The sequence below is a fragment of the Chelmon rostratus genome, chromosome 8, assembly GCF_017976325.1.
Source record: "Chelmon rostratus isolate fCheRos1 chromosome 8, fCheRos1.pri, whole genome shotgun sequence".
NCBI classification, from domain to species: domain Eukaryota; kingdom Metazoa; phylum Chordata; class Actinopteri; order Chaetodontiformes; family Chaetodontidae; genus Chelmon; species Chelmon rostratus.
In genome coordinates, this window is record NC_055665.1 from 9,390,943 (window position 1) to 9,512,838 (window position 121,896).

The 121,896-nt window shown below is 40.7% G+C and overlaps 11 protein-coding genes and 1 pseudogene across 19 annotated transcripts; 6 read left to right on the forward strand and 6 right to left on the reverse strand.

The window, feature by feature from the left end:
* Positions 1 to 1,658: 1,658 nt before the first annotated feature.
* Positions 1,659 to 7,901, reverse strand: apoeb (apolipoprotein Eb). Its single transcript, XM_041942203.1, has 6 exons — positions 7,856 to 7,901; positions 3,762 to 3,991; positions 3,469 to 3,526; positions 3,217 to 3,370; positions 2,820 to 3,101; positions 1,659 to 2,737 (listed from the first exon to the last, which is right to left on the reverse strand). The coding sequence occupies exons 1-6, from the start codon at positions 7,884 to 7,886 to the stop codon at positions 2,392 to 2,394; spliced, it is 1,101 nt and encodes a 366-aa protein (XP_041798137.1). The 5' UTR covers positions 7,887 to 7,901; the 3' UTR covers positions 1,659 to 2,391.
* A 1,147-nt stretch (positions 7,902 to 9,048) lies between these two features.
* Positions 9,049 to 10,134, reverse strand: LOC121610729 (apolipoprotein A-IV-like). The gene is made up of 3 exons (XM_041942972.1): positions 10,095 to 10,134; positions 9,746 to 9,896; positions 9,049 to 9,625 (listed from the first exon to the last, which is right to left on the reverse strand). Exons 1-3 carry the CDS (start codon positions 10,132 to 10,134, stop codon positions 9,049 to 9,051), a joined length of 768 nt encoding a protein of 255 aa, XP_041798906.1.
* Positions 10,135 to 12,191: 2,057 nt separating this feature from the next.
* On the forward strand, positions 12,192 to 13,469 carry LOC121610840 (apolipoprotein A-IV-like). Its single transcript, XM_041943137.1, has 4 exons — positions 12,192 to 12,318; positions 12,425 to 12,476; positions 12,625 to 12,775; positions 12,893 to 13,469. The coding sequence occupies exons 2-4, from the start codon at positions 12,437 to 12,439 to the stop codon at positions 13,467 to 13,469; spliced, it is 768 nt and encodes a 255-aa protein (XP_041799071.1). The 5' UTR covers positions 12,192 to 12,318; positions 12,425 to 12,436.
* A 17,087-nt stretch (positions 13,470 to 30,556) lies between these two features.
* Positions 30,557 to 38,317, forward strand: LOC121609863 (meprin A subunit beta-like). Of its 2 annotated transcripts, none has more exons than XM_041941583.1 (16): positions 30,557 to 30,602; positions 30,710 to 30,804; positions 31,072 to 31,090; positions 31,203 to 31,241; positions 31,399 to 31,424; positions 31,517 to 31,601; positions 32,338 to 32,455; positions 32,860 to 33,038; positions 34,809 to 35,027; positions 35,519 to 35,683; positions 35,965 to 36,195; positions 36,299 to 36,751; positions 36,867 to 37,040; positions 37,144 to 37,249; positions 37,362 to 37,409; positions 37,564 to 38,317. In XM_041941583.1, the coding sequence occupies exons 2-16, from the start codon at positions 30,742 to 30,744 to the stop codon at positions 37,640 to 37,642; spliced, it is 2,004 nt and encodes a 667-aa protein (XP_041797517.1). In that variant the 5' UTR covers positions 30,557 to 30,602; positions 30,710 to 30,741; the 3' UTR covers positions 37,643 to 38,317. The 2 variants fall into 2 exon arrangements, with proteins under 2 accessions (XP_041797517.1, XP_041797518.1); XM_041941584.1 differs by having other exon boundaries at positions 30,573 to 30,615.
* Positions 38,318 to 39,786: 1,469 nt separating this feature from the next.
* Positions 39,787 to 45,940, reverse strand: tomm40 (translocase of outer mitochondrial membrane 40 homolog (yeast)). Its single transcript, XM_041941585.1, has 9 exons — positions 45,860 to 45,940; positions 44,926 to 45,161; positions 44,572 to 44,732; positions 43,762 to 43,863; positions 43,541 to 43,646; positions 42,467 to 42,589; positions 42,297 to 42,373; positions 41,096 to 41,198; positions 39,787 to 40,414 (listed from the first exon to the last, which is right to left on the reverse strand). The coding sequence occupies exons 2-9, from the start codon at positions 45,140 to 45,142 to the stop codon at positions 40,275 to 40,277; spliced, it is 1,029 nt and encodes a 342-aa protein (XP_041797519.1). The 5' UTR covers positions 45,143 to 45,161; positions 45,860 to 45,940; the 3' UTR covers positions 39,787 to 40,274.
* Positions 45,941 to 46,574: 634 nt separating this feature from the next.
* ddx61 (DEAD (Asp-Glu-Ala-Asp) box helicase 61) lies at positions 46,575 to 55,128 on the reverse strand. Of its 2 annotated transcripts, none has more exons than XM_041943139.1 (13): positions 55,076 to 55,128; positions 53,251 to 54,090; positions 53,038 to 53,101; positions 52,779 to 52,883; positions 52,047 to 52,176; positions 51,728 to 51,874; positions 51,279 to 51,373; positions 51,067 to 51,189; positions 50,849 to 50,977; positions 50,235 to 50,415; positions 50,058 to 50,159; positions 49,726 to 49,924; positions 46,575 to 49,026 (listed from the first exon to the last, which is right to left on the reverse strand). In XM_041943139.1, the coding sequence occupies exons 2-12, from the start codon at positions 53,400 to 53,402 to the stop codon at positions 49,731 to 49,733; spliced, it is 1,422 nt and encodes a 473-aa protein (XP_041799073.1). In that variant the 5' UTR covers positions 53,403 to 54,090; positions 55,076 to 55,128; the 3' UTR covers positions 46,575 to 49,026; positions 49,726 to 49,730. The 2 variants fall into 2 exon arrangements, with proteins under 2 accessions (XP_041799073.1, XP_041799072.1); XM_041943138.1 differs by having other exon boundaries at positions 49,706 to 49,924.
* A 119-nt stretch (positions 55,129 to 55,247) lies between these two features.
* On the reverse strand, positions 55,248 to 72,178 carry bcl3 (BCL3 transcription coactivator). The gene is made up of 9 exons (XM_041942392.1): positions 71,295 to 72,178; positions 70,478 to 70,598; positions 63,867 to 63,975; positions 58,712 to 58,913; positions 57,648 to 57,736; positions 57,455 to 57,532; positions 56,871 to 57,038; positions 56,268 to 56,367; positions 55,248 to 56,171 (listed from the first exon to the last, which is right to left on the reverse strand). The coding sequence occupies exons 1-9, from the start codon at positions 71,815 to 71,817 to the stop codon at positions 56,053 to 56,055; spliced, it is 1,509 nt and encodes a 502-aa protein (XP_041798326.1). The 5' UTR covers positions 71,818 to 72,178; the 3' UTR covers positions 55,248 to 56,052.
* A 3,697-nt stretch (positions 72,179 to 75,875) lies between these two features.
* On the forward strand, positions 75,876 to 90,437 carry cblc (Cbl proto-oncogene C, E3 ubiquitin protein ligase). Of its 6 annotated transcripts, none has more exons than XM_041942386.1 (14): positions 75,876 to 76,047; positions 76,291 to 77,096; positions 82,376 to 82,522; positions 82,603 to 82,759; positions 83,048 to 83,169; positions 83,873 to 84,010; positions 84,100 to 84,187; positions 84,315 to 84,446; positions 87,050 to 87,232; positions 87,797 to 87,949; positions 88,141 to 88,199; positions 88,775 to 88,858; positions 88,974 to 89,029; positions 89,739 to 90,437. In XM_041942386.1, exons 2-14 carry the CDS (start codon positions 76,744 to 76,746, stop codon positions 89,870 to 89,872), a joined length of 1,806 nt encoding a protein of 601 aa, XP_041798320.1. In that variant the 5' UTR covers positions 75,876 to 76,047; positions 76,291 to 76,743; the 3' UTR covers positions 89,873 to 90,437. The 6 variants fall into 6 exon arrangements, with proteins under 6 accessions (XP_041798320.1, XP_041798319.1, XP_041798324.1 ...); XM_041942385.1 differs by having other exon boundaries at positions 76,737 to 77,096; XM_041942390.1 differs by having other exon boundaries at positions 76,737 to 77,096; positions 88,144 to 88,199.
* Positions 90,438 to 90,733: 296 nt separating this feature from the next.
* LOC121610278 (trypsin-like) lies at positions 90,734 to 93,578 on the reverse strand. Its single transcript, XM_041942311.1, has 6 exons — positions 93,539 to 93,578; positions 93,238 to 93,394; positions 92,590 to 92,688; positions 92,282 to 92,445; positions 90,989 to 91,119; positions 90,734 to 90,886 (listed from the first exon to the last, which is right to left on the reverse strand). The coding sequence occupies exons 1-6, from the start codon at positions 93,576 to 93,578 to the stop codon at positions 90,734 to 90,736; spliced, it is 744 nt and encodes a 247-aa protein (XP_041798245.1).
* A 1,792-nt stretch (positions 93,579 to 95,370) lies between these two features.
* On the forward strand, positions 95,371 to 99,039 carry LOC121610279 (trypsin-2-like). Its single transcript, XM_041942312.1, has 5 exons — positions 95,371 to 95,410; positions 95,507 to 95,664; positions 95,764 to 96,010; positions 98,637 to 98,773; positions 98,887 to 99,039. Exons 1-5 carry the CDS (start codon positions 95,371 to 95,373, stop codon positions 99,037 to 99,039), a joined length of 735 nt encoding a protein of 244 aa, XP_041798246.1.
* Positions 99,040 to 106,704: 7,665 nt separating this feature from the next.
* Positions 106,705 to 108,009, forward strand: LOC121610280 (trypsin-1-like). 2 transcript variants are annotated; one of them, XM_041942315.1, is made up of 6 exons: positions 106,705 to 106,744; positions 106,846 to 106,996; positions 107,107 to 107,361; positions 107,472 to 107,598; positions 107,753 to 107,854; positions 107,962 to 108,009. In XM_041942315.1, the coding sequence occupies exons 1-6, from the start codon at positions 106,705 to 106,707 to the stop codon at positions 108,007 to 108,009; spliced, it is 723 nt and encodes a 240-aa protein (XP_041798249.1). The 2 variants fall into 2 exon arrangements, with proteins under 2 accessions (XP_041798249.1, XP_041798247.1); XM_041942313.1 differs by having other exon boundaries at positions 107,107 to 107,357; positions 107,462 to 107,598.
* A 3,595-nt stretch (positions 108,010 to 111,604) lies between these two features.
* LOC121610267 lies at positions 111,605 to 119,021 on the forward strand (annotated as a pseudogene).
* The last annotated feature ends 2,875 nt before the right edge of the window (positions 119,022 to 121,896 follow it).

Consider the following 121,896-nt stretch of genomic DNA (forward strand, 5'->3'; position numbering starts at 1 on the left):
AACACAGATAGAAATAGTAAACATGTTTTGTTGTAACGCAATGAACAAATGAATGAATGATTGACTGTCAGAGACATAGCAATGTACAGTTATCTTTTATATTAATGTGCATACTATTCAAAATGATTTTGGCCTCATTCCTGAAAACAAACACTAGATTCCAGCTCTGGGTGTTACGGCCATTCAAAATCACCATTACGGAATTTTGCAAGCATCAGTGTTATTGCATAAATTCAAGAGTTGTCCGTTCATGTGACCTTTTTTATCTGAATTACACACACATGTGATTCTTGAGCAGCTATCGCCTCCCTGACTAAAATTAATCTCAGAAAATGCATGTTCTGTTCTCACAGAGTTTGTGTTCCTTTATGAGCCCGATGAAGTTTACTTTATCTGCCAAAAAAGAAAACACAGCTGCATCTTCGTGCAGCATGGATTCAAGTGGAGGGGTCAGAGGAGACGAGTGGAGATGAACAAGGGACAAATGGTGTCCTCTACTGGCCTCTGCTCCGCACTTCAAAGGGAAAATCCTGCTGAGTTTCATAAGCATAACAATTTTAACTTCTTTTTTTTTCCTTGGAAGAGTGAGTGATCTGAGTTTAGTACAATTAGGGCCATCTTTTCCCCCTTAGGCAGGTCCAGATGTGTAGCAAGCTCACCTTTGCATCTGGTGTAAATGAATCCACTATAGGGTACAATGGTTTCTGCCTATGGCTCCCTTATGGTTGTAAGCACATTTAAAAGTTTTAAAGCCTTTTTTGCAGTTATTTAATAGCAAATAGTGATGAGACAAAAAGGAAACCTAGTTAAAGAGACACAAGTATGATAAACATTGCAGTTTAGTGACATGCATCTCAACCACCAGGCCACCAGGATACACATGGTGTATGTATGCATGCGGGCACACTGCCTAGAGAACAGTATCTGTGCATGGATGAATGTCTCTTATCTGTATCGTGTATACAGCCCCACTGATGCATGCCTTTTAATATGAGCTGAGCCAAGATAAAGGTAGAAATGGTGGTGTCACTGAAAAAAAAAATTCAATCAGGGGCACGGCATGTTCCCAAATGTCTGCTGGGATCAAGGGAAAGGAATCTGGGAGCAAATCTTGACAAGTCTGGGCTTGAAAAAACGGCAGGCCAATGAAGGTTTGTGGGGTTGTGGGAAAAGCGAATGGAGAAATGGGTGGAGCACAGGTGCCAAGATAAACAAAAAATAACTTAAGATTAATTACCTCTGCAGGAACAGTACATTTAGGACAACATTTATCAAAGAAGGAGTGGTGGGCCCGTGTGTCCATGTGTCAGTGGTTGAAAAAGTGTTATCTTCCCTCATATAATTACCCCCCATAGCCTTATGCAATAGCAGCTGCAACATGATGGGTGAAATATCTGCATTGAAGCACAAGGGGGTTTTTGTTAGAAGCTGCTCAGGATGTTAATCTACATAATAATCTAGATTCGGTGGAGGATTTAAGGCATCCATTCTTCTGAAGATTCATCATTATATTCAAACTGCTGTAGAAACTGCAACTACAATAGAGGGTCAGCAACGGCTTTGTGAAGTTTCTACTTGTTCATGTAATAGAAGCCTATCTTGAATAATAGATCAGTCTTTAGTGTTTGATCAGACACAAACAGTCGAAGCAGAACATCTTAGGTTCTAGGTTCTTTATTCATTCAGCACTTTCCAACACACTGCAGCACAGACGGCGCACAGACAGCGAGCAGCATGGTGGACAAACGACATGTGGAACACAAGGGTCAAACTGATTGTCATAACTGCACGGAGTTACTTTACATGTCACTCCTCTGTGAACAGGAAATGCAGACAACACAGAAGGGCACTGGTCCAGTATCACCTTTAGAAAAATTCAGTGCATTTATTGAAATGAAAGACACTCGTGTTTGGTGCATTCAGGGATGATTCGGGCTGGAATGCCTGCCCATTGAGTTATATTTACAACCAAACAAAATGTAGGATACTCAAGACAAAAAAAACTTGGGGAATAGGCAGCAAGAACAGTTAATTTGAAGTAGAAAAGCGAAGCATATTACAAATAATTGTCTCCTGGTGTATTAAAGGCTGTGTGGGGTGCTGGTGTTCAGTGAAGCGAGTGGATAAGATAAGAAAGGGTGACTGTGCAGAAGAACCCAAACAGAAGTTTATCTGCTGACTGTTCTGTCCCACACATCCTCCCTCCTTCATCTCACCAACCCCCTTATCCTGAACCATGGAGCACCCAAACGAAGATCTGTAACTCTCAGCTCCCCCCTTTCCCATCTTTGTCAGGGTCTAAAGAAATTAGTGGTTTACACATCCCTCTTGCTACAAACAGTGGACCACCAACCATCTAAAACCCTTTAAAGACCCTCAGAGTCTCTCTCTTTAGGCGGTGGCGGTCTCCTTGACCTGGTCCACGATGGTCTCAAACTTCTCACGGATCTCAGCGGTGTAGGGGGCGAACAGCTTGGCGAGCTCGTCGATCTTGCCCTCCAGGGAGGTGCGCAGCTCCTGGGCGGTGGCCTCCAGCTGGGTCCGGATGCCCTCTGCCTGGGTCTCCAGCTGCTGTCCCAAGCCCTCAGCCTGGGTCTTCAGCAGGGAGGACATGTCGCTCAGCTTCTTGGTGGCGGAGTCACTGGCCTGCTGGACGTAGGGCACAACCTGCTCCCTTGCGGCCTCCAGGTTCTGGGAGGTGCGGGACTGGATCTCACCCAGGTAGGTGGCCACAGTGCTTGGGGTGAAGCAGAAGGACACATTTAGGTTTCATATTCACAGATGATGTGAGAGAGTGTGAAAGCCTCCACCCTACTTACTTGCGAATCTCCTCAGTATCTGTGTTCAGGCGCTTCTTCAGCTTGCGGGTGTAGGTGTTGATGCGGCTGCGGACATCATCGCCGTTCTGCTCCATCATGGTCTTGAGCTCACCCAGATAATCAGTGCCGCGGTCCTTGGCATCCATCATGTCCTTATGGAGTCTGTGGGCCAGAAGCTGCATGTCCTGAGTCAGCTGGCCAGCATCAGCGTAGGGGCCCAGCTTGGTCTGGATTTCATCTCTGTATGTGGTCAGCTCTGCCATGGTGTCAGCGATCAGAGTGCTAGAAGCAGAAGATATCAGGATTGTAAGAATAGTGTACGGGTGAGAGGTTAAGGAGATGGTTTGTGAATGAGAGAAGTGGATGAACTGGGAAAGGAAAGCAGGCGATCACTTACTCAAGCTCCCTGCTGAGCTGAGAGGCCTTCAGATCCTGCAAAACTCCATCAGCTTTTTGGGTCAGGTCAGAGATGGACTGCCAGAAGCGATCCACCGAGTCCTCCCAGCTGAGTGGGGTGGCGTCGGCCTGGCGCACAGCACGGGCATTGCAGCCTGTTATGGGCACATGTGGAAAGCTTTGATAAATATACAAACATCAAAACCAATAAAAAAACAAAAAAAAGAGTAGTAGATAGTGATCTTACGCTTACCGGTGATGACTGCCAGAGCAAGAATCAGAGCTACAGCCTTCATGATTGTTAGATACACCTGTGGATTAAAGGAGGGAAGGTGAAAATCCACAATATAGTGCAACATGTAGCAGAAGGAAAAAAGACTATATTTTAATCTAGGAGTGGTTTAAGGAAAGACATTTTAACTGGCACATTGAAGTAAAAAGTAAAAAATAAAAGTACGTTGAATTACAGCTAAGCAAAGAGAAATTTCTACAAGCTGATTTTTAATAAGGAGACCTGAGGCGTCTCTGTGTGCTCCTCTGACTCACCTGAGCGGTTGTGCTTCCTCCGTGCTCCCTGATCGGTGACAGAGGGCTTTTATACAGTCCCGGGAGGCTGCTGCTGCGCGTGTCACGCGGGGTGGGAGGTATCGCGCGCGCGTCCACGTGGTGATGATGATTGCTGTCTGCACGGATTCCTGTTTTCTCTCCGCGCAACGTGCCACCAACACGGCGTCCGAAGTTCTCACAGCCCTGTTGTCGCTGGTTGAGCAATCCGCCTGTCACGAGAATAACGGGGTAAAAGTGTCCACGTTCACTGTCAAGACAAACGCTTTCTCGTAATTTTCACACAACTGGCAGAGCTGCAAGTACAGTGAACGTCTCACGTGTTGCTGCCAGAGGTAGAAAGGAGCATTTTCATCCGCGCTAAAAGTAAAAGCTGGTGGAGATCAAGCTCCTGTTAACTACTTTATATATGACAAAGCAGCTCTATCTGGCATTATAATAATGCACCATATTTTATAAGATGATCACATGTTTTGTTTGTACAACCTGTAAAGCAACTGGTAGGCTGACAGATAAAAGTAAGCACAGTGGTGAAGTCCAAACTTGAATAAAAATCAAACACAAGTATGATTACCTTAGATATGTACAATACTTGAGTAAATGTACTTAGTTACATTCCACTGCTGCTTATACTCACATTTCAGTGAAAAACATAGCACTTTTACAGATTTTGCACGACAACATGTAGGCATGATTTAGAATATAATACAACAGCATTTAAAGAAATATAGCATTATGAAAGCAACATGTTGGCGGTGTGTGTCAATAATTGTAATTTGACAAGTTAACTGTCTTAAAAATTCTAGGTAGATAAATTCTCTACTTTTTTGATGCTATTGTTGCTTTATTGCTTTATTATGCATATTGAATTCTTCCACCACTTCTCCCGTCATTATCATCAAGTGGGCTGGTGTGAATATAAATCCTGCTGGAGCCGGGATGTAAATAAGCCTTTCACACATGCATTCCGAGCTAAATGCCCTGCAATCACTGGCCATTGACACCCCACCTATCCCCTGTCCATCCCCCCTGAGACACACAACCCCAAACACATATGGCATCTTTACCTGAGAACCCCACTCTCATATTTCAAATGGTGAAATGTATGCAGATCATTTGCAACATGATTGCATTATTCTGTACTGTACTTACTGTGGTGTACTGCTGCATGAGGTAGAGCTATAAACTACCAGTCAGTGCCTGAAGTACAAATAAAGTGTCAACACTACAAGATGGGCATGTTTGGGCTTGGGGACATTCAGGTACAGCACTGTACAAAAGAAGGATTACTGGTAACAGAATACAGAGAACATAAACTAGCTTATTACCTGTAAAATAGAGAAAAGTGCAGACACTGAACAAAAGAGGCAAATTATACAGGAAGTGCTGCACAAGAAACTGAAATCTGGTTTTGTGTTCTAGGTTTTCACAGAAGATTGTTATATCCAATAAATTCCCAGGATTTTGAAATGTGGGCAGAGGAGAGGGGATGTTTGGTGCAAAAAGAAAGTGTTTACCTTCACTCAATAAAGTTATTGAGTAAGACATATTTGTTTAGTGGAAGAACATAGCTGTCATGAGCCCAAATGCACACATGCCCTCTTCATTACACAGACCTGAAACCCCCCTGTTATGATAGAATGGCTGTTGTTGCATTTGCAGGGAATCCGACACAGTCTTAAATATTCTCAATAAAAGCTCCCCCACTGAACAATAAACAATAACAAATCCCCAAACTGAATTCAGCCCAAAACACTGGCTACAAGCTTTTGGTTAGGCAGCATATACATGTGCAACTGTCCTTTCTATTGGAGCATTTGACGAGTGAACTTGGTGTAGTGTTATCTTTAATAATTTTATAGGTATCGTGTTGTAAAGAAAGATTAAGATGGGAGCAGCAAAGATCTCAGCTCATGTTTTATTGCTCACTGTTGGCTGCTGGAAACTTCAGTCACCTCTATAAATTCAGTTATTTTATTTACCAGCCTCACACAACAGCCTTGGCCTCTTTTTAGTGGCCTCTTTTGAAAGAAGGGAAACAGTGTATAACTCGTACTCGAACAGTTATGTTTTGTAATTTTATAAAGTAGGATAACTGGAAACTGGCTTCTTTCATATAAAACACTACACTTTTACAAATGAAACTAAGTTGGTTTTACCCTACCAGCCATGATATATCAGTCTTTTTACATGAAGTTCACCTCTGATCACGCCACTGCCCATGTGTAATGACCTTTGCCCTTTAGGACTTGGCCTCTTTGTTGTCAGCCCAACAGATTTCTCTGTTTTGTCATTTTTCACAGAAACCCGACTTTACGCAGGAGCAAAGTTTAAATGGGTTGGTCAGGTAATTTGCTTGAGAACGCGATAACATTACTGTGCGATAACCCGGAAGGGGTCAGCTATGTGTTAAGTGACTGGGAGACCCACAAAGTAGTTCATTTTGTAATGAATTAAAAATCTTTTCTCCGTTTAAATGGAAATCAATCAACAATGGCAAGAAAAGATAACTCAGGACGTTTAGGTGTCGCTCCAAAGACCTTTGACCTTGATATTCCATGACAGTAGTGTGTGTCACTGCAGGAGGTGTGTCACACACAGAAAACACACAAGCAAATCAAGGTCAGCAATTTAATCCCATCATTCTGCACAGAACACTGCGATGCAATGACTTTTTTGAGGGAAAAAAAAGAACACATTTAATCCCTTGTGTGAAACAGTCACCTACACTTGCTACAACAATGCATTTCCAGTTTGGAGCTTACAGACATGAACTAAATATTTTGTGTTTCTGTTGTGTGCAGAGGTGATGGACCACAGTGACCTATCTGCAGGCATGTAGCAACAAAGGTCACAGGTCAGAACACGCAAGTCCACAATGCTGTGCCTTCCTTTTGCCAAACCACCAGGATAAAGGGACAGACAGGGGAAGTGAAACAGAGAGTATCAAGAAGAACCATGAGGTAATACACTAAAATATCTGACACAGTCCTCTTAACCACAGCTGCTTCTCCTTTTATTCCTCAACAACAGAGGCCATGTTCAATGCCTATCAGGCAAGGCTGTGTGAGAGGGCATCTTTAGATGGTGTGAACGACAGTAACCCCAGCCTGATGATGTTGTTTTCTGGAAGCTGGTCTGAAAAAGTTTTTTTGGTTAAGTCCGGATGATCTCACCCGTCCAAAACAGAGTCACATCTGTTTGGACGAGTCATCGAGGTTATTATAGTTACCGTCGGTGGGTTAAAAGTTGTTGGACTGGATGTTCAAGTTCAGATTTGAGTGTTTTTCCTGGAGCATATCCCCCATTATCTGCTTCTGAGTCAGAGTGGTATCAGCTGATGGGGATGTGTGCAGACAGAGACAGATGTCTGAGTAGGGCTGCTGAGTTTAAAGCACAGTAATGAAGGGGTCACAAGTTTGATGCTCTCAGCAGTTAATGCATGTCTATAAACAAAAGTAACCTTGAGCCAAATTGCTGCCAGCTGTAAGATGCTCAGGGCGAGTGGGTGAGCTAATGCTGCGCTTTTCCTTTTAGGCTAAAGGACAACAACCTCGAGTGAGGAGTTCAAGTGGTGCAGAAAAAAAAATATTTCACATTCACAGATATTTTATTTTGCAGAGCATTATTTGAAGTCAGTGTAAATTGCATGTAATTAAAGGGGCATCTTGGCGCTTTAGGAAATACACTTACTCAATTTCTTGCTAAAAGGTGGATAATAACACTGATACCATCCTCATGTCTGTGTGCTAAAACGAAGCTACAGCCAGGAGTCAATTAGCTTAGCTTAGCACAAAGACTGAGAGCAGGGCCAAAAAAAGATGAGCAGCACCTCTAAAGTTCACTAATCAAATAGTATCCCACACTTCTTTTTCATTGTACAGATGCATCAATAACATATCAGTGTAGTGCTAAGAAAGCCAATAAGCACGTTTCCACATGTCTTTTTTTCCTTCCATTACCACCTGTCTGATTGTGCAGTATTCAAACACCTAATCATATTTTTTAAAACAGCTGGAAAAGTGCAAACTTATACACATTCATCGCAAAGACAAAATAACTCTTTTAATACTTACTTTTACGAAAAGTAAAAGCCAGGCGAGTCATACTTTCAGTGAAACCTTGTAGGCATTTATATTAATATATAAAGAAGTGTTATTACAACTTAAAAAAAAAAACATGCAGATCCAGAATGTAATGGAAAGCCTTCATATAATCAGACATAATAAGATATCAGAGCTGCGTGTGTGCTCGGAGGGTTAACGGTGAGCACAGTCTGTGACAGCTGGGGGGCAGAACAGAGGAATGTTGTTATCCGCTGGGTAAGGCAGCGTGGGAGCAATCTGGCAGCGGGAATGGAGGCACACAAGGAAAACTAAAAAACAAGGTGGAAGCGAGATGTGTTTATGAGCTTCCAGACTTGCAGAGACAAACCTGAACATGCCCTATTCAAGAACCACAACTGAAACCCCCATAGGGGCGTGGTTGGTGGGGGGGCGAGATTTTGCAACCAGACGCTGAACAAACAAGAGACACTTTATTTCATACTGGTTTTTGTGCAGAGTTGATATATTGATAGTTTCTTCTTTCCTTATAACTGTCAGAACTGAAATCCATGCATTAACAGTGGCTGGTCACTACGTTGCCCACATCTGCACATGAATATATATAATGAGGTGACACTATATGATCACCAGATGGCACTAAGTCTTTTCAGAGTTTCTTGTTGCATCCAGCCAAGTTTACTGGGCTTTTATGAAGTAGCTCAAAAGGAAAAAACTGTCATAAAGTTTTTATACTGGAAAAAAAAGATACTTGTTTAAAGCTAATTTAGATGATCAAACCATTTAATTATGTAGGTGTGAGTAACCATCTTGGAGACAGTTTCTAGGTTACATTGCCGCATTTAGGTAATGATGTGTGTAATTGCTGTTGATTTATTTTTCATTGAAATTTGAAAGATACACTGTTGTCGCTTGCTTGTGTTGCAAGAAAAACATTTTGCAGCCTGAAACTTTAAAAGCGCTCATTTAAAATTTCACCAGGACCTTATAAATAACACAACAGGCTCACAGGTTCATGTTTTGCTTTTATTTAATTTTATTTCCATAACATATGAAGAGAACACAGTGTGTGGTCACAGACCAACATATTATTTATCTATTTGTATAATATATTAAATATATCTAAAGAGCTTGTGTTGTTATATTGTTAACATGGACGGGTGGATGCAGTTTTTATTTCTGTTTTACATGAGGTGGACGTTGACTTAGTTGCTGTTGACAAAGGACTCGTAGAGGGAGGTGAGACGAGCCTGGAGGTCCTGGGCATAGGGATCCAGCTTTCCCCTCAGATCTTCAACGTAGGGTGCGGCCATATCTCTCACCTGCTGGGCTCTCTGGCTCAGCTCAATCTGGACCTGCTCGGTCATGGGGGTCACCCGTTCCTGGAAATTCCTCAGGTGCTCGTCCACCTTCAGCTTCAGGTCATCAGTGTAGGGCCCCAGCTGAGCCTGCAGATCCTTCATGCTCTGCTCCAGGTTGGTCTTCAGCTCCTCGCTCTTCTGCACCAGCATGGTCCTCACGGTCTCAGAGTCCAGGGAGTCTGTGTAGGGGGCCAGCTCCTGTTTGAGCTGCTCCACTCTCTGCTGGATCTGGGCCTTCATGTCCTCGGTGTAGGGCTCCAGCTTGTACCTGACGGTGTTCAGCTCCTGGGTCACTTGGTCTCTTAGCACTTCAGCCTCTCTGGTGACTTTGGTGATCATGTCCTGGGCTGCAGGGGGAAGCTGCTCCTGGAGGCTGACTGCATACCTGCTGGCCATGTCGGCGCTCTCTGTCAGACGGGCGCTGCACAAGAGAGTGAATAGCAACATTAAGTTTTGTTTATATGCTGCTCAGGAGCCATTTCCCGTTTTTTCTACATCATGAGCATGTCGACAACAGTCACAATGATATTGTCTGACTTACCTCACGTCCTGTCCAAACTGAGACTTCCTGATCATCTTGAGGGTGTCATCAGCTGTCTGGGTAGCCTTGGCAACATAGTCCCAGAATGCATCAGTCATCACCTCCAGCTGCGGCTTGGGTGCATCAGCATAGAAGAGGTTGGCTTGACAGCCTGTTGGATGGACAAAAGAACAGTTTAAATAACAGTTTGACAATTTTTAGCCAAGCAAGACAGCCTGAGTTGAGATATCAAGATATTTCTACTAGTGTATGTTTACCCCATAACACGACATGCAGTTCTTTATCTTGAGCATACCAATAGAAAGTTTTACATGCTCCAAAAAGAACAATATTTTGCCATCATACTCACCACTGAATACGGCTAGGGCGAGCACAACAAGGACCTTCATGGTTCTTTGCGAATGTCTGCAAGTCCACTAAGCAGGGCGTCTGTTGAGCTTGGGAGGTTCTGCTGCTTATATAGCAAGGCAGACGGTAATGATACCAAAGTCCAGCTGTTAGTGCCTTGCTGTCACCTGGACTCACCCAGTTATCCAGACTGTCATCCTGTGCCAGTTAAGGCACGTAACACACATGCATAAGCCCATGCTGTTACAGCAGTGCACAGCCACAGAGTGCATAATCTGCCTGACATCAATTTCATTTGAAACCGTGATTATTGCTGCGTTATTTTATGGCTTTGATTGATACAACTACCAAGATGTATGTGTGACTCGTCAGTGCTAAAGTGTGACATAATCCATATGTTTAGCCTTAAATGCACCTTGTCCTCACAAGCCTCTCTGTATTCATTTAGCTGTTAGCGTTTCTTAGCTGCAGATAACTTTCTGCTAAGGCAGACAAAACCTCCCTCCTTAAGTTCTTTGATGTCCGGCTTTGATTAGATTTACAGCAAGTGTTTTATTGCCTCTATTAGCTCGAGACCATTCCAGCTAACGTCACAGTAACTCATGGTTCTAGTTTCTGTGTAATGCCAATGTTCAACTATTATTGAGGGCCTGTCTGGCCAAGGGTTGGCAGAGTCAAACACCGTCAGCTGCTGAAGGACAAAGTAGCTGCTGTTTCACGTCGCACATACCATAGTCCACTTCTCTGACACTACTTTTCTTTGGGTTAAGTTATGAGTCTCATTTTTCTCTCAGACAAGGAAAGATCCCACACAGAGTCTGACACTGGAAGAACATCAGTTCTAAAAACCCAGAACATTTTATTGAAAATATTTAGATCTTTTTGCCCTGAGAGTCCTTCAAGTCGAGGCAATCTTTTCCAAACTTCTTCCAAATATTCCTCTTGGTGATAAATTGTATAGGTTTGAAGGTTAAAGCAGTTTTCAAAACACCACTGTTTGACTTAATGCTGACATAAAGCACCTAAAAACCATTAAAAATGAATAATGATATTCTGTGACTTAAAATGTTTCGCCTACTCCTCCTGCTTCACGATGCATTTAGGTGCACAGCAGTCCAGTGAGGAAAACACACAAGGCTGAACACAGTAGCTGGCCTTGGAGGTTCCTACTGGAGGGAATCATGAAACTCTGACATGGGACAACAAACTCTGCCTCTGACTGGCCCCGACCCTTTTTTGCAATCCTAACCACCTAACCCTAACCAAGTAACAAAATTGGAGCAATGATCAGGCCCTACTTCTTGAGATTAATGTAAGTAGTTTGTTTTCTCATAAAACCATCAGATATACCACTTTTCAACAAACTTCAGTACCTGACATGCAGTGATATGAAAGAAAAAAGACCTCTTTCATCTTCCTGTTAGACTGAAAATAACCGTCCGTGGAAGGTTCCAGTATGAAAGTCTTAAATGTGTGGGGAGGAACAGTGCTGTTTTTACAGCCAGAGGGAAAATATTATACATTTGAAAGAAAGTTACGCAAAAGTGACTCCATTACAGATTGAGCAATAAATTATACTTGCTGAGTATTGCAAAAAAGTTGTCTTTTTGAGAGATTAGTTTGTTACAGGCAACAAGAAATAGCAATAGCAAATAATAAAAAAAATCTATATATGTACATTTTATACAAAAGGACTATAGAATAACAATATATATGCATAGGTGTAGTACTTAAAGAAAATAAAGAATGTAATATTGCACAAGGTATTGCATGAATGTGATAGCAGAATTTATTCACGTTGCTTGACCCCGATACAAAGTCCACAAGCATAAGCATGCCACCGTTATCTGGAGTTATCTGCAGGCTGCTACGTGGACAGTTAATGACTGTATCCTAAATGCTGGCTAGACATGGGTCAGAGGAGAGCTACCGCACTATTTCTTTTTGACTAAGATAGGTCTTATTGCTAGAACATCTATAAAGGCCACATAACCTCAACATACTGTAAAAACTGTGTTTGTGTAGCCTCAGAGGTCATGTGATAGTAGCCAGGAGAGGCAGCGGAAACAGGAAGCGAGCCATTATGACAACATGGCAGGGACTCTTGGACTTTGAGCTCCTGACTACAACGGTCATCTGGATTCAGCATATATATGCATGGAGGCACCAGTGTGACACACTCACAAACAGGCTTTCACGCTTAGAGATACACAAGCCAAAAGCAGGTGAGAATAACACTACATTTCAAAACAAACCTTTCAAAGGCAAATATATATGTGCTGATATTTTGAATGCAGTTTGAAAGTTAACTAGATCGTAACTGTTTTTCAGCAAGACGCAGTCATGAAGGTGTTTGTGGTACTGGCCGTTGCAGTGCTGTCTGGTAAATTTCAATTTCTTTGCTTTTAACTTTTAAGTGTGCAGTCAAAGCTAACGCATGCAGCATTCACCAGCTACTAATCACAATCATGATGAACTGGATGGTTGAAAATCTGCACTGTTCTCAAGCTGTTCTTGGTTCCATCCAACAGGCTGTCATGCCAACCTCTTCTATGCTGATGCACCCAAGCCACAGCTGGAAGTGCTCACTGATGCATTCTGGGACTACATTGCCAAGGCCACCCAGACAGCTGATGATACCCTCAAGATGATCAGGAAGTCTCAGTTTGGACAGGAAGTCAAGTGAGTTGTGTGGCACACAGGACCACGGTGCTTGGCCAATGAGTGGCAGGTGTCATTAAGATTGGTATGGTGTGACAGAAACCCCTGATGGCTGAACATGCTTTGTTTGTCTTCTAGCGCCCGTCTGACAGAGAGCGCCGACATGGCCAGCAGGTACGCAGTCACCCTCCAGGAGCAACTTCCCCCTGCGGCCCAGGACATGATCAACAAAGTCACCAGAGAGGCTGAAGTGCTAAGAGACCAAGTGACCCAGGAGCTGAACACCGTCAGGTACAAGCTGGAACCCTACACCGAGGACATGAAGGCCCAGATCCAGCAGAGAGTGGAGCAGCTCAAACAGGAGCTGGCCCCCTACACAGACTCCATGGACTCTGAGACCCTGAGGACCATGCTGGTGCAGAAGAGCGAGGAGCTGAAGACCAGCCTGGAGCAGAGCGTGAAGGACCTGCAGGCTCAGCTGGGGCCCTACACTGATGACCTGAAGCTGAAGGTGGACGAGCACCTGAGAAATTTCCAGGATAGCTTGACCCCCATGACCGAGAAGGTCCAGGTTGAGCTGAGCCAGAGAGCAAATCTGGTGAAACAAATGGTGGCCCCCTACGCTGAGGACTTGAGGGAAAAGCTGGACCCCTACGCCCAGGACCTCCAGGCCCAGCTCATGTCCCTTTACCAGTCCTTTGTCAACGGCAACTAAGTCGACCTCCACAGCCGCTCCATCATTTACCAAGATGACGGCCTTGTTTGGTCTACCTCTGTTCTACACATGAAATATAGTAATTTAAATATCTGAACTGTACTGTAAACCAAATTAACCTGGGTGTGTAACCACAGCATCATATTTATAGCTGGGTGCAAATATTGCACCCCTGCACTTGTCAGACATGTATATACTTAGTTGTCATTGTTTGTTGTGAAGTTGGAAACTGTAACTTTTTTTTTGTAATTCTGTAAGTTATCAAAAAATAAATAAACAGATTAATCTGGAAAAAATATATTTGACTAATCTTTGTGTGTCCAAAGAATCCAAATCACAAGAAATCATTTCAGAGAGAATACAGTGTATTAACAGGACATCCTGAAAGCACACATCACTGATGAAAGTATGATTACAACATAAACATATTTTTACTGTGGTCCAAGCACAGTTCGACACATGCTGCTTTTTCCCAGGAGGCAGCTGGCATTTTGACTTCTCTCCACGTGTCTTAACATGCCGGGGCTGCTGTGACAGTTTCGTCTCTACTTTCTCCAGAGGCAGGCTATTGTTCTTATTCTTGTGCTTGTCAACGCTTGCTGTGAAACTGCACCTCCCTGGTATCAACACTAAAACCCAGAGATGGCTGTGAGAAACGCAAATGACCAACGCGATGTGATGTTAGACAAGTTAGTTGTGGATTTATCTCATTAGATTTCACACACAGTCAAAACAGAAGCATTCTTGCTTGATTCTTTTTCAAATCACAGATTTGTTTTGATGGCGCTTTGAACCGCAGAGTTCTGTCTTTCATCAAAAACAAGAATTGTGCAATCTCTTTTTGTTGTAAATATACAACACAAAGCCTTTCCCCTGTTTACAGTGCCAGCATCCAACGTGGAGGGTCAGAGTCCAATGACAAATCTACATTCATGCACACGCGCACACACACACACACAACAGACAACCGGAAAAATGCAATGAAAAAACATGTGTAGGTGTGTCACAATATCTCAAGTAAAAACTATAAACTTGACTCTTATTTGAAGGGAGAATAATGTATTTTTTTGATTGAGTCTCATAAGGCTACAGTGAGTAACCCGTCAACTGTGTGGCAGCCGTTTATTCAAATCCATCAATCATCCATCCACTTCACAGAGAATAGGTTTGTATTTTTACCCTATGTCCCTGTGTTTCAATCTGTCCTTAACGTCTTGCAGCTTCATTGAGTCCCAAACTAGTCAAACTACTGCAAAGCTCCGTGAGACTTTACAAATGCAAATCTGATCTCACGTCTTCAAGCTCCAGCCTGTCTTTATACCTGATTAGCACTTGTGTGGGCACCCAGAACAACCATTCCCACTGCATTATCAGTCAAAGCAGCCAGAAGGCTTTGTTAAGGCCTTTATCCCAACGGGATAGCACTGGAGGCCAGACGGCTGTCTGCACCATTCAAGGTCTACGACGCAGACCGCTGAGTGGAGGGAGCTGTTGTTTGATGCATGCAAGCTTCTTCGAACAAGACGCATCTTGTCTTAACAACAGTCGTGTTTTGATGCAGATAAGAGGTTGCCACCAAACTATTGCTGCTGGTTTGATAAGCAGATGACAGCCTGTATAGATGAGAGGATAGTTGTCTCATGTTGATGGGTCTTTGTAAATGCCCCCAGGCTATGCTGCTCCACCACGTTGCCCCCTATCGGCTGGTGTGATTTCAGGTAATCTCGCACATTGCAGCTCATTTAGAAAGTTGCTTTGGTGAATTTGGCAGGTTGGACATGTGTCTCTATCTCTGCAATGCTATAGTTTAAGCAGTAAACAGGTGGTAGAGTGGTTATTTAATGGTAATGGTAATGGTATTTTAAGATAAGTGAAGATATAGCAATGCAGTTACTTTTCAAATGAACATTACATATTTAACATAAGTTTATAGAATATGATACATTGTTTTATCATTAACTACTACAACAACTGCATTAAGAATCAATTAAAATTAGTTCCCCATTTTAATTACAACTTGAAAGTAGTTCTTACATGTTTATGCATATAATAATGATCCAATAATAACAATAACAATAACACAGATGGGTCAATTTTGCATAATAATTAATATTTGATATTGCTACTTTCATTGAGGTAAATGATAAGGCAAATGTAAGCTGCTTTAAGACACAAGTGTTTTGCAAACTGCTGTACTGAAATGCGTCATGCATCACGGTAAATCCAAATGGGAAGTCGGTGTTCCCTGTGTCAATAGAAGAGGCTACACCGCCACCAAGTGGTGAAACTGTGGCAGAGCAGTGACTAAAATCTCTCAGTGTTATGAAGGGAAATGCAGCAGGTAGAGTTCCAGTTGTCCTGCTTGTCCAACTTTAACAAGTCACGTAACTTGATCTTATTTGCAGCGAAGTATTCTGTTATTTACCCTGTGACCCTTCAGCCACGCTCTAACCACTCGGCCACCTTTCTGAAAACACGCTGCAGGGCGTTATATTGATTATTAGCACAAAACTGGCAGCAGTTGTGACCCACCAGCTCAGTTTTGCTCTGCTCATTCTGAAAATGTTTTTAAAAAATCATACATGAGAACCAGGAAAATTAATTACACAGCTTACTCTGGGTTATTCGTGCTGTGTCAGGGCTTTATTACTCACTGAGAGGATTGTGAAAAGTGAGAATATGAAATTAATCATTGGTTTAATTTACTTTCGTATTTGTAACAAAAGAAAAATACTCATTCTGAGCCTACAGAATACAGAGATGATTTTGGGGTAATGTTTATCATTCATTCAGCTGACTTATTGCACTGCTGTCGACTGAGAGAGAAACATTAAACTTGAGTCCATGAATGTTCTTAATTTCACGGTTGACTGTTTCTGTCTTGTGTCAGCGACGACTGTTAGCACGTTGAGCTAACAGGCCCGATGGGGAAAATGCTCGACAAAACACAAGGCACAACAATTTACTGCATGACATTGTTTAAAGGCTACAAACATCTATCAGCTTCTCAGTGTGAGTGAAATGGTCTTAACAAAGTGATCTGCTGAAGTTGAAACCGTTTCAATTATTTCACATGAGAGGTTTCTTTTATTTGTGTTATTATTGTTTGTTTCCTATTCTTGAGGAAAAAAACGCTTTACTTCAATGCAAAAATTTCTTTTTTTTTTTTTGAAGTTTCAGGAAGAACATGACACTAATGTTTGCAAAAGACATTATAATAATAGTTTTTATTGTGTGGTCAAGGTCAAATTTCAGTATGACTGAATGGGCAAATGGAGCATTAGAACACAAGTGTAAAACACACACACATGAATTCTTATCACTATTCAAAGCGTGAATGGGATGAGAGATGCCTGTCGACAGACTCTTTAAGGAAATGGAAATGTCAAGCATTTGATTACGTTTTGCACAGATGACTGAAAGCATAAGAATGAAACTTATTGTGATCACGACTTCCTGGCACACCTTTCACCTCTGTCGCACAACAGCAGCCACATCCAGAACAGGTTCAGTTAAAGCAACTTCAACAGTAATACCAGATGAATACGCAAGTGTACAAGTACAGAAGCAGAAGGTCCAAACAAAGACAGCAGGAAATCAAAGAGCAACAACAATAAATTGACTCGATCATGCATGGCCTGAAGTATAAATACACTTGTCAATCATCAGAATTGTGGAAAGCTTGAGACAGTAAATGAGAGCAGTAGTTCTAGAAACTCAACATGAGTAGAAATACTTCTACTACTGCTGTTACTTTTAAGATATTGTTCAGCAACGTTTGGTGTTATAGTGCTTTGGGGAAATTTTTCAGTCCTCCCTACCACTAATTCACAACCTGTTCTGAATCATTGACCATTTCTTTTATGTATATCTTGGCACGCAAACAGCTCTTTGATATTTTTAAGTGTCATAAGTTAGAAAACAGGTGAGGCGTCCTTTGTCTTGTGGACTGCTCGGTATGCGCTCTATAATGCATGTGCATTGTACACATGATCAGTTTCCCTCCTCTTCCGATGTCTATTGCAATAATTCTACAATCCAAAGCAATACGAAAACCTCTCTCGGATGACTTATTCCATTACTCTCTGACGAGTGTAGCTTTGATGCATCTAATCTCTAAAGCACATTGCATTGCACATGATGCTTGCTGCCATGATCACGCGCTGCATCACTCATCTCACATTTGTCTGCGTGTGTCCACACCTTGTTTCATCTGTGGGAGGTGCTGGAGGTGCAATCCACGTTTCTCCCTCAGTTGGTGAGCAATCTAATCATTTCAGAATCAAAGCATTTACAAAAAAACACAGTAAGAGCAATCACTCATATGCAGCATGAACGTGGTGTCTGTTATGCTCTCTTTCTTTTATGTTTTATCAGATGGAGACGCGGGTGTAGAAACATATCACTGTTGAGCTCAACGGAGGTGTGTTTAAAGATCCTTGCATGATTCAAACTGTGCCGCTTGGATTCACAAAACGTTTCTCTTTGAGATCTGAATCTACAGGAGGGAGACATACAGCTGAATACTGTGAGAAACATTTCTGTCATACTATTACAACAAAACACTTGTGCAATGCTGTGAGTTAACCTTAACACAGAGATCACTCATCTTGTTCCTCCTGTATGACTTGAAATGGCCGTCACAGGGACGTTGTTGTGTGAAATACAAGTCCCACATGTGCTGGTTGAAAGCCTCGGTAAGACGGAGGAACAGTCTTTGTGTTTACTCACCTGTGAAGACAAGAGTGGAACGAACACATCGTAATAATAACTACATTGTAATATTGATGAGAATTAGGTTTTTAATTCATGATCGCAGAAACTATTAAGTGGTTGCAATGATGTCAGCCAATTTGTCTGAGACCAGGTTGTTGGTGTGAATTGTTTTTGGTAGTGTGGGCCTCTCTTTTCTCACCTAAACATAATCTAGCTGCATGTTTTAAGTCACGCTACTAGTCAGGTTCTGTGGATGGCAGTCAGGGTTAAACTGGCTAAAATATCTCAACAGCTATTGGATGGACTGCAAGTTAAATTTGGTAGAGAGATTCGTCGCCTCCAGATGCATGGATCCTCTTGACTTTCTTGTGACTTTTCCCCTCGTGTCACCAGCAGGTTGACATTTTTTATTTTGAGTGAAATGTCTCAACGCGTATTGGACAGCCATGAAATGTGGTCCAGAAATTCATGTCCGAGAATCAAGGGTTGAAAAACTTTGAGGATTAACTTTTCAACAAGCATCATTGTCAAGTTAAAATTTCAGCTTTGGCTTATAACTAATTCCCTGCAAAATGCCTGATATCTCCATCAGCCTCAGCTGTACTTTGTGTTTAGTTCTAATTAGTACAATGAAGTCTGTCTGTCTATCTAAACTAAACAGATGCTGAACATTATGTCTGCTAAACATCAGCATGTTAGCATTGTCATTGTTAACCTGTGCTAGCATTTAAACTGCGATGCCTTAGTGCAGCCTCACCGAGCTGCTAGCATGGCTGTAGACTCTTAGCCTTGTTCTTTTTCTGTTAACTTTTGAATAAGAATAAAATGTTAACACTAAGCACGCATTCTTCTGTAATTTAGGCAGTGGATGTTGGTCATACATTGGGACTCAACATCTGGAAAACCAAAGTCTCTTAATTTCTTAAAGTACAGTTTAGACTCCACTGCCACACTTTGAACAATGTATGACTATACATGTACATATAAAGATGCCTTTTCTATCGGGAATGGATCCACCATCATCACAAATCGACAAAGATATGATTGTTCAACATCTAGAAATGAGCCCTAACGACGCTCTGAAGCTCCAAAAGCTTTACAACTGCAGTAAGAAGATATTTTATGAAACAATGACATCTAATCATACAATGTTTTTTGTCATGCATATGGAGACAAGTTTGTGCTCTGCATCATCTGCTGTCACCTTCCTGGAGTCTTGCAGCTTTGAGGAAGTATCAGCTGGGAGAGGGTCAGCAGCACAAAAGCTGGGCCCCTCTCCAACCACTGCAGCCTGAGTTCATGAGGAGGTAGGACAGGCCAACCTGCATGAAAAAATAAGTCTTCATGACAAGTTATCCACATCTTGAATTTTAAATTGATATTAGTTTATATAAGTTCCTACATATGCAAACTATTATCCTACATTTAATGTTTGGCTGTCAAAAGCATGTGTGTGTTTGCTGCATTTTTACCGGCTGCAAGAGGATCACTTTACTGCTTGATTGTGTGTAGGAGGAGGCTTCTTCATGCACTGTAGCACGATTTCTGGAAAACAGGGAGGTGGTGCCAAAGTACAGAGCGGGAGAATGAATCCGAGGTGACAGTTCAGTGCCTCCAGTTTTTCTGTTTTCACAGTGGGAGTGATGAAGACCAACTCAACATCTGGATCAGAGAATATGACGGGGAAGCAAAGGAAACCATCTATACAATGGACCGGATCACAGGAAGAGCACATCTATCTCTATAGCTATATCCACCAAAAGCAGACATTTACCATTTGGACCACCAAGTGGAGGCCACAGGTGGCCTGAACCACTGTGTGAATGACCTCACATTCAGCACAGTTATTGTCACTTGGGATTTGATTGTAAAGACACTGTATCTCTACTCCATAACTTGATAAACAATTAAACTTTACGAGAGGAGGCGGTGTCTTCTTTCTCATTAATTATGATGGTGTGTGTTATAGTTGTTAAAAAGACTCAGACTTTTATACTGATGTCTTTAAGGCTGCACCGTTACATCAAATGGAAAAAATACCTTCATTTCTATATGTTTATGCGTAACTTACCCAGTGGTGGAATGTAACTAAGTACATTTACTAAGTACTGTACTTAAGTACAAATTCAAGGTACTTTTACTTTGCAATTTTATACAACAATCCATTACATCTCAGAGGAAAATACTGTACTTTTTACTCCATTATAATTGTCTGACAGCTTTATTCACCAGTTCCTTTTGAGACGACCATTTTCATGCCCTTCCTGTGCAGTGAAAACCATGTATCTCCATTTTCTGATTTTGATTTTGAATGTAGGATTAAGTGTTCCTTTATGGGTTGAGGACTGTTTTTCTGAACTCATGAAAACAGCACTTTTTAGAGATACAACCCTGAAAAAAATGTTGGACGCAGTGTAAATAAACAAAAAGTAAAAACAGAAGGCAATCATTTGCAAATGACAGCAGATTTACGAAGCGTTCTTGAGCCCATGAAGTAATATTCTTTATAAAATCAAGTGGTGAACATTGAGCCTTACATCTTTTAACCTAGGTAAGGATTTGAATGCAGCACTTGCACTATTTTTCCTTTTAGTATTTTCACAATGTGGTGTTGCTACTTTCACTGAAGTAAAGGATCTGAATACAGTGCCTATCATAAGTATTCACCCCCTTTGATGTTTTACCCTTTTATTGCTTTCATAAATCAATCATGGTCAATAAAATTTAGCTTTTTCAACATAAAAATTTATTGGAAAAAACTCTTTAACGTCAAAGTGAAAACAGATTTCTATAAAGTAATGTTAATAAAAGAAAATTATATAAATGAAAATAATAGTTTGCATAATTATTCACCCCCCTTAAGTCAGTATTTAGTAGATGCACCTTTGGCTGCAATCACAGCAGTGAGTCTGTGTGGATAGGTTTCAATCAATCTTGCACATCTGCCCACTGCAATTTTGCTCCATTCTTCTTTGCAAAACTGCTCAAGCTCTGTCAGGTTGCGTGGGTATCTGGCATGAACAGCCATTTTCAAGTCCAGCCACAAATTCTCTATAGGATTGAGGTCTGGGCTTTGACTCGGCCACTCCAGAACATTTACCTGGTTCTTTTTTAACCATTCCTGTGTAGCTTTTGCAGTATGTTTTGGATCATTGTCTTGCTGGAAAATAAATCTTCTCCCAAGTCGTAGTTCTCTTGCAGACTGAAAAAGATTGTCCCCCAGGATTTCAGTGTATTTTGCAGCATTCATTCTGCCCTCTATCTTTACAAGCCTTCCAGGTCCAGTTGCTGAGAAATATCCCCACAGCATAATGCTGCCACCACCATGCTTCACAGTGGGGATGGTGTGTTTTTGGTGATGTGCAGTGTTTGGTTTCCGCCAAATATGACGTCTTGTCTGATGGCCAAAAAGCTCAATTTTGGTCTCATCAGACCAAAGAATCTTCTTCCACTTGACCATGGAGTCCTGCACTTGCTTTTTGGCAAACTCTAGTCGAGATCTAATATGACTTTTCTTCAACAGTGGCTTTCTCATTGCCACTTTCCCATAAAGCTTTGACCGGTGAAGACCCGGGCAGCGGTTGCTACATGCACAGTCTCTCCCATCTCAGCAGCTGAAGCTTGTAACTCCTTCAGAGTAGTTGTAGGGGTCTTGGTGGCTTCTCTCACTAGTCTCCTACTTGCACGGTCACTCAGTTTACGAGGGCGGCCTGATCCAGGCAGATTCACACAAGTGCCATATTCCTTCCATTTCTTGATAATTGACTTCACTGAACTCCGGGGGATGTTCAGTGCCTTGGAAATTTTTTTGTAACCATCCCCTGAATTGTACTTCTCAATAACCCTTTCCCTGAGTTGCTTAGAGTGTTCTTCTGTCTTCATGGTGTAATGTTAGCCAGGAATACTGATCAACCACTCTCTGGACCCTTCAGACACAGGTGTTTTACAACTCAATCACTTGAAACACACCCACACCACTCAGGTGATCTTCATTTCACTAATTGTGAGATTATTGGCAACAATTTGATAGACCTCTATTGAATTAGACCATTAAATAAAAAAGGGGGTGAATAATTATGCAAACAGTTATTTTTATTTATATATTTTTATTTCATTAACATTACTTTATAGAAATCTGTTTTCACTTTGACATTAAAGAGTTTTTTCCAATAAATTTTTGTGTTAAGAGAGCCAAATTTTATTGACCATGATTGATTTATGAAAGCAATAAAAGGGTAAAACATCAAAGGGGGTGAATACTTATGATAGGCACTGTACATTGTCCACCACTGAACTTATTACCCTGAGCTTTGGTATCTTTGCTAATTTTATGATCTTGGCAAATAAAATACTGCACTTTTTTGCATGTTTGAACAATGCTTGGCCATGCATGGTTTGAGTGCAGCTGGGCTAACATTCAATCCTGTTGCAGTACAGTAACCTCAAACCATCACCTGTTCAGGTTGCTTTAGTCAGCTTCCATTAATCAGCTATAGCTTGTACTTCATGAAAGGTCAGTCTTGTTACACCATGTCCATTATTATTCTTATGTTACGCACTTCTCTGACATTAGATATACAGATTTTTTTTTTTTTACCTACAGATTAATCAAGTTATTAACTGAGCCCAGAATTGCCTAAGAGTCAGATGTGGTCCAGCTTAAGCCACGTGACTCTGGTGCAGGCAGGTGATAAGGGGACATGCCTAAACCAACTGTAGGACATGCAGCTGACAGACAAGCTGAAAGAAAAATTCAGATGAATATGTTGAAGGATTTGTATATACTGAGTGACAGGAGGCTATATCCCAAAGAATGTGGCAACACCTGTATTACAAGACCACTGACATCCCAACCTCTTCACGTGAGACAGCACTACCTCCTTCCTTCCATCATTTCCATCGTCGTTTGCAGTCAGGTACATTTGTTTTTTATCCTCCAGCAACTGTACTGAGAATTCCCAGCATACAGTCTGTTTGTCAGTGTTGCAATAAATGCACTTGATCTTGATATTAGCTGCAGCTAATGATTATTTGCATTATCAGTGAATCTGATAATTTTTTAAATTTATGAATTTATCATTTAGACTCCAGCATGAGATCTTCAAAATTGCATTTTCTGTCAGACCAAAAAACAAGAATATATTGAATTTATAATAATATGTAGCAGAGAAAATCAGCAAATCATCATATTTGGAGCTGGCAAACTTGCAAATGTTTAGTATGTGTGTTTGATAAAAACTCAAAACAGTTTAATTAAGATATATTAAGATATATAAGCCATGTGTTTTACTCATGGATGCTCACTATATTGCACAATAGAGAGTTAAGTTTGAAGAAAGCCTTACATAATGTGATTTTTGCATGATTGATGGCTGCACATTAACAATCTGCTTCAACTCCAGTAGTTCTACTCGTACAATCCTGACAGTAAAAATCTTCATCAGGCCTTTTTGCAGAATAAGAAAATTGAAATACATCACGCATCCATGAATTTATGACCTACACTACTACTCTATTCAATGTAACACTGTTTTCATCGGCTTACATTTACATTAATGTATAACATTTGCTCTTATTTTCTGTCCAAAGGAGCCACGTTTTCCATGCTGACAGCCTCAGAGGCCCGAATGGTTGGAAACCTGCCCATGACACCCTGACATTGTGAGCTTTACCCTACAAAAACAGAAACTGGTACAGTTTTACCAGACCAACTCTAAACACATCACAGGAATCACATCACATGATTTCCTGCTCTACTGATTTACTCCACACTGCTTGTCCAAAGCACAGCGACACCTATATGCACTTTGTCTCTTAATCGGATTCCTCATGATATATTTGTGAGCAATTTGTTCATCAGGAATTTTCATTTATTCAGCTTTGATACTCATACAAAAACCACTTTTACAGAAAAATACTAAGCCTGTTTTTCAAGTGAGACATGAACTTCTGGAGGATTTATGGATTGTAAAGCATGACTGCATTTCCGCTACTTTTGGCAGTAAATAGAAACGTAGCTAAGTAGGGGTTCAAATTAAATAATATAAAATTTGAGCTTAAAATTTGAATGGAATTGTCACTCATTACCATTGTCTTATGTGAAAACCGTGCAGAGGATAGCAGGCAAACGCAGCCTGTTCTCTAGATTTTCCAGTTTATGATCTGTCACCTGTTCAAGCTTGGTTAACATCCAGCATCTAGTGGGTCTTCTTCTACCAAATCCTACTGACCAAGACAATGCAAGTCCACTAACAGGTCTGTAGCAACCAAAAACGTAATAACGGCCAATAATGTAATAACTACCAATAACGTAATAATTTTGGCCATTTTAAATGTAATAAAACCAATAATGTAATAACTTGCCAATAATGTAATAAAACCTTTGAGCCAATAACGTAATAACTGATTATTACGTTATTGGCCTAGTATTTAAAGACCCTTTGAAAATGTAATAACTGGTGCTGATAATGTAATAATATTATATATGACTGTTATTTTTTTTATTTTTGCTGTCAAATATGTCTAGTTTATGCTCAGGTTGATGCCACTGAATGACTACACAGTGACCTCAACACAATTGTGAAACATTTTAAGTTCTGCACTGCATGCCTGTTTCTAATCTACATTGAGATGTAAACTTCTACCATGCTAATTATATGTTTGCAAATGGATGATGCTTAGTGTTATCTCCAGAACACTCATAGTCACTGAAGTTGCTAATTAAGTGGCAGCACAATTTTACCCATTAAAAATTCCAAATTTATTGAGTTTGCTCTAATCCAAGATATGTCCATGCTTGGGACATTCAGTCAAGTTCCAGGCACTGTTGGCAGCATTTTATCCCAACCTCTATATAAGAGAAACACTTGAGGAGAGCCTAGAGCTGGACAAAGAAAATGACTTCACCATCAGTATTATGAAGCTATACAAGGCTGCTGGATGCAGCAGTGGTCTCAGTGCACGGATAAGGGAGTTGTTTGGCAAACATAGCCAATGGATGAAAGCCTGGCTAATTCTAAGTTATCTGAGTTTTGGGCAGTACAAAGTTAAGGATATCTACTGGAAAAAGTAATGCCAGTTTTATTAGTGACACAAGGCAACGCAAGAGCCACTCGCCTCTATAGCTCAAAGATTGTTATCCCGCACATTTTACCTTCCCATTTTTCATCTTCCACCAGAATTTCGGCGCGTAACTAGTCCCGCAGCTTTGAGAAAACCCTCGCAAACTATATATCAAACGTGCGGCTCAATCGGAAATGGTGTGCTACGACTTTTATAGCTCTTTTGTCAATAATTCACAAAGTTATACGCAAAAAACTGCGAAGAATTTCCCATAAGAAATGAATGGGAAATGTCCTCAAATTTCAGCAAATTTCAATTGTCCGCTGCTTGCCATACTTTCTCCTAGAGACTTCATTCAAACTTTAAAACATAGATAATTTTGTCGGGTCGAAATTAACCTCAGCACATTTTTTGATATCTCTTAAGGTTTTCGACCTATGACGATCTCAAGACCATAAAGTTTCTCAAAAAAATGCTCAGAATTTCTTCCCCTAGAGTGGATGACATCATCACTTAGAGTGAAATCGCCTGAAATTTTTTTCTAAAATTGCCATAAAATCCAAACGTGAATAGGAGACACATAATTTTTGGATCTTTTTGGAGACAAGCCTTTCTTGTCTCGTTAAAGTTCAATTTTAAAGGGTTAGCCCCCACCACAAATAAAGAGGGATCTTGCACCAGCTGCCCTGCTCTGCTGCTCCATTTAAACCCATACAATCTCCTGTTTTCTGAGTCGCAGCCCTCTGGAGTGTGTCTTTTTAAATCGACCATTTAGTCATTTTTCGAAAGAATATCTGGACATAAAACACACGTACACAATCGCAAGTTGTTCAGAAGAAACCGACAGCGAGAAAGTAGCTGTTCAGGAACAGGTAAAAAGTGGGAGAGGTAGCGAGGTAATTATCAGCAGGTGGGGCAGAAGTTACACACGCACACACACACAGATTCAAACACAAATATCAGACACATCTCCATGTAGGAACTGGTTGGGCTGCTTGTTCAAAATACTTGGGACAATTTGATAAATGTGTAGTTCAAGCAGACACACACACACACAGACGAAGACACACACATACACAGTCGCACACAAATACAGTTAAATACACACAGACAGCCTCATATACATGGACAGGCACAATGCCGTTAGCTCTATTAGCTCTATTAATAAGACCAGCAGCCCCCTCGTGCCACTGTCAAAATTTCGGCGGTGCCGGAATCGTCTAGTTTCATTTTTGTTGTTCATGTTTTTCTATATATATATATGTACATATATATATGTACACACACACACACATATATATATATTATATATAATATTGAGAGAAAGAGAGAGAGTGAGAGAGAGAGAGAGAGAGAGAGAGAGAGAGGGAGAGAGAGAGAGAGAGAGAGAGAGAGCTAATGAAGAGGTTTGGAGTGGAAGTGGAAATCCTTCATCAGCTTACATTAGATGGATATTAATTGATGAGATATGTATCAACAATATAAACATATATTTTATAAAACAGCTCCAGTTCCACACAAAGTCCAGATGTGATCTATAGGCTGTTATATCACAGAGTTGTGCTAAACCCTCTGTTAAACACCTGGATGACATCACAGGATCTTACAGGATCAAATATCATTTTTATCTGATCAATATTAATAATGAGAGAGATCAGGCAAGAGAGAGAGAGATAGAGAGAGAATCTAAATCTTAAATTTGTCTACTGTACTTATTTTAATTCAGTGAACTGCACAAAAAAGTGTATTATTCCCAACAACTGCAGCCATATATAATATTATTACATTATCAGCACCAGTTATTACATTTTCAAAGGGTCTTTAAATACTAGGCCAATAACGTAATAATCAGCCAATAATGTAAAAGTTATTACGTTATTGGCTCAAAGGTTTTATTACATTATTGGCAAGTTATTACATTATTGGTTTTATTACATTTAAAATGGCCAAAATTTTTAGGTTATTGGTAGTTATTACATTATTGGCCGTTATTACGTTTTTGGTTGCTACAAGGTCAGAACACTTGTCGTTGCTGTCTGGTGGTCGGGAGAAGTAATAACTCCGATCACTACAGCAATAATGGCTTCAATGATAGATAAAAATAAGAGGATTGAAACAGACTTTAACTGATAACATCATTCAATTATCTCGAGAGGAATAACTGTTAACCGTAACTACGTTTCATTAAATTACAACACAGCTTGTACTTCAGTCTTGTCAGTATTGTGTTTGTTAATCACCATGCTGGACGGTTCAGTGGAAAATGATGTAACTCTTGTCATAACACTGCTGTCATGAAAGCCAGATTAACCAGTTCAGGTACTTCTGCTCTACTGTACTTCCGTTCTCTGGGGTCTGCAAACACTCTCAAGTTCTAACAAACATTTGTGATGCACGTTAAAGATTTTCAGCTCTGTTTTAATTGTTTGGTTGTGACATGTCAACTCTGAGCTGCACACATGGGTTCTCCAGTTCACTGCGGTTATTCAAGGACATTTAACAGCATGACTGGCACTTATTACAAGCATTGCACTTCCTATGATTAAGCACTTTTTTCATGTGCTCTAATGCTTGTAATTCCACCGACAATACTTTCTCATATTTATGATGATTTTCAGTATATAAACAAGAGCTGTGTTTTCTATAGATCAGTTCGTTTTGACACCTCACCTTAAGAACTGCGGAAAATAATTAGGAAGAAGTAAAAAAAAACAAACAAACAAAAAAACAGCACAGCTAAATCAGGAAGATGAAGCCATTTTTCTATTTATTTTCTTCTTTTTTATTCTACAATTGTGATATTTCATTGATGCTGAAAAAAGGGCTTCCTGTGTTTTTACACCTGCTTCATCTTGCTCTTCTGTATTCCTGTATTAGCTGGTCACCTACAGTTAAACAGGCTGCAGCTAAATGCTAACATTGACCGGCTAACATGCTCACAGTGACGGTGCCAAAATTGCTCAAATGCAAGTTCAAGTTCCTTAAGTAAAGCCGAGAGCAAATCTTTTCCGCTCTGAACTGTGCTAGGTAACAACAGGACAACGACATATAATCACACATATCACACCTCCTCTGCAGTGTTTCAGACGCTGGTATGTGGATTATTCTGTTTGACGGAAGCTTAAGTCCCCCCCACCCATGCACTGTCCTTCTGTGTACTGACATTCACACCCATCGCAACCAGTCATTCTAGCATTGTGACATTTTTAAAACTTGCACATCAACAATTTCTCTGTTCAAGTTTCTCTTTTCACTATATACTCTTACTGTACAGCATCGTCTAACTCTTTAGTACTAATATATGTCAGAAAATAAAATGTTAAAAAGGTCTAGAGCGGAGATGTACTGTAGTTATCACGTTTAACCAGAGAGGTTTTCAGTAAAGTCAGTTTTTGTTTGTCGTACAGATTGTACAGTTTGGAAATTGACAATATGACACTGTTCTTAATCCAGGAAAAACATTTAAGAAGCCTTTCAAAATAACAGCACAAAAATCTGATCAAAAATCAACAGAAGTACTCTATATTCAAGAACTGAGGAGATTTATTTGGGAGGAATTGAGATGTGGTGATGTTACCCTTAAATTTATTTCTCTTTGTTTTATTTCCAATATTCCAATTGTTCATTTCTCAATTGTTTTTGAGGATTATTCCCATGGTAAGTACATTTCTAGATTTTTGTTGTTACAGCATATATTTATTTATGAATTTACTTCAGTGTGACCTCTGATCTAGTCATTTCTAGTCTCTGGAGCCATTGTTCACAATAACTGACACTAAATAATTATTAATCTTCAGAAGACAGCAGAATTTACAGAGACTGCTGTACCTGAAATAAACAAAGGTCAAATGGAGTTGAGCTTTTAATTGTAGTTATCAATGAATTTGAGATCCTGCCTCCACTGGAATGATATATACAGCATGAATGCATGAATGAGAACAAACAGATTTTTGAAACAAATGAGAGAAACAGTAAAAGAAAAGACCAAAACTATTTAGTAACAACATCATGCAAAGTGTTCTGGGTTTTTTTTTTTTGTTGCCGTTCAACTTTCCACTGTGGCAGTCTGGCCCTCGACCCTATGTTGATTTCATCCGTCTGCAACGTGCCACTCTGCTACTCTCTCCAGGTGTTTCTCTTACGTTTCAAGTATTGTTGAAGGTGGCCACTGTGTTTCCATTGGTGAGCGATGTGATCTTGGTGCAGTTGAGCAGATATGACAGAGATGGCTACAAAACCATCATCTGGGAAAACATCAAAGACGGCACATCCTTTAAAACACTGCATCACTATGGAAGCCACGAGCAGCCATGCTTGCAATTCTTATTCTTTTATTCCATTATCGTAACATTAAGGAATAGGCTTACTTACAGTGGTCAACCTAAAGAAGATGTGCTATTGTCCAGTGGGCTGCAACCAAAGACTTCTCATAGGCATAGGGCAAGTGGAAAAGAGGTAAGACTGAAGCACAATCTGAAGGCTATTTTGTCCCTGCAGGGTGAATCCTAATGGCTTTGGAGGTGTCAGGTGAAAATTTACGTTTGCCCAATACTTTGGTTTACGAACAAATGCCTGAAAAACCAATGACATTCCTATCAGTCTCATGTGTATTTTGCGTTTAGCGCTAATTTGCTAATCTGAGACGGTGAACATGTTAAACATTAAACCTGCAAAACATTGAAGCTGAAGATAGTGAACATGTTAAACCTCCATTATCTCAGCCACACGACTATTGGCATAGTGACTGAAGTAGTAAAATTAGACTGAATAAATCTTTTTATGTGAAACTGCAAACAATTTTGGGCCATAGAAGGAAAGGAATCATTTTTGATTTTCCATTTTGCTGATATTCCTTCCACTTTTTACTGAATGGCAGAATATTCTATATATTTCTTTTATGTATGGCCAGTGAACAAGTGCACTTTTTGAAATTGACAATTGACTTTTTTTTTTGTATTATATTTTGTTTATATCATATAGACATGACTGTCAATTTGATCATATTTTTTTGTTACGAAGTAGTTTGAACTATTTTTTCTAAGTAGTGTTTGTTAACCAAACTACATTTCTCCCTTGCATAGCGTTCCAACCTTCCGAGGTCCTTTTGTGTTCGTGTCACAAAAATGTGATAATGACATGGCATGTGAAGGTCCTGACAAACCACATGACAATGACAATGCTTTTTATCTTAACAGTGCTGAAACCATATCCACAACTGCTCAAATGTATACCTGGCATACTTAACAACAACTGAAAGGTCTAAAACCGGTTTTGTTCTCTGGGCTGGTCTTAATTCCCTTTTAAGACTCTCCTGTCAGCCAAAGCTCCTTCTGTGCGGTTGAGGAGGACAGACAGGTCAGGCTGGCAGGTGGAAACTTTCTGTATAGTAGCTTTATTGGATTTCAGTCATAGCATATCTGTTTTTGAATTATTCATGCGTCTTCATATAATCTCTGTTGTAGGATTTAAGATTGGTCCAAGTGGCACTACAAGTATGAAAGGCCTCATCTTCCTTGTTGTGAATTTGGCAGTTTCATCAGCATTCTCAATAGACCACGTAAGAGTTTGTTTACGATGTATTTTATGTTACTATTAGATTTTCAAAAGTGTTTAATTACCAGTAGTGTGATTTATGAATTAATGAAGCAATTTACATTCGGACGCATTTGGAATCATGAAGACAGATAGCACACATCTGACTTAAAATTTGCGTACATTTTATTTGTACACCAGCGTATTTATTTTTCATGTCATCATATTTGTGAGAATGACATGGTTACATGATGATCTCATCAAATATGATTTTTTTTGTTTGATTTAACAGAATGGACCAGAGATAATAGGTAAGTTGTATTATTTAATTTTCTCCAGTTCATTTCATAGAATTCATTTAACTTAATTATTTTTTAATTATTAGTGTCACTTTATAAAGCAGCATCTCATCTGTTTTTATAGAAATTGGTGAAGAAAAGGACATCATAGATGCAAACAAGGGTAAAGTTGAACATCTTATTATCATTAAATGGACCTTGTGGTGAGATTGTTTTGGAAACTTTATATTTGACACCGCACCTTTGTTGTAGCTTCAAAGTGAACTATTAGTGATTGATTCCTTTGTTAAAAAACACTCACCTTTTATGCCTTATCTTAGGTTTATTACCTGATGATATTCTTGAGGTGAGTTTAGCAGTTTTGTAGTAAATGATTTAAATGACATACATGTATGTAGGAATTTTTTGTGTAAGTAATACATTCCTTATGGATCTTAGCCAGAGAAGACGCAAAGAAGTGCCATTATTGGTGAGGGCATTTACTGGACATCCCCAGTCCCATATGTTTTGGAGAAAGACCTGGGTAAATATACTTTTTCCTACCTAATAGCCCAGAATATCTGTAGGTGTTACGGAAGTGCATACCTATGGGACGTGTCGCGCTGCTTTGTGAAAAATGTGACATGTTAACATTGTACGTATCTGCAAACCACAGATATGTTTCTTATTCTTTATTATGTTGTTGCAATGCCGTGGTTAAGGTCTGGTTAGGGTTAGGAAAAGATCATGTTTTTGCTGAAAATTCAGGCCACTGTTCCAACGTCTGTTAAACGTGCCCAGTTTTGGGGCTGTCACGCCACCACGTCCCGTCCTCCTGATGAAAAAGTCAGCTCACGTATATGTACAGGTGATCTGAATTATGTCACTCTGATACCTATTGTAGAAACATTTATATGATACATACAAAATGTGTAAATATAAAATATCCGTGGTTCGCAGAAGCGTACAATGCCGATATTTTATTCTGTTAACTGGGCTGCAAAAACCAGCAGCAATTTCCCAGCTTGGGATAAATAAAGTATATCTATCTATCTAGCACATTGAAGTGAACCAAAGCTACTTGGCTGCGGTTGATGAGATCTATTGTCAGCATAGTTTAACACCATCCAGGTGTGCAACCCTGTACCCCTCTACCTGAGTGTAGAAGGATGAGAGCAGTGCCTCAGAATACTGTACACAAGCAAAGATACCTCATAAGTTAAATGCATTTAAATTGTCATTTCTTTGTTCTTCCCTATAACACAATTGAACAATGGAAGAGATGAATGCTAAAGGAATCATCATGAGAGCCTTTGATCAGTTCAGGTTGAAGTCATGCATTGACTTCAAACCAAGGGATATGGAGGACTATTACATTTCTGTCCAAAGGTTAGACGGGTATGTATTGTATTTTTTACATTTTCTTATCTTCTATATTTTTCATCTTTATCTTTCTCCTTTGCGACTTTTGTCCACAACAATTAACTCTATGTTGTAGCTAGGCTTTCAGATATAGATAGATACTTTATTCATCTCCGAAGAGAAATTTGCAAAATTTCAGAGATGTTTGGTTGACCATATGTTGTTTTCTGGGGGCATTTATGTATGTAAATGAGCCTTAATGTGCACAAACAGATGGCTGTAGAACAGGTCAGATTTAGCAGCATTCACTGTGTTAAGTGTGCAGGCTTGATAAATGTAAGTGTTCTTGTTCGTACAGAAAACATATAAATAAAACCCTTGATCGGGTTAGTGACATGAAGATAGAAATGTGTTACTGATGAGTGCTTTTTCTGTTCTAGATGTTTTTCATATGTTGGCCGTTGGCTACCTAACGGACAGGTCCTCTCCATTGGGAGATTCTGTGATTACATCGCCACGATTGAACACGAGTTCCTCCATGCTCTTGGCTTCTTCCACGAACAGTCCAGATATGACAGAGATGAATATTTGACCATTGCATTTGAGAACATCATAGAAGGTTTCATTAAGACTTTCATTACAACATTCCTGTTCTTTATATGCGTTATGTCAATTTTTACAAAGCACCTAGAGAGTACTGAAAATAAACAAATTAATCCAACAATAAGTACATAAAATATTAACAACAAAAATATAAGCAAGTGAATCAGTCAATTGCTCAGATTATGTTGAAAAACTATGTATTAACACCTAACAAATAATAAATACATGGCATTATTCCAAAAAGGTTTATGAATATCTTAATATTATAATCTGTCAGGCCGGGACTCGAATGAGGACTCAGGTGCAGAGTTAAAGTTTCACAGATTTATTTCACAATAACCAAAGACCTCTTCGACAGGCATGAAAACAATGGCTATAAAATTACTCTATAACTATGTCTCATTAGACGAGCTAGTGGTCAAAACACAAAAGGAAAAAACTTTAAATAACACTATAGCGACTTCTTAGAACAAAGAGTCGCTGAGAGGCTGAGGTCGGGCCTTCCAATTGTCTGACGCGCTTAACGGAAAAAATCACTGAAATACCAAAAATATATTTTACAATTTTATTTACGGAAAAGAATAATCAACTTATTATATCGTGCACAAACTCATAATTAAAGTGATCACAGTGATCAAGGAAATAGAGGTCAACAAAAAATACGGCGACCCTGCTCACCCTCCCTCGCTCTCTAGCCACACACTCCCAAAGAAAAGGTGAGCAGGTGCTTATGTTAACTTACATCCCCGCCCATATCCACTTGACCTACATATTCCCTCATCAACAGAATCACACAAACCAAAACAATAACAAAACCAACATTTCTACCAACACGCCTAGAAAAACTCATTCATGGCTCCTACAAACACAAAATGCTCAGATAGGAGGAAGCAAGGCTATAAAACTTAGAAAACAGAAATCGCTCCAGAGGGAGGAAAAATAACAAGGCTATCAAAATGACCAAAATGAACCAACAAAAGAAATTCACTATAAAGATATCAAAATAAACTTCGCTCCTATAACACGGAGGAATATCAATAATAATCTTAGTATATAAGTTGAACAGAAAACACTCATAAGGAGGGCAATAGATTGGCTATGAAATATTTAAGAAAGAAAACAAAAGAACAGAACTAGACTATGAAATGTATAACAACAAACATCACTTACAAAGAGGGCTATGATTTGGTAATGAAAATAACAAAGGAGAACAAAAGACTAGAACTAGACTATGAAATTTAAACAAACAGAAAACGCTCACAAGGAGAATCAAAGGCTTACTATGACAATAGAACTTTGGCTGTGGAGCTATGACGGGCACGGGACAAAGGGAGACGCAAACGACCTTAGGACAAAAACACACTGGCACAAGACAAGGGAGACGCAGACTATTTAAACAAGTGGAGGGTAATAGGTAACCGGTGGAGACAATAGGTAATCAGGCTGACGCACTGGTGACACATGAGGGAGGGCAAGGGCTCTGAAACGAGAGGAGAGTTAGGGTTTCAAAATAAAACAGGAAATTACGAGACAAACCTCACCACGGTGTGACAATAATCAGTGTTTGTGTTAGTTCCCAATTAAATTTTCCACTTGTCAACTCTTTGGCATGGCAAGAGATCAATGTTTACATGATTGAATTCTTCCATTTTAAAAATATTTTAATTGATAGGTTGACTATATTATACCATGGTGTGTCATATTTTATTGTCTCATCACTAATCAATGATTAGTGAATTATGCTTCAGCCAGTCAATTGATTGTTTCTTTTTTATGTGTCATCCAGGTTTCGAGAATAATTTCGAAAAAGTCAGCGAAGCATCCAGCACCACCAACGGAGTCCCATATGACTACATGTCAGTGATGCACTATGGCAAAAATGCTTTCAGCAATGGCAATGGTTCAACAATTATCACCAAAGATCCACAATTCCAGGATGTTATTGGTCAAAGGCTGGAAATGAGTCCCAGTGATGTTCGGGAGCTGAACCTCCTCTACAAATGCAGTAAGTGTTTGTTGTTTTGGAGTTTACAGGGACCAACACAGAGTTTTAGGAATGCTTTGGGATTGTTTGTTTTCATGACCAAAATCTGTCAAATCAGTGCGTCAGTTAAAGTATTTATAGCCCTTTTTTAGGAACTGTGGAACTTAAACTGTGCTTCAACCACAGGAATCTAAATTCATCATTGCCTTTAAAATGACCAATATGTGCGTACCTGTATAACTCCATACAGATGCAGTTTGTGCAGCAGAAATGCATTGAAAGGCAATGAAACAATGAGAGTGAGGTGTAGTCATTCCTACTAATAATTTAATAGAAATTCAAATGCATTATTGCCTACAAAGCCTATGCTTGAACTGCATCTATAACCATCTTAGACCATCTATAGACTTGATAGACATCTATAGACTTAAACTGAGAAGATTTCACATTTTAACTTGATATCCCCGTCAGCTATTAGTCCGTAATCCTGTCTTCTTCATTCACCTCTACAGATTCAACCATTGCATTTAAGATGTACTGCGGCTTTACGAATGGAACCATGTGTCACATGACTCGCTGTTCACAGAGTGGCACTAGGTGGGAAATGGTAACAAATGCTCTTGGGGGTCCGACGTCTGACCACACCAGTCTACCCAGTAGCAATGATGATGACGGAGGTAAGATTTAACATTTCAAATCTAGTTTTTTGCACATGTTTGTTGTTTAATGAAATAAAATGATTGGGGTGCCATGCCTGGTGGTTAAGGCGCTGACCATGAACCACAATCTAGCCCGTCCAGCCAGTGACCGGGGACAGATTTTTACCAAAAACCCCTTTTAGAAAATGTTGCTAAGTAAATCTCACTGTCACATCATTTACTTAAGTGATACATAACGTCTATGTACATATGATGTTCAGAGCCCCACCATGACACATTAATTTTTAACAACTTTCTAGGTGAAGATATAGGTTTCTTCATGCATGCTAGCACTGCATCAGGTAAGGAGGGAGACTCAGCCAGACTGGAGACCCACAGGATGAGTCCCAAGAGGGAATGTCATGTCCAGTGTCTCCAGTTCTACTACTACCACAGTGGGAGCGAGTCAGACCAACTCAACATCTGGCTCAGAGAGTTTGATCATGAATTGGACCCCACAGGAAAAGTCCGCCTCGTTGGACAGATCACTGGTAATGTTAAGCTGAATGATTATCTGGTATCATCTGCTCTGAGTGGTATTTAAGACTGAGGAACCATGAATGCAGTTTAGTCATCACAAAACTCTTCATTCAGGTCGCAAAACATCTCACTGGCAGCTCGAGCATGTTTCCCTGGATGCCACCAAGGACTTCCAGGTGGAGTTTGAGGTTCGTAAAGGAGCAGGAAGTTCTATGGGTGGCTTCTCCATCGATGACATCAATCTGTCAGAGATTGAATGCCCACACGTGACCATGCAGGTTAATGATTTTGAGAACGTTTTGGAAACTAGCAGCAGTGGAACCATTATATCCAGCCCACGGCACTACTCCAGAGGGGGCTACGCTTACTCCGTTGGGATAGTGCTGTACAGGAGATATTTTGGAGTGTTTGTGCAACTCTTGTCTGGTGATTATGATGACATCCTGGAGTGGCCTTGCCCACAACGGCAGGTAACATTCCAAGTGGTGGATCAGAACCCCCACATTCAGCTGCAAATGTCCAAGCAAAGGAGTGTCACCAGTGACCTGACCCAGTCCGGCGTTAATGGTAAGAACTCGAAGAAATCCTTTAAAAAAATGACAAGTGACTACTTCAGCACACCGTATGGAATCGTATTTCCTCTCTGGTACCTTGAATGTTCTATTATGCTTTCTATAAACAGGTTCCTATGTTTGGGGCAATCCTCGAGAGACTGGAGTTCCATTTGTAGACGAGTATAATGAGACCATCTATGTCGGACCTCTGATTGGCTTGCGTTTTTTTGCGACTTTGGAAGAAATTAAATCCAGAGAATATCTCAAGGGAGGGAGCGCCACTTTCGTCTTCAGCTTCCAAGGCAGGCCAATTCTACAAGAAAAACCTTTGAAACCTTCAAATCACTACATACCTAAGTGGAAGCTTTGTTGTACAACATGACTGAAACTTTCTTCTTTTCCTAGATATCACTCCTCTAATTAATGGAAGTGTTCTGCCATGTCCTCAAGTGAAACCAGTAGACATTCTACTTCCTCCTGACGATTTGCGTGAAGGCCCATGCTCATCATGGTAGGACATTGAATTATCAAATTAAGTACATTTTCAACAGTTCTCGTGAGACAGATATCGAATTTAGAGTTGAAATTTAAATTTATTTTGAATGATGCTATGCATTTTACAGGATTTTGCCCACCAATGTTCCACCACATCAAACAACAGAAGACAAAAGGTACTCACATGGTTCACACTTGCAGTAGTTTGTTAGCTGTAAAAAAAGGCTTTGTTTCTAACCAAACAAAGCCTTATTCAAAGCACTAAGAGTCATGTGTCAAAAACCCTTGGTGTATTATTTCATTTAATCTATTCCTTTGTTCCTGCTGCAGCATTTTTGGCTTCTCTCCTGTTTTGGTGGCTTCTCCCGTCCTCACCCTCCTGCTAGCATTTATGCTTCTGATACCTTGATGTGCCTCTCCTCCCATGCTCATCTCACCTCCACACATGGACAGGGCCTGTAAATTTGCCACTGGCTGAGTAGTTCAATGGCTGTCATGTTTTACTGAATTTCTTTTGGTGTTTTTCTGGTTATACGAGCTCCTAATAAAAAGAGAAAGGTGCAATGGGTAAAGAACTATTGGCAGATACTGTACATCGGGGTGATTTCTGAGTCACAACTTAAAGCGGCACATACAACAATTACAAAAATACCAGTAATACTATGGTTGTTCTTTTGGTGTTGTGATCATATATATGTTAGTATTCAGGTTATCTTTTGTGGGTCAATCTTGAAACTATACTTCTTCTTTTTTATAGAATTGCAACAATGCTGCTTTCGTAACTGGCTTAAAAAAAGGAAAGGCTGCTGCAAGCCCATGTTTTTGTATTTTTATTTTTGTATTAAGAACGCATACATACTGTAGGTTTACAGTACGATGTGGAAATTTACAGCTGTCCCTGTACAGTGGTTCTTGATTTACAAGAATAGCATTTTCGAGACTGAAAGAAAATGGCTGCAGTTTTGTTTCTGCTCATCAGACGATGCTTATTAGTATTTGCATTGTATTGTGAGAATAAATCTTTGAAAGTGGTGGCTATTTTCTGGGATCTTAAGCTTTCAAATAAATATTTTTCAAAACAACATGCTTTTTGTAATTATGGGGGCTACAATTATTAACAGCTGTACAACAGCTAAATCTCTCCATCAGCCAGCAACATGAAATAATCTATCTGGAACAAACACCAAACACCACCATGTGAACAAACACCGACTGAAGAGAATCATCCACTCACAATATGCATGTCGGCATGATGAGAAGGGGGTCACCGCAGTCCCAACAAGGCTCCCACGCAGGCAAATATCACCGAGCAGGAAGATCTGGTGTTTGAAGCTGGAGGCTCACATGTCAAACGCAGAATGACGGAGTGCTGAGAAGCCAACAGCAGCCTCTGGAGGCGCAGAGAAACATGAGAATCTCCTCCCCAACAAGTCCTGAAGTTAGACAATCAGATTATCATACTGATTTGCACATTAACAGTCTGTGGTAGATAGACTTCTTTGCAACATAGAGATGGAAAAACACAGCGTCAGATGGGTGCTAAGTATTAAAAAAATGACTTACTCCCAGTGGGGGAAGGTAAGTACATTTACTCGACTACTTTGCTTGAGTACACTTTTGAAGTACTTGAATATTTCCATGTTATGCTACTTTATACCTCTACTCTTGTATATTTCGGAGAGAAATGTTTTCATCCACTACATTTATCTGTCAACTATAGAACGCAATGATCAATATCTATAAATTGGATCATCTGGTGACCCTTTGGAGGAGCCCAACCTGCAGGTTGGACATCAATGGACTAAACTAACTATATTAAGTGGTTAAAACTAGTCCCACCTCAAGTAGCATAAGCAGTGATGCATTGTAAGCAGTGTTTTACACTGCTTACAAGAACTTTCACTTTTGTACTTTTTGTACATTTTGCTGATGATACTTGCATACTTCTACTTAAGTAGGATTTTGAACGCATTTTTTTTTACTTGTATTGGAATATCTTCACATTGTTGTATTGGTACTTTTACTTAAATAGAAGATCTGAATACTTCACACACTCTATCAAAGAGTCACAGAAGTTTTAAAACTGTTCATGTTACTTAAACCAGCATTAACAGATTTTTTTTGAAACAACAGGTATCACTTTCACCTTTTAAGTTCATATGCTACTTGTTTAGAGCACTGGCTTTATACATACAGAACAGAATTATTAGCATTTTTTAAATTAATTTGGTCCCTACTTATTCCTGAGAGAAATCTCTTTAGCTGCTAACTTTGTATTTTTGGTGGTACTCAGTTGGTTTGTCAGACCTCTGCCTGCTGAATATTGATTCTCTGGGTTCATTAATATGTGACCCCTTTCACATTAACCACTCATTTAATCCATTGTTGGTAAAATATTGATTATAGCAGTTTTAAGTTGTGGTGCCAAGTACTAAAGGCTATGATGCCATAGCTTACGATTTGCTGTATTTTATTACATCGTAAGGTATCTTATTTTGTGTACTGGGTGTAAAGAAATCAGGTGAACTGGCATCTCTCTGACACAGTCTCAATAAAGCCAATTATAAGATTCACAAACGTAGCACTGCTGCCTGGGTTACATTGGATTTCAGATAATCAAACTGTGTCTGAATTCTGTACCTGGTTTTTCTATAAGTAATAAAAACATCAAGTTTTACAAAAAGTAATCACATTTATTTCAATCCATCATACATGATCACCATATATTATTTCTAACCACTTACTTTGATTTTCACATCACATGTTCTCATGCATCACTGATGCCCTCTGATATACATCTCTCTAGCCTCTGGGTATATCCAATACACCATATAGGAAAGACATTTGTGCTACAGAATGTAGGCATGGCTTGGCCAGTCCTGGCTCCTTGGTAGTTGTCACTGTCTCTCTGTCTGCCCCAGAAATCACAGTCGAAAGAGAGTCTCTGAATCAAATTTCTAAAACTTAGTCCAGGTTCCTGTGTGTCTCTGTGCCGGTCCAAGCTGTGGCCTGTGAGCTGACTCCAGGCAGCCCCCGCACCTCTAGCCAATGGTGACACCGAAGCCACACTGGAACTTGTTCTTGCGATGGTTGAGGAAAGCCCCTAAGGCCAGTGTGAGAGGCAGTGGCACCAGTTTCTTTTCAATGGTTGCCCCGACCACCCAATTACTGTCAACTGTGCCTGTGCAGAGGAAAGGTGAGAAAGTAGATGAATACCTTTCAGGAATAAAATCTAGATTCATTTTGTAATGAATAATGTCACTACGGAAAGGTCCATCATGTCAGTGGTGGAAGAAGTACTTAGATGTTTTAAATAAAAGCAGAAATACCACAGTATAGAAATACTGTTACAAGTAAAAGCATGCATTCAAAAGTTTAATTAAGTAAGTTTTATATGAGCATCAAAATGTACTTTAAGTAGCAACAGTAAAAATACTCATTATGCAGAATTATGCATTGTAAGGACCCATTTAAGATTGATACATTGTATTCTTGGATTACAATTTCAATGCATTTATATAAATAAATTACAAATGATGCAGTGAAGTTGGACATTAAACTACTTTATACAATGCTGGGCAGCTTAATCTATAATAATACATCAGAATTTATTAGTTGGCTATATTTTGTATTAATCTGGATCTGAAAAGTAAATAAAGCTGTCAAATATATGCAGTGAAGTAGAAAGTATAAATGCCCCTCTGAATTGTAATGGACTACAGATATAAAGTCGCATGACATGGAATTATTCAAGTACCTCAAAGCTGTACTAAAGTGCAGTACTTGAGTAAATGTATATAGTGGAATTCCACCACTGCTTAATTCATGCGACAAAGCTTGTATTAATACTGTATTCATTTACCTTTAAAGAGCAAGTTAGCTTTGGGAAGGTCCAACTGGTAACCGAAGGATGTTGTGGTCTCTTGCATCCTTGTGCTGGCTTCAAATTCAACTCCTATCTGCAACTGTATTAGAAGACAGGAGATGAAGGATAGGTTCACGTTTTTTGAATCTCTTAATACACTACTAACATGCCAATATGCACATGGAAAGAATTGTTTGTCCATCTGACGTTTCAATGTGACAAACTGTAAAACAAGAACCCTGTCGGGAGGTCTTCAATATGGACTTGAAATGATGCTAAAAGACTCAGGCTAAAGCTACATGTCCCAGACGTAATATCAGCATCCTCACCAGTTGTTGATCCATGTAATGTGTACAAGGGAGCAGCATTGTCTGTGTCTTTCAGTGTAGAGCTCGTTCACCCCATAGCATGGCATTAAAAATAAAATGTAGGCTAATTAAAATATTTGTCTAACATAACTCTTAAACTGCTTGGATGCTTACTATAGAAGATAGTGGTTCTTGAACAAGCAGCACAGTGGTTAGATTTACTTTATGCTTGTACGTATTTACAGTGCGCTTCACTCTTACAAGGGAGAAGGATTTGAGGATATGAGGAATAAGCCATGAGTTTGGTAAATGTAATTGTATCTAAAGCTAGTTTAGAGCTGCTGGAGTGTGACCTTCAAAAAACAACCTCCAAAAACAACAAAGAGCAGGACTGAGCCACCATCACTACTCCATATTCTGATATAATGCATCTTGGCTCACAGATTGACATAACAGTGAATGTGTCTGTCCTAAACAGGTATTTTTCTTATGTAACCTTTCATCTCCAAAAAATAATGAAGAAAGCAAATAACATACCCATTGCCTTTGGACATAACACTACTACTGTAGGTAGTAAGCTCATTAGCCAGACATACTTAAATTTGCAGCTGATGTTGGAGCAGATAAAGATGAGGTTTAATCCATTCCTCACAGGTTCGTGCCGATGTCTAGTTACAGTTACTACGCTATGATTGGCCAGTTGCTGCTCGGAGGAGGGGTTTAGCGAAGGTTCAATTACAGGAACCAAAACCTGTTTCAATGTTCATTTAGTCTTGTGAGTCTTGTTTTAAATCAGACTTGAAAAAATGCTGCATCTGAGCTCTTTTGTGAGACGAACCATGAAGGACACACAGAAATGCATCCACATACACTTTAGTGGTGTCAGGTACCTGATCATTGGCTTTGTGGTAGTATGTAGCATGAGCTCCTGCTCCTCCCAAAGTCAATGTAGCTACGTAGTTGTCACCTGAAGAGGAAAAAAAAAAAGATTTAAACATCTATCACATAGATAACATAACATACATAGTGCATGGTTCAGTAAGTACAGAGAGTATTTTACCTGTGTACCTGCCCAAGAGAGAGGTGACAGTTCCTTCCTCCCCTGGTCTCCTGTGGTACACTAGCTCACCACCCAGAGCCAGTCCTGGTGTGATAGACTGGAGATAGTGGGCCACCAAAATGCCTGAGGGGGGGAAAGAAAAAAACCAAAACAAAAAAAAAACCAAAAACAACTTCCATTACATACGCACATAACCCTCTCTCAGACCATCTAGCATTTTTGTTTTCAGTTTTTCCTTATTCCTCCATCAGCCCCAGGTATTTCTCCAGCTCTTCATAGTCCTCATTCTTGATACTGATGTCAAATAGAGTGCTATATATGTCCCCTCTGCTGTGTCCTGAGCCTTGTACATTACCACAGGCATTATTTCATATTATTTTATGTTATAATCATATTTTCTTGCTACCAACAGAAACCGGTCCATAGCACCAAGCACCTTGCCAACCGGCTGGCACTGAAAGCTGGGCCAGATTCATACTATAGTCAAAACATTATACTTTGATCAGAAATTTCCTGGTTTAAAATCTAAATTTGAGCTCATTTAGACCATTTTATCTATGCATAGTTCTTGTACGGCTTCTTGGGTTTAGACACCGTTTAACATTTGGGAACCGTGTCTTCTCTTGTGAAACGAACTCTTGTCAGCTCCTGACCTCACTGTCATTGGCTGGGGGCTACACACCAACTGCCCAAAGGATGCAGTCCGGAAATGTCACGACCACCGCAAAATAAGAACAAATAATAAAATACAGACAGAGGGCAGGGTCTCTGCAGATAAATACACCACCACACATTTCTAGAGGGTCATATGTGATGACTGAGAGGGACTACTTTTGTATGAGTCTAATTTATTTATTTGAAATACTCTTTATTGAAAAGGACTTGGATAGGGGCCAAAAACATTGATATGGCCATCCCTACTTATCAATGTTGTGATAGACTTCATCCATATCACCTAGCCATAAACAACAGCTGTATTCTATTATTGCCGTCAAACCCGTTTGTGGAACTTGTTATTAGGAATTAGCAACAATGATTATAAAACCTCCACTGCAATTTAAAAAACAATCATACCAGATCCAACAAGTACGTCTGGATTTCCGAGCGTCACAGCAGAGGTGAAGTCTTCGCCACGATACTCCATGTCACACTGCCAATTCACAAACTTGTGCTGCTGAGTCTGCAACACACAGAGTAGAATAAAAAATTGGAGATGAGAATGGCAATGTCAGCGACACTTAAAAGCTGAGAAAAAGAAACATCTGAAAAGCTGTTCCCTCTACAAGTCTACATACCTGGATGGCTATTTTGGAGCGTACAGCAGACGTGAGCTGGTGGATGATCTGGGCATTCAGACTGCCAGTATTGTCCATATCTCCAACCATGACTGGGAATGACTAAGGGGAACAAAACAACATTTTCGTCAGCTTTCACGTCATGTGGATAACATTTGAATACTTCCAATGAGCAATGGTATAGAGCATTGGGCTGTATAGCTTCTTGACTACTAGTCATAAATGCCACTGAGTTGTATTTATCAGTTGTTTGTCTCCTCCTTGTGGGCAAAGCAAAATATTTTCAGTTTTTAACCCTGATGAAGACAAAACAGGTAATTAAAAAAGAATGCAGCTAAACTACCTATAACCAATAAAAGGCTTATTAAAACATTTGCATTTTCCCTGTTCCTTTGCATGCATGTTCCTGCAGATTGCCTCCACATACATTTGTCATATAGCGTAAAAAATATTTATAACAGTCCAAGGGCAAATACACTTGTCTAAAGAAAGCAATTTTACTCTCCAGAAAATTAAAAACAGGATGTGGTAACAATGCAGTTTTAAATTCTAAATGAACACATGAACACAGCCTTCACTTATGAGTCAAACCTTGTAACCAGTTGGCTGTGCAATTAAAAAGGAATTTAGATTTTTTCCCCCCAATTCACAAAGCAAAGAAGCAACTACAAAAAAAAAAAAAAAAGAAAAGAAAAATTACATCCAACAATATTCAGACTTCTATCATGAACAGGAAGATTTACAACCCAAAGTCTAAAATGTCAGCATCATTTTAGCGGTTTGTTGAAGTCATGTGAAAATAATCATTACCTCTGCTGGTCCAGTCTGTTTACTGCCTACGTAGGTGGAACCAAACCGATAACCAGAATCACCCAAGGTACTGAGGGTTATAGTATGGCTGACCTGGAAGTGGTTACTCAGGCCCTTGTTGACCACTAACCGCACCCCTTCCATCTGCAGAGGGAACACCTCTGAAACAGACAAAGGGTGAAAAACAATCTATGTAACTCAGCATCTGAGAATTTTAAGCCCATGCCAATGTGACAATAATACTATGGTTATCACATGATTATTTCTTTAAAGATGAACAAATGTGAAGAATAAGCTACATCAATCATGAATTGTCTGAGATGTGCATCAAGTAATTAAACAGAATTTTCTAACCTTTACATTTGCGGTGGCACTCCTCATATGTGCCTGGGTTTTGGAGTGAGGAATCTGAATCTGCTGTCTCCTGACCAGATCCAGATGTTGGAGGGACGGAAGACACTGAGGGCATAGTGAACCCTGGAGGGACTGACACTAACCCCGGGACCCCTTGACTACCTCCAGCTGCAGCTGGGGCAGGACTGGGGGAGGCGGCAGCCAACACACTGCCCATACTCTGAGACTGTAGCAGACTGGGAAAGAGATTGACAGTGGATGAATAACTTGATTAATTAATCAATCAATCATGTCAATGCAATATAATAACACCGATGCGTGCTACTGAATTGGCTGTAACCTTTAACACACATTGGTTTGCATGACTTGCAAGGTCTGATTTAAACACATTGGTATTCTGCTTAGCATACAATTACACACTGTTCACGCAATATATCCAATGCACTTGTGGTCATTTAGCTACAGAAACGTTAGCTTACATACAGGGATTCAGTTACTATGAACTTGGCTAGCTACATGGAATGATCTGTCCCATTATCCTGGCAGTAACAGCAGGCTGGTTGTAGCTAAGGCCCAGTTTAGTCGGTCTCTCCACATATAGACCAGATAACAATACAACCTGATAACCACAATAAATATCGAACTAAAACTTGTGGTTAGCTACAGAACCCACTATTGGAGATTAGCCAGCAGGAGGCAAGAGTATGTGCTAGCAGTATTTAACCTGTGAAGGCTAATGCAAGCTAGCAGGGTTGGTTGGTTGGTTAGCTGGGTGGCTAGGTAGCCATGTGGAGTCGACCACGAGATCCATATTAAGACGAGCTCTTTATATGGAAAACACGGCAATCAAAAATATTATGAGGGGAGAACTGACACTTTCAATTATCATTTTATTATCAAAGTAGTCGTGCAGTATTATGGTTTAGCTACTCACGCTGACGGTTTGGGTCCAGGGGTAGTTCAACACCGGTAAAGTTCACGACAACGTCCGTGACCGTAGTTTGACAAGTGCCCGCCTATTTCCAGTGACTCATCCATGGATTGGCTATTATATAGCTTACTTCAACCGCCATTGGCTGAAACGACAGCTGGGACAGCCCGCTCTTGATGACGTATGACGAGAGGCATTCGCTTAACATTCGTTTCATTCAATCTACTGAATGACATTCCAAGGGTACACCTATTTTCGTGGCCGTAGCGTATAAGTACATCTACAAAAAATTCTGTACATATCGCGCAAGGTATCATACAAATAAACCCAAGTATGCATGTGCATTTTTGTGGACTTTTAAGCCAATGCCAATTTACACTAACTGTAATTAACAAATGCTATAATTTATAATGCAACATTAAATTCTAGGCAAATAAGAATTGTGGTGTCCTGTCTCACCAAGCAATAATATGAAGGTAGCTGCATAAGATTTCTGCAGAAAGCCTTAAACACACACAGACCTGAAGCATGAAGCTAACTTACGAGGGCACAAGTGATTTTATATTGACTAATATCCTGCTAGGTGAGACAGGCTCCTGGCTGCCTCACTGTATGAGTAATTCTAATCAAATTAATCACTATTTACAAAAACATTGACACAGTAAATGCACAGAGACAAAAAGTAAAAAAAATAAATAAAATAAGACAAAGTTAGTCATTCAAACTTTATTGGATTGAGGCGCTGGCACTGAAAAATTCTTGCCCATCTGTTTTCTACTTAATGACGAATCTGATAAAGCCATGAAGATTTTTCTTTTTCTAGAATGAAGTGATGGGACAAAATGGCCACAGGTTACAAAACCCTGAGAATTTTTTTTTTCTATCACATTACATGTATTGATTCAAGTACTGCCTGCACTGAGGCTATATGTGAGGGACCAATCATCAAATAGGGCACTCCAGAGTCAGACATGAACAAAGATTAGGTTATTGACTACTTCAGATATTTTGGAAGAGGACACACACAATAGTCCCCTCCCTGCTGGTGCTTGGCAGTAATGGTCAGGCAAAGAAACAAAAAAAAAAAAAGTAACTGGAAACTTCACAGTGTTAATGTTATAAATTCGAGACAACCATTTCTGTGACATTGTGTTGCAGTCAAGTAGTCCAAGGATGTAATACATTCAGACAAGAGCAGTTTAGCTGATCATTTGTACCATTTCTTATAAGACAAATGCATTTGTTACAAATAAGGAAAACTGCAAATCCTTTCAGACTGTAACTGTGCTTTCAAAACATAACTAAAAAGGAATTGTTTGGGTGCCATTTCCTCTACAATACAAAGGTAGGACAAGGGCCTGGGCAATGTAGAGGTTAGACTAAGGCACTGTGGAGGGAAGTAGGGACACAGAAGCCACAATGACATGACTGAACAAGTTGACCGGTGCCAACACAATGTTAACTAATGCCCCTCTCATTCTGTCAGGTTAAATACTGATACCCGCAAAACCTGAGAATATGCTGCCTGGTGTAATGGATCAAAGGAAATTCACAAATACTTCAATACTGGATCAGTGCTCTGACAAAAATGCACTACAGTGTCACCGACATCAAATGCTTTAATATGCAGGATTTTCTTTAACAAAAATGTGCAGACTCATCCAGAACTAATCCTTCTCAATCATCACTTATGAACCACGACTGGTTCTTCTTATTTTTGCTGTGATTGGGACCTTTCTAGGTTGCAACCTTGGGGCACTTGGTTTGTAGGCACCACCCAATGACAACAAGTAGGTGAAGTCAGGACTTGATAAAAAGGCAGCAACCAGGTGCTAGACCATAAGCAGCACACCTCAGACACAGAACCAAAAACTGTTTGTTTACAAACAGTAATCCAGCACAGTATACCTTAAATATAAAAAAAATATCAAGTTCACTATCAGCAACACTGTTTCAGGTGCCTTGTGCGAGAGCACCAAAACAGCTGTCTTTTTAACATTGTGCTGTTTTCTGAAGCCCTTTCTTTTCTTATGTAATTCTTTGTCTACTCTTCCAACTTTGGTTCCCTTTAGAATTTGGTTTGATAATTTGGTTAAGTTGTGGATGTGTATATTACTTCACCACTGTGTCCCCAAACTTCAGCAATAAAGCCGGCGGGCAAACAGGATTGATGGCCAAAGCTACAAAAATAACTACATTCAGTGGGCACATTAGACACCCCTGCTCATCAATGTAAACATCTATTCAGCCACATGTATAAAAGCAGGCAGACATGGTCAAAATAGTTCAGTTGTCCAAACCAAACATGAAAAATGAGCAGGGCATGTGATCTGAGTGACTTTGACTGTGGAATGATTGCTCATGCTAATGTAGTGGGATTTTCACACTTTTAGTTTTATAGACAGTGGTACAAAACAAGCAACCCAGGAGTGTGATGGCAAAAGCGCCTTGTTGATGAGAGGAGAATGGCTAGACTGGTTCACGCTGACAGGAAGGCAGCAGTAACAGATAACCACGTGTTACAGCAGAGGTATGCAGACAAAGCAAACTGAGGCTAGAGGAGGCAGGCTGCCCAAACTGCACAGCAGATGATGTACATGCAGGTGGTTGGGTCCAAATTGGGTGCAAACAACACAAACCTCTACACATTTCATGCTGTGCTGGTGGTATAATGATGTTAATATCTGTACTAGTGACCATTTAATACTGAGGATCATTTAAATGCCAGAGCCTTATTGAGTATTGTTATCAAGCATGTGCATGTCTTTTATGGTCATAGTCTACCTATCTTCTGATGGATTTCAAAAAGATTTCAATACAACAGAGCACCTTTGAGCAACCGCATGCGCTTCCTTTAAAGCATCTGCTCAAATGGCATGTCAGCAGGATGTGACCATGGCCATATGTATTCATCTGCACAGCAAGGATGTGTGCTGGGCTCTGTCCTCTAAGTCTACATTTGGTTTCACATTTTTGTTCACACAGCAAAGAAAAAAAGAAAAAGACAGACTTCACCAAAAGCCCAAACCACATATACAGAGACATGAAGGGATGAAAGGATATAATATAAACCATTTTGATGGTAAAAGTGTGAAACAGAAATCTTCACTTGGACTCTTGTGCGATGCGTCACCAATATTGTGTGATGAATGCCAGGCGCCATGTTTCTCCTGAAAAACAACCACAAAAGTCAACTTAGACTTTCTGATAGCCACCATGTGAAAGAGTCACAGCTCTTGCAAACCGGCAGAGCAGACAGCTGGCTGTGTGCGCTGATTAACTCTGTCCAAATCTGTCATTGTGCAGCCCAAGGACGAGGACCGTTAACCCCCTCACCTTTAAATCCTGTAAAACTTAAGTTAATCTTCTTGATGAAAGAGGATATTATCCATTAGCAAGGTTGCTAGGTATTTGCTATCCTTCAAGCTTGAATTCTGACATTTCCAGCATTATGAATACATCGCAGACTAATTCAGTGCTTCAATGCTCTCATTCAATATAAAACACACAAACTCAATCTTAACTAGAATGTGGAAATAAATAGTTTCACTGATTTGATCATTGTAATTATTCACCTATTTCCCATATAATGTATATTTGACCTATTCCTTACTAGTGGATGTTAAAAAAGTGTGTCCATAAAAATAATGCCACCAGTCAACTCCTGGACAGGCAATATAAAGTGAGGCAGTTAACTAGAACTTTCTTCTTTCAGTGGCCAAAGAATACAAAATCCCCTACTCTAGAAATGTGACCAAAAATAATGCTGGTTGAACTGGGTTTATCAAAACAATTGATCAGAAAACCTAATTTTCAGTCATGGCTGCTTGAGCTGTTTGAATAACTGACCATTCATTCAGGCTGCTCACAGTTTCTAGTTTTTGGCTCCGCCTTCGATGCCATCATCATCTGGGTCAACGGAGTGAAACTCTGCCACATACAGGCTCTTATCAATGCTGCTGGGGATCGGCTTAATTTCAGTAACCAGTTGATCCTCAATGTTCTTCAGGTTGTAGCGGTCATCTGAAGTTATCAGATTGATGGCCAGGCCCAGGTGTCCAAAACGCCCTGAGAAAGAATGTGCATAGTTAAGGGTTTATGTACAGTTAGTAGTCGTGTCAGTAAATGAAGGGAATGCCAGATTCTTGAAAGTGTTGCCAAGACAAATCCTATTGTTGTGAGTGTGATCTGTGATCTTCACCTGATCTGCCAATGCGGTGCAGGTATGTCTCTGCACTTTTGGGGAAGTCAAAATTGATGACCACATTTACTGCCTGGATGTCAATTCCTCGAGTGAATAGGTCTACAAGAAAGTATGCACATTAGTCAACCTGCTATTTTCCACTTTATGAAAAAACGCAAAACTGTCTTCACCTACCTGTGCAGACCAGGTTTCTGCACAATCCATTCCTGAAGTCATGAAACACACGGTTCCTGTATTCCTGCATCATCTTTGCATGAATGTAGAAGCACGAGTAGCCCAGCTGGGTGATTTTCTTGGCCAGAAGCTCAACCCTCTGGGTGGAGTTACAAAAGATGATTGACTGATTGATCTGAAGCTGTAATAGAAACATATAGATTTATTTATCATTGCATTATTATACACATTATTGTATGCAACTCCTTGGTACTTCGCCTGTAATCACTGCCTTAATATGACAGCCAGTCTCTTGAATTAATGGAACAAAACTGCACACTTCATAGAGGAACAATCACATACCTTATAACTTGTTTCAATGATCTATTTATTTTTATCTATTTATATTTTGGGAATAGGAGTATTCGATATGCATACAATCCTCATTCACAGTTTAATAAAGTAGCAGTACACATACATGATGACACAGCCAATTTTGGGTAAAATTAAGTGACAAATAGTGCATGAATAATCTGTCTTGAAACTTTCAACCAGAGAGGGTACCCTGGCATCAAGTTACTCTCTAAAACGATGTAGCTTTTTAGGCTCTTAATATGCAGCAGTTGAACACTCACCCTAGAAAAGAGTGTGTTGAGACAATGGACCTTCTGCCTTTCAGTCACATAGGCATAGTACTGAGTGATGCCCTTTAACGTCAATTCCTCCATTAGGTTGATCTCATAAGGCTTCTTCATGTGCTTGGTCTGGACAAGACATTCAAAGAGTATTATAAAGTGGAAACACATTTTTTTCTAACCTCCTCAGAGAACCTGATTGCTGTTTGAATTCTCACCATGAATTTTTGCACACTGATGGGGAAAGTAGCAGAGTAAAGCAGGATCTGACGTTCCTTTGGCAAGAAGCTGATAATCTCCTCAATAATGGTCACAAAGTCCTGGGACAGCAACTTATCTGCCTGAAGCAAGATAAATTTAAAGAAAGACTGTTAATAAACATAGTCAACAATATTGAAGAGTGAATTCAGAAATGAAGAGTCAAACTTGCCTCATCCATCACTGTCATTTGTGCCTTATCCACCTTTGCCACACCTTTCTTCACCAGGTCTAGTATCCTGCCTGGTGTAGCAATCACTACATGCACTATTATAAGAGAGGGAGGTACAAACAGCACATCACAAAAAGTTCCACAGAGAATTGTGGCGCACAGTACACTGCTAAACTGAGGTCAACAAGAATAAACAAAAAGTTTGTCATTCTGCAACATTTTCAGTAGCGCTGTTGACAAAGAAAATGATCTTTGGAATTAATTTTTTTTCCAAAAACTAGCAAAACTTAATTCCAAAAATACAAATGAGTCAAGATGTCAGTGACAGGATTAAAATATGCCATGTAAGACAGAACAGTCGCTTCTACAAAAATTAGTTCACTTATCTACAATTGTATTAATGAAAACAACCCTTTTCTTATCTTGAATATTAATATTACAATAAGTACCTATCTCATCAAGACGCATGATGTCATCCCTCAAGTTAGTGCCACCTGTGGTAGCCATGATCTTGACCCCTCCGAGGTGCTTGCTGAGCTGAATGCTGATCTGGCTCACCTGTAGGGCCAACTCTCTTGTTGGCACCAATACCATGGCTAGATTAAGACAGAAATGGGAAGGGCTGATGAAATGCAAGGGTTGGTGGGATGCATGGAGAAAATTAAATTCAGTGACTCTCATTAAAAGAAAAAAAAAAAAAAAGAAGTAACATTTTAGACCGAAAATCTTTGACTGTTTCAACAATAGACAGAGGCAGCAGAAACTCACCCTGGATGTGATCCTTCTTCAGGTCTATTCTTTCCAGGAGAGGGATGAGGTAGGCACCACTTTTTCCTGTGCCATTCTTGGCCCGAGCCAGAATGTCTCTGCCTGACAGAGCGATGGGGATGCTTTCCTCCTTTTGGCAGACAGACAAGTCCAATTAGTACAATAGGCAAGATTCAGACATGACAGACTTTTTGGAAATAAAGCAAATAGCCATGAAGAATTACATGCAAAAGGCTATCCAAGTCCTGACCCTGAAGGCAGAACGGGGCTGCAAACCAACACAACATTAAAACAGTACAAACTACATGCAATTTTGAAATCTGTTCAGATTTAGTGGGGAAAAAGGAGACCAAATAATTATTATTTTTTTGGACCACATTCATTGAGGACATACACTCCATACTATTAAGGAGTAGGTTGTAGAAGTGGGAGTGATGGAACCCCCTGGCTGGTGTGAGGGTGCTGCAAGACAGGCCCAAAATTATGTTCTATTGGCATGCCCAAGCAAGAATATGAGGTAAGGGGTGGTATAATCAAAATTTATTCATGATAGAGTGAATAACGCTAATTCCGAACTGCCCTGAACCATCTCAAATTTGAAACACAGACTGAAGTATCAAAACAGTTTTCTGGGTTTAGTTGGCAATAAATTTAATAGTTGAAAGCGAATCAACTGATGGTTGCAGCACTATTCACTTCACAAACAAGGGCCCAAAGATCTGACTTATCTACCTGGACGGGTGAGGGTTTCTCCCATCCCATTTCAAAGATTCCCATCAGAAGTTCCCGCTTTAGGCAGTAGTCTTCAAATTCATTTCCCTTTGTTGATGTCACATCCTGGTAGATCAGAGCAGAAACATATGAGATTCCTGTTTAATAGGATCCAGAGGTTGATCAGTGAGTCTAAAACGTTTCAAATTAATCAGAAAAAGTGTTAAATGTCTCAGTTATAAATGGAATGATAATGTCGACTTTGACTGTGTTGCCTTACCGAAGTTTTTATCCTGCTGTCTTTTGGAGGAAGCTCCAAGCATTTCTTCCAGTCATCACCAAACCTTTGTAAGTTGTCAGAATGTGCATTTATTTATGCAAGTAAATAAATATATATAAAGCACACCGTATTCATATAACCATAAACTATTTTCCCATGTACAGTACATTACTCATTCTCTTAAAGCAGAAGAGGGAGTATACTGAATCTTACTTGATGCCCCCACTGCTCTGAGGAATGCTGGTCATCTTCTGAAGGGTACTAAGCTGCTGTCCGGCTGGCTTAGTCTGTCCTCTGAACTGCCCATGTGCTGGTTTGTTCAATCCAATCATTGGTGCTGGGTTTGCTGTTCTTGCTGTAGCCATGGGTTCAATGCCTTACCTGGGAGTTTTCTTGCAGTAAGTGTTGTACTTATATTTTTGTCTTGTTCCACTGAGCTGTTTCAATTAATGCTCCCGCAAAAAAACTAAAAGCTGAAAAAATAAAACTTTTTATCGATTATCGTTTCTCTTTAAAGAATGTATCGTGTACACAATCTGACGTTCAGACCTCTTGAAAAGAAGAGGCCTGCGTATGAATTATGTCTATTTACAAGACAACTCTCCAAAAAGGGAGAAATTAACATTCATATGAATAAATAAATCAAACATGTGACCAAAACAACCTCTTATTGTCTTTTAGAAAGTTTGGCAGTGTACCATCATCCTTGCTGTGATGATGATCCTGAATTTTCTTTGCGTTCTTTCGATATCTTGGCGTTTTAAGTCCAAGTGCTATGTTTATACATTCAGAATTGCAAGTAGAAAAATATAATCAGATTGGTCACGTCTCAGAGTATTCTTATGATTTCTTCCTTGGACATCAAAAGTCTTTGCACGTCTTTGCTGAGGCTTAATACTGGCTCAAAAAAGTAACTCTTTTCTTTAGTATGGACAGTCCACTTTGAATATCTGAAGTTATCTTGTTCGAGTTTCCTTAACTTGTGCAGCAAAAGTTGAGATGGCAGTCTGCAAAGTGTTTAAGGGACTGCAGACCAACAAAAATCCAGGGTACCTGCCAGGCAATACACAATCGTGGGTGGTTATTAAAGAGCATTAACAAGCCAGCCAAAGTAAATAACAGCATACTCAATAGTGAGCAACCCAAGCTAACTTTACTCAAAATCACTGGAGATCAATAACATGCATTTGAGATGTGTGTTAAAAACGGCTAACTTGGATAAACTACAGCATAAACAATAACACTATCGAGTAAATCCATCCACTGTCAGCAACAACAGCTAGACGGCAGAACTAGTTTTAAAAGTTAACTGCAGAGGTTAGAAACCTTCGACCATGGATTAGCTAGCCAGCTAATAGTGATGAAAAAGGAATTTAAAAACTTCACCAACATGGCTTTGTTGTGATGCCATAGGCAGTATCAGTTGCAAACTAGAATTACGGACAGACCAAGTTATTTCAAAGTTAGCTAGTTAGCCATTGGACGTTTAACCTTGTTGAACAGAATACAAAGTACAGCAAAGCATCAAGACGTTGTTCCGCAGGTCTGTTCTTTAACGAATATTTCATTGTCACTGATGTATAGCAAAGCTAGCTTGAAAGAAATGAATTAGGACGCCTGTAAGCAGCGGTAAAACTTTTATGTATAGCAACGTGGCTTTGACTATCCTGTCAGCAAGCTAGCGTTAGGTCTTCTATTTATGAGAGGGACCTCGTTTAAAACTGTTCATCAAGACACGATGTGCGTTAAGTTAACAACTGGATCTTCTCGTTTCGCACCTGCGAACACTTTTATTCAAATTTGCCAAACGGTCAAGTTTGTATGCTAACTTCTTAGCTTAGCCATTATGTGTTAACATCAACGCGAAACGTTTCTGTTAGCTAGGTAAATTAATTTGCTTGACAAATGACTGTTGACCCAGTCGGAGAACGATGCTATCTTCACTTTGCTAAATACACCGAACGTTTTTCACTGTTTAAAGTTTTATCGAGTTTAAGTAATTTTGGTTAATACTTGGTGTTTTAACAAATCTACCTACTTGTCGCTCTTTTGTCTCTTCTCTCAGTATCTCAGAAATTCAAGATGGCCGCGCGCTCGTTTTTGGGCTGGTTGTTTGCTCCAGAGGACCTCCCACTGGCCAATCACAACACTGCTTTCAAACACGCAAACACTGCTGCAGGATGAGCTGACAAAATGAACACAAACTTGAATCCATTGGACAAATTTTATATAAAAAATATCTACAACTTTTGAAAATGATAAAACAACACATACACATGCACACAAACAGACCAGAAAAGCACTGTGGATGACGTAGATTATTAAAAAAAGGCATAGGGAAGGCATTTGGCTGTGCAATATTAAGCAGGTCAAGTTAAATTGTCAAGCCTTACAATAAGGAGACTGCATACAATTTTTAAAAGACATAGGGTGTCAAAAAGTTCCAGGTTCAAGTCTGGGTGGGGACATTTGTTTCATGTAATAACCCCCACCTCTCTCTCTCTCTCTCTCCCTTCATTTCCTGTCTTTATCATGCCATCTATCAAAAAGTAGACGCCAAAATACTTAAACACTCAGAGTTCAATGAGTTTAGGTCCAAGTCCATCATTTACTGACACCTCCGGGCAGTTTCAACAGTTCTTTATGATCAGCCTTGATTGCATGCAGTGGTCCATGTGGAGAAATCCAGCTGGACACAACACCTTGTAGGTCACCAGTTTTCTCCCAGTCATTAGAGGAGTGTCCAGCCGGTGCAGCAGCTGGATGAGCAGAGAGGTTGCAGGCGCTCTGTCTGGCCATCAAAACCCAAGGAGGAACACCAACTATGACATATTTTGTCATGGAGTCCAGAAAAAGAAGGTCAGCTTGAAGGGAAGTCTGATTTCACATGCAGTCTCTTACTGGTCTATCATCCCACTGGCTGAACCGTCCCCTGGATGTCCTCTCGGGAACCTAAGTCTCTTGTGGTTGGCTGTGTGGAGGTAGTTGCAAGTTGCACTGGATAATGACTTTGAGCTAGTAAAATGGAAATGCAAGCGCAGATGGAGTCTTTGGGGAGTGGGAGGTGCCACAATGAAGGTTGTGTGGTGTAGTCGAAGGCGAACATCCACGACTTTGGTTGGGAGAATGGGACCCTAGAGGCGAGGTAGAGAGTACAGATAAATACTGTCAAACACCGTGACTGTAGTGACTGTGGGTACTTGTGTGTGAACTTGTGTGCATGTTTTTACCATTTTCCGTTAAGTTGCTCCCATGTGACGAGACAGACACACAGTGTTGGTCTTGAACTCTTATCTGGTTGGAGCCTCTCCCTCGTAACACATCTGCAATCTGCAAAATATTTACAGTCTGTTACAACCTTGTCTGCATGACCTAAAGTCAGTGTCACAGTGATCTACAAAAAAACAACTCTTGAGTCATACACAAGTATAATACTGGTGGAGAAAACACTGCACCATTCAGGTCTGACCTCTAGAGGTCATACAGACATTTACTTTGGATTCATGGCTCCAATTGTTTCTTCCTACTATCTCAGATTTTGCAACTGTTTGCATTTGTTCTGACGTAACTGAAGTAGAAAATGAATGGGATTTTCCATTATAAAATTATTGAGAGAGATATATTTATTTAGACAATCACAAGGAAGTCAGTCACAGTCAGTCTGGTAACCTTTTTTGTTTTCTTGACACCATCTGATTTGTTTTGAGGCAGCAACTTGCCACCATAAAAATGGCTGAAACAAACAATACAGTAGTTTTTTTTTGAAATTGTGGAATTTCAGCAAGGTCTGTTGTATTATGCATGCTTTCTTTCTCTGTCATCCCCTCGCTCACTTTCTTGTTCTTGGCCACCATCACAGGGGTGTCGTTATGGTAGTTCTTGAGGCTGCTGTCAGCTCCGCTCTTCAGCAGCAGCCGAACCGTGTCCACCTGACCTCGGCCACAGGCGCCGTGCAGGGCTGTGTTCCCACTGTATGACTGGATGTTGACATCACAACCACTCTGCAACAGAAAAAACAGAAGAAGCTGACACAGATGTGATTCATAAAGAAAGCCAGAGTAGAGGCAGTTCAGCGTGGAAAGTGAAACAAAAGACAGATCCATCCATCCGAGGGTGAGTTACATCAGATAGGAGAGATGGAGAGGGCTTTAAAAGAAGAGACGAAGGAAGGAAAAGGAGAAGAAGAAGGAGAAGATAATTCTGCCCGTGAACAACACATCTGCTAAGCTCTGATAATAAAGCTAAACTCTGAATATTTTGCTCCAGTTCTTTGAAGGTCTTATCTATGAGCTAGAAAAGAACAGCAAACTCAATATGCAGCTTATAAGCACAGGAAGAGAAAACCAAACTTATCAAATAGAGCTGAGTCACAAGCCTTCCCTCCCCTCCTTCCTCCCTGTCTACACACTCTCATTACCTCAATGAGGAAGTGGACCATGTCTGCATTATTGCTCTCCACTGCGTGCATGAGAGGACTCTGGCCGCTCTTGATGTCCTGGTTAGACAAAAAAAAAGCACCATGGGAAAAGTCAGAGGATGCCGAGACGGTAAATGTAAAATTATGTTGTGAAACTTAGTCAGCGCTGAGTCAGTGCAGCACAGGGACTGACCATAGCATTGATGTCAGCTCCTGCATCCAGCAGCATTCTGGCCAAATGTCTGTGACCACGGAGCACAGCCAGGTGGAGAGGGCTCAAACCTGAGAACAAAGAGAACGAAGCAATTTTACAGTGGGAAAATGCTGACATACACATAAACACATACATTATGCACACACAGAGACCTGTAGGAACCTGTTTGATGTACAGTACACACCGTATGCACCTCAGCGACATAGGCAACACAGTATATGGCACATTTTCCACACAAAGGCAAATGAGCGGTTTTCTATAAGCATTAAAGTTACATTGGAAGTACAGCATATGACATTTTTGTCTCTTTATTAGATCTGACACCTATATACAAACTCCACTACTCCACTACGATCATGCTCATTGTAGACAGAGGAGCCTGTGTGTATTTTGGGGGCTTTCTCCTGCACCCACACTTGTTACTTTAACAGTAAAAAAGGCCTCCTGTGCTGTGACGTGACAGGCATACTTGGAGATTTAATATGTGACACTATACCAGACCACAGAGGAAGGATATGTCCTCTTCTCTGCCCGCCTACACGCACAAGAAAACCTGCCTACCTAAACAAGGGTTCATATTTGTTATATATCCCATCACACTATTATGCACACTCTAGCAAGGTAGTCTATGTGGTTGTTATTATGTTACCATATAGGAGGGATGATCACAGCATATTTATTTTACATTTTTATTGTTTGTATACATATTGTAAAGTAGTCTTATGAAAGTGTCTGCAATAGATGGAAATGTAAACTGGGTCACTGGGGGTCTAGGAGAAAAAAGCAACTGAAAATGGTCTCCAAAACCTTTTTTATTTTACATAACTCAGCAATGCTGAGACATTGTCTATTTATTATGTCCAAATGTATCAAACACTCTTAATTTGATAAGGACTTTACATGTATTAATTAAATTAATCACAGGGAAATCACTGAAGAGGAAATGATTCCAAACAATCACAAGGCTTTGTCATATTAAACAAAGAGCTAATGAGTCATCCAAGATCTTTCTCTGCTGAGAACATCAGTAGACCACAACTCACCCTCATAGTTTCTGATCTCCAGACATTTGGGGGATGAGGAGTGAGACAGCACAACAGACAGACAGTCACGCTGGTCGTATTCGCAGCAGAGGTGAATCGCCGTTTGGCCATTACGGTCCAAGGCAGCAGGGTCGGCCCCCTCTCTCAACAAAGCTTCCACCATGGTTGCCTGCTGGGTTATCACTGCCAGATGAAGGGGGGTCTGAGGAGGAGGATGAGAGCAAAAACTACAGTTTAGACAAACCAGTGTATTCAGGTCCACAACCACATATGGCAACACACTGTCTCTCAAAATAGTCTTCTTTTTTCACACTGCAGCACACACTAGACAGCATTCACAGAGCTTGAGCCCCCTGTGAATGCTGAACAATGCTTGCACTCTCTGCTATACTCAATCCTCAAAAAAACTAGATTTCTTACCCTGTATAGATCCCATTATTTTGAAAGAAGTATCTATCTTAGTGTAATTGTTATGACTAAAAATGCTCATCTAATAGTGGAAATCCCATATCCTGATTTCCACTAAATCTAATAATTTGGTCACTACCCCAAGGCTTGTTGCCTTTGACTATCTCCAAACTGCAAATAAACCAAAGGAATAGTTTAGCATTTTAGGAAATACACTTAATTGCTTTCTGCTGGAGAGCTAAATGAGTGGACTGATACCACTAATGTCTGTTTGGTGAATATGCAGAAAGAGGCAAGAGACAGTTAGTTTAGCTTGGCACAAAGACTGAAAACAGGGGAAACAGCAAGTCTAGCTCTTTCTGAAGATAACAAAATCCATGTACCAGCACCCTCGCTAATTATCACTCATTATCATCATATCAATCATTTATTTACGTGGGTCGTATGTTGGAGCATATCTGGGCTCTGTGCTGGTGCATGGATTTTGTTACCTCTGGACAGAGCCATGTTAGCTGTTCCAATACTGATGCTAAGATAAGCAAACCAGGTATTGGCTGTAGCTGGATATTTATTTTATACCTTTAACTCTCTGCAAGAAAGTGAAAAAGCATTTTTCCCAAAATGTTGAATCACTTAAGTTTCTGAGATATATATAATCACCACATTGGAGGTTGGAAGGAGAATATTATTATTTCCAGCAAACGCTTCCTTTCGTCTCCAAGGTTAAAGGTCAGAGACACAATATGACTGTGGCAGTAGGGACTGGCCTACGCCTAAAATAAATAAACAGGGAACTTTGTCTTGTAAGATTATCATTATTACACATCAGATCATGAGATGTAGAAATAGGTATTACGTGCCTATCCCCACACGTACACAATCACATGCACACACACACAATGCCAAAATTCACAGTCATCAGTAATCACATCAAAGTGGCCGGCTGTCAAAGATGAGACCTTTGCACCATAAGTCACAGAGAAAACACCACCAACAGCTACAACCCTCGCACGACACACACGTGATTAATTCAAAATGAGGAGGAACCTGTTCTGAGAGACAGTCTGTAAGGAAAGCAAAAACAAAAATCACACACAGTTCACCAGGTGCCTGCTTTGCAAGTGTTGAATGAAATCACTTGAGCAATCTAGGATGCTCCTTTGGGTGAGGTCAGCATGTATCATCCTGTTGAAGGCCACGAAGGCACTGACAAACTACCATTTTAATATTTCAGTCATAAAAGGAAGTATTTTAACCTGGACTTTTTAGCTTGTATTCAAGTTGCACAAGAAACAGAGCAATCGGGAACAGATAGTTACTCCAAGTTTCACTTTTGCTGTATTACTACAGTACTTGTGCGTGTGTACACGCACTGGGGGTTCCAGTAAAGACTAGAGAAAAGCAGTGTAGCAGTGGGAGAGCGTCTTTGTGGAATTCCTCCAGTTTGTCAATGCCAGTATTCCTCCATTCAGCTCCCATTTCCCTGAATCCTGTGACTCACACACACACTTGCGCACATAAAACACAAACACACACACACACACACACACACACACACACACATCATAGTCTCCTGTAAAATTTATGTTCTTTGAACTTCCTATGATCAGCGTGCACTGTTGAACAAACATTGTGAAAGACAGCCATGCCACTGTTTTGACCCCATATAACTTTAATGAACCTCTTATGGTTGTATTCTCGTCACTTATTTCCAGAAGTTAAGTAATGACCTTCCACACTTCAACACAAAGCCTTTTAAGGCCTTCGAAATAGACCTCTCAGAGCTGGCAGTGTCTAGCTGTTGCTTCCTGTAAAGGATTTCAGAGTGACTAAAAGAAAAATCCAGCAAAGATAAGAGGAAGGGTGGGAAGGGAGTGGGGGGGGGGCAGGGTGGAGAGACGGAGGAATGAGGAAGAAACGGAAGCGACAGAGGGGAGTCCAGGGGAAAGACAGGATAACAAGGGAAAATCCCTGCTCTTTCCCCTGGGTCTGTCCTTGCACACTTGCATTCCTGCAAAATGAGTGGATCAACATGAAGGAGGTGAAAAGATGAGAGGAGTAGAGAGGAGGTTTGCACTGCAGGAAGAACTGCCCCGGGCTGTAGGCAGTGCCAGGCACAAAGAAAGGTGGAAGGCAACACTAAGAGACAAGGGTTGTTCTTCTGCTGTGAACACTAGAAGATAAAGCCTGTCCTGCTGCACAAATAAACATCACACAGTCTTACGTCAGTGTTGTTGACAGTTTAACAGATAGCATCAGTCACTTCGTCAGTTGGTTAGGAAGGAACCCTAAATTTTCTTAAGATGTATGCAGCAAGAGATATGAAAAAGAGACAGATAGAGAGACTGCGCATGAGAGAGAGAGAGAGCGTGTGTGTGTGTGTGTGTGTGTGAGAGAGAGAGAGAGAGAGAGACACGCGCAGGAAGGGAAAGTCCCTGTAAACTACCCTCAGTGCAAGGTATGTTGAGAAACAGCCCAAAGCGGGGAGGGGGGGGTCATGTGACTTCTCGGAACGAGGATACTAAAGCACACACAAACACACTCAGATGTCTCGCTCTCACCTGCACACACACACACACACACACACACACACACATACACATACACATACACATACACATACACACACAAAAAATAAAATGTCATGCCACCAGCATGCACATAAACAAACTGAAAAAGGTTCATATGAATTGACCTGAATCTGAAAACATTTCAACAGTACAGTGAGCATGACCATTTATATGTCTTTAAAGAAGCCGCTATTGAACTGCTACACACCCTCTGCACACCGTGTTGCAACAGTAACACATGCACTTTGGTGGATGTTTTTAATCTAAAGCACATGACCATTAGTGCATATTTTAGTGTGGGTGGCCCCCAGGGATTGAGTCCCCAAACACTGCGAGTGTCAGTGCCACGTACTACACCATAAACTGCAGCAAGAGCAAAAAGTAGACTACTATAGTGTGTGTTTGTGCAGCCGCACTGGTAGCATGGCCAGTGTGGGAGTATCAAACAGCTGTCTCTGCCATCATAGTAGTTCAGGCAGTGGAAGACAAATGAAGCAGTGACACTTGCACTATTGTTCAGCTACGGTACTGATAGTAACACTCTGTCAAAAAGTTCCATATGTAAAACCACACAATCTCAGGACTTGTCATCAATATTGGAAAAGCTGTATTTTATTTTTCTTGGTCTCTGGGAAGTTAGCCAGTGCCAGAAAATGTGTTCAGGTCTGTCTGGTAGACTTTATGTTTCGAAAAATGAAAAGTTCCCTGGCCTCATTTTGCTAAGTATTCTGATAAATCTTCTTCATGCCCATTATTCAGCTAAAACCACACAATCTGGTAGGCAAATGACTGTGACGGGACCTGTGCCTGAAAATCTCCCTTTTCGGTTATAACTGCATATGGCATAATACATGCGAGTGTGTGAAAAGAGAGGTTGTGTATGTGTGTTGCGTGTATGCATTCTCAGACACAGGATATCACAAAACCTATGCTGTCAGGCCTCAGCAATGAGGAAAGACAACAACCGATGATAGCACTAGCGTTATTTCTGGTAAGCAAGCCCGTGGTGTCCTGTGTGGTCTGAAACCCCAGCCTTGAGAACTAAAGCTGTGCACGGCTCAGGTACTTTCTCTGTTGAAGGATGAAAGAGAGAAAGCTGGCAGAATGCAGAGCAGGCAGTGGAGACGACAGAGGGAAAGAGAATGTGGAAGTGCTGATTTAGGCCAGTGGTTGGGACAGCCCTGGATTGGGAAACACTCAAAGACAATTCCTTGTACTCATTCCAGTAAAGTGCCACCGCAGTTCATGCCTTACTTTGAGGTTACTATGTTGGGAGCTAAAGGGCACAGTCACTTTCTCACACGAAAGACTAGTCACCTCAGTGAAAATCCATTGGGTCAATTTGACCAATAATATTGTAAATAATTGTAAAAAGGTGGCCTGGACAAGGAGCTCCAGTCAGTCTTTATATGCTAGAAAAAAGCAAATGATAAGATGGAATATGAGTTAAAAGTGACATATATGATCTTCCAACTTGTTCATGTGATTTTAGACCGGAGACATGATTGCAGGGTTCATGAGACTTCGTGGGGAGTCACACTTTGCGCAGCTTAATCATCTTGGCTCTGTCCTCTGAATTTCACAACACGGTAAATCCAGCATGCAAGCTCTGAAAAATCCCTCCTACTACCAGTAAACTATGTACAACATATAACAAACACATTGCTGGAAAACACACAGTCCCTTCCAGCATGTGGATGGCTTTGGCTTGTGGCAAGTACAGGTGGAGAAACCAGGAAGGGTGAATTCCACTGCATAACCATCAGACGTTGTGACTGTAAGACTATGTGATAACACAGTGCAAGGCGAGGAGGAAACCAAGGCACTTCCTCTTTCATTCTTTTCCATGTAACTGTTATCAGAAGGGTGAGGCAGGGGAATGTGTTTTACAGCTGCGGTTGACGGAGCAGAAGTCCCCCATCGCACTTCTATTCTACGTCTATCTTTCATCATGTTACACTGACTAATGCTGAGACATCTTTCATTTGTGTTAGAAACTGAACTGAAACATCAAAATAGTCTTTCTGTAGATTGGATGGGTGCCACATTTGAAAAAGGCAGACAAATCTTTGCCTCAAACTGTTTCCTCGAATTCTGCATTTGTATCGGAGCTGTGTGTGCATGCACTAGTGAGTTTAATGGACAGGGAGATGACAGGCGTGTATTTAAAGTTTTACCTGACGGAGGTTGTTGTAGATGTCAAGGCTTCGGCGGGCCCACAGCAAGAGTTGGATCAGTTTGTAGACTACAGCCAACTTCCCCTGCACCACAGCTATATGGAGAGCTCTGTAATAAAAAAAAAAAAACAATGTCACGCTAAGAGCTGAAAGAGAAATGTTGCAGAAGGCAACTCCATTTCAAAGGCTATTAAACTGGGTCACAGGTTTTCCTTACATTGACCCACTGACACACATCTTGGAAATAACTTCTTGGCTTTAAGAATAGAAAATGACTGATCTGATAACTAATCAGAGTTTACACTTAATTTGTGCATGATACTGACAGAGATATTATTCTGTATATACATGTGTAAAATTTCTTTGAAGTGCATTAAGCTCCACAGTGGCATGGTACTTCATTTTTCGTGTGTTGATGTGATTACAAGGATGTGCTGGATGACAGTTGGGAGTTTTTTTTTTTTAAATGTACGTCTGTGAACTGTTAAACCCAGTGCACTACTGATCATTGTCCCACACGGAAGCAATTAGGTCAGTCAAAAGGTCAATGCTTATTTGCTCTGAAAAAAAAAAGTGTGAAAATGACAGGTAGTGGCTTTACAGGGGTCATGTCCTGGACTATTTCTGTGCCAGGAGCAGGGACTTCCTGAAGTCTTAGCTGGTTGCCTGGCAACCTCATAATTTTTTTTTTAGATTTTACAAAAACGCAGTTTTCATTGAGATTAAATATATCAAATATAACATGTTCATTCACGAGTTTTTGATGTGCTGGTAGGAGGATTTTGTTACCTTCAGAGAGCCAGGCTAGCTTTGCCCCCTGTTTCTGGCTATTCTATACAAAGCAGCTGTCAAACTACTGCTACTGCAAATAAATATCGTCTGTATCATCGATTTGGGAGGAAAAATCACACATTTTCTTCATGACCTTTAAACTTAACCTGTGAAGGACTTCAATTTTTTGTGATCAAAACCAGCAAATTCTACTTGATCTAAATGATCCCACTGACAGTTGTACTGAGGAGCTCCACAGATGTACAGGCATGACTCACACTCCCCTTATCGCACCCTTATCAAGAGTAAAGGGGAAACCACTATCTGCGGTCTCTACGTGAAGCGAAAGAACAAACACAGGCCAAAGTTTAGGACAGGGAAAGGCAGAACATTTAGCGGGGGGGGCATGCTACAGAAAACTGTACAGCAGTTTTCACATTTTTCTTTTTCATTCTGTCAGAAGAAGCAACTTCCAGTAAGAGCCAGACTGGTTTCATGTCACTTCCTGTTATCAGTGACAATAGCAGCATTCTTTATCTCGCTCTGTGAGCTGTGAAAATCCAGCCATTAAACTGTATGGTTTCTGACAGGGGCTTTCTGTAGGTTCACTCAATCAGCTTCATCCAATGGATAAGTCATGTACAGACATACAGTACAATTAAGCAACAGGAAACGAGACGCTTCTTGAGAACTTAAAAGTACACTTGCACAGAATTTGAGGTCAGAAAATAAGTTCTTACAATGAGAAAAGCACTTGCAACGCTTCCTCTCAACGGCATGTTCTACTGGCATGGTGTCATTAATACCAGTAATTTTCTGCCCTAAAATATTGATTAAAGACCCCAACTACACTTCCCTGCACATCTGAAACTGGTGTGTGGTTCAAGGACAGGCTCTTCATGTATGCATGCATTTATACGCATCTATCTATCTATCTATCTATCTATCTATCTATCTATCTACCTACCTACCTACCTTATCACAGTGCCACATTATTTAACTCATCTCTCCCAACATAAAAACCTAACTGCTCACATAGTCTCTATATTCACAGTGGAAACATTCAAATACTTTGACAACTTCATGAAGGCAAGTATGAACAGATTAACTGTGGTCTGTTAAACTGGAAGATAAGCATGTGCCAACCTTCACTTGGTGGTTAGAGGAAAAAAAAACATGCTCTACTATGTCTGTGTATATAATTAAAAAAGTGCCCCAAAAAAGAAGTGCAAATCATATGCATGCATTATTCTTGCACATGCATGAGCAAGCATAGACATCCACTCCACAGTGCGAGTTAAAAAACACAAATTGATGTGCAAGCACAGGTTGGAACTGCAACTGCAATAAACAATCATATGATTTGCTCCTGACACCAGAGCAAACAGCAGAAAAAGCAGAACTATATATTAGAACAGGAGTGAGTGTGGTTGTTCTTTCCTCAGCTGGTCCCTGTTCCTGTAACTGAGCTCAGCACAGTGAACAAATCTGTATCAACAAAGATATATTTATCATATTTACTGTACATAATGCCAGCCTTTAAAAAGCCCTGCCGTGTCTCAACAATAAATCCTACTGTGAGTGGAGTGACCAATCATGCTACAGTGTATTATCCAGCATCAGATATGATTACAAGCTGTTCAGGTATGACTTGTAAACTATTTTGTCATTGTGAGCCCTGGGGAAAGTGTTTGATGCTAATATGCTCTGATAAACAGGAATTCAAAGGCCCGTTGTACTGCAGTTACTACTGAACAGAGCTCATCTCTTTATGCATGGAGCTTAACTATCTGCCTTTATATACCGTGCATAAAATGACTCTGTTATGTTCTTTTTTTGTCTCTGCATCCATCTGTCTCTTTTTCTCTTAAGATGAAACTGTACTGTTTCTAGTTCCTGGAAGTGGGCAGACCACAGCTCCAGTTAACCCCAAACACAGCAGCACTGACGCAGACAGGAGTCCCGAGCTTGCAGCACTAACACAGACAGTCCCAGCTTAAGCATGAGAGTGTTTTAGAGAGCAAAGAAGAGAGGCAGCATCGTGCGGTATCCTTTTTGGTATGAAAGGTGAGGGCGCAGACTGAAGCGTAACATATCCTGTGGTCTGTGGACCAGCTGAGGTGCAATGAGGTTATGTGTCAGTGTGTGAATAGTAAACAAAAGAGAAACAGACATGCACTATAGTCCGGCTAACAAGAAATGACGGCCTGCACCACATGTTATGTCTGCTGTGCTCACCATGAAGGGTGACGGGATAAAGGTATTCATGGGAAAACGTGTCTGAGCAAACCTGGATGAGCAAGCAGTTTGTAGTTTTGTGGGATCTGTCCTTTTTCCAGTGCATTTCTACATTCATCATTAGGATAACATCTACAATTGCCAAAAGCCACAGTGTGTTTTGCAGTAATGCACTCAGTTAGACAGTTATTGAGTGAGCTGTGTTTGGATGATACAGGATATTTAATCTATGTACATATCAGGTCGTCACGGTGCACAAAAAACTTGGGCTTGCAAATGTACTTGAAGACGCAGCACACACAATCTCATAGTTAGCACGGACGCGTGTTCACTCTCTCATTAGACAGTCAAGTGGTGTTGGATGGTAGTACACAGGTCATATCACAAAAAATAGATGGATTTTCATTGATTTTGGCACCTAGAGGATGAAACCTAGTGATTTTAGTTATCACCTGACTTTCCCTCTAGCGCCACCATGAGGCCAACATTTGTGGTTTTGAGTGAAACATCTCCACAACAATCCAATGGATTTCAACTTGAATTTGAATACACAGCCCTGACTTTTCATCGCGCCAAACATTTTCAGTTGTCAAATATCTTGGTTTTATGACCACATATACAAAAACATTTCCATCGACCTCAACTCCAATTTATGTTTAGTGCTGATTCATTTGCAAATGTTAGCATGCTGACGCACTAAACAAAGAAGAACATGGTAAACATTACCTGCTAAGCATCAGCGCTGTAGCTGTGAGCATGGTGCCATGCTAATGTTAGCATTTAGTTCAAAGCACCACAGTGCCCGTGTATAGCATCACAGAACTTGCCTGGGTCCAGACCTTTGGATCCGCCAAGGAGGACTGCGAGATGGCCAATCAAAGCCAGGGACGGGATTTCCGACATCATTTTTACTTTGCTCTGCTTCAGTCTTAAATCCCTGGCAAACCTGTACTTTAGCATGGCTACACATCAGTGTCAACTTAAAACGACGTTAGATTCAAGCAGATGCGTTGGTCTCTAGTGACTGACAAGGGGAAACCAAACATCTCTGCCCCAAGGTAATTGGTCACAGTGTAACGAGTTGACTATAGTCTTGTTTTTGTGTTTGTTTTTCTTTTCAGAAACAAAAAGCTGAATGTTAGCATCCTGTTCACTGCATGTGCAGTGATGGCTATAGGGCGATAGTAGTTTGAAATGATCTAAGTCAGGAAGTAGGATAATGAGTCAGTAAAGATGTCTGTAAAGCGTGTGTATTGCCAAGCATATCAGAACTGTTGGAGCGCTAAGAAAAATGGCACATCGGCACATTACACGTATGAATGTCAGCGTGGATGACAAGTCACACAAAACACAGAAATGGTGAGAGAGAGAGAGAGAGAGATGATAGATGATAGAAAGAAAGCCGTAAAGGAAGGAGGAAGCGAGGAGCGGATGTTTGGGTTTTTTGAGCCCATTCATTTAAAAACACAGAGAAGAAAAGAGAGAGACAGAGACACCTGAGAAAAACCACAACCGTGTTTAAAAACTGAGCACTCACTGGTTTTCCCGAAAATAAGGGGCTCATTGACGTAAGAGCAGGCGCATGCTCGGCATCAATCACTTTATGCATATACGCATGTACGCACACACACACACACACTCATGTGCGCAGACTGTGTGAAAAAGAAAGGGGGGCTGAGAATGTTTCTTTCTACAGAATTCACACACTTTCAAACAACCACTAAGCAACAAGTAGGTATGCACCAGCCGGCCTGAGGCTCAGCCTCATTACAGAGGGACTAGACTTTGTGAAATGGCTCTGCACTGTAGACTAGTTGCATTAAGTCACAGCTTAAAGGATAACGTTCATATCAGTTTTTCAATTTGGGTTTGTCTGCCCTGCAAATTTGAATAACATACTTGTAAGAAGTGTAAGCAATTTGTCATGATGCTACAGTACATGCAGAGGAGAAACAAAATCAGGCTATGGGGCACGAGTGTTAAAGGAGCAACACTATCAAAAAATAGACAGACTTATACCATTGCAAGTCTAGACATTTCTGAGAGCCAACATATACTGCATTCTTCTTATTTTCTATCTTCTTTATCTTCTTCCCTATTTCCTCACCAGTATCTGTTAATAGCAGTCACGGCGATTATGAGTTTCTTAAGCAGATACGGGACAATAAGCAGCTGTGTCACGGGACTTATGGCTCGGCTAAATGTTGGTCATCACGAGTTTGTGCATGCAAATGATAGTGATGCTTTTTGAAACCACAACATCAAAGTGCCATGCGATTCTTGGACATGCCATATTTTCAGTCACATGACTGCGTGTGTTCTCGAATCACTTTGACATTTCAGTTAGTGCGTAGGTGGGCATCAAAGTAACCATGCGTTAAAGTTTAATATTTGCATTCATGTCTTTAAAACACCTCCAGTGCCACCCCACCCCCCCACCCCCCCCCAACCACACCAAAACTCACGCCTTGAGAGGCGATTCCACTTGAAATTATTGTTTGTTTGACACACACTAACACATACCTGCACATGCAATTCTGTCTATTTAACCAAGCAGCTCAGACTACAGTTCTACAGTTTCCAGGTTAGTTTGTTAGATCAAAGTCTCAACTGTAACTTAGTGAATCATTTCTGAGCCACACTAATCCAGTTTCCCTTATAAGAAGTGAAACAATGGTAAAGAATTTGGTTGGATATGAGCGGGGCGCTGACTGTACCTGTTCAATATGCAGACCCAGGTGAGTCACAGAGAAAAACTGAGACGATACTGGCTCACAAACCACATCCAAGTTTTGCAAAGCCAAACGCTTTGTTTATGAGGTCAGCACATCGCTTGGTGAGACTAGTATTGTTTGGGTCCAGCACAGTGATTCACTTGCATTCAACTGTCCTTTATGTGACCACTTTAGTTTCACTTTTATAGAGCGATTTTTTGAAATCGCTCTATATGACCTGCTAGTCACTCCCACACACCATTTTTATGGTAGTTAAAACATCTAATCAATTACTTCTTGTCACCACAGAAGGCATCAAAGTACAGAAAGTTATGTATTTCAATGTCAAGTGAAAGTACACAACGTGAATCCATTTTAGACCTTGAAATTGTCTTTTCTGTGAAGCATTTAACTTTGAACTGAGTGTAATGTTCATAGCAAGTTTGCAACTGACAAGTCACCACTCGCATGAAGTTAGGAATGTTTCGCATATTAAACCTAAACGACTAATCTAGTGCTCATTATGTGCAGTGGATCATTAGTTCAAACACTTGGCCTCTACAGGCGAAGACGTGATCTGGCTCTGTTCAGTCTAAAGAAAATGATGAGGATTTCAATCTGCTGGAAGTCTCATGAATATTTATGACTGTGGTAAGATTTCTGATGTGTGAATTGTGCAAAGTTTCAACTGTCAACGCAGACTGAAAAGCGATTATTATGATAATGCATGAGGTGGATGAATCATAGTAATCTTTTAAGTTTACTGTATGCGCCAGTGGCTTGGATATGTGATGGATGGATGGGTGTGCTGTATGCATGAATAAATTACACACTGAGAAAGTGACATCCAAACTTCCGACCTAAGCCACTTTAAAAACATCAACATACGTGTCCCCATCTTCATCTTGACGTGTGGCCAGAGCGATACCAGTCAGCAGGTTTTCGGTTTCGTGGTCCAGAGGGTGGGTCGGCTCTGGGACAGGGGGCAAACAGTACACTGGGTAGTGACCTAGAAGTGGGCGGAAATGACACGCAAAGAGAGGCAGAGACAGTAAGAGTGAGAATGACGAAGGCAGAGAGGAAAAAGAGAATACGATGGAGACACATGAAAAATTAAAAGGCTGGTCTGGCAAACAAGTCACTTTTTATAATAAGGAAGTGTGCAACTGTGTATGTGTACAGGCGTCATATTCAGTTATGAGTTGACTGAGCTACTTTTCTCAGGGCAGGAGACTGACTGAAGGCGAATGGCTGCAGAATTGCTGAGTGGACAATTTCTCATTGATTCAGCAGTTGCTGCAGCATCAACTGCGACTCCACTGTCATTTCCTCCACCTGTGACACACTAGTGACCATACTGAACAAGGGGGGTGGTGTGCAATACTGCTACTGTTGTAGAACTAAAAATAGCATTAGCATTGTTCATGTAATATCAAAAAATCATTTTGAGAGCCCCTGCTGGCTTGTCGTTGAAACCTAAGTTGTGACTCTAACTTAGTCTTACCATACAGTGCATGTCACACACCCAGCCGGATTATATTGGCCATACAAAAGTTCCATATAAAGATCAAATGAAATTCTTCAAATGAGAACTCTCTAGAAATCACACAAAAGTCAAAATAAAGCGTAAGGAAAGTACTGTCATGTTGATTCGTGTTACATTGTGAACAGCGGTTAAAAACAACCTGAAACCATTAATGCTTACCGTAATCAAACGGGTGCAAAAAGCGTATGGGGTATCCGTGTGGACTCTGTCCTGTCTCTTCATCCCGCCTGGGAGTCACTGGTGCTGCGCCGACCCTGCTTTCATCTGCGGCTCGACCGGCAAAACTTTCCCGAAATGTGGAGTCCGCGTCTGCCGCAGGAGAGGATCGATCTGCACCGGGTTCTGGAGCCGGTGACTGCCTTTCCGTCTCAGGCTCTACATGAATCGGGCGTTTTCTAAAAGGAAGCCTGAGGGAAGATTTGTCCGCTGGCCGTTTGCGAGCAGCGCCGGTTTCTGTGCCCGGTGCGCCTCTGACGGCGGGGCATCGTACTTCCAAACTGCCCGTTCCTGTGCACGCAGGGTGTGCAGGTGAGCCGCCTGTCACCCGGGAGTCCCTGGTGCGACCTTTGCAGTCCGGAGTCCTCGACCCGGCGCTCCCACGGTCTCGGTTAGTGGTGCGTAGATCCAGCGGCGCCGTTGCGACCGACTGGTGGTCACCGTTCATAGTCATAATCCTCGGCATCAACTGGGGGCGAGGCGCTCAGGATCTGAAGAAGTTTCAGGTGTGTGCGCGTGAAGACAACGTCTCGACGCTCAGTGACAGCTTGGTGGGAATCAGTCCAACCAAAGTGACCAATAGTGCGCAATTCCCAACCCCATGAAATCGAATGGGCAGCGATCAAATCATCACTCTGTTTCCTTTTGTGTCACTGGTGTATTTTAGATAAGCGATTAATTCATGGGCTCGGAATGCAAATTAATTTTCGAAGAGGAGCCAGTAGAACTTTTGTGGAGATGAGTATCCTTGCGCACCTACCAACTGCAGGTACAGTGGAGCTACGCCAGCCCTCATCTGCTTTTAATGACTTGCTGCCTTCCATTTAAACCGAAACTAAGCGGTTGACTTCAGCGCAAATTACACTGAGTGAGGGAAGGACAGAGACAACGCTGCGTTGAATTATTGTTATTTTGATCACATGTTTCCGTGTCTCAGGTCAGCAGTCACGATGTTGATTTTCACACCGAAAATGTTACACGATGTCCCACTTTTGCTGATCTCATTACAGTTGAGAACAAACAGTACTGTCACAGTTATGATGTATCACAGTCGATTTGTAAGTGACAGCTTTCTGGTACTAGTATGCTGGACTCATAAAGTCACAAATGCAAGTTTGTGAACAACACTGCAAATAAACGAGATATCAAAGCTCAAGTAAGCCTAATGCTTAATTCTTGATTGATTGGCGCTCACGCCCAGATTTTGCAAGTTGCAGCCCATCAGATGCACAGTGTCAGTGTCATCGATGTATTAGTTCACCTGTCGCCTCACCCAGGGCGTTCCATGTGTCACCAGGCTGGAGACTCAGAGGTGAACTTGCAATCCATAAAAGAGGAATCAGGAGAATAAGGGAAGAACTGAGAGAGAAGTTGCCCTGTACAATCTGACTCAGTGATCAGTTGATGACATGTCACTGCTGTGACAGTGGCTATGTTACCTGATCGCAGACAGCAAATATAAACCACAAATGCGCATACACAGGCATGCATTATGCACAAACACACGCAAATCACACCTCAACTCCTTGTCTTTAATCTTATCCTACTCCACCCAGGCTATGGTTACCAGGGTCAATTTGGGACTTTCCTCTTTCCACTGAAGTGTAGAGCTGGCAACGGAAAGTCAAGCTTGGTGTCTAAAGTCCCTAAAAGACCCTGACACTACACAAACATGCAGCTGGCAAGGCACTCAACCATTATGGTCTCCTCTGACTTTGGGTGTCAATGTTTGTGAAAGCCAGTCTCAACCTGAACACATGTTTGACAGCGCCTTATGAATGGACCACAAACTGAAGTTCAATGATCTTTAAGAGCATATGCACATATGTAAACAGTAAAATTCCCATAATCCTTTACAACTTAGGGGTTCGGTATCCTGAGACAATGCTGCATTATAAATGTAGAGTTGTCACCAGTGACACAGATCATGAGGTAAACATATAGATTCAAAGCAATGAAATGAGGCCCCCTTGTGTCGAAAGAGCAAAGGTGCAACTAGACTCTCACAACGATCAAGGGAAGTTCTAAACATTTCGAAGTTCATCGACAAAGAATTAACCTTCATTTAGATAATGCACAACAAACTGCTCTCTTTGGCAGTTGAGCAAGTGGCTTTGACGTGAGTCTTTTGCAGCAAGCTGCAGCATGCACAACTAGAGAAATGACTTTTGTTGAGTCATAAGTCAAAAGTAAGAGTCATTTAAAGTATTCAGTAGCATATGCATACTCTTCAGTTAATGTAAATTAAGCCGAAAAAAAAAGTCAGATTTCAGTGACAACACAAACCTGGGAAAGCAGTGTCTGAGTTAGTGGCTCCCCCTTGTGGATGCTGATGCAGAGGTTGTCTGTTCTCATTCTAAAGGTGCTGATCGAGTGCCATGTAATCTTTAGGGCCTCAAAAAGATAAAAGCAATACTAAGAGGAAATGTATTATTTTTCTTCAAGTACTTAGAAATAAACAATTTATCTATTGCAATATCAGAAACAGCTACAGCATAAATAACACAACATAAACAACATAGAATGTGGAACTTTAGATTGAATATATTACTCTATATGCAGTATGTTTTTAGTCACTAAATCTATATACTCCAGTTATTTTCAATACGTAATAAATCAAAGTTTTAGATGTTAGAAAGTTAAAATAGCCGCACCTTTACCAGCTTCAACACCAAACTGAAGGAGGCCTACGCATAATATACAATTATAATCCAGAAATATAATATGCAATATTCTGAAATGGGCCATTCTAAATAATGAGTACTCTCACTTTTGGTACTTTAAGTATTTTATATTATAGTATAGCAGTATAGTATATATGCTGTATATTTTAATGGCAATACTTCTGTACTGCAGTAAAAAATTGTATGACTTTTGTAACAGTTGAGTATTTTTACACCGTGGTGATGCTATTTTTAAGTAGGCTACTTCTTCCACTTCTGCTAGCTGCTAATAGAAACCACGCATATTTGTTCATCGAGTGAACTGATGAAACAAAAACAAGATTTATAACAAGAGTACAGCCATGCTAGCAGCTCTGTGAGGCTGTACAGGCACAGTGGAGCTTTGAGCTAAAGTTAGCACTAGCATGCTAACATGCTTGTCATTGTGACATGCTTGTCATTGTTAGTATGCAACCAATGGCAATGGTACCGCACTGATGTTTAGCAAGTATTGCTAGCTCAAATGCATGCCATGGTCACCGTTCTAGCATGCTAACTAGCTAATTAGCATTAACACAAAGTGTAGCTGAAGGCGATGGAAATGTCATTAGTTCTATAATCACGTAAAACACAAATATTGGACAAATAAAGATTTTGACCTGATAATGGAGCAACAGGAAAAGTACCTGAGGGTCCATGATGCAGAAACCTGCTGGATACGACGGACAAGCCGCGCTGCGTTCAGGCAGAAATTATTAGAGGAGACATCCAGCCACAGGTAGCGTTAGTTAACACCTAATGTCTATACACACAAGTAAATGTTGTGTGTTTTGTATGACTAGAAATTCAAAATGTTTGAGTTTGTGCGTTGGCATGCAAATATTTCCTAATTAGCAGTGATGGAATGTAACTAAGTACGTTCACTCAAGTGCTGTAGTTATAATTTTGAGTTATTTGTAGTACTTCATACTTCACTCTACATTTCAGAGTGACATATCATACTTTTGTTCCATTACATTCATCCTGTAAATGTGGTTACCAGTTACATTGTAGAGTCACAAAATTAATACAAAATTAAATCATTCTGGTGTATAATTATAGATTGAGCTACACAGCAGTATATAAAGTAACAGCCTTTACCAGCTAGAACATTACAGTGAGGCTTACACATGCATCAATAATTACAGCTCAATTATATAATATATATTATTCTGAAATGGGTAATTCCACATAATTAGTACTTATGCTTTTGGTGCTTAAGTACATTGTGCTGCTGATTATTCTGTACTTAAAATGACAAACCATCCAATAGTTATTGAGATACGAGAAGCCGCAATTGTCAACCTCATGGTGGCGCTAGAGTAAAAGGAATGGATTCATCCCTTGGGGACCATGAATGAACAAAATTTCATGGCTATTCATCCAACAGCTTTTAAAATATTTCAAACAAAGTGGTGGACCTACCGACAGACACACAACCTTGAAGCAGAAAATGTGGTGAAATGCCAGCTATTCCATCTAATTACACAGTAAACTCAAGTAAATCTTTTTAATATCTTTTGGAGTTGCTGAACTTTAACCTTTGCCTTGAATGCACTGGCATCGTGCCTGCTAGTGAGAAGTCTACCTGCTTGGATACTGATTTCTGAGGCCTTTCTTTCATTCTTAGTAAATGTTTAGCTTTGAGTCCACACCTCTCTCTCCCTCTCTCTCTCTCTCTCTCTCTCTTTCTCTTTCTCTCTTTCTTTCTCTCTCTCTCTCTCTCTCTCTCTCTCGCTTGCCGGAGCAATAGAGCAAAGAAAGCAAACCTGTTTGGCTGGCTGCAACCAGGAAACCAATCAAAGGTTGCACCAAAAGGAGAGTGAGAGAGAGAGTGCAAGGGTGACATCAAGAAAGAGAGACAAAGACGAAGCGGCAACATTTCAGCCAATAACAGAGAACATGTTTCCGCTGAGCTGTGAGTCGATGTCTCAGCTCTGTCGACCCTGACAGTGTGGGACTGCTGTGCCGCTGAGATGTGCGCATGAATATTGGTAAGCATGCTAAACAGGGGGCAAAGAAGGCTTGTGTTCGAGTTGAGAGATTTGGATGGTTAAATTTGAAACTGTTTCAAAGGCTGAGTATCAGTGTGAAACCCTCCCTTACTTTGTTTTTACTTCTCTCTCTCTCTCTCATGGTTGGTCTCTTGTGTTCTATTGCTGCTGTTATGGAAATCATAAAAACCAGCCTGTGTGTAAAAGACCTTGTATTTTTCTGTTTTTCTGACAATCTGACAGGACTGAGAAGCCACAAAAGGACAGGAATGGCTGTTTTAGGAGGAATTGCTTAGCTCTGTGTGCCATAATGCCGTAATTGAACGTGCTAACCATTGTTGGATAATTTAATGCTTTTGGATTATTATTATATGTATAGAGGGTGGATGCTGTTTGAGGAGGCTAACATGCTCGCTTCTCAGATGACGCTGGGAACTCACAAAACTCCCAATAAATGCCAGCTTATACACTCAAAAACTTGAGCCAGTGGGAATAGCGGCTGCTATTTCTGCTCATAAACACTCATACATTAAAAAATGAGCTTTCAACTCTCTTATAAACAGTAGGACCATTGTTATTTATTGTCACGCCCTCCTACACACACACACATACACAGACACACATGCATGCACACACAGAGACAGACTGATATTTAAGGTCGTTTTGATTCACGTCACTTTCAAACACAGCAAAATTATGGCGGCGGCAGGTTCGGAAGCCTCCCAGGCCCCTACCAGTGGAGACCGGCGGCTGGTGGACAAGGCGGTCAAAAGACTGGATAAGCTCCACGAGCTGTGCACTAACCCCCGGCTGGGCCTGAGGAACAGTCCTCCATACCTGCCAGAGCTGGTATCTGAGACGACGGCGCTGCTCTTGCAGGTTTGGGAGCCCTACAGAGGCTCCAGGCCGGCAGGCGTCCAGGTGCCCCGGGGAGACGAGGCCAAGTACCTGAGGGTTCACGTCAGAAACCTGCTGGATAAGACGGACAGGGCGGTGCTGCTGTTCAAAGAGGGACGGGAGAAGATATTTGAGGAGACGTCCAGCTACAGGTAAGAGGGCCTTTGGCTGACACCTACATACACAACAGAAGCATGTGTTAGTGGGACAGGTGGGCTTTGAAAATCACGTTAAAGATATTCACAGCAATCTTTAACTTCTTTCAAGTGTTTCATTCTAAAGAAAAAAAAATGTATTTCTTAAAAAAAAGGTTTAAACAAATCCTTCAGTAAATGCTTCATTCCTTCATGATAACATCCTTTGTCCTTAACTCATCATAAGTAATCATTTCATAAGAGTCACATGTTCTCATTTTGGAGTACAAGTGACAAAACAATTAACATATTAACTGCTTGAGAGAAAATTATCAGCAAAAAAGTTGATGATTAATATTTTCAGTAATTTATCTAACTGAAAATGTCAAAATGTGCTTATTTTAGCCTCTTAACGTGAGAATTTGCTGTTTTTCTGTGTTTAGTATCATTGTAAATGTAATATCTTCAGGTTTGGACCAGACATGCCCTCATGCTCTGATAGACTAAATAATCATTCTTGTTTTATTTGCCCAGGTTTAAAATAGTATACGTCTCAGATTTTTGCCGCCACCGTCTGTACTACAATTGACAGTTTGAATGAAACTCCACATTTTTAGTGCTCACAGCAATAGGAACTTCAACCGCAACATTTATTTCCAAAAACAGTGTCTCTGTAACTCAGATACTCTACAGATCACATTGTTCTTATCAGGATTTTGCTTTATAATTCCAACATAAACTGTTAGCGGAGACATCTGTGGATTATTCAGTGTAATGCAGAAACTCCTTCTGGAAATAGAAAGTCTATTTCCAGAAGGAGTTTCCCCATTACTGCATTTGAACTTTTAAAATTCTTTGAGCGCCACATATAAAACTCCATTCAGACCAAAAGTATCATCATGGGCAGGTGGTACCTGGCCATGATGATACTTAAATCCATTTAAGGGTTGGTTAATGTTGTGGTACCCGTTTTCTGTCCAACTCAGCCAGATTATTTTTTTCAGACAACTTCCTTTCAGTAAGCCCTCTGTAAGACAAATAAACTGACCATGGGTTCAAAAAGAGGCCACATGTCTCACAAATTTTTATTAAGTACCCTGGGACCGGGCCTTGGGCTCTTGCGAGAATCCGAAAATAGCCGTCTGTATTTGCATGACTGAAAGAAAAAGTTATAACTTAATACTTGGCTGTTATTATAGGGGCTTCAACCGCTGCTTGAACACTAAAGTAAATGCTCTGAAATAACTATTTTTCACCATCTATAGAAGCTGTAAATAAAATAATATACTTCCCAGGTTTCCACAAGTCAAATATAGACTTCATTGTGTGCTACGAAAAAAATGACCATCTTCTGTAGGTTTGCTGTTGAAGTGGATATTTTGGAACAGCTAAAAGGAGTGACTTTTTTATTTGGAGTTTGGGCTGCATCCCCTGCTGCTGTTGGGACTACTAATGACGAAGGTGGAAAAAGGGGCCAAACCTGCATCTTTGTGATGCTAATGTGGGGGAAGCAGGGAAAAGAAATTACAACTGCAGCATGAGAGCAGCTCGGTAGAGAGACAGTCTGGCCTTGAACGGACATTTTCTCCCTGTGTGGCCGTACAGTTGCGTCAACGAGGTACACACGGATATGCGCTGCTTTTCTTAGTTATTTAACAGTATATAACTGTACCTAGTTACGGAATTAATTATTTTGGGTCTGGTTTTACGCACGCGGCATGGCTTTTCTGATTTACTGAATAACATCAAACACAGTGCACTGCACTGACACTACTACTTTTTATTTGTCAGTTATCCGTCGAGGCACCGGTGCGCTCCAGTCCAGCTGATGCATATAAAATCGTTGTCTATTACAGATTACATATTGTTACAGACACCTGATTTTATCAAACATTTTATTACACTGCAATATGCAAATCAAATAAGCCATATTTGAAGATTTGTTGCGTCATCTTCAAGACCCTTCTGCGCACATAATATGACAGATGGCCTTGTCACCGCAGCCAGGTGTGCATGAGCAGTCATGTGGCAAATTCATACAGTGTTATGTGTAATGTGGCTTAGATGTCACGGCAAATTGTGTAAATATCCTCTTTTATGTCTTTAGAATGTCCTCTTTTTTTGCAGCTTGTTGTCCCGCAAACTCAGGCCAGTAAGCTGCAGGTACTCCTTCTATTCCTAACAACACTGACTGGTAGATGGTTGGAATAATAGTCGTGGCAGTTGTGTGAAGTTAAAAACAGAACTGAGATAAGACTGAAGGTGAAGGCGACAGAAACAGACAGAGGAAGGTTTAGCGAATGGAAAATTATTGTCCATGACATGGTGATGGCTTCGACCTTCTCTGACTGGAATTTAAGACGCATGCAAATTCTTTGTTAAAAATGCAACAACATAAGAAACACACATATTTATTAGTCAGTGTATAAGTTATGTAATAAATCAGTTTATGTAGCTATTAAGGATGAAAAATCAGCTTTTCAAAGTTATTTTAAAAAATTAAACTGGCTCTGCCCTCAAGCTCTTCATTTCGGGTTTAATTTTGACACTGATTATTTAATCAGTGTTTGATGTCTTAGTGTACTCATCAAATTCAGGGTGTGCCTAACGTTGCAAATTGCAATTAGAAATTGTTGTAATTGCACCTTTGTTTTAATTACACCATATCAGTGTTTCTTATCTAAAACAACACTAATATATGTTAAGAACACAGAAAAGATTTCTTCTCACGGGTGTTGGTAGAGCGCAGGGGTTCAAATGTGGCCTCCCTCAAGATCTATGAGAGTTATTATCTATTTCTGCATGAAATAAGAAGAGAACAGAGAATTTGAAGAGAACAACACATTGAGCCTCGTCAGGTGCACTGCTCTCTAGCAATGACACTACCGCGGCAAAGTTTTACTGTAATGCAGTGCGTTGTCCAGTGTCACTACTGCATCATCCACCAAAAACATCACTTGCTCTTGTATGTTTACTGTCATCACCATCTTTCTTTTTCATGATATTTTTATATACGAGGGGCCAGCCAGAGCAGGGGATGTGGCTTACACATTTCCTCCCACCTTACTCTCTCCTCCTCAACACCAAAGAGGGTTTTCTGTTCCTCACTGAGGTGGAAATTCTATGACCACCACCCGTATAATCAATGGCCTTCTAATGAATGGCACATGCGGGGACAAATCTGCAGAAGATTTCCAGACGTGCATCAAAAATGTCTCGTAAAAGAAGAGGTATGGCGGAATGACAATGAGGTTTTGATGTCAAATTCAATAGATATGATTGACCTGAATTGTAAAATACTGTATTTAGGTGTCAGTGTCAGTAGACACCCATCTACATATAAATTTAACTGCAGCTGTATTAGTCTTAGTGGTATTACCGTAGTTTGCATATTCTGAAAATAGTCTAAATTAAAAATGGCAAAATATAAAGTACATTAAATTAAATTATAGTATTTTTTTAAATGTGGTTTTGACTAATTAACATAGTACTTGATGTATTGATGTATTTTATGCACATTTGATGCCGTTTTTTACGTAGTTCTTCTCACTGAAACATATATATTTTTTATTAGAACTTCTCTTTAGTGAAGTAATGTTTGACCTTCAAAGATCAGAATGGACTTTTTCAGTGAAGTACTTTTTTTTAATGATGTACAAGTAGTAGATGTGCTAGAAGAAGTTTCAAGTACTTCACTGAACTTTTTTTTTGCAGGATATCAGAAGTATTATTAACAGTAGAGTGATTTAAAACATGTCCAGAAAGAATCATTACACACTTCAAAGACAAAATGGCGATATTTCTGCTGTTTTTTGTCATGGAAAAGGGTTTTTGCTGTCTAAGAAAGTCTTCTGCTGGTATTGTACCAGATGAAATCAGCAGCAAAAGTGCAGTAAAGGTGCAGGGTGACAGATATCGAGTAATGGTGTATTGAGGTGTTGAATGACATCTGTGGTTGATGTAGAAATATTGCACATAATCAGTGGCTTGAAGTGACATGTAGGCTGATATTGCACATGCTCCAGTGATGGCAGCACATCAGCCTCAATAGTGCCATAGCTTTTGAGAAGTGCTGCCGAGAGAATACAGTGACGTAGCACAAACCACAGTCAAACTACGTCACACCCAGATCTACATACACGCCAACAATATTGCATGATAGCCTACACCAAAATATTGCACAGATGTCCTATACAGAGATGCTGCAGATGCCGAACATTTGTGTGTGTGTGGATTGATCTGAAGCGGCAGTGGAGCTCGAACAGATGGTGTCCAGCCCGTGTAATGTCCTTTATGAAGTTCTGGGCTCTCCTCACACATTGAGTGCTGTGAATATGTTCTAGTAATGGCAGCTCAATGCCACCACCATATGCTAGAGGGCTTTGTTTTGTCAGTTTTGGTGCAGCTGCTGTACCAAGCTGGCATGCAGTTTTCTCTCTCTACATCACCTGTTGTATGTTGGCAGAAAAACATGTACAAGGACTATTTTTTTTAAAAAGTAAACTCAACAGAGAGAAATGTGCAGAAAGAATATTTAGAAATGACCCCAGAAGAGCCTAGAAAGAGTGTGAAGACTGGCCTGAAGTAACACACTGGCCACTGGAACATTTTGTGGTATTCACAGGCAAGCATGCAGCAGAGAGCATCCTGTTTGCTGGCTGGGTTACCTGTTGTGTGTGTTTCTGGGCGTGCATACATGGAAAGTATCAGTCGTGCTTGTTTCAACTGAAACAAAGCATCAAGCATCAAATGTACAGTTAGAGCTGTGATTCCCCCAAAATGGTGGTTGTAGAATTATATCTTATTTCTTCCAATTTCTATCTAATTTATTCATAGCTGTTCTCTACTCATAGCAAGCTCTTTGCTGAACAGTCCTGTCTAGTTTGATGCACACAATTTGTCACACCTACAGTGCAAGTTAGAGCCTTGACTCTTAGCTAGTGACACTTTATGTAATAATGTAAAACTTTAAATAGCCAAACAGGAAACATGCAAGGCCACCAGTCATAAATTTGATGGAAAATAATAAAGATGTATTTCGGCAGGTACAAATATCACATGTCATTGAACCTTTGAGCTTTAAGAATATTACAAGGAGGTGTGGGAGATAAGGGTTATTAGTTTAAGGCAAATTATTTATTGGCTCAAAAGATAAGTTCATATATCTGTATGAAAGCACAACTGCTCCGCTTGTGTATTTTTGTATATATTTTCAAGACCACTGGGCTAGAAAACGTTTCCGGACAATGTATACCTATTTCTGCAATCACAACTCAAAGTCTGTTTTTCACTCTCAGGAGGAACTTGACCAAGCTGTCCTTGCTGTTCAGTCACATTCTCTGGGAGCTGAAGGCCATGTTTCCAGGGGCATGTTTTCAGGGTGACACCTACAGGGTGACCAAGACAGAAGCTGATGAGTTTTGGAGGCATTCCTTTGGCAACAAGTGAGTGTGGGATATTTTCATTTTGAGAGACATTTTATGTGTGTCCACATTCGCTGTATGGTAATAATGTGTCTTTACAGGTGTATAGTGCAGTGGAGTAGCTTTAAAGAGCAGCTGCAGAGTGTACATGCATTTGAGGAAGGGATGGAGTCCATGGCTCTGAAGTCGACTATAGATCTGACCTGTAATGATCACATCTCTGTGTTTGAGTTTGACATCTTCACTAGACTGTTTCAGGTAAGGCGAATCTGAAAGGAAATAAAGAGACTACATACAACATAATTTGACATTTTGGTAAATATGCTTAGTTCCTCTCTTGCTTTCTTGCTTAGGTGAGACAATGGACACCACTCTCTTATCTGTACACTAAATATTATGCTACATCCAGCAGCCAGTTAGCTTAGCTTAGCATAAAGAGTGGAAACAGGACCAGCACCTCTAAAGCTCACAAATTCTAATTTTATATCTCATTTGTTTGATCAAATTGCAACATGAGTTCACACCCTGAGTCTCCTCTCATTTTAGCCCTGGAGGTCACTCATAAGGAACTGGAACCAGCTAGCTGTGACTCATCCGGGCTACATGGCCTTCCTCACCTATGACCAGGTTGTAGCTCGACTGGAACACTACCTGCACAGACCCGGGAGGTGAGGACGAGCACACTAACAAACTCAGACTGATGCACTTGTCAGACAAGCAAAGCTGATGAATGTTTCGCACATCTCAAAATAGCACTGAGGGGGTTGTGGAGTGTGGAGTTAAATCTCGCAATTGATCTGAGTTGCAAGAAATAAGGCCCTTGGAGCGACATGGAGCCACAGCACTCCAACAACTAGCTGGTTATTCATTATGAAAAGTTAACAAATTCACAGGAAAGAGGCTTCATTTATTATTTTTTAATCTGTTTAGAAGCACTGTTTATTTCTTTTCCTCTTAAGTTTTTGGCATATTTTTCATAGCGCATCAAACTCAAGTTTCCAGCTTTACATCTAGTATTCAAGAGGTTCGGCCTTGTTATGCTAAGCACAGCTAAAGGTAGACGAACAATAAGCATCCCCCAAAGTGTCCTATATATATATAAAGCATACATATTCTGTATCATCAGTATTTGAACCGTTTTTAGAATCAGATGACTTCATTGGAATTAATTGCACAAATACAGAAAACATAGAACCAAACCAGACCAAAGCAACGGTATTTGCAAGAGACTCACTGACACCCAAAAACAAATTAATGTTCAAGTGATTTATCTGTGAACTTCTCACCTGTGAAATCGCTCTAAATTTATTTCAGTGTTGATTTTCTGTCCTGTTAACAAGTGTGATTTAAAAGGATCTCTTTCCCTCCCAGCTATATTTTTCGCCTGAGCTGCACCAGAATGGGCCAGTGGGCTATTGGCCATGTGACCACTGAAGGTAGCATCGTCCAGACCATCCCCCAGAATACACCTCTCTACCAGGCACTCATTCAGGGCTTCAAGGAAGGCTGGTTAGGACAAACACAAACAGGTCACTGGTTTATTTTTGTTTGTTTATTTGTGTCTTTTCTCTAAGCGCTGCACGTTTCTCTGCCTGCAGCTACCTTTACCCAGATGGCCGTGATGTGAACCCTGACTTGACGAGCTTGTGTGAGCCGGCCCAGAGGGGCAAAGTCAAAGTGACAGAAGTAAGCTGATGCTTATCGAACTGCAAATAGCAAGTTAGAAAAAGGACTAAACATAGATCACATCCTGAGATGTTCTCTTATTGTTTGCCACCTACCACCTCCAAACCGCCACCGTAACACCCAACAGGAGCAGTATGAGCTCTACTGTGACATCGGCAGCACCTTCCAGCTGTGTAAGATCTGTGCAGAGAGGGATAAGGATACTCGTATCCAGCCCTGTGGACATCTCTTGTGCCAACCTTGCCTCACAGGCTGGCAGGTATGAACCCTCATCCACTTATTCCTTGTAGCCTACTGTACAGTATATCCAGCTTCATTTCAAAACGGATGCTAAATACTGACATGTTAAACCACGATAGACTGTTACCGTAACAACTGCTGTGTGTTCAGTGGAGTGAAACTGTCTGGGTAGACTATGTTTATATTTGTAGTCAACTTGTTGCTGCCATGGTTTTTTGGAAGTTGGTTGTAGACCCACCATACTGTAACAATGCTGGTTATTTGAATATGGTTTGGGGTTAATGTCAAAAATATACTCTGTGTTCAACAGAGCATGTGAGTCCTATGGTCACATGCTATGGTTATATAAAATGCTCCACACAAAGCAATGCCAGGGCTGATCTTTTCATTTAAGCCAGGCATGTCCAAACTATGCACACCAGGCTGGACTCATTTAGTCAGCTGATCTCAGTCTTCACCTGAAAACTTAGTGATCCCTTGATGTTATTGGTTGGCCTGGTGTGCTCCTCCTTGGTTGGAACAAAAACCTGCAGCCACACAGCCCTTTATGGATAGTTTGGACACTTACCTTTCTCAGTATCGCCCTGCACAGAATTTCAGTGAAATACAGAACTGCCAAAACATTTTTTTTTGCTGTGCAAAATAGAACAAAAAAATCCTTGCTTTAAAAATACAATGAACTCAAACTAGTTCTATGAGGTAAATCATTCATGCATTTTCTACACCCACCTTTTCAAGTTAAAGTTCCAGTGTGTGGGATTTACGGGACCTATTGGCGGAAATTTATTATGATATTCATAATAATGTTTTCATTAGCTTATAATAGCCTGAAAATAAGAATCACTGAGTTTCCTTTAGCTCAGAATGAGCTCTTTATATCTACAGATGGAGCAGGTCTGCTTCCACGGAGGCATGTTTCTACAGTAGCGAAGAACAGACAATCCCAACAATGGTTCGAGAGAGAGCCTTTCACATTTTTAATGGCCACCATAGGTTCTACTGAGGCGAGGGGTATTCAGTTGCCTGTAATCTGCAACCTCACTGCTAGATGCAATCTCTACGCTTTGCCTGAAAAGTAGATTGTGGATGCCTTCAAGGTCGATCATTTTACTGTGAGGTCACATTGCATCAGTCACCCTTGTTGAAACTACTCAACAGTTTAAGAAACATGTAGCACACCTGTGTTTGTGCATTAGGTCACATCACATCCACAAACACATGAACTCTCTAGCTCTCTCAGGGCACAACTTACTTAAAGCTGAAACCAATTCTTTGCATGATCAAATAGTTTGATACCTTACTGGAGAGACAGGCACAACGCTTGGTTCAGTGGTTCAAAAAGAAAAGGGCTGTGAAATGAACCCTCTACATCAATGACAGATGCTGTCGGTATGTAAACTGACAACTGTAAAATTGCAGTCATGGAATATGATGGGGCTGTTAGCCCTGATCACATCTATATGAATGTCAGATACACAGAATAGACAGTGGTCCTTCATTTAAATTAATCACATTCGACCGTTTTGCCCACAAATGCCAAAAGTCTGTCTGTAAATCATTTGTTTAGTCATCGTGTAGACCTGTCTGCACTGTTCTGCTCCTGCAACGGGGCTCCCCCCACTGCCTACTTCCTCTTTCAATCATGACATTGAAAGCATCCAATCAGAATTAAAGCTGCTGCTGGCTAAGTACAGCTTCAGGCTCTCCTGCTATTTCTTTCACTCAGCCAGCCAGTTGCTCCCCATCCGTGAAGGAGGTGTTTAAGTCTTTGCAAAGGTGCAGGGCAACAAGTCCTGACATTTGGCTGAGGACTTCCTGTGTGAGCTCAGGCTCACATCCTCCTCAAACTGTATCGGTCACATTCACTTCGACAAAAACAGTTTGTGAGAGAGAGTGAGGAGAGAGACAGACAGACAGGGACAGAAAATTAGATATGCTTTGTGGACATCAGACCACAATGGAAAAGTTGTAAGTTAGTCTAAATTGTGGTCAAGCAAATTTCTTTCATAGGTTTACAGTATGACTTTGATGAGTGTGAAAAAAATGTCAGGCAGTTAAACTCTGGCATAACAAAGGCATCTGCACACATTTGCAGCTGAATACCAGATAGCAGGATGTGCCAGCTTAGATAAAAGTTTTTTAAAAAGTTTTTCAAAGCAGCCTGGCCAAGTAAAAAAGTAAACAGGCCAAATAGCAATTGTTGAAATTGCAGGTACATCAGTCAGACAAAATGCAAAATTGGTAAGGGGAGAAATCTGAAAAATCAAGTGAACAACATGGACAGACTGCTGGTCACAGGAATCAACAACAGAAGACCTGGAGACACACAAAGCCTGCACTGTATGCTGGAGCAATGAAAGAAAAAGTGAAATGTTATGATTCGCTTTCATCTTTATCTGGCTTGCATTTTTGGAAAACCACAATCTACTGTGTCTGTTGAACGTAGTATTTTCCATCACCTTCATCTTTGGAAAAAGTGGTGGCTTTTTTCTCTGAAGACAACATATTCCACTACACACAGTTCTAAAGGCGTGAAGATGTTCTCAAGACAACGCGTGACAATCAGTTTTTACATTAATCTAATGTTTCCATTGCTGTGACCTGTCGTCGATAATTATCTAGCAGAAGTCAGCCGGCCACACCTGCCCATACTGTCGCTGCGACATCAGAGGAACAGAGACGATCCTTATCGAGCCCTACCTGCCAGGTGAGAGCCAGTGGGAGGAGGAGGGTGGGGACGACACAGAGGAGGACACACATGAGGACATTGAACTGATTGTAAAGGAAATGGCTGCCCTGAAGAAGGTATATGAATACATTTATGTGTATTTGTTGTGTGTTTTAGCCACACTAGCCATGCTGTAGGTCTGTTGGTCTGTCTCCCATTTTGGTCCAGAATGAAATAGCTCAGCAACTATTGTATGGAAATTTTGAACTTTTTTTTAACTTCAGCGATCTTTACTTTGCTCTAGTGCTATCATCAGGGCACAATTTTCATATGTCTAATGCTTGGTTTATAACCAAATACCTGAAACTCTATAGCTACAATTCTGAACATTCATAGCATATGTCGTTGTGAGCATGTTAGCATGCAGACATTAGCATTTGACTTAAAAAGCATGTGCAGCTTCAGAAAGTCCAGACACCTCGTTTGCAACATTTCAAGTCAACTCAGTTTTATTTATGTAGCCCAATATCATCAATTTGCCTCTAGGGGCTGTACAGCATATGACACCCTCTATGCTTAGACTTTTAAACATGCATCCTCAGCCCTCCCCATAGTCTCTTCCAAACATTAAAGCAATGTTTGCCAATGAAAAAGAAATGAAAAAAAAATCCCTACTGACTGCTCGCATTTTCTCTTGACAGTTCTCAAGTTTGGATTACCAGGTTCCCATATCTCACCACAGCGGTCCACCTCTGCCCCCTAAAAACAGCACTGCCCCCCGCTGTCCATCTCCCTCCAGCCATTCCCAGACATCAGAAACCAAGACAGCAGCCAAACACTCCCACTCCCGTTTGGTAAGTTCCCACTGACATTTAGGCTATTTGCATATTGTTGGTGTGATGTGTTAATTTTCTCCATCCTCAAGGACACTAAACTCTGAGGAATGCTAATTCATGCACAGTACTGCAGAGACTCACCAGCTATCTTGTGCGAATGCGTTTGGTCGCTGTTCCTGCACAATCTTTGTGACATTTCATCTCTTCAGCAGGCTCACAGCGGTAATGACGCACACAGAAGACGTAAACAACAGACAAACAAGAGCAGGTGAGACACTGTTCAAATCAGAGCGATATAGGGGAAACTTCTGTTGTCGTCGGCAAGAAGCATTCAAGTGTCTAAATATGAGCGAGCTGCTAATGCTCTACAGCGTGACCTCTTGTTACTGAGATACTAAACTAAAGGATTGTGACACCTGACACTGTGTGAAGATTCAGCAGGTCTATATATACTGTACACACACTGAATATATATATATATATATATATATATATATATATATATATATATACTCAGACTGTAGACTTTTTTAATGCCACAGCCTCATGAAGCTGATTGAGAGAATGCCAAGAGTGTGCAAAGCGGTCATAAAAGCAAATGGTGGCTACTTCGAAGACTGTAAAATACAAAACATATTCTGGTTTGTTTAACCCTTTTTGTTTACTACATAATTCCATATGTGTTCCGTCATAGTTTTGAAAATAAAGACAAACCATTGAGTGTCCAAACTTTTTACAGGTAGTGTATATGTGTGTACGTATAGATGGTCTATACATAAACAGTTATTCCTAAAAGAAGGACAACATGGGGGATATGAAATATGTTGTGTCCTTTCCATTAAGGCATCAGGGAGAGGACTCACACAGCAGTGACGAGGAGAGGTCTGGTGGCTTGAGACTGCGTCAGCCATTCCCGCTCTCCCACAGGTGATTGACAGCTGTCTTTATTGAGACTCACTGCAATGAACCAGTATTTTTCCCTGAGCCTTGATGTAGTTGTTCTTGTTCAGCAGCTAACCTCACGTTGTCCTGTTTTAAACAGTGCTGAATTCCTCACAGAGGCAACGTTTTCTTCTTCCTACCCGAAGGGTGTCAACAGTAAGTTGTGGCATGTCTTGCACTGCAACAATGAGTAGAAGTGTGAATATCCTACACTATGCAGAGAATATTTTCCGAAGGCAAAGCAAGACAAGCGTCTTCATATGTTGGATTTGACTGATGTCTTAGCTTAATGAGTACTTGTTAAGTACTTGTTTTTCTTTTCTTCCCTCTCAAAAGTCTGTCCAAAATGTCTTGTACTTGCTACATTATCTTATTGTTCTGAGATGAATCATATTCACAGACCCTTTCCACAGCAGACATTTTGACATGTCATTGCAGAAAAGCACAAGTGGAACTCATAACATTAATGATGGCTCAGTTCCAGCAATTATTGCAATGCAGTGCAGTAATTAATATTGTTATGAGTAACACCTTTGTTTGACAGGTCAAACTGTTTCAGTCTATTCAGCTTTCCCACAATAGCTCAGTGTAAGAACCACTTATTTATGTATTCACTCAGTGTTAAAGTAAACTCCAGTAAAGTTCTTACTCAAAACCTCATAAGTACCTATAATCTAATACTAGTCTCATTCATTCACCTACAAAGTTAATATATCTCATTTGAAATTCAAACATTACATTAAAAAATAGTATTACAGAAGTTACGGAACAAGATTCTATGTCATATATCTTCTTAGTCTTTTTTTTTACACTTTTCATGTGAACTGTATGTTTTAGTATGGCTTATTTTTGTGTTTTTGTGTAGGCGGAGCAGCATGGCTCGGACCCTCCAGCCCAGTCAAACAGAGACAAAGACAAAAAGAGAGGGAGGAAAGGAGAGCGGTGCTCAGACACCACAAATGTAGCCTGGGAGAGGTGACGAGAACAATGTCGTCATGATAGAAAAGCAACCTCTGCAATCTAAAGACTCTTTAAATAAAAATGAGAGATACATGGCAACTAAAATATGTTAACTCCACAAATCAGTGAATGTGAAAATAGTTTTTGGTGTCATGTTTAGCTGTAAAAGACCGTGTGTCTGCAGCACTGCTGAAGCTGAGGTGAGTGGGTGGGACTGACAGGAAAATGACTCAGTAAGGCCTCCTACTGTTCAATAATCACACTGCCATTATCTCCGCAGCAGGTTCAGTACTGGTTCCTAAATATAGTCTTGCACACTGCCTTCTTTACAATTAAAGCATTTTCAGAGCCCTAATGAAATAATAGAAATGAAAGAAAGGCTTGATGTTTGAAAATGTAATAATATGGACAAATGAAGGGGGGCAATCACATATCTCGGGTGAATATATGAAATAATAGAAATATGCTACCTCGTCATTTAACCCGCTCGACAAGTTTCTTCTTATAAATAAGTTATGTGAATAAATAAAGGCTTCTCCATCAGTAACTCCAGCAGACAGTCTTATATGATGCTAACATCAAACCAATAAAAAGTACAACTGACACATACTTGAGCATCTGAAAGAGTTTCATTTTTTTCTCCCATTTTGAACATGAAAATATGACTACAAAAAAGAAAGTAAGTGTAAAGCAAGTGGCTTTATTTGGTTTTCTATGCTCTGGTATATGTGTGTTGAGTCTGGATATGTGAGGGGGGAAACTTCAGAGGAGACAAGGCACCAGAGAAGGAGAGAAAAGCAGAAGTTAGGGCTGTAACAGAAAGGAATGAGTGGTCATGTAGCACAGAGTAGAGGGGAAAAAGTGGGAGGGATGAGGAAAAAGTGAAAACGTGTAATGTCTTCAGGAATAGGCTGTCACAACGTCATCAATCCAGTAAAGGAACTCGCACACTTTGACATAGACCCCGGGGTAGTTGGGCTCGGCACATCCCTGACCCCATGACACCAGGCCGAAGACCTCTCCAAGACACACCAGAGGGCTGCCGGAGTCACCCTGAAAAAAACCCAGAGTGTGAGCAGGTGTGCAGTGATAAAATCCATACGTACAGAGCTGTGAGTCCAGTTAGTCGTTGGAAGCATTTACTGTAAAACTCACATTGCATGCATCTCTGCCTCCATCCATGTATCCGGCACACACCATCCTGCGTGTGATCAGGCCTGGATAGGCCCTCTCACAGTCAGCGTCGTCCACTATGGGCACGTCCAGACACTGCAGTAGGGTCGCCGCTGTAACAAGGAGAACAGAGATTCATTACAGATCATTAGTAAGCAAATAAATAATTTTATTGGATAAGGCTGACGATGGTCTAATTTTTTGTAGCTGTCAAAAATGTGTTAGTCCATTTGTCAGTACTTCCTCTCTTCTCCAGCAGTGGTGTAATGTAACAAAGTTCATTTACTGAAGTACTGTACTTAAGTACAGCTTTGAAGTAATGTTACTTTACTAGAGCATTTTACTTTTCTTCTACTTTATATTCCACTACATTTTGGAGGCAAATATTGTCATTTTTACTCCACTACATTTATTTGATAACATTACAAATTATTAATGTAAAATACAAACCAACCACTTAATTACCACCTGTACCAGCTGTTAGATTAATGAACATATTGATGCATCAATTCAGAATTCAGGAATATAATATATGTTGATCTGAAATGGGCCATTCTGCACTTTCACTTACGGTTCTTCAAGTACATTTTGATGTTAATACTTGTGTATTTTTACTTATGTAAGATTTTGAATGCAAGACAGAGTATTTTTACACTGTGGTATTGTGATATTGCTACTTTTACTTGAGTGAAAGATTTGAGAACTACTTCCTGCTGAATCTTAGATCAGTGAATCTATAACCTGTAAAAGCAGGAAATTAATATATATATATATTTTAGAGAAGGGTATTGGACCCAGCTGGACCCTGGACCCTGGACCCTTTTTGGTGCAAAAGTTACTCAAACATGAAAAAATTGTCTATTTGTTGTAGACTTTTTTTAAGCCACAGATTAATACACAGTTTGTGCCCTACTGAGTATCTATGGCACAGGATCGTGTATGTGGTGCCAGTAACAGGAAAAGCTACGCAGCCCGTGTTGATTGTGATGAAGGAACTTGTCATGCAGTGCAATGGTAGTATGGTACTGTCTCACCCCGAGTGGAAACCTGAATAAAAAACACTACCGGCAGAAATGGCAGGCAGAAAATGCATGCTGCCACCACCTCCCTCCACCAGGATTGCCTCATTTTTACAGAAACAAGATATTTTACCACTGGGGTAACTTAAAAGAACCTAAAATGAAATTCTTCTACAAATTCTATACATAATGGCATTAAGCTGGCTGTCCCTTGTGAAGTTCAGCTGTATAATTTATGTTATTGTTATCAACCCACCGTTGCCGTCTACGGCAGTGTTACCCCAGCCCGAGACAGAGCAGGGGAGCCCCCCTACTGGGCACCCTGTGGGCAACGGGATGGGTGCAACTGCGTCGGTCACCTGCACTGGGTGGTAGAGCTTGATCAGCATCATGTCATAGTCCAGAGTCTGGTAGTCATAACTGCACACAGAAAAATACGAAATAAGCATGTTTCTCTGCACTGAATGAATGAATCAGATGATTGAAATGAATGAATGAGTCGGATCGTGAAAATGCTTGGATGGAAGAAGATTTTGAGATGGGATGGTTCATTTTATTACTCACCTAGGGTGCCAGATGATGGTATCAGTCTTCATGAGCTGCTCAGTACCCTCAAACAGTCGCAGATCGTGTTCTCCCAGCATGACCTGCATGTAATAGGGACTGAGAAATGAGGTAAAATATATGAGAAAAATGTGGAAGCAGAAAAAGCTTTCTGTAGTTTATTTCTTATCATTCTTAAGACATCTTGATCTCCCCATTTTCTCTATTTTGAAAAGACAACACTGGTTATATTTTTTAGATTTCCCACAGTGTGTAATTTCTGCTGCTACAGGTCTCTCAATCAAAACACTAAGAAAGTTTGATGACGTCATGAAGTAGCGTGGGACAATGGGAGTTGTTGTTTTTATTGTTAAACCACCATTGCCAATGAAAATTAATAATTGTGCTCCAGCATGAGTGAGCGGTACAAACAGTAGTAAACTATAGACTGCCTAGCTAGCGATTTTGCTGACTGCCTTCTTCACCCTTGGATGCATCATTTTGTTTTCCTGTGTTTCCCTGGAAATTAAAGCAGCTAGAGGCGTAAAACAGGATATGACACCACTGACAGGCAACCAAATGAAATGCCCTTTTTGTTGCGTTTCCATGGTTTAACATTGTTGGAAACATTTGGGATATAGTAAGAACACTCCATCAGTGTATACTTACTCATACCAACAGTGGGCAACAGACATCACCCACTGTGTGTTGATGAGCACCCCACCACAAAAGTGGTAGCCATAGTTGAGGGAGGCCATGTATGGACGAGAGTGAGGGTCACACTCATGCCCGCCAATGATCCTGCCATTTTCGCGGGGAACTGCCGCTGTCACACAAACACAAACAGAATGAGACTGAGGGCAAGAGAAAGAGTAAGACTTGCGTTTCAAAGATATCTGTAACCACAACTTTTCACGTGTGCTCTCATAAATATGCATGTATGTTTGTGTGCCTATTTCTGTGTCGTTACCAGCAGCTCCGACCATCAGCAGCAGAGCCAGCAGTCTCATTGTGTCAGGTGAAAGATCAGAAGACACCTGGACATACCCCAGCTGATATTTATATCCTACCAGCTCCACCGTGCTCGGCCCGTCACTCCCCTTCCCTTTCTGTTGACCCCATCTGTGTCCTCACACCCTGTTTGTACCTCTTGGTGCAAAGTGTCAATCCAAATCTGCTCTCTTATCATGCTCCTATTTTCATGTTTGCCAACTTCTGCACCCTTGTGGCACAAGCCCTGTGGCTATGTCATCTGTGCACCTCATTCACCAATGTGGACCAAGGTCTCCACACATTTAACACCTGTTTAAGGTTCTCTCATGGGTCACTCATTACTGGCAAGCTACAATATGGAAACTGTGACAACAGTTGCCACAACCTTCTTTTATGCTTGGTGCAATATGAATAAAGGGTGGACAAAGAAGCAATAATTGTTGTTTTTAACCAAAAGTCTGCACTGGAAGACATTTTATTAGTTCAGAATAGAGTACATAGAATTAATAAAATCAGGAAAATACGACATTTTAAAAGAAATCCAGCAGCGCATAAGGCTGTTAAAGCCTTGTGCAACCCCAAAACAGATGTCATGTTTCTAACAAACATGATCTCCAAGACCGACATAGACCTTTCTCCCTTCAATGTATGTTTTAAACCAGTTTAACACAGTCAGAAAGACCAACTAACTGTTCAAGACAACTGATTAAGTTGGTCAGTCATATCAAATGCTGCACTTAGGTCTAAGAGGACAAGAACCAAAACTTATTTTAACCAGAATTCAGTCTGGGGTCACTGATTATTTTTTAAACGCATCTGGGAAGATGCCTGTTTGTAGAGGTGTATTTCTAATCTTCAGAACATGAGTTGAAGCACTGTTGAACATTCACTTTTAAGATGCCGTAGGTTCAGGGTCAACACATGAGGTGGTCGAGTAACACAAGAGAATTTTCCCATGGTTACATCTCTTTTACAGGATTTGTTGCGCTCATCTGTGTTTATGTCAAAAGTAATACTGGTTCTAACTGATGTTATTTTGTTACTGAGACAACAATGCATGTTCTTCACAATTGGATGCAGAGAACAGTGGGAGGTTGTGGCAAATGTTAACTAGCTGGTCAATAATGGAGAATAATATTCAAGAGTTCCCAGCATTTTTTGTAATAATGTTGGGAAAGTAATGTTTTTTGCCAGACATATTGCTTTATTATGGACAGTCGTGGCTTCTTTGTTTATATTACAGTGAACTGTGGTCCAGTTTTCTTCTCTTTCAGTTGCTCCACAGATTCTCTTCATCTCATAGCAATAGCTATACAGCAATCAACAATGTTTGAGCCTTAGTGACAATGATAAATCATTCTATTATGTTGTATTAAACCAGTATGTAATAACACTATATAACTGGCTGCAGTAATTTGCTGTGGTGTGTGCTAAAAAGGGAGTTACAAATGTGTCACCCATAAAGATAATAGATTATTATTTATGTGCAGTAAATCCACAAAATGAGCTGTCAATAACAGAAAACACCAACCACCTCCAAGGCCAAAAATATGTGAACATGCGGCTCACTTATTAACTGAAAGGACAAACGTGGCACATACAAAGATAAGCTTATTTTTCAGGGCAGGGATTGGGCTGGGAGGAGTGGAGGAGATTCGAGGCTGGGTGGTCAGAACTGGGTGGAGGTATGGAGGTGTGGAGGAGGAGGGGGGTGCATGGAAAGACACAGAGGAGTTTAGGTATAAATGCAGTGAGTGACGGATTATTCTCGGCGAGTCTGGTCATAGGAAGGCTTGAGTCAGCCACAAGATGATTGGTCTGACTGTTCTCATGCTCCTGGGTGCTGCAGGTAAAGCACATCCACAATATCTACAATGGTTTTAGCGTAAAAATTAACTACTACTATGATAAATATGAAGAATTTTGTATTTCTTTTACACCACAGCTGCAGCCCCTATGGATGACAGGATTGTAGGTGGCTACCAGTGTGATGCCCACTCCCAACCCTGGCAGGCGTCTATCAACATCGGCTACCACTTCTGCGGTGGCTCCCTTATCAATGACCAGTGGATCGTCTCTGCTGCCCACTGCTGGCAAAAGTTTGTATTACATCAATGCATTCAAAAGTTTCTGTATTAACTGCATCTTTAAGATAACCATGGTCATTTTGTTCTTTGCCCTTATTTCAGCCCCTATACACAGATTGCCATCTTGGGTGACAATCACATCTGGGTGAACGAGGGCACGGAGCAGTTCATGTCCGTGGACGCCATCTACTGGCATGAGAGTTACGACTACCAGACTCTGGACTTCGACATCATGATGCTGAAGCTGGCACATCCCGTCACCATCAACGACTACGTCCAGCCAGTGGCCCTGCCCAAAGCCTGCCCCACACCTGGGGACATGTGCATGGTGTCTGGATGGGGAAACATCTACACTGATCAAGGTGCACCCGATCAATAATCATTCAAACATTGTTTGTCATGATAACAGAAAATTGATTCTGTTGTGATCCTGCTCATGCTTCTGTTGCGATCACCTGAAGAAACAAAACTTTAAAATTATCACACTCATGGCTAGATGTGATCAAATTTGAACATGAGCTATTTATAAACCACTGAGTACTTACATGCACTAATTTCTTGACTGCTGTCGTATAAAAAAATACTTTCCCACAGTGTTTTAGTAGAATTGAGCCTCACCTGCAACAAAGACCAGCTTAGCTAATATCATAAAAATGATCAGTCTTTTATGAAATAAAACATTAACCAGACATGAAGAGTTGAGGCACTACTGTATACATTTGGATTCAAAGACTGTGGATATTGTTTAGGACATCATCTACTGACTACTAATGAATCATTACTCGAGATGCAAAAAGAAATCAGTGGATAGGTATTTTCCAAGAGGAACTCTTAGTATTAATTCATCATCTTTTTAAAACTCCCTCTCACCATTTTTTGGGGTGTCTTCCTCCAGCTCCCAGAGGTCTCGGAGCTTGAGTGTTCTGTGCAGTATCTTAATTCGTCCTAGGACTTCATTCTTCTGGACAGATGCCTCAGATGTTGTTCCTGGAACCTACTGGAACCACTGTCCCAGTTTTGGGGTCACAGTCCCGGTACTCAAATTACTTCTGGGACTACTGTGGATTTCACTGCCCACATTCTATGTAGTTCTTCCATCAGCTCTTGGTGTTGCTCTAGTTTTTCATGCTCTTTCTTCCTGTCGTTACCGTGGCTCGATTGTTACATTGAGTACTAGTGCAGTTTTATGCTCCTTGTTGACCACCCCAATGTCTAGGGGGTGGCTGTCAGTCTGGAACTTCAAGTCCCACAGGATCATAGCCGTCGCTCCATACATACTGTACACTGTGTATGTGTGTGTGTGTGTGTGTATATATATATATATATACACACACACACACACACTAAATTATTTTATTTTATTTTATTCTATGAAAAGAACACTTGAAAATTAGCTTCAATATGTTTCTCTTCCGTTCTGCCATGCAAGTTAAAACTCAATTCAACTCAACTTAATTTGAAAGCTCATGCTTGTTTGATGGCTGACGAATATCCCCATCCAGATTTCTACAACACTTTCAAAACCGGTACAACACCATTTGTTTTACGACAGCGACACAGAACAGACTCAAACCCTAAAGCACAACGGAGAGACAGTCAGAGCTGAGTCGAAGTTCTTGTTTGCTTTATTCCAAAAACAGACCAGAGACAAAACCAGTCAGAAAAGGCAAACTTAACCAGACAGGGAGCAGGTGAAGAATCATCAAGCAGGGAATCACGCAAAGGACAGGTATGATCAGGGAGACAGAGAAATAATGTTGGAAAACTAGAGCAAATGCAAACTGGACAATCTGGCCCAGTGAGAGTGGAACTGAACCAGTATTCATATGGTACTAAGCTGATGAGGGGAAGTGGGAAACACGGATGGTCAGGGCAGGGTTGCTGCAGGACCGGAGGGGCTGGGAGGGGACGGCTGAGATGAGCGTCAGTATATAACAGAAAGAATGAAGCAATAAACAGAAGGAACATCATGATCTGGCAGAAGCTGTGACAATTTCAGTAACTGGCTGTTCATTGTCTATCAAATGTTCCGTTCTCACTGCACATAACGCATTTTACAGTGATAAGGCGGACAGATTCACAACTTCAATTATTTTTAAAATAACAGGACTTCAGTTTCACACACAAGACAAAACAAAACCAGGAAACTCATTTCTAGTCAACGACTATGGATCTGCTAAAATGACAACTGTCGCTATTTGGTTTAATCAGTTAATGTAGCATAAGCTAATGCTAACAACAAGTGTTGCTTGAAAATTTTGTCTCCAGCCGTGTTTTTGATATTTAATAAAAAAAAAAGTGAAGCCAGTAAATGGGTGCAATTTAAATAGAGGCTAAAGCTACATGTGCTAACCAGCTGATGATCTATGTAAGACATGAAGCAGAAATGAAGGAGCTGTGATGTTTGTGCATTGCATGGTCGAGCTGGTTAGCTGTAGTATTATTGTACAGTACAGTATTATTATATCTGCTAAGTGTAGGCCTGGAGGGGATCATGCCAGCTTGGGACGTACGTGGTGGTCACGTTATCGTTGGTGTAATTGACATTGAAAATTTACATTTTATATCACTGTTGTTTTGGAACCTCCATATTGTCTCCCCTTCGTTCCACTACTCTCATGCATACACACTGCATGGACACAGCCTGCCCTGCAAAGCACGACACTATTGTCACTGTATGCTCTTATTGCTCTTGTGTTTTTGGTTTTGGAAAGGTGATAAAAGAGACACCACCCTCCAAACTCGTACACAGTGTGTTGTCTTTACCACAGTCTCATGCACAGTGTTTCAACGTGTGGGAAAACCCAAAGCTTGACAGGTTTGTCAAAACTAGCTATGGTTGCTGAGCTAAGACTGGACATTCATTTTGTTCGGGTGGGGTTTAGCATACAGTCAAATACGGTGGTTGACTTCAAACTAAACAGCTGTTCTTTCTTAGATGTTCTGTGGCAATGTTTATTTATCTTTCTTCCTTGGTCTTATCTGCAGTGTTCAACCCATTTTACCTTCAGTGTGTGGAAGTCCCCATTCTGTCTGACGCGGACTGTGAAGGCTCCTACCCTGGACAGATCACTGACCGCATGGTGTGTGCTGGATACCTGGAGGGAGGCAAGGATGCTTGTCAGGTATTTCCGCACATGAAATAAGGCTTGGTGGTTTGTGAACATGTAAAAAACCCTTATTGGCACGCGATGAAGTGAATAAACTCTTCCTCTCTCTCCTCCTCTTCCCTGCTCAGGGTGACTCTGGTGGTCCTCTGGTGTGTAACGGGGAGCTGCAGGGCATCGTCTCTTGGGGCTATGGCTGCGCTCAGCCTAACGCCCCGGGCGTTTACACCAAAGTCTGCTCTCTGATGCCCTGGATCGAAAATGTTCTCTCCAGTTACAGCTAGGCCATCATCACCCATCACAGATCTACGTGATAGAGGGAAACCAGAGCGAGAGAGATTGAAGGGGACAGAGACAGGAGGTGGTGGTGGTGGGTGGTGTCAGAAAGAAAACCAGTGGGAGAGTGGCTGAGAGAGAGCAACAAGGAGAAACAGTGGTAAAGAGAGAGAAGAGAGATGTCTTTAGCAAGGGCACAATCAATAAAATCATTTTGTGATGCACCTGTGTGTTTGTTATTGTAGATAATACTGTAGAGCTGCATCTGCTCTCAATGCAGACGCTCTTGGGCAACTGTAAGCCTTTTCTGAATATTATTTTTCACAGCAAATGTCAGTGTGTGCATTGGCTTTAGTCTTTGATCCTTATCACCAGAAATCAAGCCATAAGAGTTCCACCCGAATAAGAAGCACAAACTAACACAAACTTTTGCTTGAATCTATTAATGAAGGAATAGCGTTGGTGTTTAGCATTCCAAAGCTGCATTAAGAGTGTTAATGAGGCTCGTCAGTCCTTTAGTTTTCTTAGAGTACATGAACGCTGGCCTCATTTTGATTTTCTGTCTCCTGAGTGCAGAATGCTTTATACACCTGGAAAGGAAGGGCGCAGATGTTGCAACAGCCCATTTATCAATGTCAGTAGACTACGTTGTATAAGAACCTGAAAATGAGTTCAATGAGTTCCATTCAGAACTGAGAACTTGGCCATGAGTCCTTTCTTGAACAACTCAGATGGCAGAGAAACTCAAATAGAAAAAAAACAAACATTTTTTTTTCCTCTTTTTATCTCTGTCATAAGTTTGGTGGCTCAAAAGTCATGTGGCTGCCTTCATTTTTTCCATCACAATGCTTTTCTGCAAAGTCATTTAATATCTTGACAATATTTATTATAGTTATTGTGACAAATTTAAAATGATGAACAAAGTGTGCTCATGCCTGAAGGATCTAAACGGGTAAAATGTGGATGTTGGGATGCCGTTGTAGTTTTGCGTCAACAAGCCCAGTAGATTCTCTATTATCAGCATGGTTCAGTCCAGGCAGGACATTGAAACCAAACACCTCTAAATTCCTGACTCTTTTTGGAGTAATATGCAGACTAAATTACATATAAATGACATTTGTTGATAGTTTGCTGAAGACTTAATTTTAAACAAATTGGGGCTCCAGTGAACTTCATGAAAAAGGAAAAAGTGTTTTCTAAGATCTCGAAGTTGCTTAAAAGATCGGAACAGATGCAACACGCGCTTGAGGTCACACATTATTGATTGATTAGACAGTCCGACAGCCTCATTTGATAAAAAAAAACCCAGAAAATCCATCACCTTACACTATACTAACCATTCAGGTAAATGTTATGATGAAAACACTGCAATTACTTTTACTCTTCAACACAAAAAGGAGATGTCACCATAATTGCCTTGTTTTCTTGTCCACGAAAGGTTAGTCGAAGCTGCTGAAAATCAGGCTTCATCAGTAAGTTATGCCGGAATTACAACACATGTCTGACACTTTTGCAGCAATCAATAAACTGAAATCAATCAATGGACAGTTGCACAGAAATATCCCTCATCTGTTCTCCACAGACAGGGACGATTGCAATGCACCTGCTGCTGTCCAGCACTGTGAATGATCCCTTTTCATCATTATCACAGTGATACAAGATACAGAGATGATGAAATGGAACATGACAGGAAGACACATAAACAAGTGAATGACGAAATGTAAAATGAAGTAAGTTCAGCAGATTACAGGACCCAAAATGCCACACTGAGACAGAGAGGACAGGAGATCAAAAAAGGTTTAATGATGACTGATGATTGAAGCAAACTGATGGAGTCAATGAGTTTCCAAAACTTGAAGGCAAGACTTGAGGAGGAGTAGGCCAGACGAGAGTAGATCCAATCCTTTTCCAAAGACCCAGACAGACAGGGCCTGGACAGAGACAGGTGAGGGCAAGGCACCTGAGCACACACAAAAGACAAGAGTCAGGAAGGCAGGCAAGCAGGCAAAGAAAAACAGATCAAAAATACTTCATTACCACGTGGATAAACTGACTATTCGACAAATACTGAGTGGAGAGCCGGTGCTTATATACTGCAGCAGCAGGTGAGTCGTGATTGCATCCCTGACTGCAGCTGCACTCAGGGGAGGAGGAGGCTGAGCCCATCCTGTCAGCCACGCCCTGCAGGGAAACACATTCACGCTTGACACACATGGGATAGACAGACAGGAGACAGAGGGAGAGGGAAAACACCTGACACAAATGGGAAAAAATGAGGGGAAACTGCTGATCCCTACAAATGAAGAGGATATTATGCTTTACAAAAGACCCCAGAAGAGCAAGATCATTCAATATATTTATCAATACATGAGAATTAAAGGAAAATACTTGCTGAATTTAGTGTGATTGGAAGTCATTCTTGTTGGGTAAACAAATGATGATGTCAATAATTCACAATACGCAATAATTCACAATACGCAATGTAAAGAAAAATCCATGTGATTGGGAATTCCATGTACATTTATGACTAAAGCCAATATCAGGAAGCCTTATTAATCATGTCAGTTCAGACCAGGTGTAAGGAACACTGTTCCTTTTGAACTTTTGAACTATACTTTGGTTCTTTAAATTATTTCACACAGACCCAAATGAGGAGTTTTACATTGTTTATTTGTCATACAGTCCAGTGCAGATGATGAAACATAAACAGACAATGATGTTGAGGAGCTTGACTGGACTTGTTGTTTGGGTCAAACTTAATAGCTGGCCATGGTCCTCTGCAGCCAGTCGGTGAGGATGCAGACCTGTGAGAGGAGACAGGATGAGGTTTGTTAGCACAAACGGCCAGCAGAAAATAGGGCTATTTTCCATCACCTATCTTATTTATCATAAAAGAAATATTTTAGGTTTACCTTGGCGTAAACACCAGGGTGGTCCCTCTCAGCACATCCGTAGCCCCAGGACACAACACCCTGCACCTCACCGTCGCACACGACAGGGCAACCAGAGTCACCCTGAGAACAGAGAGAACAATACAAATAATGAAATGAAAATAAATTATTTTAATCAACTTCAATATTAAAATTGAAAAATATGTTCAATGTGAAAAAATGTTGCGCTGGTGTAGGACAAGGACATCTGCAGAGTCCTCTTGTGACATACCTGGCAAGAGTCCTTGCCTCCCTCCAGGTATCCAGCACAGAAAATGGCTTCAGTGATCATGCCGGGTTAAGAGACATCACAGTCTCTCTGAGACAGGATGGGGGTCTGCAGGCACTGCAGCCTGTCACTGTCAGCAGCTACAATGTGCAAAACAAGGCATGGGTGGAAAAGGTTTAAATCAAATAAAACAAATGGAAACAAATGCTGGCCTGAAACATTCTGTTGACACGCAGATGTTACTCACTTACATACTAATTGTAGCAGTGGACAGCAGACACAACCCAGTCCTCACTGACCAGGGAGAAACCAAGGAAGTGGTACCCAACATTCAGAGACACCTGGTGGGGCTGGGAGTGGCATCTGCACTCCACATAATCTCTTTGAATGCAGAATGTCCTTTTGAGTATTTTTAGTCAAACCCCATAGTCTGCATTATTCATTTGAGTACTGAGAAGGGTTCGATCAAACATTCTCATATGTAAAAACCCTCACTTTAGGGAGATTATATGGTTATTCTGGACAAAATGCTGGGATTTAGACCAAGTAGGAAAGAAGTCAATCTCATGGTTGCTGTGTGAACCTGTCGATCAGAGGACTCCACCTGGACCCCTTGTTTATACCCACAGTCAGGAGGAGCTGCCCTGCTCTCTGCCCATCCTCATTGGTCAGTGAAGAGCCAATCTCTGTAGCGGGACGTGGGAAGAGGTGAATCATCTGCAGGTTAGGCTACATTAAAAAAAAAAACAAAAAAAAAAAAAACACATTAATTCAAGAAGTGAAGACAGCTTTCTTGTCAACAAATTTAGAAAGTCATGAGGGGACGCATAAATATAGCTTATATTATATTTGCTCCTGCATTATGTATCTATTCAAGTATTGCACTACAAATAAAAAGCATTCTTCTGGACAGTGTTAGTGTTTTTGTTGTGGTCTCACTTTGTATTTTTTACATGAACACAAAGAAATAAAGGATTTATATCAAATGAAACATTTTCTAACTAAATTACTACATTGTTACTACATGTTTCTTAATGGCCACACATGACTTGTCTCATAAGATTATTAACTAATTATCTTAATAATATTAGGAGTGGCTTTTATCTTGATTAGCATGATGACAGACAGGTTGAACACTTCAATATTCTTTTAAGAAAACTCCTGGTTAAGAGCTAAAAATAAGAACATTGTACTTGTGTTCAGTTGCAGGCACTGTGCTGTAATACAGTCATACAGTCTTTTTACTTTATATTACTCAATTACATTTCATAGAGAAGTATTGTTCTTTAATCTTCACTTATTAACCAGCTGTAATTATTCAGCAGAATTATGCTTTAGATGCAAAAAATAGAAGATCTAAAATAGGATTTATTGCTATTAAGTAGTGTAAGAAGTTTGACTTAGCATCACTTTGTCCATTTCACCTATTTGTTGAAAGTTGGCTTGTGTTTCATCAGTTAGATTACTCAGGTATACAAGTCACCGTTATATTTAGATGTGTGTGCAAATAGTATCTCACAGCTGTGTGTTTCCCAGCACCTGTTGCCTGAAACTGAAGTCAGATATGAGGCATGAGACTGCCTTTGGGGAAACAAATAATGATCTTTGTAATATTTTTCAATTAATAGGAAGAAAGCAGCGGCGTGGAAACATTCAGATCCTTCACTTAAGTAAAAGTAGCAATAACATAATTAAAAAAACTGAAGTCCTGCTTTGAAAATTCTGCATGAGTAAAACTATTAGTATTACCAGGAAAAGATATTTAAGGAATAAAAAGTAAAAGTACTTATCATTAAAAATGGCCCATTCTCTAGACTCTGAAAGATCATGTTTCCTTAATCTTTTGTGCACAAGTTAGTTTTGTTGAGGGACAAATTACAGCTTTATCTTTCTTATCAGTACATGGTAACATCATGTTGATTAAAGCATAGCTTTGCACAACTCCAGCCTGAATATATCTAACTAGCCACAAAACACCTGTGTGGGTATGCGCAGCCTTTAATCTATGTTTTTTCTCTCTGTGTCCAAACTGGACATATTGTATAAAGTTTACCCAAATAGAAAATATCAACTTTAACCACTATTGATGGTCTCACATTTAAAAGGTTAAAAGGTTGAAATGTTCTAATGTTCTAATGAAATCAGTATTCAATACACCCATAAAAGTGGTTCTCAGTGGTGAAGTGATGATTGAATAATAACAGCTTTTTTAGAAATTCTTTTTGGATGTGTGTGTTCTGAATATCAACTCATGATAGACAAAAAAGAAAGAAAAGAAAATCATTTTTCTTATTTCATTTCTCATGCCTTTTTTTATTCTTACTTGTGTTCCTGAATAAATTCTTAATAATAGCCTGTAACCTGCTGTAAACTTCATAGATTTGCTTAAGACATATGTTAAAGCTGCATTAATGAGAAAAATCAAAAAGCTTTTGACAATGAAGATCTTAATATTCTAGTAAATGATATTCAGGCTTATGATGGCACTGCACTGAACTGCTTTAAAAGCTACTTGCTGACCAGAAACAATATATCATTTGGAATGTAACTCATCGTACAGCCACATACAGTGTGGTCTTCTGCAGGGTTCCATACTAGGTCCTATTCGATTTCTTATATACAACAATAATTTGCATTTGATATCAAAAGAGGTTCTCTTTGTTTTATCTGCTGATGATGCCAATGTTTTCCTTAAAAATAAAGATGAGCAGAGGTTGATGTAGACTAAATTATCCCTAAATGTTCAAGAGTGGCTGTATGATCTTCAGGTTTAAAAATCATAGATGATGAGCTTAACTGCACAAAAACTCATTTCTTATGTGTTGAAAAATAGAAAACATTTTACAGAGTGTAAAACATCTTGTCAAGTACAAACCTCTCTGGAGCTATATTCCACGATGATTAATCCTTGCATATCCTATGGCTCTATGGTATGTGCAAGTACATAAATCAGTCTGGAGTGCTCTTTGTGTTATATATTGACAATTTGACAACAATAAACTCCAGATAATTACATTTGTATTTCATTTTCTTCATAATTTACCTCCTATTTCCACTCAGTTTCTTTGTAACTGGATCTCAGATCCACTGTTATCGCAAGATGTGTTATCTTTGATACAGACAGCATATCGTGTATGGTAAATTCTACAGAATCAGCCGTAGGCAGTTTTCAGTTAGGTACTTGGGTCCAGTCATATGGAACAGCATTTCTGCTTCACTTTGCAATCAGTCCTTAGTTCTACAGTAGTATGTAAATGAGGTATGTTAAGAGTGTAATCTAAGTAATTCTTTTTTGGAAATTGTATTCTCTTCTCTCTTTTAGATAGTTTGAAAAACACTATACAGCTGTCTTGAATGTTCTTTAATATTAGGTGAGTTCCTTCTACAAGCACTCAGGGTTTTGTTCCATCCCACTATTTGTTATGTTATTGGATGTTTTTTCTCTTTTGTTTTATTTTTTCCATTTATATGCATAAATAAAAGATTACAACATAATTCCACATGTGTTATTTCATATTTTTGATGTCTTAAGTGTTAATCTAGGATGTAGAAGATTATAAAAATTAATAAAAACCATTGAATGAGACTGGTTTTTCACCTCAATACGGCTGGAGAGGAAAGAGGATTGATACAGATGAAAAGTCAGCCAAGATATCATCTTAGAGTACATGAAACTTATATTACAATATCCCTTAAATAATGACTGGCACATAATGGGCTTATATGTTGAAATTAAAACAATTGTTTTGCACAAAAGCAATTGTCAATTGTCAAAATAGTGTACATAGCAGATAGATCTGCACTGTATTTTAACCCAGAAATTAGGATAATTCATTGTACAGTGTAGTGTAGATTTTATTGCAGAGTTGTTGATTATTATGGAGTTAGTGATAATTCATTGAGGTGTTCTGTCTAAAGACATGTGGGTTAGTTTTCCTGTGAGTCACATTCAACAACTGTAATTGTGAACCAGGCCATCTGCAGAGCTGCTACCATGGCTTCACAGTACAAATTCACCCACATCAAGGTTAACAATTACAAGAAACTTTCTGTGCTGAATACAGATGCAATACCATCAAAAAAACTGTACTCATCAACAATGTCACAAGGAATGCTTAGTTTAGGAAAGTCACAGCATCATGTAAACAATCTTGTGAAACGGTGCACTCAGATGCCAATCAATCCATATAATGTGAATAAAGCTGTTTCATAAAAATGCACAAATTTACTGAATTGGTAATTTTAGAAATGTTTTTTTGCACATTGTCCGTCTACAACTGCATTCATGTGAAACATTTACCAATAATATGATTTCACCCATGCAGTCTATCAGTAAAGACCACCCACGGAGAACTTGATATTTGCTTTTCCAATACCCACAAATCACTGTTATAGGATGTTGATTGGCCAAAAACAACCTTGTGGGAGTGTTCAGCAGAGAATGAGGAAAGGACCATTCTATATAAACTAGGACTCCAAGACAAGTCTCTCATCAACAGGATCACACAGCAACCATGAGGTCTCTGGTCTTCGTTCTGCTCATCGGAGCTGCTTGTAAGCTGATGTCTTTCTTCCTGTTTTGAATAGTTCTACTCACTGAATTAAACAAAACATTTACTGGGTTGCTGACTATTTGGCCTCCTGTGTGTTTTCAGTCGCCACCGAGGACGACAAGATCGTCGGAGGGTATGAGTGCGGACGCCACTCCCAGCCCCACCAGGTGTCTCTGAATATTGGGTACCACTACTGTGGTGGCTCCCTGGTCAATGAGGACTGGGTTGTTTCTGCTGCTCACTGCTACAAGTCGTATGTCACTCCTTGATATTTTAAAGACAAAGTTTCGCAAGTTCAAGTAAATCCAATTTGAAGAGGCATGATGAAACTCCAAACCCACTGATCCTCTCTTTTCTCTCCAGTCGGTATGACGTGCGTCTTGGAGAGCACAACATCGGGATCAGAGAGAACACCGAGCAGTTCATCACCTCCTCCCGTGTCATCCGCCACCCCAACTACAACGGCTACACCTTAGACAATGACATCATGTTGATCAAGCTGAGCAGGCCCGCCACCTTCAACCAGTATGTGCAGCCCGTGGCTCTGCCCACCAGCTGTGCCCCTGCTGGCACCATGTGCACCGTCTCTGGCTGGGGCGACACCATGAGCTCCAGTGAGTAACATCTGAGTGTTAACAGAATGTTTCAGGCCAGCATTTGTTTCCATTTGTATTCAATTTGAATTTTTTCCACCCATACCTTGTTTTACACATTGTAGCTGCTGACAGCGACAAGCTGCAGTGCCTGCAGATCCCCATCCTGTCTCAGAGAGACTGTGATAACTCCTACCCTGGCGAAATCACTGACGCCATGTTCTGCGCTGGATACCTGGAGGGAGGCAAGGACTCTTGCCAGGTATGTAACAAGAGGACTCTGCAGAGGTCCTTGTCCTACCAGTGCAACAATTTTTTCACATTGAACATATTTTTCAAATTTTGGTATTGAAGTTGATTGAAATAGTTCATTTTCATTTCATTCTTTGTGTTGTTCTTATTTTCTCTGTTCTCAGGGTGACTCTGGTGGCCCTCTCCTGTGCAACGGTGAGCTGCAGGGTGTTGTGTCCTGGGGCTACCTATGTGCTGAGAGAAACTACCCTGGTGTCTACGCCAAGGTAAATCTAAAATATTTCTTTATGACAAATACTATAGCTGTTTGAAATTAGCCATACTTGCTGCTCTCTGTCCATGCTAACAAACCCCATCTTGTCTCCATTCACAGGTCTGCATCTTCACCGACTGGCTGCAGAGGACCATGGCCAGCTATTAAGTTTGATCCTGCGATCACTATCTTCTGCTGCCTATTGTCCATCAATCTAACAACAGTGTTGTTGTGAAGTGCAGCCAATTTCCAAATGACTCAATAAAGTCTTTCACCTTGACTGTAACACAGTTTTTCTTTCAATTTTTTTGCCTGTGTCGGCCTACATCATGTAATTATCATTACACTTCCAATCATGCTTTGATATTTCCCTAAATGTTAATAATTTAATGCTTTTAAAGATACAGTTGAAACAATGGGATGACTGATTATTCTATAGCTGTCATAATTTGGACATCCAAAGTGGTGAAATAACAAACGTTATTATAAAAAATACACCACTCAACGTGCTGCCTATTACTTGCGACTAATAATAGGCACAGATAAGTCCTGCACAAACAATGCAAGAAAGACAGACAATTGATTATTTGTTACATGAATGGCATGAAAGTTTGCTCTTTCAGTGATACAGTGTGTGACTTTCATGCTTAAAATACTGTAGCTTGTGTTAAAATTGGTTTAAAAGCCTGAATGCCAAGAATTACCTGAACCTGAATAGCAATGTTCATTATATGGTATGCATTCTCAATTTAAAATTGTATTAACTTAGTTTCATTTTGCTCAGAATTATGAAACAGCCCATGAGAATTACATCAAGCCAATATGCTTATGGAGCAACAACAAAACAACATAGAAATGAAATAAATAAACAAGTGCAAAAGACAAAAAAGTTACATTAATAATTGTGAGACGAAGTGAGTGAGTGAAGTTGGAGAAAAACTTTTCACTGATAAACTCTGAACTCACCCTATGCATGTTTCCTTTAGGCAACGTTATCAATGCTATGCAGATGATGTCCAGGTATATTTATCAATGAAGCCAAATTAAATCAGTCAGTTAACTAAAACCGCAACTGTGTCTTACGGACAACTGAATGACCTGTAACTTTTTGTTACTAAATTCAGACAAAACTGAAGTTATAGCACTTGGCCCTAAACACCTTTGAAACTCACTGTCTGTTAAGGGCTGAGGACATGGATAGACTCCAAATTCTTGACACAGATACTGACAATTTATATAATAAAAGGATTTATTGTCACAAAAGGGAATACTGATCACTGAGAGACAATCCACGCAGATCCAGCTGGGCAGAATTGGCAGGATGGTAGACGAAAAGATGATCAAGAGACACAAGGAGAACATAGTTAGTAACTCAGAAGACAGGCAAGGCACACACTTAAGCATGAACAAAGCACAAGGAAAGCTAAGTGCTACCAGGCTAGTGAGTACAACAATCTGGCAAAGACTGGTGAGGAGATCCGGGTTTTTATCCTGTGGCTGATGATTAGGGATCGACTGCAGCTGTGGTGGCTGATTGACATGAGGAGCAGGTGTAGGTGAGATGTGATTGCATAGGAACTGGCCAGTACACACACACACACACACACACACACACACACACACACACACACACACACATACACACACTAGGACAGACACCAAGAGATGATTTACATGACACAAGGGACAGGGGAAAAACAAAGGGAAAGCGGGGAGAAAGCAGAGGCATCCTAACACTATGTGATGGTGGAGCAACTCTGGATGGCATGGTGCTGGCCTCCAGATTTCAAGAGCTGCTTTTTTTCACAGACATAACATTGTAGCTCTCAGGCACATCTTGTCTCAAAACGATGCAGAAAAAGTAGCCAATGCATTTGTTACTTCCAGGCTGGAATAATCCAAGTCCTTACTGTATATCTGCCCCAATACATTGCTCAACACTCTCGAGCTGATCCAGAATGTTCCGGTACGTGACGAAGACGAGAAAAGAGATCATATTTCTCCCATATTCCCTGCACTGCACTGGCTCCCTGTAAAATCTTGAATATAATTTAAAATCCTTCTCCTTCCCAACAAAGCACTAAATGGCACCATCTTATCTTAAAGAGCTCATAGTACCCTGTCACCCCACACAACACAGTATTCCCAGAATGCAGCCTTACTTATGGTTCCTAAAGTCTCCAAAAGCAGAATGGGAACCAGAGACTTTATCTGTCAAGCTCCTCTCCTGTGGAACCATATTCCAGTCTTGGTCCAGGAGGCAGACACCTTATCTGCATTTAAGAGTAGGCTTAAAACTGTCTGTTTTGAAAAAGCTTACAGTTTGGGCTGGCTCAAGCTTCCCTTGGACCAGCCCTTAGTTATGCTGCTATAGGATTCGGCTGCCATGGGACTTCACCTGATACACCGAGCCCCTCTATTCATCTGCACCTTTCCATTTGTATGCATGTCCTACCATGGCATCTCACTAATTTGGCTTCTTCCCTGGAGTCATTGTGCTTTCTAGTCTCGCAGATTCCCATTGACGGTGGTTGAACCTGGATTATGGATGATGGTTACGCCTCCTGCTGTGGCCCTGCCTGACATCCACTGCACCTGCTATTAGTCAGACTTCCGTTAGTATCAGACTCATAGTGTTGTTACAATGTATACATAATATCTGTGACTAATATATACATATATCACATACATAAAAATATTATATATGTATGTACAATATAATATACACATCACATACAGTATATGTAGATATCATACACACTTTTATTATTAAAGTTTGATATTTCGTGCTGTAATTGTTACTGTGATTGCATTTCTGCCCACCCCCAACCTCTCTCTCTCTCTCTCTCTCTCTGTCTCTAACTCTCTATAAAACAAATATAAAAGTGAGAAAACACATAATAAAAAACCCAATGTTAACAAAGAACAAACAGTACATAGTGGACAGAACTGCTCTGTATTTTAAAATTAACTAACCCAGATATCAGGATAATTAATTCTTTGACAGTGTAGATTTTTTGTTTTTGATGATTATGCAGTCAGTTATAATTCTTTTTACTTGAATATCCATTTTCACTGTAACAATGTTGTAAAACATCATGAGATTACTTTTAAACGGAAAAGAAATTAAGAAGTCAGTCTCTTGACAGTGAGATTAAAACCAAATCACTTTAGTGATGCAAGTTTATTCAATGAAAAGTGTTCTGAACGCTGATTTCATACAGTAATTGTGCGATTCAGTGGTTTTATTTCTTGGTGTTGTCTGTTGTCATTTCACTGAATCAACATTTTTTTAGGTGCTCTATCAAACAACACGTGTGTTGGTTTTCCTGTGAAATTCACATTCATCAACTGTTGTTGTGAACTGGGCCATCTGCAGAGCTGGAACCATGTCTTAACAGCACAAATCCATCCATATCAAGGTTAACCATTACAAGAAACATGAAGTCACATGAATAAAGCTTCATCATAAAAATGCGTAAATTTGCTAAATCAGGAAAAATATTTGTTTCTTTGGTCATTGTTCCTCCTTTACAACTGCATTTATGTGAAAGATTTACCAATTATATGATTTCACCCATGCAGATCACCTCACAGCCAACTTAATATTTGCTTTTCCAATACCCAGAAATCATTGTTCCAGGGTACTGATTGGTCAAAAATAATCTTGTGGGAGTGTTCAGCAGAGAACAAGGAAAGGAACCATTCTATATAAACTAGGACTCCAAGACAAGTCTCTCATCAACAGGATCACACAGCAACCATGAGGTCTCTGGTCTTCGTTCTGCTCATCGGAGCTGCTTGTAAGTTGATGTCTTTCTTCCTGCTTTCAATAGTTCAAATCACTGAATTTAACAAAACATTCACTGAGTTGCGGACTATTTGGCCTCCTGTGTGTTTTCAGTCGCCGCCGAGGACGACAAGATCGTCGGAGGGTATGAGTGCGGACGCCACTCCCAGCCCCACCAGGTGTCTCTGAATGTTGGGTACCACTTCTGTGGTGGCTCCCTTGTCAATGCGGACTGGGTTGTGTCTGCTGGTCACTGCTACCAGTCGTATGTCACTCCTTGATATGTTCAAGACAAAATTTTGCATATTGGAATCAATTTGATTGTAAGAGGCATCATGAAACTCGGCTCCCACTAATCCTCTTTCCTCTCCAGCCGTATTGAGGTGCGTCTTGGAGAGCACAACATCGGGATCAACGACAACACCGAGCAGTACATCACCTCCTCCCGTGTCATCCGCCACCCCAACTACAACGGCTACTACATCGACAATGACATCATGTTGATCAAGCTGAGCAGGCCCGCCACCCTCAACCAGTATGTGCAGCCCGTGGCTCTGCCCACCAGCTGTGCCCCTGCTGGCACCATGTGCACCGTCTCTGGCTGGGGCAACACCATGAGCTCCAGTGAGTAACATCTGAGTGTTAACAGAATGTTTCAGGCCAGCATTTGTTTCCATTTGTATTCAATTTGAATTTCTTCCACCCATACCTTGTTTTACACATTGTAGCTGCTGACAGCGACAAGCTGCAGTGCCTGCAAATCCCCATCCTGTCTCAGAGAGACTGTGATAACTCCTACCCCGGCATGATCACTGACGCCATGTTCTGCGCTGGATACCTGGAGGGAGGCAAGGACTCTTGCCAGGTATGTAACAAGAGGACTCTGCAGAGGTCCTTGTCCTACACCAGCGCAACATTTTCTTCAAATTAAACATATTTTTCAGTTTTAATATTGAAGTTGATTGAAATCGTTCATTTTCATTTCATTCATTGAATTGTTCTCTCTGTTCTCAGGGTGACTCTGGTGGCCCCGTCGTATGCAACGGTGAGCTGCAGGGTGTTGTGTCCTGGGGCTACGGATGTGCTGAGAGGAACCACCCTGGTGTCTACGCCAAGGTAAATCTAAAAACTTTTTTTATGACAAATATAGCTGTTTGAAATGAGCATATTTGCTGATGGCTGTCCATGCTAACAACCTCGTCCTGTCTTCAATCACAGGTCTGCATCTTCACTGACTGGCTGCAGAGCACCATGGCCAGCTATTAAGTTTGATCCTGCGATCACTATCTTCTGCTGCCTTTTGACTGTCATTCTAACGACAGTGTTGTTGTGAAGTACAGCCAATTTCCAAATGAGTCAATAAAGTCTTTCACCTTGACTGGAACACAGTTTTCCTTTAAATTTTGTTGCCTGTGTCATCCTACATCATGTTGTTAGCATGACAATGATTACAATCATGTTTTGCAATTCCCTTAAATGCTCATAATTTCATGCTCTTAAAGATACAGTGGTAACAAGGAGAACACCGGTCATCCTGTACCTGTACACACTTTCTTTGGACATTCAACCGAGTGAAATGGCAAAATGTATTGGAAAAATAAGCCTCACAATGTGCTGCATATAAGAAGTTTGACTTAACTAACCATTCAGAGCAGAAGCACAGATCAGTTCTACACAAACAAACAGCACAAGAAAGAGCATTGATCTGTCGTAAAGTGTCAAGGAGGAACTTGGGATTGAAACCAAATGTAGACTCAAAAAGGCAAAGCTGGTGCAGTTTAATGAATTTAATTAAACAAAATGGTAACCAAACAAAGACTTACACAAGGTTGATGCGGGTGAGAGGCAAAACCAAAGGAATCAAGCCAACAGCAAAATATCATCCAAAAAAAAGGGCATAGAGAACAAACTAAACCAAAACTCCATAAACACTGGGAAAGACAGGAAAAGTCACAAGCTGGAATGCTTGACACTTGAGGAAAGGATGATGATCTGGCAAGTACACAGGGGAGGTAAGACTAACTCAGGGACAGGTGAAAACAGGCATTCACACAGGAAGTAGAACAAAAGATGAGACCGAAAACAGGAAATATCAAAACCAAACAAACCAAATCATGAGAGTGTGACACGGAACCAAAGACCAGCAGCAGGAACCCCTCACAGGAAGCCAGCGAGAGGGCAACAGGACAGGAGGCCTTCAGGGTACGTGGTGAGACAAGGGGAACAGGAAGCTGATGAATCCCCAACCTGGAGGACAACTGCAGGTCAGCAGGATCAGGAGACAGCTACAGCTTCGGATCAGTGGAATGCTGTGGCTCTGCCTCAGGAGGCAGCTCTGACTCAGTGGATGGTTGCAGCTTAGAAACCCATGACTGTTGCAGCTCCGCCTCCGGAGATGGCTGCAGCTCTGCCTCAAGAGATCATTGCAGCTCTAGCTCAGGAGGTCACTGCAGTACAGGAAGTGAAGACAGCAGCAGCTCTGGCTCCACAGATCGCTGCAGCTGTAGTTCAGGGGATGATTGCAGCCCCTGAAATGGAGATAGCAACAACTCTGGCACAGGAGATAGCTGCAGCATGGCTTCGAAGATGGCTGCTGCTCTGGGGTGAGTGTCATTTGGACCACTGATGGGAAACCAGGAGAAGATGTCAGTTGGACCTCCAACTAGGGACCAGAAGCAAGTGTCAGCCAGGCCACTGACTGGGGACCAGGAGCAGGTGTCGGTGTTGGTCACCAACGGAGAACCATGAGCATAATTCAGCAGCAGACTTGGCATTGATCGACCCAGGAAACGGAGAAGTGAAGGCCGGAACGCTGGGCTGTGGTACCTCCAGGATGCTGGGCTGCAGAACCTCCAGGCTGCTGGGCTAAGGGACCTCCGAGGCACTGGGGAGCGGGACCTCCGAGACATCTGGGACACTTGACAGCAGGACCTCCCCGGTGCTGGGCAATGGGACCTCCACATGGCAGGGCAGTGGTGTGGCACAATGTTGCCAGTAACTCCACTTCTTTCTGATGGGTTTAAAGCCAGTGTCACAGTTCAGAGGACAGAGGCTCAGGCGCAGATGAGGGACTCAGTAGACAACTAAAGTTTACACAAGAATTTATTTACAATAAAGTGAATGCAAAACCCCAGAGTGCTGTATACTATATACAGTGAAGTGAAACCAACTACCAATCTTAGCAAAATATTTACACAATTCCAAATACAAGCTAGATGGCGATATTACTGGGAAGGAATCTATAACTCAGGGGGAACAAGACTAGCGAATGAACACTAAATGCTGAACACAGAAAACAAACTAAGGAACTAGAGCACACTATCAAATAGCGAGGAACAAACTAAGGCCACCAACAACTAACAAACAGGACCAACGAGAGAAAGGGTTTACTGATGGAGACTGAGGGGTAGGCTTTGGACAGAGCGGCTGTACGTGAGGCAGATGGCAGTGGGTAGGTGCAGCAGAAGAAGTGGATCGACCGGGGAACGAGCAGGAGAGCTGGGAAGCTGAGTTGTCAGGATTCAGAAGGCTAAACTAAGGCACAGCAAAAGGAAGCAGAATTACTTTCAAGCACAGAAGACAAAGAGCAGATGTACTGTTTTTGAGGAGCTGGGAATATACCAATGGAGTGTAGTTCACGGTCCGGCGTCGAGCCATGGACTGAGGCCGGTATTTATGGCAGAGGGAGAACAATAGAGCAGGGTAGACCACGCCCCGCCGCAGGTGAGTTGAGTTGCACCTGTCTGTACCTCACACACCAGCCTGCACACGCCCACCTGAGGAAAGAGTGTAAGAGGAAGAGGGAGAGATAGAAGGGGAAAGGGGAGAGGTATTGCCACTAGGAGAGGGCAGAGGTGGCGGGCATGACAGCCAGTTGTGTCCAAAAAATACAAAAAGGTGAAAAATAATCAGACAGTCACACAGGCAGGAAAACAGAGGCAGTAAAGCAAAAGATGACACATGAGATAAACCTTCAACATAAAACAGGACATAACAAAACCAAGCAAACCAAATCATGGTATGATCCTTTGTTACCATGCAAAAGCCCATGTAAATGTGATTCTCGCATTGTCTTTGTCTATAGCCCAGCCACAGCCCATGGAAGTGTTTATCCTCCATCATGCTCCTTGTATGTATTTCTTGTGTGCTGTCATAGTCTTTTGCCTACCCCCGTTCCTAGTCATGCCATGTTCCATGTGTGTTTCTAGTATTGTCTTGGTCATGCCATGTTCCATGTAAGTGGGTTTCTAGTGCTGTCTTTGTCTTAACCCATGCCTCGTTCATTGTGTTTGTTCAGTGTCTCCCTGTGTTGTCATCGTTCTCTGTGTTAACCCCTCTATCTGTGTGATTGTTTTCCATAGTTTCCTGAGTTTTGTTTTTTTCTTTAGTAAAATAAATTGGTTAAACTGAACCAGCACCCCTTCGTGTCTGCATCTGGGTTCAACCCATAGTTCCCCTAAAACCCCACATTCCTGACGGAAGTGGCAGAAAATCTTTTCACTCTGAAGCAGAAACAGAGCTGATAAAATACAGACTGAGTAAACACAGTCTGGACAACAAGGCAAAATGACAGTCCTGGAAACCTCATAACTACAGAATCAGAGACAAGACTGAGACTGAGATGGTCTTTCTTTTCAAATGTGACAAATACAATTATATTACACGAGAATACTGTGGAAATCTAAGCACAACATGTGACTGTATGGCATAAACTGTCCCAGCATCCTAGTGAATGTGGTAATTTTACTGCCTCAGTGTGCTGTATTCACTGATTATTACTGTTTTCTTCTTTAATTTAATGGTATTTGTGATTTAACAGTACTTTGTTTTTTTTTCTCAGCAATAATCTCCATCTGCTTTTTTATCTGACTGTACTGACAGAGTACAAGAAACCTAAATTAGAAGACGCGTAACATAATGACTGGTACCTAATCAGAGTCTATCTTACAGTGAAATTAAGGCATTCAGAGACCCTAATTTTTGTGTTCAAATCAGGATAATTACTGTACAAACAAATAAACCCATCACCATGTAATAATTCAATAATTTCTATGACATTTAACTGCCACTGTTACAAATGATTCTGTGGTTGAAAAAAGCAATTTAAACAATGGAAGAAAAATGAGTAAGTTAAAAATACTATTCAAAATCCCAATGTTAACAAAGAAATACTGTACATAGTGGACAGATCTGCACTGTATTTTAACCCAGATATCAGGATAATTGTGTGATAGTGTGGATTTTTTTTTTGTTTTTGATTATGACACAGTCAGTTCTAATTCTTTTTACTTTAATGTCCACTTTCCCTATCGCAGTGTTATAAAAACATGATCAGATTGCTATTAAGAGACTAAAGAAGTTAAAAAATCCCTTGACAATGAAGCTAAAACAAAATCCTTTTTCAAGTTTATTAAATGAAAATTGTCCTTAGTGTTCATTTCCTATAATAATTTGCAATAAAGTGTTCATTTCATAAACAGTGAATTTTACTGAATCAATATTTTTTGAGGTGTTCTATGAAGCAACACGTGTGCTTGTTGGTTTTTGTGTGAAAGTCACATTGAGCAACTGTGGTTGTGAACCGGGCCATCTGCAGAGCTGCAACCATGTCTTCACAGCAAAAATCCATCCACGTCAAGGTTAACCATTACAAGAAACATTCTGTGCTGGATACAGATACAGTTTTTGTTCCTGGGATAAGTGAACTAATTTAAATGACATATATGCACTCAGAGATCAATCAATCCATGTCATATGTATAAAGCTTTTTTCATAAACATGCACAAAATTGCTATATCAAGAAATTTAGAATGCTTTTGAATGTTTCTTTTCCCATTGTACCTCCTTTACAACTGCATTTATGTGAAAGACTTATTAATAATAAAATTTCACTCATGCAGTCTATCAGGAAAGGTCACCCCACCGCCTACTTAATATTTGCCTTTCCGATACCCAGAAATCATTGTTCCAGGATGTTGATTGGTCAGAAATATTGTTGGGGGAGTGTTCAGCAGGGAACGAGGAAAGGAACCATTCTATATAAACTAGGACTCCAAGACAAGTCTCTCATCAACAGGATCACATAGCAACCATGAGGTCTCTGGTCTTCGTTCTGCTCATCGGAGCTGCTTGTAAGCTGATGTCTTTCTTCCTGTTTTGAATAGCTCTACTCACTGAATTAAACAAAACATTCACTGAGTTGCTGACTATTTGGCCTCCTGTGTGTTTTCAGTCGCCGCCGAGGACGACAAGATCGTCGGAGGGTATGAGTGCGAACGCCACTCCCAGCCCCACCAGGTGTCTCTGAATGTTGGGTACCACTTCTGTGGTGGCTCCCTGGTCAATGAGGACTGGGTTGTGTCTGCTGCTCACTGCTACAAGTCGTATGTCACTTCTTGATATTTTCAAGACAAGTTTTGCATGTTGAAATTAATCAGATTTTAAAAAGCATCGTGAAGCTCTGCTGCCACTCATCCTCTCTTTCCTCTCCAGCCGCGTGGAGGTGCGTCTTGGAGAGCACAACATCAGGGTCAATGAGAACACCGAGCAGTTCATCACCTCTTCCCGTGTCATCCGCCACCCCAATTACAACGCCTACAACATCAACAATGACATCATGTTGATCAAGCTGAGCAAGCCCGCCACCCTCAACCAGTATGTGCAGCCCGTGGCTCTGCCCACCAGCTGTGCCCCTGCTGGCACCATGTGCACCGTCTCTGGCTGGGGCAACACCATGAGCTCCAGTGAGTAACATCTGAGTCTTAACAGAATGTTTCAGGCCAGCATTTGTTTCCATTTGTATTCAATTTGAATTTTTTCCACCCATGCCTTGTTTTACACATTGTAGCTGCTGACAGCAACAAGCTGCAGTGCCTGCAAATCCCCATCCTGTCTCAGAGAGACTGTGATAACTCCTATCCCGGCATGATCACTGACGCCATGTTCTGCGCTGGATACCTGGAGGGAGGCAAGGACTCTTGCCAGGTATGTAACAAGAGGACTCTGCAGAGGTCCTTGTCCTACACCAGCGCAACATTTTCTTCAAATTAAACATATTTTTCAGTTTTAATATTGAAGTTGATTGAAAAAGTTCATTTTCATTTCATTCATTGTATTGTTCTCTCTGTTCTCAGGGTGACTCTGGTGGCCCCGTCGTGTGCAACGGTGAGCTGCAGGGTGTTGTGTCCTGGGGCTACGGATGTGCTGAGAGGGACCACCCTGGTGTCTACGCCAAGGTAAACCTAAAATATTTCTTTATGATAAATAAGATAGTTGTTTGAAATTAACCATATTTGCTGCTTGCTGTCCATGCTAACAAACCTCATCCTGTCTCCATTTACAGGTCTGCATCTTCACCGACTGGCTGCAGAGGACCATGGCCAGCTATTAAGTTTGATCCTGCGATCACTATCTTCTGCTGCCTATTGTCCATCATTCTAACAACAGTGTTGTTGTGAAGTGCAGCCAATTTCCAAATCACTCAATAAAGTCTTTCACCTTGACTGTAACACAGTTGTCCTTTCATTTTTTTTGCCTGTGTCATCCTACATCATGTTGTTATCATGACAATGATTACAATCATGAAAGTCTTCCACTTTCTGTCCCTCCCCTCACCTCGCTGGAATGTCTTGCCTGTCAGATACCTGGACCGACCCCCACAATCATAGCCACAGTCTACCACCCCCCCAAACTGCACAAAGACTTTTTAAATGAGTACTCCGCCCTCCTCATACACCTCTCCACTCTCTCACCTAATGTCATTCTGCTGGGAGATTTCAACATACACATGGACAATACTGCTCTTCCCCTCACCAAAGACTTCTCCTCATCACTCGACAGTTTTGGCTTCAAACTGTTTGCAGACTTCCCCACACACATCAAAGGCCACACCCTGGATTTAGTTTGCTGTTCTGAACTTACCCCCTCCAACTGTTTTGCGGAACTTTATGAACTCCATATCACCGACCACTTCCTCCTCACATTTAATGTCACCCTCCAGCTCTCCATCTCCAAACCACCCCGTGTCATCTCCTTCCGTAATATAAAGGACATTAACATGGACTCTCTCTCCTCCTCCATCGCCAGCCTGACTATGGACTCTCCTTCCACCCCTGATGATCTTGTCTCCCAATATAATAATGGTCTCACCAACATTCTTGACTCTCTCGTCCCCATCAAGTCACGTTCTGTTTTCTTCACTCGATCTGCCCCCTGGTTCACTCCGGATCTCCGCTCCATGAAATCAAAAAATCGACAGCTTGAAAGACTGTACAGGAAATCTGGTCTCACTATCCACAAAGACATGTACACAGCTCAACTTTCTCTTTATAAGGACTCCATCTCTCATGCTAAATCTGATTATTACTCTGGACTCATCTGCTCTAATGCAGGCACCAGGTCTCTCTTTTCTGTATTCAACAGCATCATTTACCTTCTCCCTCTCTGCAATATCTTCCGCAAATTTAATATCCATTTCCACTGCTTTACGGATGACACCCGGCTCTATCTTTCCTGTAAACCAACCACTGCTCTCCCACCCTCGTCCCTCATCCTCTGCCTCTCTGATATAAAATCTTGGTTCACCTATAACTTCCTCGAAACTTAACAGTAACAAAACAGAACTTCTTCTGGTTGGTACAAAAGCATCACTATCCAAAACTGACAGTTTCTTCCTCGATTTTGACAGCTCCACAGTGTCCCCCTCCCCTCAGGTTAAGAGTCTGGGTGTCATCCTCGATAGCTCACTATCTTTCCACTCTCACATCAATAACATTACCCGGTCTGCCTATTTCCATTTACGCAACATCAACCGTCTCCATCCCTCTCTCACCCCTCACACCACTGCTATCCTGGTCCACAGCCTTGTCACTTCCCGTCTTCAGAATCACAAATCCTACTGTATACATTTAAGGCAATCCACAACCTCGCCCCCCCATATCGCTCTGACCTCCTCTCCATAGCCACCCCCTCTCCGTCCCTCAGATCATCCTCCTCTCTCCACCTCTCTGTGCCCTCCGCCCGTCTCAGCACCATGGGGAGCAGAGCTTTCAGTCCCTCTGCTCCCCAACTCTGGAATTCACTACCGCTCGACATCAGAAGCATTGATTCTCTCCCCACTTTCAAATCCAAACTGAAAACTCATCTGTTCCAGACTGCCTTCTCTCTAGAACTCCACTTCTCCTTGTAGCTTGTTTTTTCTTGTTGGGTTTTAATTATTGTGCTTGTATTTATCTTGTGTTATTTGTGTTTTTATTGTGCTTGTATTTATCTTGTGTTATTTGTGTTTTTATTGTGCTTGTATTTATCTTGTGTTATTTTGTGTTCTGAAAGGCGCTTCTAAATGAAATGTATTATTATTATTATTATTATTATTACAACAACAGATACATACACACACAGAGACAAATGCATAATGAAAACCCCATCCCCTGCCCCCTTGTTAACGCTGTTAGCAATGTTAGCTCAGTTAGCATTAGCGCCATTAGCTCTGCCTGCTCTATTAGAAATGTTAGCATCGTTAGCTCTGTTAGCACTGCTAGCTCTGTTAGCACTGTTAGCTCTGTTAGCTCTATTAGTGCCGTTAGCTGTTAGCTCCATTAGTGTTAGCTCTGTTAGCTCCATTAGCATTTGCTCCGTTAGCTCTGTTAGTAAAAGGAAACTTTGGATGATAATAGAGATGGTTCATTTCCATTAAATTCATTCATATTTATTGATTCAGTTAATTAACTCATGTTAACAGAGACATGAAGCAGAGGAGAGAAGCAGACACAGACAGCTGAGGTGATCAACAGAGACAGACAAGGAGAAAGCCACAGAAACACTGGCACTAAGAGGGTTGAAAATGGGAATTAATACTTTCGATCAATGATAAATTTGAGGTGGTCCCATTTATTTTTTTTTTCCAGAGCTGTAAATGTACACATGCATGATCTTTTCTGATGGGAGTTAGTGTTTTGTCACAATCCGCGGTTGTTCGGGAGCCTTCCACCGCAAAATCTGGCTGAACACACAAACCCATGGTTGCCAGGTCTGTGAGACAAAAGCAGCCAAACACCAACTCAAAACCAGTCCAAAAATACCAGAACTCAAAATATGCCCATAAAAATCCATATATGTTGCTTATAAAGTCCAACAGCATTGCTATAATTGCAAAATGCACTATAATATCTATAAAATAACACTATAAACATTAAAGGCAATTTCACGAAACAGTTATTTCAACAGCGGTATTCCACTCTCTGCGTGCCGTCATCCTTTTACTGGCG

What these genes read in the sequence shown, in the direction of transcription:
- apoeb (XM_041942203.1), bottom strand. Translation starts at nt 7,886, where the DNA reads ATGACTCGCCTGGCTTTTACTTTTCGTAAAA. An exon ending in GGCTTTTACTTTTCGTAAAA is followed by an intron (nt 3,992 to 7,855) that starts GTAAGTATTAAA and finishes TTCTCGTGACAG; the next exon opens with GCGGATTGCTCAACCAGCGA. An exon ending in TGCTCTGGCAGTCATCACCG is followed by an intron (nt 3,371 to 3,468) that starts GTAAGCGTAAGA and finishes TGCCCATAACAG; the next exon opens with GCTGCAATGCCCGTGCTGTG.
- LOC121610729 (XM_041942972.1), bottom strand. Translation starts at nt 10,134, where the DNA reads ATGAAGGTCCTTGTTGTGCTCGCCCTAGCCGTATTCAGTG. An exon ending in CGCCCTAGCCGTATTCAGTG is followed by an intron (nt 9,897 to 10,094) that starts GTGAGTATGATG and finishes TCCATCCAACAG; the next exon opens with GCTGTCAAGCCAACCTCTTC. An exon ending in CAGTTTGGACAGGACGTGAG is followed by an intron (nt 9,626 to 9,745) that starts GTAAGTCAGACA and finishes TCTCTTGTGCAG; the next exon opens with CGCCCGTCTGACAGAGAGCG.
- LOC121610840 (XM_041943137.1), top strand. Translation starts at nt 12,437, where the DNA reads ATGAAGGTGTTTGTGGTACTGGCCGTTGCAGTGCTGTCTG. An exon ending in GGCCGTTGCAGTGCTGTCTG is followed by an intron (nt 12,477 to 12,624) that starts GTAAATTTCAAT and finishes TCCATCCAACAG; the next exon opens with GCTGTCATGCCAACCTCTTC. An exon ending in CAGTTTGGACAGGAAGTCAA is followed by an intron (nt 12,776 to 12,892) that starts GTGAGTTGTGTG and finishes TTTGTCTTCTAG; the next exon opens with CGCCCGTCTGACAGAGAGCG.
- LOC121609863 (XM_041941583.1), top strand. Translation starts at nt 30,742, where the DNA reads ATGAAAGGCCTCATCTTCCTTGTTGTGAATTTGGCAGTTTCATCAGCA. An exon ending in ATTTGAGAACATCATAGAAG is followed by an intron (nt 33,039 to 34,808) that starts GTTTCATTAAGA and finishes TGTGTCATCCAG; the next exon opens with GTTTCGAGAATAATTTCGAA. An exon ending in GAACCTCCTCTACAAATGCA is followed by an intron (nt 35,028 to 35,518) that starts GTAAGTGTTTGT and finishes TCACCTCTACAG; the next exon opens with ATTCAACCATTGCATTTAAG.
- tomm40 (XM_041941585.1), bottom strand. Translation starts at nt 45,142, where the DNA reads ATGGGCAGTGTGTTGGCTGCCGCCTCCCCCAGTCCTGCCCCAGCTGCA. An exon ending in AACAGACTGGACCAGCAGAG is followed by an intron (nt 43,864 to 44,571) that starts GTAATGATTATT and finishes TGTTCCCCTTAG; the next exon opens with TCATTCCCAGTCATGGTTGG. An exon ending in GCTCCAAAATAGCCATCCAG is followed by an intron (nt 43,647 to 43,761) that starts GTATGTAGACTT and finishes TGTGTGTTGCAG; the next exon opens with ACTCAGCAGCACAAGTTTGT.
- ddx61 (XM_041943139.1), bottom strand. Translation starts at nt 53,402, where the DNA reads ATGGCTACAGCAAGAACAGCAAACCCAGCACCAATGATTGGATTGAAC. An exon ending in CAGAGCAGTGGGGGCATCAA is followed by an intron (nt 53,102 to 53,250) that starts GTAAGATTCAGT and finishes CAACTTACAAAG; the next exon opens with GTTTGGTGATGACTGGAAGA. An exon ending in CAGAAACCTGGTCTGCACAG is followed by an intron (nt 50,160 to 50,234) that starts GTAGGTGAAGAC and finishes ACTTTCTTGTAG; the next exon opens with ACCTATTCACTCGAGGAATT.
- bcl3 (XM_041942392.1), bottom strand. Translation starts at nt 71,817, where the DNA reads ATGCCGAGGATTATGACTATGAACGGTGACCACCAGTCGGTCGCAACG. An exon ending in CAAGATGAAGATGGGGACAC is followed by an intron (nt 63,976 to 70,477) that starts GTATGTTGATGT and finishes TTTTTATTACAG; the next exon opens with AGCTCTCCATATAGCTGTGG. An exon ending in TGGTGGCCAAGAACAAGAAA is followed by an intron (nt 56,368 to 56,870) that starts GTGAGCGAGGGG and finishes AATATTTTGCAG; the next exon opens with ATTGCAGATGTGTTACGAGG.
- cblc (XM_041942386.1), top strand. Translation starts at nt 76,744, where the DNA reads ATGGCGGCGGCAGGTTCGGAAGCCTCCCAGGCCCCTACCAGTGGAGAC. An exon ending in TCTTCACTAGACTGTTTCAG is followed by an intron (nt 82,760 to 83,047) that starts GTAAGGCGAATC and finishes CTCTCATTTTAG; the next exon opens with CCCTGGAGGTCACTCATAAG. An exon ending in CTACCCGAAGGGTGTCAACA is followed by an intron (nt 89,030 to 89,738) that starts GTAAGTTGTGGC and finishes GTTTTTGTGTAG; the next exon opens with GCGGAGCAGCATGGCTCGGA.
- LOC121610278 (XM_041942311.1), bottom strand. Translation starts at nt 93,578, where the DNA reads ATGAGACTGCTGGCTCTGCTGCTGATGGTCGGAGCTGCTG. An exon ending in GTTGCCCACTGTTGGTATGA is followed by an intron (nt 92,689 to 93,237) that starts GTAAGTATACAC and finishes CTCATTTCTCAG; the next exon opens with TCCCTATTACATGCAGGTCA. An exon ending in GAGGCAGAGATGCATGCAAT is followed by an intron (nt 90,887 to 90,988) that starts GTGAGTTTTACA and finishes GGTTTTTTTCAG; the next exon opens with GGTGACTCCGGCAGCCCTCT.
- LOC121610279 (XM_041942312.1), top strand. Translation starts at nt 95,371, where the DNA reads ATGATTGGTCTGACTGTTCTCATGCTCCTGGGTGCTGCAG. An exon ending in CATGCTCCTGGGTGCTGCAG is followed by an intron (nt 95,411 to 95,506) that starts GTAAAGCACATC and finishes TTTACACCACAG; the next exon opens with CTGCAGCCCCTATGGATGAC. An exon ending in GAGGCAAGGATGCTTGTCAG is followed by an intron (nt 98,774 to 98,886) that starts GTATTTCCGCAC and finishes TTCCCTGCTCAG; the next exon opens with GGTGACTCTGGTGGTCCTCT.
- LOC121610280 (XM_041942313.1), top strand. Translation starts at nt 106,705, where the DNA reads ATGAGGTCTCTGGTCTTCGTTCTGCTCATCGGAGCTGCTT. An exon ending in GAGGCAAGGACTCTTGCCAG is followed by an intron (nt 107,599 to 107,752) that starts GTATGTAACAAG and finishes CTCTGTTCTCAG; the next exon opens with GGTGACTCTGGTGGCCCTCT. An exon ending in ACCCTGGTGTCTACGCCAAG is followed by an intron (nt 107,855 to 107,961) that starts GTAAATCTAAAA and finishes CTCCATTCACAG; the next exon opens with GTCTGCATCTTCACCGACTG.